Source organism: Girardinichthys multiradiatus, chromosome X (genome assembly GCF_021462225.1).
Source record: "Girardinichthys multiradiatus isolate DD_20200921_A chromosome X, DD_fGirMul_XY1, whole genome shotgun sequence".
Taxonomy (NCBI): Eukaryota; Metazoa; Chordata; class Actinopteri; order Cyprinodontiformes; family Goodeidae; genus Girardinichthys; species Girardinichthys multiradiatus.
In genome coordinates this window covers 9,156,804-9,295,590 of record NC_061817.1, presented here as the reverse complement: position 1 = coordinate 9,295,590, position 138,787 = coordinate 9,156,804, and the positions used below count along the sequence as shown (strand labels likewise).

At 40.5% G+C, this 138,787-nt stretch overlaps 7 protein-coding genes and 1 long non-coding RNA gene across 12 annotated transcripts; 4 read left to right on the top strand and 4 right to left on the bottom strand.

Moving 5' to 3' along the window:
- Window positions 1–8,316: 8,316 nt before the first annotated feature.
- On the bottom strand, window positions 8,317–34,793 carry LOC124863439 (H(+)/Cl(-) exchange transporter 7-like). The gene is made up of 25 exons (XM_047357808.1): window positions 34,567–34,793; window positions 32,612–32,689; window positions 29,941–30,006; window positions 28,262–28,327; window positions 28,030–28,162; window positions 27,556–27,665; window positions 27,220–27,300; window positions 27,059–27,121; window positions 25,700–25,783; window positions 25,467–25,560; window positions 24,351–24,415; window positions 24,051–24,167; window positions 23,910–23,964; window positions 22,721–22,781; window positions 20,079–20,220; window positions 19,480–19,573; window positions 16,174–16,346; window positions 15,538–15,589; window positions 15,312–15,439; window positions 13,422–13,507; window positions 12,825–12,957; window positions 12,623–12,682; window positions 12,345–12,521; window positions 12,178–12,258; window positions 8,317–9,422 (listed from the first exon to the last, which is right to left on the bottom strand). The coding sequence occupies exons 1-25, from the start codon at window positions 34,678–34,680 to the stop codon at window positions 9,336–9,338; spliced, it is 2,400 nt and encodes a 799-aa protein (XP_047213764.1). The 5' UTR covers window positions 34,681–34,793; the 3' UTR covers window positions 8,317–9,335.
- A 6,391-nt stretch (window positions 34,794–41,184) lies between these two features.
- LOC124862249 (solute carrier family 2, facilitated glucose transporter member 6-like) lies at window positions 41,185–48,757 on the top strand. 2 transcript variants are annotated; one of them, XM_047356066.1, is made up of 9 exons: window positions 41,185–41,437; window positions 41,586–41,727; window positions 42,888–43,159; window positions 44,892–44,988; window positions 45,354–45,453; window positions 45,686–45,879; window positions 46,045–46,220; window positions 46,331–46,614; window positions 47,178–48,757. In XM_047356066.1, the coding sequence occupies exons 2-9, from the start codon at window positions 41,674–41,676 to the stop codon at window positions 47,504–47,506; spliced, it is 1,506 nt and encodes a 501-aa protein (XP_047212022.1). In that variant the 5' UTR covers window positions 41,185–41,437; window positions 41,586–41,673; the 3' UTR covers window positions 47,507–48,757. The 2 variants fall into 2 exon arrangements, with proteins under 2 accessions (XP_047212022.1, XP_047212023.1); XM_047356067.1 differs by having other exon boundaries at window positions 41,570–41,727.
- Window positions 48,758–48,907: 150 nt separating this feature from the next.
- Window positions 48,908–62,724, bottom strand: LOC124862251. The gene is made up of 3 exons (XR_007036894.1): window positions 62,578–62,724; window positions 49,843–49,962; window positions 48,908–49,762 (listed from the first exon to the last, which is right to left on the bottom strand). It is a non-coding gene; the product is annotated as an uncharacterized LOC124862251 (long non-coding RNA).
- Window positions 62,725–62,817: 93 nt separating this feature from the next.
- Window positions 62,818–72,574, top strand: LOC124862250 (lipopolysaccharide-induced tumor necrosis factor-alpha factor homolog). The gene is made up of 5 exons (XM_047356068.1): window positions 62,818–62,926; window positions 68,436–68,485; window positions 69,785–69,883; window positions 70,016–70,205; window positions 71,564–72,574. The coding sequence occupies exons 2-5, from the start codon at window positions 68,440–68,442 to the stop codon at window positions 71,679–71,681; spliced, it is 453 nt and encodes a 150-aa protein (XP_047212024.1). The 5' UTR covers window positions 62,818–62,926; window positions 68,436–68,439; the 3' UTR covers window positions 71,682–72,574.
- A 1,635-nt stretch (window positions 72,575–74,209) lies between these two features.
- On the bottom strand, window positions 74,210–101,231 carry LOC124862810 (ubiquitin carboxyl-terminal hydrolase 7-like). Of its 3 annotated transcripts, none has more exons than XM_047356946.1 (31): window positions 101,006–101,231; window positions 97,227–97,331; window positions 96,119–96,317; window positions 94,544–94,682; window positions 94,171–94,259; window positions 93,963–94,071; window positions 93,516–93,646; window positions 93,335–93,389; window positions 93,171–93,251; window positions 92,813–92,903; window positions 92,634–92,716; window positions 90,509–90,618; window positions 89,716–89,893; window positions 88,945–89,089; window positions 88,732–88,862; window positions 86,911–87,045; window positions 86,401–86,502; window positions 85,928–86,033; window positions 85,371–85,463; window positions 85,193–85,260; window positions 85,003–85,103; window positions 84,039–84,192; window positions 83,610–83,677; window positions 81,928–82,030; window positions 80,498–80,575; window positions 80,314–80,414; window positions 79,789–79,888; window positions 79,390–79,509; window positions 79,242–79,313; window positions 77,753–77,843; window positions 74,210–75,925 (listed from the first exon to the last, which is right to left on the bottom strand). In XM_047356946.1, the coding sequence occupies exons 1-31, from the start codon at window positions 101,079–101,081 to the stop codon at window positions 75,819–75,821; spliced, it is 3,321 nt and encodes a 1,106-aa protein (XP_047212902.1). In that variant the 5' UTR covers window positions 101,082–101,231; the 3' UTR covers window positions 74,210–75,818. The 3 variants fall into 3 exon arrangements, with proteins under 3 accessions (XP_047212902.1, XP_047212903.1, XP_047212904.1); XM_047356947.1 differs by having other exon boundaries at window positions 81,928–82,036; window positions 89,737–89,893; XM_047356948.1 differs by lacking the exon at window positions 101,006–101,231 and adding an exon at window positions 100,018–100,067 and having other exon boundaries at window positions 81,928–82,036.
- A 7,292-nt stretch (window positions 101,232–108,523) lies between these two features.
- On the top strand, window positions 108,524–122,610 carry LOC124862647 (telomere attrition and p53 response 1 protein-like). Its single transcript, XM_047356693.1, has 5 exons — window positions 108,524–108,913; window positions 109,893–109,973; window positions 111,736–111,803; window positions 111,984–112,194; window positions 119,360–122,610. Exons 1-5 carry the CDS (start codon window positions 108,718–108,720, stop codon window positions 119,674–119,676), a joined length of 873 nt encoding a protein of 290 aa, XP_047212649.1. The 5' UTR covers window positions 108,524–108,717; the 3' UTR covers window positions 119,677–122,610.
- A 1,006-nt stretch (window positions 122,611–123,616) lies between these two features.
- LOC124862649 (dynactin subunit 5) lies at window positions 123,617–126,404 on the bottom strand. Its single transcript, XM_047356694.1, has 6 exons — window positions 126,226–126,404; window positions 126,024–126,092; window positions 125,814–125,932; window positions 125,490–125,601; window positions 124,326–124,428; window positions 123,617–124,238 (listed from the first exon to the last, which is right to left on the bottom strand). Exons 1-6 carry the CDS (start codon window positions 126,271–126,273, stop codon window positions 124,141–124,143), a joined length of 549 nt encoding a protein of 182 aa, XP_047212650.1. The 5' UTR covers window positions 126,274–126,404; the 3' UTR covers window positions 123,617–124,140.
- A 172-nt stretch (window positions 126,405–126,576) lies between these two features.
- On the top strand, window positions 126,577–129,400 carry LOC124862650 (acyl carrier protein, mitochondrial-like). Of its 2 annotated transcripts, none has more exons than XM_047356696.1 (5): window positions 126,577–126,799; window positions 128,073–128,192; window positions 128,438–128,525; window positions 128,923–129,024; window positions 129,110–129,400. In XM_047356696.1, the coding sequence occupies exons 1-4, from the start codon at window positions 126,629–126,631 to the stop codon at window positions 129,012–129,014; spliced, it is 471 nt and encodes a 156-aa protein (XP_047212652.1). In that variant the 5' UTR covers window positions 126,577–126,628; the 3' UTR covers window positions 129,015–129,024; window positions 129,110–129,400. The 2 variants fall into 2 exon arrangements, with proteins under 2 accessions (XP_047212652.1, XP_047212651.1); XM_047356695.1 differs by having other exon boundaries at window positions 126,578–126,799; window positions 128,923–129,028.
- Window positions 129,401–138,787: the final 9,387 nt, after the last annotated feature.

Genomic DNA, 138,787 nt, shown 5'->3' with positions numbered 1-138,787 from the left:
TAACTCTGCTTTTAACTACTTCCCACCTCTCTGCGGTGTTTCTTTGTCTTCGTGATGCTGTTTGTTCACAAATGCTCTCTATCAAACCTCTGAAGCCTTCACAGAACAGCTGGATTTATACTGAGAGTAAATTACACACACGTGGACTCTATTTACTTTTGAAGGCAAGTGGTTTTACTAATTTCCAGTAAGGGGAATTAAACAAATGGGGCTAAATACATATACACAATGCACTTATTAAATTTCTATTTAGAAAACCATGAATCATATTTTTACCCTTTACAAGTAGTCACATCTTTGTGTTGGTTTAACACAGAAAATCTATTAATCAAAATGTGTGGTATTAGCATGACCAAATAAGAAAAAGTTTACCCAGTGTGAATACTTTTGCAATGCAGCGTATAAACATACATGCTGCATGTACTTCAAATAACTCTAATATGTTCTAAAGAGAAAAATGTTTTGACAAATCCCATATCCTTGGTTAGATGGAAAAATGAATGAATGGATGTGCAACTTAGACAGACCCCCAAATGTGACATTATCTCCCTATCAAGTCACCTCTGGTAAGCCTATATCGTGTTTTGCAACAGAATAACTCCGGTTTTTATTTATAGACTCAGTCTAAGACCATAAAGAGATAGATTATTTCCTCTGTGACAAGTTTAAGTTTTAATTACACGGTAAATAATGGGTGATGCAGAGTGCACGGTGAAGCAATAGTTGGCCCTGCTGCCTGGAAGCAAGAAGGCTCTTTCAGCAGGGGCTTAAATAATCTTTTATTCATACATGGTTCCTGCTTCCTCCCAGAGTCCTGTTTGGTTAATTAGACTGTAAATTATCCTTAGCTATGAGTGTGTGCATGCATGGTTGTTTGTGCTGTGTGCCTTTGTGTTGTCCTGTGAACCTTGGGAACCTATAAAAGGTGTACCACGCCTCTCGTCTAATGACAGCTGGAGTTACGCATCAGTGACCTTATAGGTTCTTTGAATTGCCTTTTGGTTGGCAAGGTGTCAGGTATTTAAAACCTTCTGGGTTATACTAGCAATGTCAAAAACAAGCGGATTTACCCACGTTTTCAGATAGGAATTCACTATAATCAGCATGTACAATATTTTTTGCCTTTATCAGTAAATAAGCACCAGCTGTTTGACACATGTATAGAATCAGCAGCATGCATGATGTTTTGGTCTGTTAGTTTTTTATTACTCTACTACACCTACTGGTAATCTTTTAGTCATGTAGAAATGTAGATCCCTCCAAGAACAGTGATTGACCTGGTCAGTGATTTTGGACTTCTATAATTTTGAACACACACGACATTGTACAAATAAACAATTAATTCCAACCTGGTTAAATATGGACCGCAACACACCAGCATCTTCCTGTTTTCAACTGTGAGAGTTGGTTTTGTTATAAATTGTACAAAAACAGAAGTTCCCTTCTGACCTCCAGAGATAGTAAGCTAGGGGAATGTCTCTTAAGAATATTCATCTATTCAGAACAGTATTGTCACTACTGTGGACTGCTCTCCTCAAAGCATTGCCATGGTAACTCAATCCTCTGAGATGTTTCTGCTACCTGTCAATACCCAATAAGAAGTGCTGCCTGCTGTCATATTCATAATGTTTTTAAATGATGCTTGAGGAAGATTTGCGCTGATTAATATATCTACGATGTCATAATGTTGCCTTTATGTTTTGCTTCCTGTCAGCCTGTTTTCCTCGTGAACTCAACAGAAGCTTTCAGGTTGGATTGGTAAGGATAAGGGATTAAGATAGAGGGCATGCATACAATATACACATTACTTCACCGTGAAGTGCACACATAGCAAAAACAAAACAACACTGTGTGCAACATGCAGATTGTTCTAAAGAAATATGTATTTCTAAAATAAGAACAGCAGACACAGATTTATATTCTAAATACATTTTTTGTTTCTTCTAATGTCACACTTCATGTCCATATAAAAATTAGCTTTTGGATCTAAATGATTTTAGTCAGACTGAGTTAATATTCCTCTGTTTACACATAGTGATTGCCCTCCTCAGCTAGTTTCCCTGGGGAGATGCTCTAAAGTGATTACATTCATTTTACATTATGAAAACATAAATCAGCAGAAGCTGTGGGTCCCAGCGGGGTTATTGAGATCTATAAAACATGTGCTTTAACATGCCAACTACAGATGGTGATATAAAGAGTGGCCCCCCAGGGTTTATTATTCACCACGTTTCTCTTTAAACAGGAAAACTCAGACAAAATACTAAGCAGGATGATTTAATGGACTTTTGTTTTCATAACACTATAAGATGACCTCATTTAGGTTAGTCTAGAGTCAAGACTTTTATGTTGGAATTACAGTTGTCTTAAAATTGTTTGAAATGTAAAATGTTTTGCCAGTTGTCAGCATGGTCAGCCAGGATGTTAAGGCCTTTTAAATCCTAAATCAGCCTTTTTGTCCCTAAATGATCAGAGGAGTGAATGAAGGTTACTTCATATTTTTCTTCAAATTAATCTTTCTAAACATACAAATTAGCTGTACAAAGTTAAAAGAAAAATTGTATAATTCTTTGCTAGTGGAAAATCCCAAAAGTCTTAATAATCTTTTTGGATCTTTCAATAAAACAGCAGTAAAATGAACTGTAAATTAACAGAGGAAATGCAAACCTGCCGCATCATGATCCAGCCTTAACGTGGCTTCACAAACCAATGTCACATGGGTTTGCAGGTTTAATCTCCATTGATTTGGTGCCGTAAATTTCCATTAGGCGCTACGTGAGCTATGGTAATTGCTTTTTATCTCAAACATGCACACACACAATCAGAATGTAAGCAATAAATTTGGGCTGCATGCATAAGCAGGGTCCTAATGGTTTTCTAAGAGCATATAGTGTGGAGAAAGGCACTTCTTTGTTTATGTAGAAAGTATGACCCAACTCATCAGTATGAATCAAACACAAGCTCAATACCACCCTAGAAATCAGAATTTATTTTCCATTCATCCTTTGTTTTCCCTATTTCACCTTCCTGTTAAGGTCCATATGTTTGATACAAACAAGAGTTATTGGACTCTTTCCCCTAAAACTTGTGATCTACAAGTATTGACAAAATTAATTTAGGACCCTTCATATTGCAGCACCAGTACATGCTTTATCATTAGAGCAGCCTTAACCTTGCACATATTAAATCCTATATGGATAAATACATCACTCAGACTAAAATGCCTGCAAAACAACAATTTTATGCCATTGTCTGCAAAAACAGCTAGGGTTACAAATAGATGGGGGAATTCCCAATAAGTTTTCCATTGGAAGTCAAGTTGGAAAATTTAGGAAATATTCTGAGTTGGAAACCTTCCATTGATTCCAAATCAGTGGGCTTTTCTGGGGGAATTAACTTTAAATTTGAGGTCGTTTAAAGATACGGTATAATAGGGATTCTAGAAATTATCCGTGCATGTGATGGAGCAAGGCATTATGTGTGTATGGGGGCATGGCTTGCAGTAAGCAGTGTCCATGTGACTGAGGAATTAGAGACAAGCTCAGGTGAACAAACTAGTTGCTTTGGTTCAAGATGTTTCTAAAATATATTTTGTCCTATTATTTTTAAAATCCCAGTTAAGGGCCATCCTTTAATATTTGAAATTTCAATTATTTGAGTTAATTTTCACAAATTCCCATTAATTCTAATGGAAAGTTGAAACTTAGAAAACTGCTGGAATATTTTAACCAGAAAAACAGCACTTATTGATCTGGGATCCCCATAAAGGCGTTTTGAAATGATTTTGTTTAGGTTTAGGGATTCGAGTATGAGAGATGCATAGAAAGCAGCTGAAATGTTTGCAAAATTTTACAGTTTTTAGGGTAAATCACTAAATTTATTAAATTAGGAGCTATAAATGGTAAATGGCCTGCACTTGTATAGCACTTCAGCAGGCAAGGTTGGTGACGTTTCTTCCCCAATGACGCAACGACTGAGACAGACAGAGCAGGGCTTCAAACCGGCAACCCACCAGTTACAGGATGAACTGCTACTACCCCTGCCACCGTCGCTGTAACTTCTTCTGTAAGTTTTGTCAACACATGATTAACTGGAATCACAGGAAAATATGGCAAAATATCAATGAGACATATTAAAACAAAGAGGAAACATGCTAACATTAGGCTAGTTCCTAAACAAACTGCACTGAAAAAAAAACATACATTTTAGTATTGGATAAGGATAACTTGAGTACCAAAAAGCAGTTTTCAAATGATGATTCAATTCATTAGGGGAAAAAGTTTATCCACACCGGCCTGGCCAACTACACTTAATAAAAATATAAACACAGGACTTGTTTTTCATGAGCTGAACCGAAAGATCTAAGACTTTTTCTATGTACACAGAAGGTCTGTTTCTCTCAAATATTGTTCAGAAATCTGTGATAGTGAGAACATCTCCATTGTCGAGATAATCCCTCCACCTCACAGGTGTGGCATATTAGGATGCTGATGAGACAGCTTGATTATAGCAAAGGTGCGCCTTAGGCTGGCCCCAATAAAAGGCAATCAATTCAGTTCAAAAATACTTTATTAATCCCAAAGGGAAATTAAATGTTGTTGTAGCTCATTATGAAGGTTTCTTCAAAGAGCCGTTGTAGATGCTGATGGCTGTGGGCAGGAAGGATCTCCTGTAGCGCTCCGTCTTACAGCAGATCTGAACAAGCCTCTGACTGAAGACACTGTTGTTGTAGGACAGTCTCATGAAGAGGATGCTCAGAGTTCTCCATAATGTTCTTCATTTTATGAAGAATCCGTCTTTCCACAATGATCTCCAGAGGTTCCAGAGGAGTCCTCAGAACAGAGCCAGCCTTCTTTATCAGCTTGTTGAGCTTTTTTAAGTCCCTGGTTCTGATGCTGCTTCCCCAGCAAATGATGGCAGAAGAGATCACACTTTCCACAACAGACTTATAGAAGATATGCAGCATCTTGCTGCAAACACCAAAGGACCTAAGCTTCCTCAAGAAGTACAGTCTGCTCTGTCCCTTCTTGTAGATGGCTTCACAGTTGCATCTCCACTCTAGTCTGTTGTCCAGGTGAACACAGAGGTATTTATACTCCTCCACCACCTCCACCTCCTCTCCCATGATAGAAATAGTTTTCGACTTATTCCTGTTTCTCTTAAAATCTACAATCATCTCCTTTGTTTTAGTCACGTTCAAGATGAGATGATTGTTTCCACACCATGCCACAAAGCGGTCCACCACCTTCCTGTACTCAGCTTCTTGTCCATCTCTGATCCACCCCACAACTGCAGAATCATCCGAGTATTTCTGCAGATGACAGGAGTCATGAAAACCAGTCAGTATTTGGTGTGATCACCACTGGCCCCACACAGTGCAACATGTCTCCTTCCCATAGAGTTGATTAGGTTGTCTATGTGATTGTCACTGCTGGATGTGAAACTAACTTTTTGTGTCTGCTAACATGTTTTTAAACTGATCTTTGAAATGTACACAGAAAGAGTCAAAAATATACACAATTCAACCATTTTCACTTCAGTTATTTAGCTCTTTAATAAACTGAATCCCATTATTAGAACATCATTTTAATAACATACAGTGATGGGATGCGTCACTTTCTCCAGGGATGCACTGGGAGTCAGTCTGAAACACTGGCTTTACTCTGGATTTAAAATCTTACTGAAAGTGCCTGAATATTATAGTACAGAGTTATGTTGTGTAGTAGCCTACCCGTTGTTTGGATTATATTTCGGACTTTTCGCACACCTAGACACTGGATGACAGGAGCTCTCTACTACTGTCATCTTCTCTGTCAACGTAGGATGCAGAAGAGAAACAGGTAAGCAGCATAGTAGATCCAGCATGTTTGTTGTAGCAACAAGAGGAGAACAAATTGGCAAAAGGCCTGGCACTCTTCCTTTGTCACACACTTTCTGTTTGGTCTGACATTTAAGATGGTTAGTTTTGTCATTTAAGCACAAATAAATCACTTTCTTTTTCAAATACCAAAAAAGGACATTGATATGTGAACATTTCTTAATAAAGAACCAATTATTTAACAGTGTGGCCTGATTTGTTACATGACTGTAGCCAGCTGTCTTGGTTGACAAATTACACCTAATCTACTATTAGAGATATTTGGTAACAATGTACTATGACTAGACAGCTTCTGCATCACTGCTCCTTTTAACAGATTAACAGATGGAGAATTAGATAAGAAGGACTGAGTCTGAACTATATTGATTTACAACAACAGCCTCCAGCACAATGTTTTTATCAGACACTGACCGCTACTGCATGATCAAAGTGGAAACACAAACAGACAAGTGACAAGAAAACATGGCACTGTCATTTGTTGCCAAATGGCAGAATTCAGTTACTCCTTAGAATCAGAATCAGCTTAGATTTACCAAGTTTGTGCCCACAAACGAGGAATTTGACTTTGGTTACACTTTGCTCTCAATGAGGACATTTTCAATGTAAAATGGGAAGTAAAAATAAAAGCTTTTAAAAAAAAGTATATATAGTGTTTTGCAAAAGAGAAATGTATAGTTAAATTAGTGTAAATATGCATGATGTTGATCTGGGTACTCTGACTGTTTAGTGTTTCTCATAGAGACAGCCTGGGGGAGGAAACTGCCTATGTGGCGATAGGTTTTTGCAAACAGTGCTCTGCAGCCCTGACCTGAAGATAAAAGGACAGAGGCTGCCATCTTGGATGTTGATCCAAGATTAAGAGTGACCCCAGATAAAAAAGCCCATAACATAAAGAAGCATGGGAGGGGTGTAGTATGCTCAGTTTTAAATAATATCCTTCAGTTCTTGGGTCCCTGGTAAAGATGTGCACAAAAGCCTTAAGATCAACTGTTTTTATGGAGACGAGTCATCTCTGCAGTTTTCTAAACGAGTTTGTCACTGTCTCAGGAGTTAAACACTTTTAAATGGTTTCTCTGACTGTAGATATGAGCTAGATTAATATGAGTACATCAACACACCTGAATAAGATTTTCTCATCTTTCCTATTTTGAACAGACATTTACATTTATTTTATATATTTATATGGATTGTTATAAAAAATTATGACTATAAGGATTTCTCTGGCCATTTTCATATATTAATTTATTCATTTAATTTTAATAAAACTGATTGTTTGAATGGAGATTAGGTCAGATTTGATAGCTCCACCAGTGTTCTGACTCACCTGCTTTGAAGCAAAATGTTTTGCTTGCCATTGAAACTCTTCTCATACTTCAAATGACTTTTTATTTGAAATTTTGATTTTAAAAAAAGAGTCAACAACACGCTGAAGATTCTACAAATATATGAAAATTAAGATAATCTTCTATGGTTTTCAAGCTATGACACACAGGTGGTACTTGTGCTCTCTCTAGTGGTATGATGGGTTTTAAAAAGATTCTCTATGAACAAATAGATTATCCTTTTTAAGGGTAATTTTTAATTAATACTTGAATTTCAAAATATTTAATTAGTAGTTATGGAAAGACCTGTATTGGATTTAGAAGTATAGGCTATAGTATAGGCAAGATGTGGATACATCTGTGTGGTGGACCTTAAGGGTTCCAGCTGCAGTCCACACCTTGTGAATCACCCCCAAACTCTGGAATGGGCTATTCTTTACAATTTTCCTAAAGCTATAGGTATCTGTTGCTTATGCCCCCCTTTTAACCACACTTTTTCCTTCCACTAAACATTTCATTGCTAGAATATAGCCAGCTTCTTTTGCAGTGACCTTTTGTGGACATTACATTTCTGACTTAAAATCTGTATTTTAAATGTTCTTATGGAATAATCAAATTTTCTGGAAAAGGAATTTTGGGAATTCATCACCTGTAAACAATATTCGTCAATGTTAATAGAAGTAATCACTTGAACTATATCCCACGGAGTGTAATGAATCAATGAGTTTCACTTTTGAAATCTTAACTTTTTAATGCTTACTGTTTACGGTCTCCAATAAAAATGTACAAGTAACTTTTGTAATGGATACTTTCCAACTTTATTATTAAATCACAAAAGGCGTTTTTATGTTCTATAGAATAGGATGACAAAGAAAAGAAAAATCAATGGTCAGTCATTTTCTACCGCTTATTCCATAGTGGGTCACGGGGGAGCTGGTGCCTATCTCCAGCAGTCTATTGGCAAGAGGCAGGGTACACCCTGGACAGATCACCAGTCCACAGGGCAACACACAAACAACCATGCACACACTCATTCATACACCTAAGGGCAATTTAGAGTGACCAATTAACCTAACAGGCATGTCTTTGGACTGTGGGAGGAAGCCAGAGTACCCGGTGAGAACCCACGCATGCATGGGGAGAACATGCAAACTCCATGCAGAAAGACCCCAGGCCAAGAATCGAACCCAGGACCTTCTTGCTGCAAGGCAACAGTGCTACCAACTGCGCCACCATGTACCCTAAAAATCAATGGTTTAACAGTGAAGTGCACAAAATCTTAATACTGTTGACTAAGGACAAACAGACATAAAAATCAAACATTAAATGTTCTGTTTCTGACCAACATAAATTAGTACAATGTTCTTCCAAAATTTCATTTACATAAAGCTTCATGACATGGAGATCTTCACACTTTCACGAAATAGTCCAAACCTTCAGCGGGGATTTACCGAAGATATGTTCATACCTTAAGTATCAATCTAGCATTCGCTCTCAGGAGTAATGCAATCTGTGCATGTTAAACAGAAAAAGATGTGATAATTTGATATAAAAGGCCTTTGACTATGCATGAGTTCAGACGATTCTCTTTAAGTTAAAACAGGTCCCCAAAATGAATAAATAACATATTTCTCTCAGTTCAAAACACACACATACTACAAAATATAGTCACATTAACCAATATTTGAACTTAAACACTCAAAAACTAACTTGAAAGAAATAAAGAATCTCAAATCTCTAATAATTCAACAGCAGGAGCCCAAAGCAGAAATTACCCTTCAATGTAAAGGTGATGGAGTGACAAACCAAACAGACAGAAACCTGATTAATGATTTACCGCTATAGCCAAACTAAACCTGGTCCCTGTCTTGTTTTGTTACATTTCAAGGGAGGGAAGTATAAATAATTTTATGCAGAAAACGGCTTTTATTTGAAGAAATCCTGCCGTATTTAAACGTAAGCACAAACACAGAAAATAACTTTAAAAGTCTTAAACTACAAACCACAATAATTTGGTTTACACTTATTTCACATGGGGGTGACTGTTGTGCTAAGCATCGATCTCTCAGGCTTGAAGGAAGGCTGGTGGCCTCTGAGGCATCAGATGTGTTATTGTCAATGTGCATCTGTGTGTACTATGTCTGAGCCAAGTGAAGCTCCTCCAGTCCGTGTTTACCCAGGTGATACCTGGCCAAGTCCTTCCTGGTCACCAGCCCAACCACCTGTGTAATGTAAACCCAAAATGTTACAATCAGAAATCTTAGAAACTGAAATGCAATGAAGACAGATTTTATGTGACAGACCAACACAAAGTTGGCATGTAATTCAGCCACATTTTGATCCAATACACATAAATAGAATCTCATGCAACTGATTGCCTTCAGAGTTCCCTCTCTGAGTAATTTAATATGTTCAGTATGAATATAGACCTGTGAAGGTCTCAGAGGTTTGTTAGAGAACATTAGAACGTCAACAAGACCAAGGAACACAACAGGCAAGTCAGGGAGAAAGATATGGAGATGTCTAAATCAGGGACCCCTGGTTACTCTGGAGAAGCTGCAGCGATCCACAGCTCAGGTAGGAAAATGAGTCAACAGGACAACTATTAGCTGTGCCCTCCAAACATTTGGTCTTTCTAAAAGAATAGCAAGAAGAAAATCCCAGTTAAAATGAATAAAATTACATGAAGCCCCATGTGTCACAGAGCTCACCAGAAGCCCTGAAGGAGCCACAGCAAACAGGAGGAAGAAGGTGGTCTGGTAATATGAGACCCAACTTAAACTTACAGTGCCTTGCGAAAGTATTCGGCCCCCTTGAACTTTTCAACCTCTTGCCACATTTCAGGCTTCAAACATAAAGATATAAAATTCAAATTTTTTGTGAAGAATCAACAACAAGTGGGACACAATCGTGAAGTGGAATGAAATTTCTTGCATGTGTCGAACGTTTTTAACACATAAAAAACTGAAAAGTGCGGCGTGCAATATTATTCGGCCCCTTTACTTTCAGTGCAGCAAACTCACTCCAGAAGTTCAGTGAGGATCTCTGAATGATCCAATGTTGTCCCAAATGACTGATGATGATAAATAGAATCCACCTGTGTGTAATCAAGTCTCCGTATAAATGCACCTGCTCTATGATAGTCTCAGGGTTCTGTTCAAAGAGCATCATGAAGACCAAGGAACACACCAGGCAGGTCCGAGATACTGTTGTGGAGACGTTTAAAGCTGGATTTGGATACAAAAAGATTTCCCAAGCTTTAAACATCCCAAGGAGCACTGTGCAAGCAATCATATTGAAATGGAAGGAGTATCAGACCACTGCAAATCTACCAAGACCCGGCCGTCCCTCTAAACTTTCATCTTGAACAAGGAGAAGACTGATCAGAGATGCAGCCAAGAGGCCCATGATCACTCTGGATGAACTGCAGAGATCTACAGCTGAGGTGGGAGAGTCTGTCCATAGGACAACAATCAGTCGTACACTGAACAAATCTGGCCTTTATGGAAGAGTGGCAAGAAGAAAGCCATTTCTCAAAGATATCCATAAAAAGTCTCGTTTAAAGTTTGCCACAAGCCACCTGGGAGACACACCAAACATGTGGAAGAAGGTGCTCTGGTCAGATGAAACCAAAATCAAACTGTTTGGCCACAATGCAAAACGATATGTTTGGTGTAAAAGCAACACAGCTCATAACCCTGAACACAACATCCCCACTGTTAAACATGGTGGTGGCAGCATCATGGTTTGGGCCTGCTTTTCATCAGCAGGGACAGGGAAGATGGTCAAAATTGATGAGAAGATGGATGGGGCCAAATACAGGACCATTCTGGAAGACAACCTGTTGGAGTCTGAAAGAGACCTGAGACTGGGACGGAGATTTATCTTCCAACAAGACAATGATCCAAAACATAAAGCCAAATCTACAATGGAATGGTTCACAAATAAACGTATCCAGGTGTTGGAATGGCCTAGTCAAAGTCCAGACCTGAATCCAATCGAGAATCTGTGGAAAGAGCTGAAGACTGCTGTTCACGAACGCTCTCCATCCAACCTCACTGAGCTCGAGCTGTTTTGCAAGGAAGAATGGGCAAGAATTTCAGTCTCTCAATGTGCAAAACTGATAGAGACAAACCCCAAGCGACTTGCAGCTGTAATTGCAGCAAAGGGTGGCACTACAATGTATTAACGCAAGGGGGCTGAATAATATTGCACGCCCCACTTTTCAGTTTTTTATTTGTTAAAAACGTTTGACACATCCAATAAATTCCACTTCACGATTGTGTCCCATTTGTTGTTGATTCTTCACAAAAAAATTTGAATTTCACATCTTTATGTTTGAAGCCTGAAATGTGGCAAAAGGTTGAAAAGTTCAAGGGGGCCGAGTACTTTCACAAGGCACTGTAGCAGAACAAAACACTGCATAGAAACCCTGAACACACGGTGACACATGGTGAGGGCAGCATCATGCTGTGAGGATACTATCGCTCTGCAGCACAGTGAAGCTGGTACGGGTTGATTAAAAGATGAATACACTGTAATACTGGATACCGGTTAGAGGCTGCATTTCTCAGTGTCTCAAACCTGAACATGCCAGAGATACCAAAGAATGCTTTGGAATGGCCCAGTCAAAGTCTAGGCCTAAATCCAATTTACAATCGTGGCAAGACATGAACCTTTATGTTCATAGTCCATCTCCAACCAATCAATCTGTAGATGTGCAAACCTGGTTAAGAACAGTTGATTCTACAAAGTGTTGAATCAGGGTGATGGAAAACGGACGCACTTTAAGCTTTTCTGATTTTTATTTGTCTGTGAACAAAAATAAAAAATTCAGCAAAAACCGTGTATATTTTCCTTTCCTTCCACAATCATGGACTACTTTGTGTTGGTCTAAAATGCCAACAAAATATGTTGACAGTTGCATATGGTGTCCAAAGGGAAAAGGACCCAATTAAAATACTTTAACACACTTACCCTGTTCTCGTCATCAACCACGACTAGATGCCTGAGTCCGAGCGCTCTGAACAACTTAAACACACGAGGAAGAGATGTCTCCTGCAAATTAAAGCTTTCAAGTTAGAATTCATCTACTCAACATGGACATACATATGAGCAAGGGGAGATAAAAGTGCGTTTCTCACCAGTGGTACAGTGTACGGAGTTGGGTTCATAAACTCTGTGAGGTCCATCATACACTCCCTCTCATCCTGAGACACGTGGATACTTTGGATCGGTGGAAACCTGGGGTATGCATCCCTGAAATCTTTCAGCTGGAGCTTCCTTTGAGTGAGCCGGGCGCGAGCTAGCTCCACAAACACCTGGCAGGAAAGATAGCCAGAAACATGAATTTAAACAACGCATGAAAAGATCTTCTGCCTCTTGGGTGAGCATGCGCAGCCACATCCGTCACTGACTTTACCTTGTGCTTTAGAAGAACAATGAGCTGAGAGCGGAGTATGAGGCCACATAGTTTAGCCGGCTGGAGCGATAAAAGAAAGAGAAGCTGTTTCTGATGGCATTAAGGCTTAACATGGAGGTGAAATTATCTTGAACAGTAATGTAGCAATTTAGCATCTGACATTTTCAACTTAACAGATCTCAGTTATGCAATCAAACAATACCTCATCATCAGCAGAAACCTGCACGACGACAGGGAAGCCGTTGTGATTGGTAGAAGTGTTGCTGAGGATGTCCACAATGGTTCCAACCTTCTCTATTCTGTTCAGGCAGGTAACCGGAGAACTCATCACCTCCCTGGGTTGTGAAGAGGGTGGACACAAAAAGACAGACAACTTAGAAACAAGGGTTAGGAGATTATATTGTGCCTTTTCTAAAGCATTTATACATTTTGAACGTTTTTCACATTTAGTCATGTTACAACCACAAACTTTAATGTTTATTATTTTTATGCAACAGGCAAACACAAAGTAGTCCAAAAGGCAATTATTAAGTGGAGGGGAAAATCTGAAAAGTTTGGAATGCATTGGTAGTTTAATTGTGAACTTCTTGGCCTACATGCAAAATGCCGCAGACTGCACATCACCCTGAACACAACGCACCCACTGTCAAACATGATGGTGGCTGCATCATGCTGTGGGGATTCTATCCACTTCATAATTATACACTACTTTGTGTTGGTCTATCACATGCATTGCAATACACACTGAAGCATATTCATTATCAATGTGTTAGCAAGCCTTCAACGAGTCAAGACCTACCTGGCTATGAGCCAATGGGAGGTGGCAGGAGCCTCCCAGTGCAGGAAGGGAACGCTCTGCAGCTTGATGTGGATGTCGTATAAACCCTGAAGCACACGGGAGGTTTAAACACACTTCAATGGTTTGCAGCAACAGGAAACGCCGCCATGTAAGCAACCAGGCATGAATTTGTTTTAAAATACACAGCCAGTGAGATAATATAGGTGTAACCCCTTTTTTTATTCTGTAAACCATTGAAATAAGCAATGCAATAAGACGACATTGTTGTAAATAAGCGCTATATAAATAAATAAACTGAAACTACCTCTGTAGTTATGCTGCTATATGCTTAGGCTGCTGGAGGACATAATGACCACTTTCACTCTCTTCGCTACATTCTCACACTACTCTCCAATTTTGCATTATTTGCTGTTATTCAGCTTTTAACCTTGTTCTCTCTTTTCTCTTCCTAGAAGCTACACCTGGCCTGGTTCTGTTTCAACCTGTGACACCTTTCTGGAGAGGGGCATCGTCCAAGCTTCTGCTGGCAACAACTTAATGCTCACCCTCTACCGATGATCCACATGGCCCTTTCTTTCAGTGTTTAACCCTTTCTCTCTGCTAGACATAGCTACTGACTGAGCTTTTACTGTAACTAACTGTATGTGCTCTCTTTCAGACTCTAAGCTTGAAAACTGGCTCAAAGTTTATCTGTTCTTTCTTTCTAGATGAAATGACTAAAGGAGCTACATCCATTAACATTTACTTTTCCTTCCCATAGAAAGTACTCCTGGATCAGTGCTTCTGTGTTCTTTTTGTGTCTCTGCTCTGTTCTCTCAAACCCCCAGTCGGTCGTGGCAGATGGCCGCTCACACTGAGCCTGGTTCTGGTTCTGCTGGAGGTTTCTTCCTGTTCAAAGGGAGTTTTTCCTCTCTCACTGTCGCTACATGCATGCTCAGTATGAGGGATTGCTGCAAAGTCAACAACAGTGACTGTCCACTGTCTCTACATGCTTATCCAGGGGGAGGGAATGCTGCAAGTCACTGACTGGATGCAATCTGCTGGGTTTCCTTAGATAGAAAAACTTTTTATCTAATTTGAATAAATAACTGAATCTGACTGCACTGTTCAATGATTAGGATTAATAGGAATGTATGTACCTGACTGTTGTGAAGTGCCTTAAGACAACATGTGTTGTGAATTGGTGCTATATAAATAAACTGAATTGAATGATTAAGCTGTGAGTAGACCTCAGGTTCGTCTGCAACATTGTGTTGTGGGTAAATATCTAGATGCATGAATATTGACGCATTTCTTTCATTTTAAAGTGTTTCGCAATCAAGAGCCGACCAAAAATTAGAGCAATACTGGGGAATGTGCATGGAGCACAATGACCGCAATTTTGTCCAGCTTTTTAAATCTTGGTAGTAAAGACTCTTCCTGTCCCCCACATGTTGATGCACACTGCTGGTCAGCTGGCTAAAAGAAAGCTACTAAACATTTCTCTCCAAGACAGAAAAATGTAGACGTTGGTGAATGCTTAAAAGCCATGGTGTGGAAATAAAAAAAATAATATAAACATGGATGTGGCAGCATCATGCTATGTGGACTGAACATCTAATAGTTTTTTACAGTTTCAAAAAGAAAGTTGCGAAGCTTTTAGGAAACATATCTTAAACAGACATACTTTTCCTAAGCATCGAAATAAAAACAAAAACTAAATGGAAGAGATAAGTTCGTTCTACTATTGAAGCATTATTAGGAAAAAAGCAGAACTTTTCTACTTTAAATAAAAGCAATTAGATCACGTTTTTTGTGCAAAGCTGAGTATACCGCCCCATGCCTACTACGGAATCAGAAAACGACTACTTTGAGTTTGTAATCGAATGTCAGCATGTGTCACTTCCTTACTTCTTGAAAGTAGTCTCCTACTATCTTGGCCGTCATAAGTACAAGCATGATCGGAAGGCCGTACGTGACGTTGCCTGTTGCCTCCACCATGATGACCGTCAAGCTGAGGGTCATTCTCACAATGCCACCTGTGGACAGCAGCGTGTTACTACATTTTACATCATTAACCCACTTCATCCCTGAGTGCTACAGAAGAAGAATGAATTGAAAGGCTAGAGTCTCTCACCTAACTGAGCAGCAGCTCCGATCAGGGCATATTTACCAGGGTCGGCCCACATCTGTCAAGACACAAACAAGTGACATTTTACAAGGTTGAAGCCTGAAGCGAGACGGTCCTTTGACCACCCCTCTTTGACATGCGTTCAACAGGGTTCCTCGTGTCTTAGGTAAAGAAACACACACACAGCATCACAGATCCTCCTCAGTGGTTAATGGTGGGGATCACGTGTTTTTCCACTAATTCATCCTTTGCTTCTTGTCGAACCCTGCCCGAGTGTTCAAAGTTAAAAGGTTCAGTCTTAGTTCCATCTGACATTACCAGTAGAACTTAGCAAAAGAGATAGGCATTTATCGTTTTGTGTATCGTCATCGTAAAGAATTTCTTATCATGTTAATTATTCCGATTTGTTTGAAAACCCCCAAAACTGGCTGTATTGTTGGAGTTGTTATTTTTACAATTTTCTCCACTGCACTGTTGGCTCCATGACAGCATCAACAGCAATAGGTTAAAAAATATGATTTAACAGTTACTGTGTGCGGTTTAGTGACTGCAATAAAAGCTGAATTTATTTACGACTTTTACACATCTTTACCAGATGTGTCAATAAATGTGCTCTAACTGAGCCAGGTGTTGAGAACTAACTGAGGCAGTAGAAGTTGTAGAGGCCAGCAGTATTCCACACAGTCTCCCCCAGGCTGCTCCAATCAGGAGAGAAGGGATAAACACACCAGCAGACACCGCCAGGCCGTAGGTCCAACACGCCAGGAGGAAGTAGGTCAGTGTGAACAAACCCAGCGTCAGAGAGTTGTAGGTTCCTTCAAAGGAAAGAAATCACCAGACAGAGTGATAAATCAATATGGTTCAGGAACTGCTTACATAAGAGGAAAGGTGGTTCCCAGTCTCTATACCTGTAATTTGTTATGCTTGTTCATTAAATCTTATGGAACTGCTGATCAGTTCCTCTGACCTGCAGTGTTGGGTTTTGAACTGTTTAGAAAGTAAATAATGTGCTATTGGTGCATCCTTCACATCCTGCAAGCATCACACAAAATCATGTTTTGTTTGCTAATAAGTGAATCTAGTTTTTCTTTATTTTTTATAGGTTAGGAACCACAAAATGCTTGATAACAACTAAATACAATTATTGAAAATGTACAGGTCCTTCTCAAAAAATTAGCATATTGTGATAAAGTTCATTATTTTCCATAACGTCATGATGAAAATTTAACATTCATATATTTTAGATTCATTGCACACTAACTGAAATATTTCAGGTCTTTTATTGTCTTAATACGGATGATTTTGGCATACAGCTCATGAAAACCCAAAATTCCTATCTCACAAAATTAGCATATCATTAAAAGGGTCTCTAAACGAGCTATGAACCTAATCATCTGAATCAACGAGTTAACTCTAAACACCTGCAAAAGATTCCTGATGCCTTTAAAACTCCCAGCCTGGTTCATCACTCAAAACCCCAATCATGGGTAAGACTGCCGACCTGATTGCTGTCCAGAAGGCCACTATTGACACCCTCAAGCAAGAGGGTAAGACACAGAAAGACATTTCTGAACGAATAGGCTGTTCCCAGAGTGCTGTATCAAGGCCCCTCAGTGGGAAGTCTGTGGGAAGGAAAAAGTGTGGCAGAAAACGCTGCACAACGAGAAGAGGTGACCGGACCCTGAGGAAGATTGTGGAGAAGGGCCGATTCCAGACCTTGGGGGACCTGCGGAAGCAGTGGACTGAGTCTGGAGTAGAAACATCCAGAGCCACCGTGCACAGGCGTGTGCAGGAAATGGGCTACAGGTGCCGCATTCCCCAGGTCAAGCCTCTTTTGAACCAGAAACAGCGGCAGAAGCGCCTGACCTGGGCTACAGAGAAGCAGCACTGGACTGTTGCTCAGTGGTCCAAAGTACTTTTTTCGGATGAAAGCAAATTCTGCATGTCATTCGGAAATCAAGGTGCCAGAGTCTGGAGGAAGACTGGGGAGAAGGAAATGCCAAAATGCCAGAAGTCCAGTGTCAAGTACCCACAGTCAGTGATGGTCTGGGGTGCCGTGTCAGCTGCTGGTGTTGGTCCACTGTGTTTTATCAAGGGCAGGGTCAATGCAGCTAGCTATCAGGAGATTTTGGAGCACTTCATGCTTCCATCTGCTGAAAAGCTTTATGGAGATGAAGATTTCATTTTTCAGCATGACCTGGCACCTGCTCACAGTGCCAAAACCACTGGTAAATGGTTTACTGACCATGGTATCACTGTGCTCAATTGGCCTGCCAACTCTCCTGACCTGAACCCCATAGAGAATCTGTGGGATATTGTGAAGAGGACGTTGAGAGACTCAAGATCCAACACTCTGGATGAGCTAAAGGCCGCTATCGAAGCATCCTGGGCCTCCATAAGACCTCAGCAGTGCCACAGGCTGATTGCCTCCATGCCACGCCGCATTGAAGCAGTCATTTCTGCCAAAGGATTCCCGACCAAGTATTGAGTGCATAACTGTACATGATTATTTGAAGGTTGACGTTTTTTGTATTAAAAACACTTTTCTTTTATTGGTCGGATGAAATATGCTAATTTTGTGAGATAGTAATTTTGGGTTTTCATGAGCTGTCTGCCAAAATCATCTGTATTAAGACAATAAAAGACCTGAAATATTTCAGTTAGTGTGCAATGAATCTAAAATATATGAATGTTAAATTTTCATCATTACATTATAGAAAATAATGAACTTTATCACAATATGCTAATTTTTTGAGAAGGACCTGTAAATAAATGTAATGAATACAAAAAGGGTAAAAACAAAAACAACATATCAGACCAAAACTAAGGAAAACAATGCAACAAAGTAATGAGTCTAACTGAGGGCTTGTCTACACACAGTGCTTAAAAGAATACCCATACTGCCTTGAACTTATACATTTTTTGTCACATTACAACTATTACAAACAATGTATTTTAATTTAGATTTTAAATGATGGACCAACAGCAAGTAGTGGATTTACACGTATAAATCTAAAAGGTGTGGCATGCATTTGTATTTAGTCCCTTTACCAAGGAGCAATCATCTCACAGAACACTGTCCAAACGGCCATCTAAAAAGGCGAAGAGTATGGAAGAACTGCAAACCTACCCATAATTGGCCACCTGCCTTATATGACAGGACAAGCTAGGAAAATATTAATCACAGAAGCAGCCAAGAGGCACATGGTAACTCTGGAGGTTCTGCAGAGATCCACAGCTCGGGTGGAAGCATTTGTTGACAGGACAAGTATTAGTTGTGTGCGCTCCACAGATCTGTCCTTTATGAACTGGTAGAAGACATAAACACTGTCCCACTTGCAATTTCCTTAAAGTAACCAAAAACGTTTTAGCCATCCTGCAAACTGACATGTATGGCACTAAACTAACACTCCACCTTCACCCTGAACAGACCAACCCCAGAGTGTAAAACATGGCAGTGGTAGCATCATGCTGTGAGCAGACTTTTCTTCATCAGGGGAAGGGAAACTAAGCTGATGGGAAGATGGATGAAACTAAATACAGGCAGGGCCTGTAAGAAAACCAGTTAGAGGCTACAAAAGACTTAGGACAGGGGCAGGTTCACCTTTCAGCAGGACAATGACCTTAAACATACAATCAGATCTAAAATGGGATGGTTTAAATTGAAGCAAATCTATGGCTCCTAAACTGAGCCAGCCTGAAATATATCCATAGTGCTCGGCAAAGCATCTGCTACAATCTCCCCCCAAATATTTGATACAAAGGGAAGTTTAGACACTGGCCTGCAACTGCTTGGAACTGACGGGTTCAGATGAGGTTTTGCCTCAACAACAGGGACAGTTTCAAAAAGAAATATTACAATGTCCACAATGTCGTGTTCAGACTCAAATGCCCTAATGAATGCAGCACAGTACTGTGGTTACTGTAGCAAGTTTGCACAGTTTTTACCTCGCGGATTGTGGAAGAGACTACGCACGCTTCTCTCAGGAGTGTTGAAGAAGGCGGTGGCCATAGAGTTATACTCTCCATCGGCACAGAATAACTAGACAAGAAAATGCAGGTTATAGGACAAATAGCAGGCAGGAAAAAATGCATTGTTGTTACTATTAGGGATAAGTAGCATCCATTACATGACATTTACATGATTTGATTAAATGGGCAAATGAAGAGTAGAAAGAGCACCAAATGTCAACATTTATTAATAGCCAAGACATCCGACTCCACGTGATAAAGTTAAATTGATGACTGCAGAGACATTAGAAAAAAAAAAGATAATTTTCGAATATTGCTCTTGCAACACTATTGCCAACAAGGCTTGAATGAAATGAAAGTGAAATGCAGGGGAAAAAAGGGAATCACAAAGATTCACAATGACAGGATCACATCTGATCTGAATCAGCTTGTGCTGACCTATGGACCTTTATTTCACATTAAGGAAATGATTTTTCCCAAACACTCAAGACAGCGAGACAAGGCTATGGGCTTAGTTCCTGCTTGGTGCCATGTCTCCAGTCAGCACAGCAGCTGACACAGCAGTGAGTGTGTACCTGCAGTGGGTACTCCTCAGTGTGATCCGGCCCTAGAGGCTGACAGTCAGTGGAGAAGTAGATCATGGTGAAAGCCACCGTCGCGGTCACTGCGGCGACCAACATGGCCTCCATCACTTGCAGACACGGCCGATGAACGTATCTAACAGAGATGCAAAAAAATAAAAATCAAGTTGGACATGTTCAGAAATGTTCTGACGTTAGGCCGGACTTTCCCAGGGCAGGTCTGTTGAAACAACAGCTGAGAGAAACACAAAGCTTTGCTGCAGTGTGACTTCAGACGATCTGGCAGAACATACGCTGGAATTTCTATTAGACAATGTCACTCAAAAACTCTTCTTTACAGTCAGTCACTGTGTCAGAGAACAGATGGTATTTATAAAAAAACGTCTGGCTGGTCAGGGTAACAAGATAATAATAAATCACAAATAACCAGAACCGATACAATTCGTTTTAGGAAAGAGTACCAGATAGTAGGTTCCCGCTTTGTTCTAGGGCGGTTATTTTTCCCAGACCCACATGAGCAACTGTGACTGAACCCAATTCTTCGAACTCTAAATTTAATAATAAACTGCAAACATAACGTTTATTTTCTTCTGGGAACCGCAAGCATTGCATTTGAACAATAAAATGCGACCCACTATACTGACAACCAGTTACATTTAGAACTTAACCCCTTCATTTGGAGCTCCATCTGGGTCCCTTGGACACAAAATGTTCTTTAAAAAAAAAATCACTGCAAAACAATTGCATCAACATATTTTCCCCTATTTTTTATGACCATCATAAACTTAAGTCCTCAGCATGCATATAAAACCTTACAAATCTTCTGAAATTTGATAAGACATGATAGTCTCTCTGCTTTTTTTTTTTGCTTTTTTTTTTTGTTAATTTGTTTAATTAAAGGAAAATGTTCTGCATTTGTAGGGTGGGGATATCTGGACCCAGAAGAGTCAGAAACCAGTCGCTATTTCGTTCCCCTTCCTCTCATTTAGTAAATATAAAATACAGAGATTTCAACTCCAGGGAGACCCTAGATAGTGAGGTGTTTTAACTGGTTGCATTTAAAAAAAAAACTGAAATCCATCATTCCCATCTCAACAAGAAGGTTTCATTAAATAAGTCACTTCTAGCTCATGTCAGCTGTTTTAAATAAAATAACTCGGAGTTTATCACATTACTACTTCTTTACAATCTAAAACTTTTCTAGGCTGCACTAAACAAATGCCACTGAATATACTATGGGTATAGAAAGCCTGAATGCATGGTACTTAATTAGCTAATGCTTCTTGCTGTTCTTCACCATATTGCGTACAGTGATACTGTGATAACAATACATTTGTATTGAACCTTAATTAGTATTAAAGCTACGGTAGGTACCTTTTGTAAAAATGTATTTTTAATATATTTGTTAAAACTGTCACTTTGTCCTGACAGTAATATGAGAGATAATCTTTTAAAGAATCAAGCTCCTCTGACTCCTCCTAGTGGTCCTGCTGCCATTTGTAGAAATACACCTCTCCAGGTCGGAAACAACCAATCAGAACCAGGGGGAATGTCTTAGCGGTGTCAATCACGCTCGTGTACGGGCTGCTAATGGCGCAGAAACAACCTAACCTTATAGGAAAACTGGCAAGTTCTTGAGTGGCACCTGCTCAGAAAACGAAGACAAGTAAAAAGAAGAAGACGATGATGAAAAACAAGTTGCGCTGTGGGGGAGGCGCAGTGGAGGGATGGCTGTACCACAGCAGAGAGGAAGGGGGAGGGACTAAATCCAGGTTTTCAAAGAACTCCCTACTGCAGCTTTAAAACAGCCAAACTGCTGCAAAAAATAAAATAAAAAAATATCCACTGATCCTAGTTACCCTTTACAAAAATAACTGTCAAAAATGAGCAAAGACTGAAGAACGAGGTTACATGTGGACAGGTAGATTTTATGAAACTGAAATTATTTCTGGTCAAAACTGCATAATCGAGGTTTTTATTCTCAGCTGTGGATCAAGTTTCACAGACACAGAACATCTTAATGTTAGTTAAACCTATAAAGCATAATAGACATAAAAACATGTTTCTATTTTAATTGCATATCTTTATCATAATCCACAGAAAACCTTATGTAGGAACATTATATATATATTTTTATTTATTTATTTTTACTTTTATTATTAAATAATTTGCTTTCCTAACAAGACTTCAATGAAAACCTCAACTCTGAAAAGCCATTAACAACAAAACAAAAAAAGCCTCAGCCTCAATTTAAAGTAGTCTAAATTATTCGAAACCAATAAATCCAGGATAGCAAAACATTAAGAATTTTTCATCTGCTTGTTAAACTGTCAACATCAGCCAGCTTCATACTAGAAAAGTGTCCAAGTGAAAGTAGGACATAGTGATTATACATGTTTGTACGTTCCATTTCTGACCCGCTTCAGTCACAAGATGTGGTTATTCTGAGCAGCTCTTTAATCCTGTAGTCAGAACTTCCCCACATTTCCACCACACCTTGATTTTGAAATGACTACAAAAATCTCCCTGCATGCACGTGCTGTCCCGCCTTATCACAAAGCCGCTTCTTGTATGACCTGAACGTTTTCTAGGATCTTTGTTTTGAATCAGTCTTTTGATTGCTTCCTGATCCATACCTGATTCTGAAGATCGTCAGCCAGTAGTTGAGAAAATTGAACAAGGCTCCCAAAATCCCACCTAAACGATAAAGCAGGAAAACAAAAAGATGTGGTCAGAAAAATCACAGACTTGTTATGCTGAAACCAAGCAAAACCAGAAGAGATTTAAAGTCAGTATCTTGATAAGATTCCCAGGCATTCACGGATATAAATGTAATCTCCCATCACTTTGCATTAATACAAACCCATTATTATTACACTTCTACCTCCCTGCTGCACTATTTAGAATATTTATTCCCTAAAGTCACCAAGACAAAATGATCTCTTTTTAATGCAATATAAAAATGTGCTCAATCTATAATTTCAAAGTGCTCAGTGATTCTTAATAATTATTGCTGAAACTTTGTTTACACTGATTTCTGACTGTGACTGATCCCTTAACATGGGGACCTACAGTCACATTTTCATCAGAAATGAACAAAAAAAAAAAAACTGCCGGACGATTGGAATCGGTCAATATTCAGCCTGATCACCCCTAACAGCTGACCGGCTTTTAGGGGTGGATGTTGTTACTAGGCGTGGGGAATTAAATCAAAGAAATGCTTGCGATTCATTCAGGCTGTGAGAGAGCAAGACTTTCAGTGATTAACAGGAAGGGGAAACAAATATTGTCCTTTGTATTCTTTTGAGCTTTGAACCTGTCAGGTAACAGGTAAATGCTGTTTGCTTGTATGAAATCTTAAATCAAAAGGTATGAATCTACATTCCCAAGGGAATGCACACAAAAACAGATGTTTTGCAGTTAATGATGCTATCTGTGCAAATCAATAATATAAGAAACTCAAGACAGTTTTTTTTTATTTTAAAAACCTGTTTTACAGCGTCCACTTCCTCACACAAGAGGTGGAACATTGTTTTAAAAGTAATTAGTAACCGCTCACAGCAGGAAGGCTAGAAAAAATATACTGAATGCTGTTTTTATATAATGTTATGGTTCTTAAAAGACAGATTAAAATCAGCCACAAATATCTGACCTGCATGTAGAGAGATGTAAACCTTCATGCAGTTTGGTTCAGTATTTAGCTTTACTTTTCCATATTACAGTAGTTAATTACCATCTATGTGATTTTCCTTCAGTGTGCGAGTGTCGCAGTCTAATAATTATCAAGAATCCCACATATTTGTGGAGATTTACAACAGTTCTTACCTACAGCTCCCATAGCAATAAACAAAGGAATCTCATAGAGGTTATACGCCATCGCCTGTAAACGACAAGTTTTAATGTCAAGTTTTACACTCACAGATTTGGGAAAAGCAGAAATATACAGTAAATATGTAAGTTTCTCACTTCACTCTCAAAGCGTCCAAAATTGATGAGACCTGGATTGGAAAGGTCTCCTGGTTTATTATGATATATACTGAGGAAGAAGTTCAGGGTAAAGGTGGAGATCATGGAGGCAAAGAACTGCAGATGAAAAGCAAAAATTCACCAAACGAGGTGTGAGGAAGCTCAAAATTCAACTCCGTAATTAACCAGAAGTGTCTTTTTTTCCTTTTTACTTTCAGGATTTAAAGCTAGTTATGTGATTTATTTGAGCACATTGTAGAAACTACATGATGGTCACACACAAGGAGCCACATGACTTACAATCCTCCATGTCAACATCTGATTCCAGAAAGAGGCTCCCTCCTCTAGAGAGAACAAAACACCGCCTGTTGAAGAACAGCAGAGAAATCAGTCAAATGACAACAGCTACAAAATAAATCATCTGTCCCACATAATACACACATTAGTCTAAAGTCAGCCTCGTGGTATTCAGGCATTTAATGACTCCTTCACCCTGTGAGGAGTCATCAAATGAAAAGAATGTTTTAAAGAGATAATTTTACCAATGATGATGGAAAAAGATGTTTCTGTATAGAGGATGCACACAGTCAATGAGCCCATACAGGTTCCACTAAATTATGCCGAGTAGGTTTTAATGTTGATAAAGTACAGAAATACAGGCAACAGAAATAAACGTCTAAAATATATCACTCCGTGTGCAATGAAGCCATATGTGTTTCACTTTTTCAAGCGAATTATCAAACTGTTCCCTAGTATCCTAAATTATTTAGATCCCCGGTATAACACCTCTAGATATACAAAGAAGGCAAAGGTCTCAGGACACAGACTTTCAGAAAGGTTATGACAGAACTTTGTAAAAGCTGATGGTAAAAATCCACGATGTAAAGCAGGGATGTCAAACTCCAGTCCTCGAGGGCCGGTGTCCTCAAACTTTTAGATGTGTCCCTGGTCCAACACACCTGAATCTATGGCCGAATTACCTCCTCAGTATGCAGTCAAGTTCTCCAGAATCCTGCTAATGACCTAATTATTAGATTCAGGTGTATTGAAGCAAAGGCACATCTAAAGGTTGCAGGACACTGACCCTCGAGGAGTGGAGTTTGTGATGTAAAAGATCCGATATTCTTTATTTGAGAGAGATCAGAATGCTGGTTTGTTAAAAAACAAAAAATATATGGCAGGACCGAGTTAATCAGAGAAGCATGTATCTATGGCAACAAAGGGGAAGGGATAGGGAAGAATAATAGAAGAGGAGAGGGAGGGAGGAAGGAAGGAAGGCCTTTCTCCCTCTTTCATTCATTCCCTTCCTTCCACCGGCCAACAAACAGCAAATGCAAAAAATAAGGTGCTTAAACACAAAGCATGTTTTAATCCACACTGAGCTGTTAGAGGTGTGTATGTGTGTGTGTTTTTTACCAACTGGAGCTCCAAATGCAGCAGAAACTCCAGCTGCAGCTCCAGCAGAAACAAAGTCCCTTTTTTCTGTGTCTCTACGGAAGTATTCAAATATCTACAAGCACAGAGATGCTCATCAGAAACCAATGGCGATCTTTAACCAACTTAAAAAAACAGAAATTGAAACTGTCTACTATGGCTTTAATAGAGTCGTTTTTGACACAGATACCAGGCAGAAACCCACAGATACTGACCTTAAAGTCTCGTTTTAAGGAAGTGCTCCTTCCCTGCGAGACCCCAGCTGCTACAACAGCACCAGAATGAATCATTGGGCCTTCCTAGGGGATTGTGGGTAAACAACAGATCAGGTGCATTAGAGATTTTCTTTTTGTTGCCAAACAGCAATTCCATATTAGTGAACCAAGTGCAAAGTCAGCTGGCTGACAAAAGGCTCTTATCGTTTTCCACTGCTTACAAAACAGACAAACTGGGCCTTTAAAAAAAATATTTCCAGCAGTGAAAAGCACAGACACCCACCACCTTTATTAGGATACTGCTGACGTTGGTAAGCTGCCTGTCAGTTTACCAGTCATAATTGTCCGGTTGTACTTGTGTTACTCCATATAGTGTAAAATGGTATAAAGGGATATAATTAGGTATGTTTATTTGAAAAGTATTACCAAGTTTAGCAGGTTTTAATTCTATATTTTGCTTACGTTTCTGCATCAAAATGAAAACATTTACTGTAGATATGCACCCCAGCCGAAACCAGAGGAAAACTAAATGATAAACAATCTCTGACCGACTGATTAAAGTGTTTTGGTAAATTTCACAAAGTTAAATTTGTGAACCACCAACCATGAACCACCAACATGAACAACAACAAAAGTTGATTAAGCTAACCTAATAAATCATTTCCTGAACAGTTTAAGCAAGGTTGATATAATCTCATTGTCTTTAGTTTGTTGATTTTCCAACTCTGACGTGCAACTCCCGTGCTTTTACACCCACATTAGCCAACTTCAGCACCAGTTTACAGTGAGTCACATAAAGGTTGATGAAGATGGGTTTTGTTTTCAAGCTAAACGTAGTTAGCTGGAAAACTTCCCATGATGATAGAGTTACTAGTGGATAACATAAGAAGAACAATTTGATTTAAATTTCCTAATTTAAGTTTCAGGAGCTTATATTAGTTTACTGTATAAAAGAAGTGACTGAAAAAAAAGAAAATGAACAAATGTCAACATTTAGTTCTGCATATATTTGAGACTTTTTAATAAAATAAAGTGAGAGAAATTTGAGACATCTTAAGACCCGGCAGAAACCCTTGACTGGTGCGTTTCTAAACATAACCCTAAATGTCACAGATTGAACTGTTAGTCTAATAAACCATTTGATTATTTAAGCAGCAGATTAATTGCTGTTTTTCTGTTTTAAGTCACATTTTATCTTTTTGTACATGCTTGATTTTTTTTAACTTTACAAATACCATCATAGTCTCAGAATCTCATAGCAGCAAAATGACATCAGCACCACGATACTTCACTGTTACTTCATTATTCAAAGTAATGCAGGTTTCATATCTGGAAATGAGAAAATATAAAGATGTTTACCTTCCCTACTGCCAGACCACCGACCACGGAGCAGATTACACCACACACTTTAATCACCAAAGTCTGTGGGGGCCCACAACCCCCCCAAAAAGACATGTTAATACAAAAGGCCCCCTTTAGTCCAGCCATTAAAGTGTTGGGTGTGTTTCAGGTGCCTGTACCTTAAGGCGTACCACCCTGGGAATCTTGATTCCATTTAGGTAACATTTTATCTGAGGAATCCCACTTCCTGCTGCGATGGGCTGCGTGAGACAATCAAAAACGCAACATGTAATGATATAAAGTGATTACATTTAGACAAGCTATTTCTGAACAGGTCTGCATTTTTTTCCACTTGGAGAACTTCCAGTTTCCAAAATAAGATTCGGTTCCCCATGTTGGCATGTTGCATAATCTCACTCAACAAAGCGCTGCTTGTTTAAAATTCACTCTAACTTTTCAGAAATCCGATAAAAGTCTCAATTATTGCCAAACTCTGAAACAACTTTCTGCTTTACCTCAAAGAAAGCAACCATGACGGCTCCCAACATGACAAAGGAAGAGTTGAGGACAGCCCAGAGGATGAGGGAGATGGACAGTCCACCTGCTTCTGTAAACTTTACAACATCTGTAAAAGGTTCTAAATCAAGGAAGCTAAAACCTGGCTCAAATCAGCTCAACAAGACAGAGAAAAACAATTAACAGAAACACATCAAAAACATGCAGAAATCCATGAGCTCCAAGAGAAAAAAAGACATACAAATGAAAATAAAAGTGACCATGAAATATAAACAAAAGCTAAAGAAACAAAAAGTAAACTTGTCTAGTCATGAAAATAGATGCTTATTGCACTTCTCCCTTTAACCACTTCCCTGCATTTAAAGCTTTATTCAAGGATTACTTCACATCACCTCTCTTGTACTAAACCTTAACCACCAGCATGCTCACAACTTGGACAGCACAAAGTTAGTGAAACTAAGTAATAAGGATACTCTCTTTGATCACTTTGTATTTGATTCCAGCCAGCTGTTCCACCACGATGTCTATAAAACAGGCGATGAGGCCCGTCAGGAAGCCGATCAGCCCGCAGATAACCCACCGACTGATCTCCAGACAGCGAAAAGACTGAAGACACAAAACAGAGAGAAGCAGTCAGAAGACAGAAGGATAATTATGAAGGTAAACAAACATAAGGGGGAAACAAATATATTCTTTTTCATTCACCATGAAGCTCATCCTCCGCTCCTCCTCAAGAAACAGCTGGTTTTCAATGTTATCATAGTCAAGACTCTAAAAGAGCAAGAAAATGACACAATATCAAATTCAATGAATACATCAAATAAGAAGGTACAAGTACTTTACCTAGGAACCGCAGCAAAGGAGCAATTCCTTTGCAGAGGTTCCTTTGTAAAGTACCTGTATAGCTTGCAATCGTTTACATTAAATCACATTACAATCACAGACTTCAATATTTAACTGAGATATTATATGACAGGCAGGGAGAAATAAAGTTAAAGTAAAAGGGAAACAGTACATGGTTTTCACAATTATTTACAAGTAGAAATCTGCTAGCTCCCCTCAGCAGTTACAGCTGCAAGTTTCTATGCTTAATGTCTGCGCATGAAACCAAAGACAAATTGCTTGCTTATGCACACAATCTTGGCCAATAAAACAGATTGTGATTTTGTGAACATCTTTAGCAGCTATGACTAGGCCATTCAAACAGATTAACATGCCTTGATCTAAACCATTCCCTTGAAGCTCTGGCTAGTTGACCTTCTGGAAGGTGAACCTCCACCCCAGCCTCAAGTCTTCTGCAGCCTCCAGCAGGTTTTCCTTTATGATTATGAAGTATTCAGCTCCATCCAACTGCCCATCAACTCTTACCTGCTCCCTGTCTCCGTCTTAATGTCCAGTGCAGGTTTTCTGCCACAACAACGTTTTGAACGCAGGCCTGTACACATTCTGTGTACATGGCTTGAGCAAACGCTATTTCTTGTGACTGTCTTGTTGCCATTCTTCCATAAAAGACCAGATTTGTGGAGCCCGCGACTAACATTTGTTCTGTCAACAGATTCTTCCACCTGAGCTCTGGATCTCAGCAGTAGGGATGGGCTATGTGTGCTTAAAACTGTAACACAATATTTTATGGTATTTATTGCTATAACAATAAAAGAGGAGATTAAAAAAAAGTATTTAGAACCTCTTTGTGGTCTTTTTAACCAACTGTATGGCTGTGGCTGCATGTCACTGCAGTCAAAACCTCACGAACACAAATATTGCTTTTAAAAATATACCCATCGTGAGATTGGCTTCTTCAGGATACCAGTTACATAAAGAAGCGTGATTTCTATCTCTTAACTGCACACAGTAACTGCTTCAATCATATTCTTGAATTTATTTATTGACGTTCTCATGGAACCAACAGAGTAGAAGGTAGTAAAAATTATTCCGATAATGCTGTCAGGTTTTGGAGTTTTCAGACATTAATATTTGGACTTTATCTTTGTCACGATAAACCAAAACTCTTTATAAAGTTGGTCCTGAACTTTAAATTCAACTGAAATACACTGTGGCTGCCACATAACAAAATGCAAAGAAGTTCATAGAGGTGCAAAAACATTTGCGAAGTACTATATGCTTTAAAATATAAACAGGAATAATTTTTCTTTCTCTTCGTTTTCTGATTCATAACCACTACCTCTACCAATACACCTGCAGCACATTTCTCCATTTATATGTAATGTTTAAACTTTAGACAAGTGTTATATTCCTTTAAAAGAAAATCTTAATCAGGTCAAGTCAGGCAGATTAGAGCTCAAAGAAAATCGGAAACAGGTATCAGACTGAGAAAGAAGATTGGTGCATTGTTTGTTTTTTCACTATAATGCAACTTGTCTTACCTCAAATTTAAGCGACAGCAGCTTCTCATTGTGAGGGATCTCTTTGGGTCGCCCCCTTCCTGGATCCTGCAGTATATAAGAAATGGAAAATAAGAGGTGATGACACCAACGCTAACCTCCAACCTGTGACTAAAGGCAGGTAGAAGGCAGCGCAGAATCAAGAGCTAAATACTGACATCAAATATTCTACAAAGAAAAGCTGCAAAAGCAGAAACAAGTCATAGAGAAACAAAACAGACATTTTAACACTAAAAGACCCTCTAATGAAACACTGCAGGCTAGTGCGTCCGTAATAAAGCTGATGAAAGATGCAACGTTGGAAAAAGCAGCATTTCCTCCAGACCGTTTGGTGTGAAAATCTTTGAAACATCACCAATGACATGCAAGATTCTTGTAGCCATGTTGGATTTCCAGATTCACATGACTAAATGGAGGAAATGCTGATTTATTAAATGATCCATGCATGCAAGCCAGTCACAAATACATTTAACATTCACATGCATGAGCTTCTTTAGCCCATCTGTTGGCCCAGCGGTGGGTTAAAGGTTTCATTCACAGAGACGGCGGAGAGAAACAAAACACGCTGGAAATAATGTTTTGTTTACAGTGAAGCAAATCACATGCATGGAGGCACATTTATCAGAGAAACCTGAACGGCATCTAATAATGAAGCAAAAACTTGACGGGACAGAAAGGTATCCTAGACTCTCCTGAGATTACTGATTGCTGTTTGATCACTTTTATTTTTTCCCCTCTCTTGTTGGGTTGAAAATTATATCTTAAATGCTGACGTTTACAGAAAATGTTCATGCTTTTTGTATTTGTGGGACACTCTGTGAAGGATTCCTTGAATGTTTAAGTCCTTGTACGTCTGCGACTGCATATTGAAGCACATGATGCTTAAAAATCATATCCAGTGGTGAATTTGTTTTCCTCACCCCAAACAAATGTACAAAGACAATAAACACAGTCTGGGAAAAAGGTTTGGATTTCCACAGCACTTTGAGTGTCTCGTTGCTGAAAAGCGCTATATACATAAACTTACCTTACCTACCTCACAGCAGAACTACACAAAATGAAAAGCTTTTAAGAAGCTCACTGAAGACAACGCAGCTATTTCTATTTGGTGTTTACTCGGGTCGATGACATCACAACAGGCACAAGAATCGGGCTGATCGGTTGGAAAAAGTAAAGCATTAGATTCTGAAGGATTCAAGTTTCATTTGAGTTGCAAAGAGTTCAACGGTTCGTCAGAGGTCGAGTCAGATGACTGCCGAGTCAACTGGACAAAAATAAAATAAAAAAAACTAATGCAGAAGGATGAAAACTAGGACAAATATGATTGATATTTTCCCTAAACAATAAAAATGAAAGAAAAATAATGTGTGCCACCCTAGAAGCAATATCTCACCTAGACATAACAAAAGATGTAAAAATCAATTCTTTTAACAATTTAATCTGTAAATGTATTCCTCTAACCTCTAGTAAGATTTATTAGATTTAAAATGCCAAAAGATGATGAAGCTGTGACTGAAACCAAATCACATTTTAAGCCCAAGGCTGTGACTAAAATTAAATCAAAGTATGCTGTCAAAATTACCACCGCCCCCAGGTCATGATGGATGGTGCCGTGGATGGTGAAGCTGAAGTAAACAGTGACGAGGACACTGGTCGTTTTCAGAACTTTAGCCGGTACAAATCCATTTACATTCGTCTGAACCCACACTATAACTTCTTATTTTCTGACTGCTGGGTGATGAGGTTTTTTTTCCCCCAACTTTCTCTCTTTGGTGTAGATCGGAATGATGCCGATAGTATCGGCTTTACTGCAGGTACATGACTGGACCCCATCAGAGACTCATCAAGAAATCAGGTTTTTTTCAGCAGATTGGCCCTGACTAGTGACTGGTGTGAAACTTGAAAACCTGGTATTTTTTTTCCAATCAGTGAACACACCATATCCAGGTGCTACCATGCTGCACTTACAACAACAACACTAATTAGCTTGGACGCTGTTACGGAGGGTAACCTCCTAGTTAGATGTTTTCAGTATCGGTGAAGTGTCTAAACATGAAGAAGCAGAGGTGTTCAAGAAGCTATAGAAAAATGAAAGTGTATGTTCTATAACATGTCTGTGGTTCATTCAGGCTGCAAAACAGCAAGAGAGAGCAATACTTTCAACAGATAACAGGAAGGCTGAACAAAGTATAGCAGTGCTCAGTTTTATCCTTTTGAACTTTTAACCTCTGGTTGCCAAGGAACATGCTGAATTTGTCCCCTTCTCCAGCAGGGTTTTACTTTAAATGGCCATTTCAGTAGCTTTATCTGTTGAGGTCTGTGGGTGGTTACATTTACAAACACATGCCTCGCATTAATTCATTATTTGCCGAGTTCAGCTGTGGAAACCATCAGACATGTGCCCTTAAAGCCCACTGGCTGACTCATCCGTCACTGGGCCGCTCTGACTGCCTCTGTGTCAGCTGTTCCAGATTAGTTTCCAACCATATCCAGAGGAAAGCAGGTGAGACAAACGACAATGTAAGACTCTGTCGTTTACCCTGAGGCTGAATCAGTTTAATCTTAAAAGGTAATAATGAAGCCAGGACTTGAATAATGGGAGCAGCAGACACAAAAAAGGAAAAAGTAATGACGACTGGATCTCAGACTTTACCTCTTCGGTGGTTATCTCCTCTTCCAAATCCACCGTGCTGAGTCTGTCTATCTGAAATATTGTGTTTCCGCTTGACATCTACACACACCACATACAGTAACAGGAACATGAATGGCTTTGAGTGCATTGTTGCTGAAAAGCGCTATATAAATAAACTTGACTTGACTTTGTGTATGAATTTCCACCCTGATGTGACGACATACAGGTTCATCTCAGTTAATTAAAATATGATTATTAAGTTTAGTCTATTTCAGTAGCTCAATTCAAAAAAGAAAACTCATGTATTACACAGATTCATTAGATACAGAGTGATATATACAGGCTGGTACTGGCACCCACTACAATGATGGTAGGCCACAAAAGGTCACTGCTAAAGAAGCCAGTTGTACACAAATACATGACCATGCATACTCATGGAAAGTTGAGTGGAAGGAAAATTTTGGTACAAAATGTGCAAGATGGGATTTTTATCAGGAAAATGTCAGCCTACTGAAAAGCATGCCCATGTACCGCAGAGTATATGCATTTAGAGTTCAGATGTTAAAGAAGCCCAGGTTGCTTTAATAGCAGCCTTCCGCTCATCTGCATTGTTGGGTCTGGTGTACCTTATCTTCCTCCATAGTTTCTCTATGGGGTTCATGTCAGCCAGTTTACTGGACAATTAGGTGCAGCGATACCATGGTCATTAAACCAGGTATTGGCATCTATGGCAGTGAGGGCAGGTACCAAGTCCTGCTGGAAAAAGAAATTAACATCTACATCAAACTTCTCAACAGAAATGAAGTGCTCTAAGGGTTTCCTAGTAGTTTCCTGGTAGATGGCTGTATTGACTATGGACTAGCCAATGACATGGCTCCCCAAGTCAACAATGAATGTGAAAACTTCACACTGGACCTCAAGCAACTTGGATTTTATGCCTCACCACTCTTCCTCCAGACTCTTGTACCTTAATTTACATTTGAAAAGCATAATTTACTTTTAGCTAAAAAGAAACCGTGGACAACTTAGCAGCAGTTCAAATGAGATGCTTCTGATGCCATCTCTGATTCAAGAGTGGTTTAAACACAAAGAATGAGATGATCACCGCTTATGTTATGAATACGTTTTTCTTCCACTAAACTTTCCATTAATATACCTGGACAGGCACTCTCTGACCAGCCAGCATTTTTAGCATACCATTTCTTTAATAAAAACCTGTTTTATTAGTCTTATGTAATATTCTAGTTTACTTATAAGTAAGCCATAATCATAAAATAAACAGACATAAACAACAGTAAACATTACATACAGTCACACTGTATGTAATGAATCTTCTGTACATGCGCCCTTGATGTTTTGAAATAAATTAACTTTTCTGTGACGTTTATTTACATTTCTTGTTAGGCATTGTATTTTGCTACTGCTTAGTTCTGGTGGCTTCATTTCAAAGTTGTGTTTTTTTTTTTTTCATTATATGGACAAGCAACGCATCTGCAAACTGCAGATCTAATAGCCCGAAACGTTTTTTAGGTTTAATACGAGTAGGTAATATTAATGAGGCTAGCATGTTAAAAATCATGTTCCTAAAATCCTCATCTAACTAACTTCTTTAAATTTAACCATCTTTTCTACTCGTAAATTAAAAAAGAGTTTGAGGGCAATAGGAAGTACATTTTCAAATCCTGTAATGTGATCCGTTTCCTGGTACCTACATCTAATTATGATCCGTTATAGCGTAATATAATTAGCGCAAATCGGATATCTTTCCAGCATAATGTTGCTTATTATTGCACCCAAATGCAACCAATGCTATAAGACATGATTAAAACATGTCTCTTGCGTATGCGTTACACTTTCTGCAAGCAAACATCTCCCCATGCAGCGTTAAAAACATGATTCAACAGAACCTTAAAGTGCTTATTCAAACATGACTTGGCATCTGTTTAGCTTAAAGTGGGAGAGGCTGTTAGCTGTACCTGTCTGAGGGGTCTAGGCTGCTCGGAGCCGTTCAGCAGCGGTGTCTCCTCCCCGACCAACGCAGACTCGTCGCCTCGGCTGGACCACGACACTTTCTTGGTGATATTAGCCATATTGGACTCTAGTTGCCACTAGAAATGTAGACAGCTTTGTTTCCCCAACTAATAGCAGATCCTGTCGGGGCTAGCTGGCACTTTTCCGTCTTCTCATGATCACTCCTGTAACTCGTGATGCTTTGTAAGGATCGCGTGCAGGGTCAAAAATAAATGTTTTTATACGTTGCATGCCGGGAACTGTAGTGTTATGGCAAGAGGAAGCGGTAACTGTCCAACCCAGTGGACGGCTGGTCGTCAGTCAGTCATTTTCTACCGCTTATTCCATAGTGGGTCAGGGGGTAGCTGGTGCCTATCTCCAGCAGTCTATGGGGGAGAGGCAGGGTACACCCTGGACAGGTCGCCAGTCCATCGCAGGGCAACACACAAACAACCATACATCTAAGGGCAATTTAGAGTGACCAATTAACCTAACAGGCATGTCTTTGGACTGTGGGAGGAAACCAGAGTACCCGTGAGAACCCACACATGCATGGGGAGAACATGCAAACTCCATGCAGAAAGACCCCTGGCTGGGAATTGAACCCAGGACCTTCTTGCTGCAAGGCAACAGTGCTACCAACTGCGCCACTGTGCAGCCCACAGCTGATTGTATCACTTTTTTTGTTGCTCACGCCTAGTAGTATAATAGGTGCCAAAGGTTCTTGAATAAAAATGTTTATATAATTGATCATTCAAATGAAATGAATGCACCTAATAGAAATGTCTTTAAATAGTGCAACGAATTCAGAGGTTCAGCTCAGTACTTTCCATAGAGCTTCTTCAAATGGTAATATTAAGGTCCTATTTTGCAAAATACTCCACAGCTTCCACTATGTAATGTTTTGGAAAACATGTAAATATTTATTTTAAATCAACTGCCAATTTTAGCCTTTTTAACAAATCTGTTAAAAGGCCTGTTTCACATTTTTTTTTACCACAAAGCAGATGAGCAGGAAAATACAGAACATGTCTAAATATTAATGCGTTTTCAGTGAGGATGAGTATAAATATCAGTTTTATTTACTTTTTAGTTTTAAATAAATTTTCACCAAAACCATAGTTGGCCAGTAGCTAACGGTCAACAAATGTTGGGGTCATAATCCACATGTATGGACAAAATGACACAATACATTGAAAAAAGATTGCATAGTTTTTGAGATCAGGGCTTTAACAAATCTTTGTTTGGATAACAGTCATGTACTTAAGTTTATTTTCTGAATACTGTAGTTTATGTGTATATTTCTGCTGTAATTTTAAACTTCAATTGAAATGGTTTGGTATTACTGCAGCTCTTTCTTTTGAACAAACCAACTTTACATGTGTGTGTTTGTGAGTTAGTATGGGACCAGTTCAGTTTGGTTAATTAAGCACAATTCAATAATAATGACAATAATAGCAATAATAATAATACATTTTATTTAAAATGCACTTCATATAAAAGTAACTGAATGTGCCACAAAAACAACAATAAAAACACGAACAAATAAAAATAAGAAAAAGTAAATATAAATCAATCATAAAACCTGGAAAACAGAAATGTTTTCAGTCTTTTTTTAAACGACTACAATCTGTGGCAACCTCAAATTATTAGGAAGCTAATTCCACAAACGAGGGACAACTAAGGAGAACACCATGTCTCCCATCAAGGCCAATTTAGTTTCTAGGAGTGTGGAGATGAAAAGAGCCAGTGAGCCAAAGGAAGCGCTCTGTGGTGTGCAGCAGCAATCAGGTGGACTCTCATGGTTGCAATTAAGAGTAAGGAGACAGATCTTGGACTGACTAGGCGGAGATGAGAAGCCAGTGGACAGGGTGCAGAACTGAAGCGATATGATCATACATCTTAGTTTGCATAAGCAGTCTGGCAGCACTGATTCGGGTAGACTGGAGCTTTTGTAGGTTTTTATTAGAAATAACGAACATCAGTGTAAAAAAAGAAAAAAAAATTCTAGGCCCCTATAACGTACAGTAGTTTTAATAAACTTGTTAAATATCATTAAGGATATTTAGTATTTAAATTGAAAAAGTAATTTTACACATCAGCACTTGAGATGTCTAGCAACAAATTATTATTAATTAAGGATTTAAAAATGTTTTTGATATCTAATTCTCTAAATAGAGAAAATAATCGGGTAGATTATATGACACAACAGTCTGCCATAATGTTAGAACGTAACAAAATCAGTATAGGATCTATTAGTTACTGACCGCTGACACCACTGTTATTGGTCTGATCCAGGACAGTGATGAGTCTGCATACAAACAGGAGGTGTATCAGCTGGTACACTGGTGTGGTCAGAACCACCTAGAAATTAACCCACTCAAGACTTTGGAAATTATGGTGGACCTTCGGAGAACACCACCCCCACATACCCCCTGACCATTCTCAACAGCACTGGGTCTACTATGGACCACTTCCAATTCCTAGAAACCACCATTTCTCGAAATCTGAGATGGTCCTCACACATAGACAAGGCCCAACAGAGACCTGAGGCATCTCAAGAAGTACAACCTTCCACAGGAGCTCCTGGTCATCTTTTACACTGCCATAATTTAATCCGTCCTGTCTTTGTCCATCTTAGTGTGGTTTGGCTCATCCACAACACAGGACAGGTCCAGAGAGAATCTTCAGGGCGGACCTTCCCTCCATCCTGGACTTTTACAGGTCTAGGGTCAGGAAAAGGGCAGCTAAAATCTCTACAGACCCCACACATCCTGCACACAAACTGTTTTGGCTTTTACCTTCAGGTCGGTGCTACAGAGCACTGTCTACTAAAACCAGCCACCACAGAGACAGTTTCCTCCCCCAGGCTGTTTATCTGATGAACACTTAGCAGTCAGAGTTCCAGAACAACACCATGCATACTAGGACTGATCCCACATTATATTCTATTGTAAAGTCACTTGTATATGAACATTTAAAAACATATTCTTTATTATGGAGAGTAAAGTGTACTGAAGTCAAATTTCCTGTTTGTCTGTACAAACATGGCAATAAAGCTGATTCTGATTCTGAAATGTCGTGTCCTGGTCAAAAATAACAATAAGGTTACTTACTTTAGTACCAGAGGCCAATTTAATGCTGTTCACATCAATTGATTGACTAAGGAGTTTCTTTTTCAAAGATTCCAGTCCAAAGACGACAACTTCTGTCTTGTCTGAATTTAGAAGCAGAAATTTTAAAGTCATCCAAGTTTTTATGTCTTCAAGACATGCCTGTAGTCTATCTAACCTGTTGAATTCATTAGGATTTATGGATAAATAAAGCTGAGTATCATCAGCATAACCAGTGGAAATTTATCCCTATTACCTATTGAGACTCCCGGCCAGGGGTCTTTCTGCATGGAATTTGCATGTTCTCCCCTTGCATGCGTGGGTTCTCCGGCTTCCTCCCACAGTCCAAAGACATGCCTGTTAGGTTAATTGGTCCCTCTAAATTGCACTTAGGTGTGTGAATGAGAGTGTGCTTGGTTGTGTTTGTTGCCCTGCAATGGACTGGCGACCTGTCCAGGGTGTACCCTGCCTCCCGCCCATAGACTGCTGGAGATAGGCACCAGCTTCCCGGCATCCCACTATGGAATAAGCGGTAGAAAATGACTGACTGACTGACTGACTTACTGGAAGCATATTAGTAAAGAGAATTGGCCCAAGTACTGAACCCTGTGGTACTCCACAAGCAACCTTGGAGTTTAACATTGATTTATCATTAACATGAACAAACTGGAATCTGTCAGACAAATAAGATTTAAACCAGCCGAGTGCTGTTCCTCTGATCCCTACAGCACATTCCAGCCTTTCTAAGAGAATATCGTGATCAGCTGTATCAAATGCAGCACTGAGGTCTAACAGGACAAGTACAGACACAAGTCCATGACGTTGTTCCAGCCATCTTTTGTTTTCATTCTTTTGCCCTTCATATACACTGGTCTCCTGTTTATTTGTTGTGAGTGCAGCCTATTCAGTTCCCCAACTGTTTTTATGCCTGTCTGCCTTGCTAAGCCTGCTCTGCCTCTATTGACATGCCTCTTCCTATGCCTGCCTCCACTACCACCTGCACGTATTGTGTTTTGTCTCGATTAAAACCTTTTTATTCACTGCATCTCTACGACCTGTCTGCATTGTGGGGTCCGAAAGCCACCACCACCCTTACAGACAACAGGTAATTTATGAAATCTTGTAAACTGTCTTCATTGATGATGAGCTTTTTTCTCAATGACTGCTAGTCTACATGTAGAAACCAATTAGGTTGATTACATTACTGCCATGTATGAATTATTTTAAAAACATGTGCAACATTGTGTGACGCAATAATGTGAGTACTTTTTTTCAGTCAAGAAAGGGGAACACAAAAGAAGTTAACCATTCAGCAGTTAGTATTTCCTAATTTAGACAATTTTGGAAATGCCATGACATATGTTTGTAATGTTGCTGCTAATAGCATGACAAAAGCGGGAGTTTTCAGTCATCTTATTAGCAATACTGGGTGTTGACCTTGATTTGTAAATCTAGCCCTTTTTTCTTCTGTGCAGTGTTCCAGGTGTTTAAAGTCCTTTACTCTGTTATAGTAATTCTAATTTATGGTTATGAGTATAGCTCTCTACAGTTCAATAAATGAATTCCTGTACAAGTCAGAGTCACATCCTTATGCAAACTTTGATGTGTTTGTGTGCAGCTTTAAAGGTCAGGAAAGCAAACTCCCAAAACCTTAATGACAAAGGTCATGTATTACATGACTATGATGAGTGCTCATGTGTGTTTCTAGAGCTTTTCCAATCATTTCAGTAACTCTTGGGGCCTTGTATGTAGCGTGTATCAAGATGATAGAATAATTTAAGGTTGGGCTTTTTTAATTGCAAAGTGGATATGTCAATTAATAATCTGTATCACATGACTAATTAAATTCATGGGGATATTCAATTATTTAGTTATTCATGAACTTTAGGTTCTCCCAGGAAACTACAACTGAATATTAACCAACTTTACATTTGGATGAAAAAGAACAAAGCTTACAAGCTTGAGAAAACTATCCCACCTATGAAGTAGGCAGATGGCCACATCATGTTTTGGGGTTGTTTGGATGCTGAAGGACCTGGTGCCCTTCTGCAAATAGATTTGATTATTAGGTAAGAACATTATATGAATATATTGAAGCCTACAAACCTCACTCGATTACACTAGTTCAGCCAAAAGGATTTTACTTTTCCAAAGAGAAAATTGAAAATTTTGATATCTGGGTTCAAAAGAAACAAAGCAAAATGCTGAAAAATCCATAGGATTGAATGTTTTGCCTGATGATGTAGCGCTGCAAAGTTGCTGCATTTGGATCCAAATAATATTTAACTAACATGGAAATATTGTTAAAAAGGTTGTAAACAACGTTTACTATACAGAGCATATTCTGACATCCTGTTTGGATTCACATGCGGTATACAGTGCCTTGCAATACTTTTCACATCCCTTTAACTGTTCCTAATTTTATCCCAATAAAATAAAACATTTAAATGCATTCTACTGGGATTGCTTTTTGTGATAGACGAATACAAAGGTTTATGTTTTACCTTTAGGGAGAAAGTTGTTGGGAAGTTTAAAGTCAGCTTGGGTTATAAAACAAAATTCAATCCATTGAACATCTCACAGATTTCAATTTGAAAGAGTATTGCATAACTACAAACCTACCAACACATAACCGTCCAACTAAACTGACAGGCTGAACAGCGACAGCGTTCTTCGGAGAAGCAGCTAAGAGGCCCATGGTGAGTGTGTGGCAGCTGCAGAGATCCTCTACAGCTCAGGTTGTTCTTCTGAACAAATTGTAATAAGAAATACATTATTGACAAATTCAGAACTCTTGTCCGGAGAAGCCATGTGGAGTTGTTTTGGTAGAAAGCTAACAATGCACGTCACACTGAACACAAAATCATCTTCAAGCTGTTTTGAGAAGAAGTATGTCAGTCTATGTACAAAGCTAGTAGAGAAATATAACTTGCACCTGTAATCTTAGAAAACAGATGTTGTCCAAAGTATTTACTAGGGATGGGTGAATACATGGATGGCACATTAACCACATTTTCTTTTTGTAAATAAATAAATAAAAATTGTTATTTTCCTATCACTTCACAATTATTCACCACTTTGTGTTGGTATCACAATTCAGAATCTTTTATTTCCAATAAAAGATATTGAATTTGGTGGTTGCAACGTGACAAAATAGGCAAACGTTGAAGTGAATAGTTTTGCAAAGCACCGACTTGGTTCCATTGTGTATGGTTGCCAACCTCATTATATGTGGGCTGAGGTTGAAACAGCATGTACTTTCCTTGTTCCCCCTCGTTGCGTTTCAGGAGGGTGCTGATCTATTCTTCTGCTTTCTTTCTGAATGGCCCAATCTAGGAATTATGTAGCTGATACCTCCCTTCTGCTTCCTGGTTATGACCTTCACACACAGAATTGACTTCATTTACATTTGCAAAGCAGAAGTAGATTCTGGTGCTCTTCAATCCACTGAGTCTGCCCAATGCAAAATACATGAAATACTTTCAAGTGACTGATTTAAACATTGCTTTTTTGTTTTTTGTTTTTTGCTGCAAAAGAAGAGTAAGATTAGGATCCGTCCTGTTTCCCTTACAAAAGTCATGGATAAACATATTTTTCTCTTCACTTTCAGTTTTGTTTTGACTCAAAGTCTCTCACACTGTCTCTGATGGTTTAATTGAGTCATCCTGGAAATCCATAACCTACACGCTCATCACAAAAGGAACAAGTCAAAGCTTCGGAGGAGGTAGATATGATTTTTTGTTTTGTTTTCTAGCCTTTTGGTGGAGGCTAGACTGTGATTAGGTTTCAAAAGCACAAGAAAGGTCTTGTGTGGGTACCTTGAAGTTAAGCATTGTTTTTTAATTTTATGCAATAGCTGATCTTTCTCACAGGAAGCCACGGTTGCAGATCCTGAAACAGACCACAGAAATCAGTTATTTCTTTACTTTTTGAGCTGCTGCACAGCCATCTGAGGAAAACATGAATGAGGAGACGCCACTGCTGCATAGAAGAACTGCATCATCTGATTCCCAGGTTAGAGACTGCTTTTTTATTTTAATCCTTCTTTCAATAACCTAAATCATGCATGAATTTAAAGTTTCTTTGCAGTTTCTATGTGAATTCTGCAAATCTTGTTTGAATGGTTACAGACAAGTCAGGCTCCAAAGACACAGTTTCCCATGAACTCTTCTGTTTTAAGTTTACGTTAGGTTCTTTTGAAACATGTATTTCTAACCTTAAAACCAAGCCTTCCAAAATGAAGAAGTCCCCACAGGCTGCTTTAATTGGGTGGCTGGTTGGTCACACGGAGTTGAAGAAGAACATTTATTTAACCAAAGTAATACTTTTGCTGTTTTCTGGTTTCGAAGCAAGGCACTGTGAAGGCACAAGGCCTTGCTTCAAAATTAGTTTGTCGTGTTACGAACACATACTTTCATGTATTTGGCTGAGGTTTTATTGAGCAACATAAAGTAGTGAATAATTATGAACTGGAAAAAATATTTAAAATTTTTTTACTCAGCTGCCCATGAGTCAATACTTTATAAAACCATTTTTGTTGTAATTACAGCAGCAAGTCACATCTAAAGACTGAATTTTCTGCTCAGACTTAGCTCCAGCAAAGCCAGATTGGATGGAGAGCATCTGTTAACATCCCGTTTTAAATCTTTGCATAAAGTTTATTTTGATTTAGCTCTGGTCTTTGACTAGGCCAAAACATTACATTTTGGTCTTATCTATACAGAGTACCTCCTTTCACATGTTTGCTGGCTCCCTAACTTGGCTTCTGGCATGGAGCAAACAGGACTTCTTTTTTTTATGTTTTCTTTCAAGGTGACTTCTAAACACAGCTACTTGCGCTGGGTTTTACAATTGCATTACAATTTCAGTTTTTTAGGTAGTGTGAATTAACAAAGTGCAAATTGGAACATTGCTTCATATTTTCTTAATTCTATAGAACAACGTTTTCAAAGATAGCCCATACTTAACGTTGAATGCTTAAACGTAGGCATTTCTGAGCTGAATTGGCCTTAAATACCTGTTGGAAGAATGAAATACAGTTACATAGATCTGTTGAGGCAAAATAAATTTTAGGCTAATAATCCAGAACTGTTACTTTACTGTTACTGTTAGCACCGAATCACATACATTTTTGTTCTAATGGTTTTAAACTCCTCCACCTGCCTTTATTTCAGATCAGTAACTCCAGACTGTATCTAGCTGTGTTTTCGGCAGTTCTGGGCAACTTCAACTTTGGTTACTCCCTGGTCTACTCATCCCCCGTCCTCCCAAAGTTTAAAAGTCCCGATGCAGACCCTCGGCTCAGGATGGACACGGACCAGGCTGCCTGGTTTGGGTCCATCTACACCCTGGGTGCAGCGGCTGGGGGGCTTGGGGCTATGCTGCTGAATGACCTGATTGGACGGAAAATGAGCATCATGATGTCAGCGGTGCCCTCAAGTATTGGGTGAGTCTCACTATAAACCAACAATTACTGACATACAGCTTCTAAGTCCTCCTGTATTATAAACTATATATAAATGTAGGAACAATGAAAAAATTATTTTCAGTAACAAGCCCCAAATTGGCCTAATAGACGAAGTAATTATTTAATACAAAAATCATAAATGTATGAACTATGGCTGTGTTTTGAATTTATGATTTAAACTAGAAAAAGTTATCATGCAATGCGCTTTTCATAGGACATGGGAAAAGTTGAAGTGATCAGTAATTTTCACAATAAACACTTTCTGTCCTATTACTAAGGGGCTACAGATGCTTCTGGAATGGACACAATCATTCATCAAGAGAGAAGCTCCTCAGTCATTCGTCATTCACAACAGATTATTAACACTGCACTGTGCCAAGGATTTTTTCCTAATTAATTCAAACTCACCCAGTAATTTTACTGGACAAAGCACTTAGTTGAAATTGTTTCCAGACCTTCACAATTTTATGAATTGTCATTTTTTTACCCAAAACTGTTAAAAATTGAAATTTTATCTAATTTCTGATTTTTTTCAACTGGTGTCCCACAAGGATCTGTGCTGGGTTCACCTCTCTTCAGTATGTACAATAACAACTCATCTCCTGCATGTAAACAGATATTATATGATATTATAATGTATGCAGGGGGTACTATTAATGTTTACCCAACACAGATAAAGTTAAAGGCAAGTTGACAGATACTATGGCAAATTCTGGCTCAGCAAGGTTGTTTACAGCTGAATTGATCAAAATCAGTTTGAATGTTCAACTCCAAATGACACTGTGCAGATCTGAGCCCTGACATTTCAATTTCAGGAGAAAATTGATGATTCTCTCTTATATTACTTACAACAATCACCCAGGCGGATTTAAAATTATCTTCAATCAACTAAGAAGTTTGTTTCTTATTAATTGCATGTGGAAAATGATTTATACCCTTCTTAATAAAGAATGGAAAACTCTTTACTGGTATTACACCAATTCATCCAGCTTGGTTACCAGCTTTTTGCAAAGGCTAGCCACGTTTAACTACATTAGAATGAATAAATAAAAATATATTTTCAAATACAAGATCCTATATCATCCATGGATCTTATATAAAATGTTAATAAATATGGAATAAAATGATTTGCATGTTTAATTCACAAATCCAAGTTTAAAAGAGCAGGACTGTCACAATGAAAGAGACTGTAAAGAAAATCTGAGATGCAAGAAATTCAGCTACAGTTTCAAGAATGTTTACACCATAATAACACCTTAATGGTTCAAATATACAGTGCTGATAAGAAACCCGGTCGGAGAAGTCGATTTGAATCCAGTAACGACAGGGTGGGTGTGAGCAGTGACAACAACGGAAAAAGAGGTCTGACTAACAAACGCCAAGAAATGGGAGCTAATATCAATAACAAGATATTTGTTTGAGCGCTGAAATCTAGAGCAGCAAAATGCCCAGATTTTATTGTTACAAAAACTGCTGCAACAATTTAATACTGTGTACAAATAAGTGTGTGGACTGTGCCTAATTACTGTATAAGCCTATTTGCAATAGTTTCCTGACTCGAAACACTTAAAATAAAACATTTCTGCGCTTAAAACTGGACATGGACATGATTTATATTTTCCCCAAGGTTATATGTGCATAAGATTCAAACACCATGTTTTTCCTTGTCTGTAAAGTTTTAGTAATAAACTATCGTAAATGTGTCTCTCAGATACATGCTGATGGGAGGAGCTGTGAACTTGTGGATGCTCCTTTTGGGACGATTTCTAACTGGTGTCGCGGGGGGGATTACTGCAGCATCAATTCCAGTAAGTTACTTTGATCCTTTAAACCGTCCCTTTGGTTTATTGGTACCAAACCAGTGGGGGAAAAAGTGTCATCCCTCTCCCCATTGACACGCTCTAGCTCATTCTTGTGGATCCCAAAGCGTTACTTGGCAAGATGGTATATACGGTTTGGCCAGTGTATTCTAGGTCTGTCCTGGGACCTCCCTCCAGTGGAATGCACCCAGAATATCTGAAAATCGAAGCAAACAGCATCAAAATAATCAATTTTATTTTTCACCTTCAAACTGCAGATTTATATATGACAACAAACACTGATTTCTGGTCTTGCCTGCGTGCATATGCTGTATACATATCTACATATGGTGTTTTGTGTGTTTATGCAACAGGTTTACATCTCCGAGATCTCACACAAAAAAGTCAGAGGTGCTCTGGGCTCCTGCCCCCAGATCACAGCTGTGTTTGGGACCCTGACACTCTATGCCCTTGGTAATGTATATTTATATCCACACTAAGCTGCTTTTGCTTATAAACAATAAAGGGATAATACTCAAAAGAGTGCCATCTTTCAGATGTGAAGTAAAAACACTACAGGTCATGCAACCTGCATTTTTGAGCCCTTTATGCTGAGGGTATTTTTAGTGACATATCAGAAAGGTATGTCAGCTTTGTGGCTTTCTTATTCCTTCATGCTATGCCTGTGTTAACCCATGACGTACAGGTCTGGTGGTACCATGGCGGTGGCTGGCAGTGGCAGGGTCAGTGCCAGCAGTGCTGATGGTTATTCTGCTGGCGTTCATGCCCTCCTCCCCCAGGAGACTCCTCTCCCTCGGCCAGGAGCAGAAAGCAGAAAAGGCCCTCCGCTGGCTGAGAGGAAGCAACTACAACACTAATATAGAGCTCAACGCTATACAGGTAGAACATTAGAAGATGCTAAATTTAGTTTTAAACAACAGGAAGAGGATCATTTAGGTTTTAATAGATTAGCTAGTAGACACAATCTTTACACTGGTCTAAACTGCCAGATCAAGTCAGTGTGAATGATTGTGTGTTTGTCTTGTTTTGTCTCTACTGCTACAGCAAAGCATTAATACACAGGTTAAAATCACCTGGTCTCAACTGCTCACGCCCATCTATTACCGGCCGATCCTGATCTCAGTTGGGATGCGTTTCCTGCAACAGATGACGGGAATCACGCCAGTTCTGGTCTACCTGGAGCCCATCTTTGCTAAGAGCAATGTCGCCTTGGAGCCCAGGTTAGACATCACACAAAAGCCGATCTGTGCTCTGATCCTTTGTTAAATTGTGTGGATTGCTTTTGTTATGTCAACTCAAAGCAGCATCCTGTCTTCTTTGTACTCTGCAGGTACGATGCTGCCATTGTGGGTGCAGTCCGCCTCTTCTCTGTTGCTGTGGCAGCCAGTCTGATGGACAAGGCAGGACGTAAAGCCCTGCTGTACTCTTCAAGCATGCTGATGTTTCTGTCCTCTCTGACTCTGACCATGATCTCCCACACCACACCTTGCCCTGCTGTAAACATTACAGCTCCGGGCTACAGCTCCCACGCTGAGCTGGGCAACACATTACAGGCCAGCCAGGGAACGGCTGTGAGCGTCATCCCTCTCATCAGCACTGTGGTGTTTATATTCGGTGAGTTTTGACACCAAGTATTCTTGTTACAGAAAACGGAAGCTAAAGTTAAAATATTTTACAACTTGTCCAGTCCAACCATGTTCAGGTTAGTAGCTCATGAAGAATACATTTATTTTTAAATCTAAAATCGTTAAACATTAATGAATGATAAAAGAAATGGCAGGGATGGGGGAGTGTAATTGCTTTTCGGTGCCTGATGTGGGCATAGTTGAAGGAGTTGTGTCCACCAGCCCATTCACTAAGCAGCTAAAGCATCATAAATGAAGCATTGGTATTATGAGTATTTAGACAGTTTATTTTACAGACACTTTAACACACATAAGGCATGTGCTCAATTACTGCATGTCTGGCTCCAGCAACTTTATTTTTCTCATTTGCTGTTAGTTTTAGCTTCTGGAACTTAGTTACTTGTTGCATTTTTTACCATTTCTACATTCATATCCTCAAACTCATTAAAACCTGGCAGGTGAAACTGGTTGTCATGTCATCACACCCATTTTATTGAAAAAACAATTATTATGTGCACATGTTTTGTCATCACATTGTTGGCTGTCTCCTAGGATACGCCATGGGATGGGGACCAATCACTTGGCTGCTGATGTCAGAGGTGCTGCCGCTGGTGGCGAGGGGCGTGGCGTCAGGTTTATGTGTCACTGTGAGCTGGTTGACAGCTTTCGTACTCACGCATGTCTTCACCCTCATGGTAGACACCTATGGCTTGTATGTGCCCTACCTGATGTTCACTGTGGTGTGCGTCTTATGCCTGCTGTTCAACGCCGTGTGCATACCAGAGACTCGCAATCGCTCGCTGGAGGAAATAGAGAACTACTTTAGGACTGGACGCACGTTCACCATCAGACAAAATCACCCTGGTGTAGCGTCCAGTTGAAAACAAGAAGTCAATCCAATCAAAAGGACCAATTCTTGCTCAGAAAGTAAAAAAAAAGAAAAAAAGTTTAATGGAGTTCACTTTAAGTGTTTCATTTCTAATAATAATTACAAAGCCTTGCAAAAGTGTTCATCCCACTTGAACCTTTTCACTTTTTATTACATTACAACTACAAACTTCAATGCAACCTATTGGGATTCTGTGATAGCAATGGTTTTAACCTTTTATAAAATACAGGAAAATCTTGATGTCTGTCCTGCACATGTGTTTACCCTTGCTGTTTCAATACTTTCTCCATCTAGAGTCTAAACACATTTTCACAATTTTCGTTGTAAAATAGCTCAAGCTTGGTGACACTGGAAGGAGAGCTTCTGGAAACAGCAGTTTTCAAGTCTTACCACAGATTGTCATTTCACTTTGTCTGGGCCATTTTAACACATTAATAAGCTCTAGCTGTCTGTTTAGGGTCATTGTCCTGTTCAAAGGTACACCTATGCCTCAATTTCAAGTCTTCCTCTAATAGGTTTTCTTCCAGGATTAGCCTGTATTTATCTGCATATGTCTTCCCATCAATCTTATCAGCTTCCCTGCCTTTTTTGAAGAGTAACATGCTGCCACCACCATGTGGAATAGTTTGGATGGTGTGTTTAGGGTAATGTAAAGTCTCAGTTTTCCCCCACACAATGTTTTGCATATAGGCCAAAACGTTTAATGTCAATCTCAGCTACATGTTTGATCTGTCCCCTACTTGTGACAAACAGCTATGTTTCTCTTGTGTGTCTTCTTGCCCCTTCCATCAAGGTCAAATTTATGGGATGCAGGTAATGTGAACACAATGTGGTTCAATGAGTATGAATACGGTACACTAGATCACTACGATCATGATTTAGATCAGAGTTCAGAATCTTCCAGACGGTTTATTGACTCATATAACCTCTATAGAGGGATTTAAACAACAGCTAGGACAGCTACAAAAACTCAACACAGCAAAATATGTTTATATTAGTTTAAAAAAAACTGAAGTAAATACAGCCTTACTGGTGAAATGGATAAGAACATTTCTGACATCTTTAATATGTTTGTGTGCCATTACATTTACATACAATATCAATACTAAAATGCACTTTGTGCCACTTATGGCCTGCTTCAAATATTATATGCTGTTGTATTAAAGTTTCCTTTTATGTATATTTTTATATCCAGCAGTTTACAAAACAGTGTATATGGTTCAAATAAATTTGTAAGACATTTTACCAGTTTTTTTTTCAGTGTGTTTATGGTTAATGATGTATTTATTAATTGAAAGAATTGATGATTTTATTACAAAATGACCATGGAACCTCTACAATTGTGAGGTTTTTCCGTGTTTTAAGAGGCTTCACATATCTCCTTCTCCAGCTTGTTGAAGCAAGTGTTCCAACATAACATGCTACAGGATGCAAAATCATTGTTAGAAAATATCAAACAAAAGCACCATCATCTTAAGCATTGGATGGAACTGATGTGACATCCAAACTTACAGGATGACCAGTTTAATTCCTCAAAACCTTGGGACTCTTTCTGGATTACATCAGCAACTCAGGACTTCTGTCGATCCTGCTTAGCACATGCTGCCCATGTTTTAGTAGAAACAGCTGAGGACTATATATGTAGATGAGTCTTTATGCGTGTTATGGTTAGCTCATCCTCTCTCTTTCAAGGGACTGTACGTAATAATAATAATAATACCTGAGATGTTGACTTTTTAATTGTCCTTTATTAATAAATTAAAATTTTATGTCATCGTTTTTCTAGTTGCTTTGACCCACATGCAGAAATACACTCAGGAAAACAGGAAAAGTTTTAACAAGTTCATTAAGAAATATTTTGTTTGCTGGAGAAACAGGAACTCGCCACTGTATGGAGAAGGGATCAATGGTAAGGGACAGGTAATACTCTGGGTTGTTGATCTTGATATATTTTTTGCTTACAAAGGGTGATTAGGAGATCCGCCAGGGGGGGAGGAGAAGTGACGGATAAGTGAAAGGCCCAGGTAATTCTGTTTTACTTGCACTTGAGGTGGAGGTGGCACCAGGTGGATGATCTTGGAGGGGAGCACGGTGGAGGGTGAGCCAGGTTCGTTCACAGGTAGCGAGAGGAGACTTGAAAGCCGAATGTAGCCAACTGAGAAGATAATCCGTGAAGTTCTCTTGTGGAGAGAGAGTCTGGATTTTCTGCATACGCAGACTGGATAAGAAGCTCGGAACTGGAGGTAACCTGGGAAGGAGGACACGAGAAGGTAAGTACTCAGAAAAAAATAATCACAAGGAGACTTTTTCTTGGCCAGCTAGAGTTACCACTGCAGGTTAACACTCAGGCACCGGAGTGTTGGCAACGATGGGTACTTAAGCTCCTCTCCTGATGAGGCTGATGGAGAACACCTGTGGACTCAGCTCCTACCATGTGTCTGGGGTCATCTAGAGGTTGGATGGGGTTAGTAGTAGGTAAAACAGGTGAATAGAAAGAAACTGCCAGAACTCCGACATTTTAATCCATTTCACTTTATTCTGACTCATTGTATGACTGTTTATTATTCTATTACAGGGTTGTTTTATGTATTTTGTATTTTATTTTTGGTTTATTATTGTATCATTTCACTACTGTTTCATTTACTCTGTTTACAGCACTTGGTCCTGTGGGCATTAAAAGTGCTCTATAAATAAACCAGGTATGGTAAAGGCAATGATGTGCTGCATACAAGTCCAAAAACCGGTGCTGCAAAAACTAAACATGTTTCAGTACAAGAATTGCATTGCTTAAGGTTATTGGGTCTGTGTGTGATGTTATAAAGTTGATGCTGTAAGACTTTATATTTTTTTGCTAATTGTCCCTGGTTCCTGTTAACCTTTCTATGTCACAAAAGCATTGAGTTAGTTCAGCATCTGACCAGTAGAAGTTAAACTGCCTGTATATTAAACATTAGCTTTCTCATTTGAACTGCAAATAACAAAATCTCCGTGCAAATGAAGCAAAAAAAAGTTCATTGTCACAAAACAGCAAGAAGCTTGTCACGTCACGTGTTTAGCTTCGATGTTATGTTAAACCTAGAGAGAGAGAGAGAGAGAGAGAAAGGGTGAAAGAGAAAAGCACCTTTGTAGACAAATAGATAAACAAACAGAGAGAAAGAATTGCACCCATGAAGAGATGAAGCTCAAAGAAGATAGACATGTCACTACTGAGACTTCCTTCCTCAATGTAGCTTTATACCTGCTGAGTCACAGATTATATTTACACCTCTAACCACACCTACATTAATCTCTCTCCACCCCTACACCTAATCAATGCCAGTAACAGTGGATACCAAGAACATGATTCCTGTCTGAGTTTCCCAAAAACACTTAAAGAAATCTGTGACAGGAAACACTGATAAATTGGATTTCCTACATTGTCAGTGAACCGATGGACCTGCTAATCTGTCAGCGTTAAACTCTTATAGAACGTAAGGACGCTGTGAACATATAACAGGGCTGTATGTATACAGAAAACACTCAGCTCTCAGAAATCTGGCTTTCCCAATCTAAACAAAAATAACACCCTACAACAAACTCCTTATCATTCTGATGCTATGCAGATGATACTCTGCTATGCTTTATACAGGACATATTGTGCTTTTAGAGTCTGACACTTGTTACCTGAGTTAGAAAAGATTACAGATCTTACAGTACACATTTCTATCTCACTTTGCTTTACAGACAAAACACGTAGAATAGAAATGAACACACCAAATGTACTGGAGGAGTGTACATTGCTGGTGTCCTGGTATGGGGTTAGAAAAAAGCAGACACAGAAATATAAAGTATCTTCCATTAAATATTCATACATCTTGATAGTTTTTACAATTTGTCAGGTTACAATGCACAAAGCAGAAAAAGACTGCAAGGAAAAAAATATGAAAAATAATGTTTTTTTTTTACAGATAAAGCTCTGAAAAATTCCCTTTTTAAAAAAAAAAAAAGTGTCCTGTCCAACAGAGTAACACTAAGAATTGTTGCCTGGGTGAAGCCCAACAGATTTACTTTCACAAGTAGAGCAGTTGGGCTTTCCCTCCTTTTGATATAAATAATGGACACAGAGATGGAAATTAAAGGGAAAAAAAGAAGAAAGAAAAGGAGAGAGGTGGGGCATAATGGTAAAAGGGAGAGAAATAGATAAGAATAGAGGAGAGAAAGAAGGGGAAGAGAATACATGATAACACCATAGAAGTCTGCTTCTAAATATGCAGAATTAGAGAGAGAAAAAAAGAGAAAGAAAAGAAAAACCACAGGGACAAACAAACACATACAGCAACAATGTTACTGAAAAGTACTAGTTACTACAGGATGTATTCAGTGGCAATAGAGTATTCTGTGTATCTGTATACACCTTAATCCAAGTGTTTCTCCATAAAAATATTTAATAGCAGGCGTGAGAAGCCACAGACCTGCCCCTCAGGACCCCAGGCAGACACAGAGGAGACTCCAAGACTCAACCTGAAACACAGGCAAGCACAGTCACAATCACACGTCCCCACTCTCATGCATACACATAAAAAAACACATCTACACCTATAAACTTAAAGACACACAAAAATAGACACCATACACTCACTCACACCACTCATACACACTCCATTCTCCCAGGTCCAGTTACAGATACCCCAGAGGGGCAACCGGCCCCGGACCCAGTAGGTGGTCCCTCTCATTCCAGGGTGGAGACAGGCAGGCCGACCGAGCCATCTAGGGCCGGGCATCATGCGAACCTGAAAAACCCCAGCCCAGATCCGAGAACCCCCGCCCCTGACTCCTGCCCCTCAACGACTCCAACCAGAGAGAGGGCCCAAAAACATTCTCTTTACTATGATATCTTTAAATAAAGTCCAGTCCAGCTAATTGCCTTCAGAAGTCACCTAATTGGTAAACAGAGTCCTCCTGTGTGAAATTTGATCTCAGCATAAATCCAGCCATTCAGTGAAGACCTCAAAGGTTTGTTAGAGAACATTAGAGTACAATCCGCATCATAAAGACCGAGGAACACAGCAGACAGGTCAGGGAAATAGTTTAAAGCAGGGTTTGGTTATAAAACACCATCCAAGCCTTTAAACATCACACTGAGTACTCTTCGGTCCATCATCTGGAAATGGAAAGAGTATGGTACAACTGCAAATCTACCAAGGCATGCCCATCCATCTAAATTGTCGGGTCATGCGAGGAGAACGTTATTCAGAGAAGCAGCCAAGAGGCTCACATTAACTCTGGGGGAGCTGCAGAGCTCCTCCAGAGATCATGTGGAAGAATCTGTTAAGCAGGTAACTAAAACTTGTGTACTCCCGGATCTGGCCTCTATTCAATTCAATTCAATTCAGTTTTATTTATATAGCGGAAATTCACAACACATGTTGTCTCAAGGCACTTCACAACAGTCAGGTACATACATTCTAATCAATCTTAACTATTGAACAGTGCAGTCAGAGTTAGTTATTTATTTAAATTGGATAAAAAGTTTTTCTATCTAAGGAAACCCAGCAGATTGCATCCAGTCAGTGACTTGCAGCATTCACTCCTCCCGGATGAGCATGTAGAGACAGTGGAGAGTCACTGGCGTTGACTTTGCAGCAATCCCTCATACTGAGCATGCATGTAGCGACAGTGGAGAGGAAAAACTCCCTTTTAACAGGAAGAAACCTCCAGCAGAACCAGGCTCAGTGTGAGCGGCCATCTGCCACGACCGACTGGGGGTTTGAGAGAAAGAACAGAGCAGAGACACAAAAAGAACACAGAAGCACTGATCCAGGAGTACTTTCTATGGGAAGGAAAAGTAAATGTTAATGGATGTAGCTCCTTTAGTCGTTTCACCTAGAAAGAAAGAACAGATAAACTCTGAGCCAGTTTTCAAGGTTAGAGTCTGAAAGAGAGCACATAGAGTTAGTCACAGTAAAAGCTCAGTCAATTGCCATGTCTAGGCGAGAGAAAGGGTTAAACACTAAAAGACAGGGCTATGTGGATCATCGGTAGAGGGTGAGCATTAAGTTGTTGCCAGCAGAAGCTCGGACGATTCCCCTCTCCAGAAAGGTGTCACGGGTAGACACAGAGCCAAGCCAAGTGTAGCTTCTAGGAAGAGAAAAGAGAGAACAAGGTTAAAAGCTGAAATAACAGCAAATAATGCAAAATTGGAGAGTAGTGTGAGAATGTAGCGAAGAGGGTGAAAGTGGTCATTATGTCCTCCAGCAGCCTAAGCCTATAGCAGCATAACTACACAGATAGTTTCAGTTCAGATTATTTAGTTAAACGGCGCTTATTTACAACAATGTCATCACAAGGCACCTCACAAAGGGTCCCACGGATGGTCATTGTTATACTAAAAACCACAAGGATTGGGATACCTCTCTCTCTGTCAGACTGATTATAACCATTGGAAAAGAGAAGGGGTCATACAGGTAGCAGAAATGGAGGGTGTGTTTGCACCTCAACCATAACTGAGCCGGTTTAGGCTAAACCTGACTCCCTCTTACTCCAATAAACAGGGAGGGAGGAAGGCTCCATCCCTGATAAACTAAGCCACTCTAACTATAAGCTTTATCAAAAAGGAAAGTTTTAAGCCTAGCCTTAAAAGTAGACAGGGTGTCTGCCTCACGGACCAAAACGGGAGCTGGTTCCACGGGAGAGGAGCCTGATAACTAAAGGATCTGCCTCCCATTCTACTTCTACAGACTCTAGGAACCACCAGTAAACCTGCAGTCTGAGAACGAAGTGCCCTGTTAGGAACATATGGAACAATCAGATCTCTAATGTATGATGGAGCTAGATCATTAAGGGCTTTATATGTGAGGAGTATGCCTCTATTGAGGAGTAGCTCACATTTGTAATTTGACATAGGCCATGTAGGGGACCCAGCAACTATGTGTATAAAGTGAGGTCAATATTAAGTTGCTTAGCCCACATGCCAAAAACTATGTGTGGAGGAATATGAACACACCATACCCATGGTAAAACATGGTGGTGGCAGCATTATACTATGGGTTATGCTTTTCTTTGATCTAAATCAAGGTCAACAATCCTTGACCTTGATTTAGATCAAAGAATATTATTGTGGTAGAATGGCTCACTTAAAGGCTGATCATTAGTCCAAATGGGAAACTGTTCTCCATTCTTTTTTTACAATTAGGTTGGGCAACAAATTCTTTCCTCACTCCTCAGACCTGCAGCTGTAATTGCAGCAAAAGCTGGCTTTACAAATTATTTGCTCAGGGGCTGATTAGAAATTCACACCACGCTTTTCACATTTTTAATTGTAAATTACTTTTAAATGTACTGAGGTTTGTGGTTGGGATTGGACAAAATGGCAAAAGGTTCAAAAGGAGGTGGATACTTTCACATGCCACTGTGAACATTAAATTTTCTGCTGCCACATACATCAAATCTACAGGGGTTGGACAATGAAACTGAGACACCTGTCATTTTAGTGTGGGAGGTTTCATGGCTAAATTGGACCAGCCTGGTAGCCAGTCTTCATTGATTGCACATTGTACCAGTAAGAGCAGAGTGTGAAGGTTCAATTAGCAGGGTAAGAGCACAGTTTTGCTCAAAATATTGAAATGCACACAACATTATGGGTGACATACCAGAGTTCAGAAGAGGACAAATTGTTGGTGCACGTCTTGCTGGCGCATCTGTGACCAAGACAGCAAGTCTTTGTGATGTATCAAGAGCAGTATCCAGGGTAATGTCAGCATACCACCAAGAAGGATGAACCACATCCAACAGGATTAACTGTGGACGCAAGAGGAAGCTGTCTGAAAGGGATGTTCGGGTGCTAACCCGGATTGTATCCAAAAAACATAAAACCACAGCTGCCCAAATCACGGCAGAATTAAATGTGCATCTCAACTCTCCTGTTTCCACCAGAACTGTCCGTCGGGAGCTCCACAGGGTCAATATACACGGCTGGGCTGCTATAGCCAAACCTTTGGTCACTCATGCCAATGCCAAACATCGGTTTCAATGGTGCAAGGAGCACAAATCTTGGGCTGTGGACAATGTGAAACATGTATTGTTCTCTGATGAGTCCACCTTTACTGTTTTCCCCACATCCGGGAGAGTTACGGTGTGGAGAAGCCCCAAAGAAGCGTACCACCCAGACTGCTGCATGCCCAGAGTGAAGCATGGGGGTGGATCAGTGATGGTTTGGGCTGCCATATCATGGCATTCCCTTGGCCCACTACTTATGCTAGATGGTCGCGTCACTGCCAAGGACTACCGAACTATTCTTGAGGGCCATGTGCATCCAATGGCTCAAACATTGTATCCTGAAGGCGGTGCCGTGTATCAGGATGACAATGCACCAATACACACAGCAAGACTAGTGAAAGATTGGTTTAATGAACATGAAAGTGAAGATGAACATCTCCCATGGCCTGCACAGTCACCAGATCTAAATATTATTGAGCCACTTTGGGGTGTTTTGGAGGAGTGAGTCAGGAAACGTTTTCCTCCATCAGTATCACGTAGTGACCTGGCCACTATCCTGCAAGAAGAATGGCTTAAAATCCCTCTGACCACTGTGCAGGACTTGTATATGTCATTCCCAAGATGTATTGACGCTGTATTGGCCGCAAAAGGAGGCCATACACCATACTAATAAATTATTGTGGTCTAAAACCAGGTGTTTCAGTTTCATTGTCCAACCCCTGCAATATCTTAATTTTGCCAATTTTGCAGACACCTCCATATAAACAATATTTATCATTGCCAACAGTTTTCTTAAATTTAAATACTGATTTCCAGCAAACATTTCCTCATCTTCTGTCCCCTAATGTTCTAAACAGGTGCCATCCCATTCTTACTTAAGGATTTAGGTCTCCAGGACATTTGCTGGTGTTTACGTGACAAAACTGGCCTAAAGGACAAGTAAGGAAATAGTGCATGTTATACCTTTCAAGAAGGTCGTGAATTTATGTTAGTACAGGGTTATAATCTATTTTGAACTAAAATGAAATAAAATGAAATAATTAATGAATGAAATATATATAACCACATGAAACACTAAAAATAATCTCACTCTTTGAGAAACCTAAAAATAATAATATCTTTCAACAGGAATAAAACTCCTGTCTTCATAATTGCTGCCTTTGACATAAGCAGTCAATGATTTACACAGACTGCAGCTTGTTTAGAAATTGAAACTTGGAGCTATGGATGAATTGAAGATTTAATTGATAACCTGCAAGTGTCTTGAGGGCTGAATGTCAAACTACATGGGGGTTGGCTAGTCGAGGAATGTTGTCCATCTGGCTCATCGAAACAAGTCACAACCACCTCACCCAGTTGACATCATGAAGAGACAACACCCAACGGCACCTTGCTACTGTAGAACATATAGATGGAAGACTAAAAAGATGCACAGAACACTAAATTTATGATAATTTGGACAGCTTAGAGTGTCTAACAAAAGGTATTCCCTGAACCTTTTATAGTTTGTCATTATACAACCAATAACCTCTAAATATTTTATTGGGATTTTCTGTGATAAACCAACATATAGTTGTTCATATTTGTGAAATAAAAGGAAAAACCAAATCTTTACAAAAAAAAAACCTGAAAAGTGTGTTCAGCACTGCTAAGTCGATGCTTTGCAGAAACACCAGTCACTGCAATAATAGCTTTAAGTCCTTTGAAGCCTCAAAAAGACTTTTGAGGACTGAATTGCACTTCACTGACTTTACAATCCTGGCAGATTAATCAAGTTCAATTCTGGACCAAAACATGGTTAGAAGACAGCCTGGACTAGATTTTCATCTACAGAGAGACACGTAATAAGCTGCAATTTTCAGTTTAAGATGCTGTTATTTTGTTTGAGGTGGCCAAAGGCCTTATGGAGATGGATTCATGGCCTCGTCCAGGAGACGGGCAAAGCTTTAGTGGTACGATAGTTTCATTTTGGCTTTTCCATCTCTTTATGCAAAACCTTTTCTCTAGGCCAGTGGGTGGCAATAATGTAATGACAAACATTTTGTCAATTTTTGATTCATAAGAAAAGTAGCTTAAACATCACCAGAAATGTAAATCCATGTGTGCCTCCAAGCAGATATTGACAACCCCCTCCCCTTCTTTCCAGTCAACATTCACATGTTGGGGCCCATTTGGTTCAAATATGGTCTGAAAATTGGGCCCCAAATTTATTGTATATCATTACATAACGTCCGCATGTTAATTGCTAATATAGCTTGATTCAGGACAAAGTTGGATGCTAGCAGTATGATAGCTCAAAAAACTGCCAAAATTGGGGCTACATATAATTATTATTAAGGACCTGCACAAACTGGAACAGAGGATCAAATATGCTACCTCCCTGTAAGCAAACATTTTCTTGCTAGTACAGTACTGGTCAAAAGGTTTAGACAAGCTTTCTCATTTAATAGTTTTTTTTATGTTTTTGACTATTTACATTTAGTTCATTCACAGTTTTGTTGACTTTGTTGAGAATCTACAATGTAAATAGTAATGAAAATAAAGAGACCCATTAAGGGAGAAAGTGTATGAGGTAGTGTACATCTAAAATACATCAATGCCTTCCATGCTAAACAACATAGAAATGTGAGAAAGAAGTTAAATGTGAAAATGTGCTTCCATAAAGACATCTGCTTGTGTGGTTGTACAGTTGTTTGGATTGATCACATGGGCTAATATCTTTGTTTTGACTACAGGACCCAAAACTATGAAAAACCCTTTAATTTGTGCAGATTTTGAAGTGCTTGAGTCAGACTTTTTAAGTCTTAGTTTCATTTAAACAAAATGAAATAGAAATTTTGTAATGGTTTTGATCCTTTACCTGTGTGGGTTTTTTTTTTTAAACGTTCAGTAGCACTGTGCTATATGACCTAGAAATACAGTGCCTTGTGAAAGTACTCGGCCCCCTTGAACTGGTCAACCTCTTGCCACATTTCAGGCTTCAAACATAAAGATATAAAATTCTAACTTTTTTGTGAAGAATCAACAACAAGTGGGACACAATCGTGAAGTGAAATTAAATTTATTGGATGTGTCAAACGTTTTTAACAAATAAAAAACTGAAAAGTGGGGCATGCAATATTATTCGGCCCCCTTGCGTTAATACATTGTAGCGCCACCCTTTGCTGCAATTACAGCTGCAAGTCGCTTGGGGTATGTCTCTATCAGTTTTGCACATCGAGAGACTGAAATTCTTGCCCATTGTTCTTTCCAAAACAGCTCGAGCTCAGTGAGGTTGGATGGAGAGCGTTCGTGAACAGCTGTCTTCAGTTCTTTCCACAGATTCTCGATTGGATTCAGGTCTGGACTTTGACTTGGCCATTCCAACACCTGGATACGTTTATCTGTGAACCATTCCATTGTAGATTTGGCTTCATGTTTTGGATCATTGTCTTGTTGGAAGATAAATCTCCGTCCCAGTCTTAGGTCTCTTGCAGACTCCAACAGGTTTTCTTCCAGAATGGTCCTGTATTTGGCCCCATCCATCTTCTCATCAATTTTGACCATCTTCCCTGTCCCTGCTGACGAAAAGCAGGCCCAAACCATGATGCTGCCACCACCATGTTTGACAGTGGGGATGGTGTGTTCAGGGTGATGAGCTGTGTTGCTTTTACGGCAAACATATCGTTTTGCATTGTGGCCAAACAGTTCGATTTTGGTTTCATCTGATCAGAGCACCTTCTTCCACATGTTTGGTGTGTCTCCCAGGTGGCCTGTGGCAAACTTTAAACGAGACTTTTTTTAGATATCTTTGAGAAATGGCTTTCTTCTTGCCACTCTTCCATAAAGGCCAGATTTGTTCAGTGTACGACTGATTGTTGTCCTATGGACAGACTCTCCCACCTCAGCTGTAGATCTCTGCAGTTCATCCAGAGTGATCATGGGCCTCTTGGCTGCATCTCTGATCAGTCTTCTCCTTGTTCAAGATGAAAGTTTAGAGGGACGGCCGGGTCTTGGTAGATTTGCAGTGGTCTGATACTCCTTCCATTTCAATATGATTGCTTGCACAGTGCTCCTTGGGATGTTTAAAGCTTGGGAAATCTTTTTGTATCCAAATCCGGCTTTAAACATCTACACAACAGTATCTTGGACCTGCCTGGTGTGTTCCTTGGTCTTCATGATGCTCTCTGCACTTTGAACAGAACCCTGAGACTATCACAGAGCAGGTGCATTTATACGGAGACTTGATTACACACAGGTGGATTCTATTTATCATCATCAGTCATTTGGGACAACATTGGATCATTCAGAGATCCTCACTGAACTTCTGGAGTGAGTTTGCTGCACTGAAAGTAAAGGGCCGAATAATATTGCACGCCGCACTTTTCAGTTTTTTATGTGTTAAAAAAGTTTGACACATCCAATAAATTTCATTCCACTTCACGATTGTGTCCCACTTGTTGTTGATTCTTCACAAAAAATTTAAATTTTATATCTTTATGTTTGAAGCCTGAAATGTGGCAAGATGTTGAAAAGTTCAAGGGGGCCGAATACTTTCGCAAGGCACTGTAAGTTCTTCTTTGCCAGGTTAATGTTTTGATTCTGTAAAATTGCCATTAATCAAACGCAGTGTTTTAAGCACACCTTTAAGATAGACAAGTCGAGACATTTGATCCAAGCACAGCTATAATAATATATATAGTCCAGTGACCAACATGTTAAAAATGTGGTTGAGCTGGCCTGGTCCTTTCGGCTTCCAAGACATCACTAATCTTCTTGAGTGTCATGTGAACTAACACTAATACACTCTCTACAAAAGTACAGACATGAAAAGTACTTTACAAGTCAGCTGTTTAAAAGGTTGACACTTCATTGAATTTCTTGATGATATTTTACCTCTCATCTAAAAGGCTTTTCTCTGTGGAGCCTCTTCCTCAGTCATCTCTGACTATAAGAAAGGTTACAACCTTAGAGGAGCTGCAACCTCAAGATTTTGAGGGGCTTAGATGGAAGTCACCACTCAAGGTGGGATTGTGAATGTCATGGTTCCACAAACTGTACAAACGCTTTCACCAACAGCATGTATCTATCAGAAGTCATTAAAACTCACTTTAAAGCCATCTAAGACAAGACATCTACTTTCTTTCCCTGGTCTGACTGTGTAACAACCAAAGCAACCTGAGAGCTTCAATCTGACCCACTGCAGAACCACCAAGGGACCTATTCACAGAACCTAAACATTTGGCATGCATACAGGTAAGGCAACATCACAGCTCAAGAGTGTGATGAAGAGACATTTTTTGACTGCATAGCCATGAGATTTAAAAGTTTAAAGAATCAACATCTGATTTCTTATATTAGTTTTTGAAACACAAAATATATTTGGAGAACTGCCCTTCCAGTTTACCACCACCATTGTTTTAAATGGTGGCATAAAGGAAATGTCTGACACACATTTTACCCAATTGGATTTAGGTCTGGACTTTGCAACTTCAGAGGTCTGGACACACAAATATGTGCTAATCTAAACCCTTCTTTGTAGGTCAGGCTGAAAAGTTAACCTTCAGTCTTAAGTGTCTTGCAGGCTCTAACAGGCTATCTTCCAGGATCTCCATCAATCTCCCTATAAACTCTGACCAACTCCCTTGTCCCTGCTAAGGAAAAGCATACCCAGAGCATGATGCTGCCACTACCAAGTTTCATGAGGGGAATGGTAAACAACATTAGAACATCCTGTTATGATAATACTACTGGTAAATATCAATTATTAATTATAAATGTACAATAAATCCACATTTTCCTCAACCGTCAACCCACCATTTATCTGTGCTTCCAACAGTCTCTATACCTTTAAAATCTGTTTAGGCATCTTACTGTGATTATCCTCCATCCAACCAGCTGAATATTATACTGAGACAGGATTTTGTTTCAGATAAGCAGGTGAGGGAGAATAGGAACACGGATTTTGAAATTACAGAAAATATTGCCAAGGGGAAGAAAGTGGGTGACAGAGAGAAGGAACCATAAGTCAGAGCCCAGGGACACACATAATGCAGTGGGGAAGAGGTGGGATCTGAAGGGCTGGATGTACATCAACTATGGGGCAATCAGAGAGATATGAATAATACAATTAAAGCAGGGTGTTTCATGAAGAGCTCTACAATATGTCAAATTTCAATCAAAATAGCTATTTTTCCGTATGCATTATTGCATTGCAAATGACAGCTTGGATGCAACGTTTGGTAGGCTACCATATTTCAGATCCCTGCAAGTAAGAGGCTGCTGTGATTTGTTTTTATTATCTCTACAGCAACACCCATGAATCCAATTTAGCAGGTGCACTGCAGACATCTTTCTATGTACACGACAAAGCAGTGGGTCAGTTACAAAACCTGTATTCTGAAGCTGCAGTGAATATCTGACATACTGGAAACAGTGGCAGACTACCATCACTTTGCTTGCAGGGCAGTTGGTTACCAGGGAGACTGAGCACAGGCTTGTTTAGAGACATGCTGCATGGGTGTCAAGAAACATAGCAGGTGCTGCTGCCCTCCCAAGTGCTGTTTGATCTCATAACATATTAAGAAAGATGATTTCCTCAACAGTATCCTTCAAACAAGTAACGAACATTTGTTTCATTTTATATTTTTGAAATGACAAATACATTTCTTGTTACTTAAGATGTTTTTCACACTGCCGGGTTGTTAATTGTTGTCCAAAGAAGCTGAAATAAAATTCAGTTCTCCTGATCAAAGTGTGCTTGATATTAGAAAATGTAACACTTCCCAATCTCTAAAACTGGTTCTGGTATTTTTAATCAGCATTTAAACCCCTGCACTCCTGCTCCTGCTTAGGCCTACACAGCTGTGTGTTGTCATTTTTGTTTTCCTCACTTTTAACAAGAAACTGCAGTTTAATCCGTTTGGTACAGCTTATGACAATGAATCAAAGCAATTTCTTTTTCAACAACTTCTTAAAATCAATATGTCATTTGTAAAAAAGGGTTTGTCTTTTGTCTTAAGACGAAAAAAAAATGCAAGCTTGTGTCACTCGTTTCTTCTGTAGCCTTTGGATTAAATTCCAGATAAACAATGCATCAGCAACTCTGACCTGATCTGTTCAACAACGCCATCATCGAGAAACGGGTTATTCCCACATAAAGGAAAGTACAATCATATACACTCCCTCAATAATCTCTTGGAAACAACCAGCAGGTTATATGAAAAAATAAGACCAGTACAGGCTGTTCCATCAAAACTGCTGAGTGAGTCATTCCTGCTTCTTGGTCTTTGTCATGGCGAGGGCAGGACTGTGGGCGTGTTAGAGGTGAGGCTCATTGAGGTAGAGGTGAGACAGGTTATTAACTCAGCTTCAATCCGTCAGAAGTCGCCACCCGCAGGAGGAGCTCACACACATAAACACAGACCTGTCTGCATACTCACTGCAACACAGCGTCAAGGTAAGACTATAAGAATACTTTATTGTTAATTCATTAATCATTTTATTATTTAATTAATTATCATACAGTCTATGGAGACAAAGGATCTGATATAGGACTGAAGGAGTTTGGATTTGGTCATTAAAGAAAATAAGTTACCTTCAGATTTTTTATTTTTTTTCCCCCATATTAATCCCTCAACAAAGTTGTTGCTTTTGTGATATTCATTACTTGGATGTCCAGCAAAAATATGATTTTACACATGGTATTTTTTTATTTCATTATTGTATACAACTCTCTGGATGCAAGACAGATAATGAGTACAGGCAACCACCTTCACTACAACAGAATAAAAAAACAGCTACAATACAATAAGTTTAATATTTAAACACTGAAATCTTCCTTTCCTAGCTTTTAAATGTAAAAATAAATAGAACGTTTCTCAGTATATTTAAAGCTACCAGCAAGATTATTCTGTAAAATAAGTCAACTCAGTATAGACATAGTTTGTCACCCATAGAATCATGATATCATAATCAGTTTGTCATTATATTTAGCTTTTTTATTGTAAATCGTTATAAAATCAACCCTTTCAAAAACAAGCTTCAACACACATTGATCTCTGGTGACATCACAAAAGGCATAAGGCACAAACAAGTTAAGCTGAACCCTTGACACTCAAATGTAACTTGTATGTTTTAGAACCTGTCTATGAAATCTGCCAGAAAGTTGCTTATCGACCATAGTGTTTACTATTATCAGCTGATCAGTTTCATTCTTGTGCCTTTTGTGATGTCATCAACCCAAACAGACAAGAAGCAGAATTAAGAGCTTTTTTATTTTTAGTTTGGAAGATATAAGCTTTGTGTTTCACATTTTATTACCCAATAACATTGTTTTTGACAGTGTACATGTATTAGTGAAAAAAAAACTATTTGATAGTAACTTTATATTTTACTAAACGACTTTAACTTTCAGACAGCAAGAGATGCACTGACTGGAAGCTTGATTTTATTCACTATATGCTGTGGTTTGCCATATTGTCATTTATTGTCATTTACAGCCTACACCTTGTAAAAACTGGTAGATAAACACATTTTTAAGTTTAAAGAAAAAAACAAGAACCACAGCAGGAGGACAGCCTTAGTTTTTGGAGGCACTTTGAGTGCTTTTTTGATTCAAATTCAAACTTTGGTCAGACTGAACTGCAGAGATGAAAGGTGAACTGGGGAACTCGTTGTTCCCACTTGTCTCCACCATCTTTAGTTGATCTAAATGCATTTACAACCACCCTCACATTCAGGTTGGACCGGCACAGGTTCCACATACTGCAAAAGGCCACACCTGTGACTCGGATACGGTTCTTGGGATTAACATGGGAAAAGTGACCGTTCAGAATCAAAAAGTGCGAGCTAGGACTTTATCTCCTCCCCAAGAGTCTAATTTGGTAATCACCTAAAAACCTGCTTGATTAGAACCTGTTTGTTGTTTTTATTTGTCTTTTTTGGGAATAACATTTAGGTGTCTCAGGACTGAAACCGGAACTGTAAAACTGTAAACTCACCACATACTTGATTTACATTCTAAGCAACACTTCCAGCAAACTAATCAGAGGATGGATTGTTTTACCCTTTAACTTTCTGTCGTGGTGGCTTGAAAGCATCTTAGCAATGTGGTTCATTAGACTTTCGAACATCACACCTAATCGTTATCTCCATATCCTGCTCGATTTCCAATGTGTTGACTGGCAGAAAAAAACACGACTCTAACACTGATAGAAACATCTTGACCACGATCAACTGTTTCATTTTAAACGTTGATCCAGTGCCAGCTGTTTAAAACCCACTGGAACGGAGCCTGAGAGGGATGAATCAGTCAGTTATGTAGGATATAGGCTCATACCTTTGCAGTCAGCATGTACAGGTGTTCTGATAATTTCACCCGCCTTTCCTGCTGATGGTGGTCAGAGGGCTCAGTGGCACCAATTGTATGGCTGCCTCACTTCTGTGAGTCTGCCACAGGGCAGCTGTGGCTACAATGTAGCCCACCACTGTGAGTGTGTGAATGTGTGGATGAATGGGTGGATGACTGATTGTAGTGTAAAGCGCTTTAAGGTCTCTGGGGACGTCATAAAGCGCTGTGCAAATGCAGGCCATTTACCATGATAGTAGGCACACTGAGATTACAATATTAGGACTACATTCAATACTTGTAAATGACCATCAATGCATGTTTTTGGTTTCATTTGGAACATATGGTATCAGAGATCTCAGTGCACACGCTGAGGAGAAAAGCACAGATTGCGAGGAAGTGAGAGCTTATGGGTCTATCATCACCAGGTATGAGTGACACACCCTGACTTAGTCTGTGACACAGAGAGAGGCATGCTGTTCTGTAGCATTCCTCTGCTGGTTGAAGGGTGTATGCCTGGTCTCTGTGTGAGACAATGAGATATTTTTTCCAACCAAAACTAGAGGAACAAATGATGAACAAATCTATTTTTATACTTTCAAGTCTGGATTAAAGTTTGAGCTCATAAACAAATAAATAATTTATTAATCAATAAAAAACTTTTGTAACCATTCCTCCAGAGACTAAAGGCCAATGTGTGCTTATTTGCAAGCACCAGTTTTACGAGCAAAAACCCATTTTCAGTGAAACCCCAGTGAACCATATCACCCAACTAAATGGTCAGTATTGCCTTTGAATTTACAATGCAGGGATATTGAGTAATAAGGTAATATTTTGAATATTTTGATAACATTTTATGTGCAAGAGTGTGTGCTTCTCAAACATTCAGGGAGAGAGACATCTGAACTGTCCTGAAAGGACACACACACACACCATTATGAGTATGTCCACTGCTCAAAAAAATAAAGGGAACACTCAAATAACACATCCTAGATCTGAATGAATGAAATATTCTAACTGAATACTTTGTTCTGTACAAAGTTGAATGTGCTGACAACAAAATCACACAAAAATCATCAATGGAAATGTATTAACCAATGGAGGCCTGCATTTGGAGTCACACACAAAATTAAGTGGAAAAACACACTACAGGCTGATCCAACTTTGATGTAATGTCCTTAAAACAAGTCTAAATGAGGCTCAGTATTGTGTGTGGCCTCCACGTGTCTGTATGACCTCCCTACAACTCCTGGACATGCTCCTGATGACACGGTGGATGGTCTCCTGAGGGATCTCCTCCCAGACTTGGACTAAAGCATCCACCAACTCCTGGACAGTCTGTGGTGCAATGTGAAGTTGGTGGATGGAGCGAGACATGATGTCCCAGATGTGCTCAATCGGATTCAGGTCTGGGGAACGGGCGGGCCAGTCCATAGCTTCAATGTCTTCATCTTGCAGGAACTGCTGACACACTCCAGCCACATGAGATCTAGAATTGTCCTGCAATAGGAGGAACCCAGGGCCAACCGCACCAGCATATGGTCTCACAAGGGGTCTGAGGATCTCATCTCGGTACCTAATGGCAGTCAGGCTACCTCTGGCGAGCATATGGAGGGCCATCTTCAAAGAAATACCACCCCACACCATTACTGACCCACTGCCAAACCGGTCATGCTGAAGGATGTTGCAGGCAGCAGATCGCTCTCCACGGTGTCTCCAGACTCTGTCACGTCTGTCACATGTGCTCAGTGTGAACCTGCTTTCATTTGTGAAGAGCACAGGGCGCCAGTGGCGAATTTGCCAATCCTGGTGTTCTCTGGCAAATGCCAAGCGTCCTGCACGGTGTTGGGCTGTGAGCACAACCCCTATTTGAGGACGTTGGGTCCTCATACCATCCTCATGGAGTTGGTTTCTAACCGTTTGTGCAGACACATGTACATTTGTGGCCTGCTGGAGGTCATTTTGCAGGTCTCTGGCAGTGCTCCTCCTGTTCCTCCTTGCACAGGCGGAGGTAGAGGTCCTGCTCCTGGGTTGTTGTCCTCCTACGGCCTCCTCCACGTCTCCTGGTGTACTGGTCTGTCTCCTGGTAGCGCCTCCAGGCTCTGGACACTACGCTGACAGACACAGCAAACCTTCTTGCCACAGCTCGCATTGATGTGCCATCCTGGATGAGCTGCACTACCTGAGCCGCTTGTGTGGGTTGTAGAGTCCGTCTCATGCTACCACGAGTGTGAAAGCACCACCAACATTCAAAAGTGACCAAAACATCAGCCAGAAAGCATAGTTACTGAGAAGTGGTCTGTGGTCCTCACCTGCAGAACCACTCCTTTATTGAGTGTGTCTTGCTGATCGCCAAAGATTTCCCCCTGTTGTCTATTCCATTTGAACAACATCATGTGAAATTGATTATCAATCAGTGTTGCTTCCTAAGTGGACAGTTTGATTTCACAGAAGTTTGATTTACTTATATTGATTTACTTATATTGTTATATTGAGTTATATTGTGTTATAAAGTGTTCCCTTTATTTTTTTTTTAGCAGTGCATATATATATATATATATATATATAATAATCTGATAATAAATAGTGTGGCATGTATACAATATTTGAGAGCACCTTTGCAAATTACAACACTTAAATGTCCTCATGGTATAGTAACAGACCTAATACTTTACAGCTTGTTTTGTTTGCTTTACAGTGTTACAGACTGTAAAGTTTTCAGTTTTGTTACTGTCTGAGTTCTGCAAGGTTCCTGCAGAACTTGGGAGGGGGTAGATTAAAAAGAGATGTGAAAACAGTATATCAGAGCATTTCAATGAGATGCAAACAGATGTGTTTCAGAAGTGTATGGTAATATTACATTGTGTAAACCTATTTTAGTTGACTGCATTAAAATAAGTAAATGGGGTCATTAAATGCATATGCACTGCATTTTATGTTGCACTTAATTATTGAATTATGTATAGCAATTCGTAGGAATAGCTGTTATTACTAAAATAAAACAACTTCCTACAAGTATTTTATAAAACACAGAGAATTATGCATTTAATGTGGTACTGACAGATAAGGCATGAGCTGAGCAGGAACATTAAGATCTATAATAATGAACCTGCGGGGGTTTATTCTGCCCTTTAAAATACGACACTGGAAAAACTGGAGATGTTCACTTAACAACGTAACATTTCTCATGAAACACAATATAAATGAAACAACGAAATCGTTGCATCCCACCCGCTAACATGTGCATGGGAAGCATTTCTTTGTTCAGAAAGAATTGAAAAAGAGTTTCAGTACTGTGGCTACACCTGATATATGCCACCTGCACAGACACACCCAGGCATTTCCTGGGGATGCTGACACAAAACATGCACACAATGCAGAGCATATGCCAGCCCTGGGGTGACTAACCGATTACCATGTCAGTTAGGGATGACAAATGTTTTTAACCTAAAGCAAAAAAGCTTTGTCAGCTGGAGCCAAACTACCCCCTTATGGCAGTTAGCGGAGTCGTTCCTCATGATTTTGAACAGGAGTGATTCCAGATTTGTTCAACAGAACATCAAAATTATTTGACTTAAGAAGACTTTCATAATATTTTCCTGTATGTTCTTTCTTGCAGCAATATGAGCACAGGTGGAACACAAACCCCTCCACCCTACCTCCTACCAGGTAAACACACACATCTTCATGGACACTGCCTTGCAAACGTTTGTACACCCCTTGACTTTTCCCATATTTTGTCACATTGCAACTAATAACTTTGATCTACTCTTCTAAATGTTCTGTGTGTTTATACAAATCAACACAAAGAAGACCATGATAGTGAAACGAAATAAAAATTATACATTTTTTAAATGTTTTTCAAATAGAAATATTCAAATGGTGTAACAAAGTTGTTATCAGCCCCCTTTACTCTGATACCCCTAAATAAAATCCATTGCTTGCAGTTGGTATTGGAAAGTAACCTAACTAGTGAAGAGAATCTACCTGTATGTTATTTTTTTTGCACAATATAATCCAGCTGTTCTGTGAAGGTCTCAGAGAAAACCGACAGGTCAGGGGGAAAGTTCTGGAGAAATTCAAAGCAGAATTAGTTTATAAAACAATATTCTAAAATTGAAACATCTCATCCAATGTAAACTGAGGTCGGGCAAGGAGAGCACACAAGAGACCCATTTGTATTCTAGAGGATCTGCAGAGATCCACAGCTCAGGTGGGAGAAACTGAGGACATGACAACCACTAGTTTTGCAAAACTATGCCTTTGAAGGCAAGAAGAAAAAACATTGTTGCACAAAATTTAAAGTTTGTCCTAGACCATGTACGAAACACATGACACATGTGTAACAAGGTGAAATGTTTTTGGCCTGCATCCAAAGGGTTGGAGAAAAACTACCATTACACATCTCCCTACACACCTCATCCCCATTGTAAAACACGGTGGAGGCAGCATCAGACTGTGGGAACACTTTTCTTCAGATGGGACAGAGAAGCTAGTCTGAGCTGATGAGAGGTTGAATGAAGCTAACTACAGAGTGTTAGAATGGCCTAGTCAAAGGTTGGACCTTTGTGAAATTGAAATTCTGTTGCATAACTTGGTAATTACTTCCACCAAATAAGACTGGGCATTACTGTCGGTCTAAAGATGTACCACGTGCAAGAGAAATGTAATTGCGACGCTGAATTCAGGAAAATGTGTTTCTACAAAGTATTGACTTAGATGGGCTGAATACAAAGCAAAACACATTTTTTGAATTTAATTTTTAAAAAGTTTTGAAAAATCATCCTTTTTCGTCCACTTTATAATTATGGTCAAAATCCCTCTCAAATACACTGAAGTTTGTGTTTGTAACGTGATAAATGTTTAAGGGGTAATACTCTTGCAAGGCACAGTGCATCATCTCAAGCTCATCAAAACTATAGTTAGTTGTTAATTTCCTGTTTTTTTTCCTGTATTTGTTTGATCCAGTTGAAGATCAGGGGTCTGGGGTGAAGGTTTACCACGTGCATACCCCATTCGACCCTCCTGAATCACTGCAAACCGCTGCTGCCACCAAGGTCACACCAGGTAGTTTTGCACATTATGGCGCATCTTTACAAAACAGAGAAATACATTTCTATTCTTGTTTTTTAACTCGAAACCTTAGCATCAGAGCTGTTCTCTGACATTTCTGTTTCCTTTTTTCTCATCTCCCTTCAGTGTACACCAGTGGAGGCGGAGGCGGAGGCGGAGGGGACGGCAGAAAGAAGTTTGTGAGTTACGATGTGGGTCTGGGTCGTTCACCCGGCATGACAACCTGCACGTCCTGCCAGCAGCAGGTCATGACCAATGTCACTTATAAAGCAGGAACATACGCATGGCTCATGTGCATACTCTTCATCTGCTGTGGGTGAGTGTGTGATGTCAAGTCTGCGTTAAACTCCTCGCAGGTTCCAAAGAAGGGAACAAATAATAAGTAATAAATAAGTATAAAGAAGAAGCAGGAGGGAAACTGTTTTTTATTTAATTCCAATTCATTGTGTAATTTTTAGGTATTTATCCATTTTTATTTCATTTTATTTTAACTAGATTTTCTGGTTTAGATTTAAGGGCTGCATGGTGGTGCAGTTGGTAGCACTGTTGCCTTGCAGCAAGAAGGTCCTAGGTTCAATTCTTGGCCGGGGTTCTTTCTGCATGGGGTTTGCATGTTCTCACTGGGTACTCTGGCTTCCTCCCACAGTCCAAAGACATGCCTGTTAGGTTAACTGGTCAATCTAAATTGCCCTTAGGTGTATGAATGAGTATGGTTGTGTGTGTTTCCCTGTGATGGACTGGCGACCTGTCCAGGGTGTACCCCACCTATCACCCATAGACTGCTGGAGATAGGCACCAGCTCCCCTGCAACCCACTATGGAATAAGTGGTAGAAAATGACTGACTGTTTAGATTCATATTTTTATTTATTCATTTATAAATACAATAAATAGGAAATCCTTCAATATTAAATTAAATATTAGGTTTTAAAATACCTTTAATTTATTAAATCACTATTCATTTATGAATAAATACATTTTAATAATTTATTCATTATACATGACAGGCAGTTTAGCAAAGATCCAATATAATTTTGCATCTGACATTGGATAAATCATAGAGTGACAGTTTGTTCCCATTTCCACAGTTTTTACCATAAAAATACAAGACATATAGGTGTTCACTGAGAGAAAAATATTATTTTAGTGGCAACCAGGTGATCCCCAAAGAGCCATTGGTGGGTCAGTTCCTGGCCACATCTATTTCCAATCCCTTCATCATCTGACATTCAGATACTTTTCACCTGCTGTATATAGTTATTTAGGCTCTTATTTATTTCTTTTGTCTCCTGGTTTTAAAATTTGTATTCAGCTCCCTTTAAGCAACCACCACAGTAAAGGATGGTGGTTGCAGCACCATTCTAAGTGGACACTTTTCTTAGCAGGGCCCAGGAAGCTGGTCAGAGTTGATGAGAAGATGAATGGAGCTATATACAGGGGGTGAAGGTTCACCTTCCCACAGAACAATAACCCTAAACATCCAATCAGAGCTACAATGAAATGGTTTAGATCAAAGCATATTCATGTATCAGAACGGCCTAGTCAAAGATCACATCTGAACCTAATTAAAATTGCAAGGTGACAAAATCTAAAACAATTCAAGAGGTATTTATACTTTTGCAGCAACCAGGATGAATGTGGCTTCATGAAAGTCAGCCTGTTTGTGTTTTTTGCAGATTGTTCCTGTGCTGCTGCTTGATTCCATTCTTTATGGACAGCTTCAAGGATGCGTACCACACATGCCCACGCTGCAACAAAATCCTGCACGTTGAGAAGAAGGAGTGCTGTAAATAATAAGCAGCGAGAAAAGATGGACCCATAGAAATAACAAGCACCATCCTGTTAGCTTTGTCTGCCTCTGGATCGCCTGAGAACAAGAGTTAATGGACACTGACTTGCTTATTTCTATGGACAAACCGTTGGGGTTGACAAAAATCAAACATTAAACAACTTCTGCTCTGCATTAGAATATTAGGAAACATACTACGAGTGGTTGTGTTGCCAGACATTTAACCAGTAAATTAAAAAAAATTACAACCTCTGGCAGGTTAAATTACGTCCAACACACTTTTCTACAGATCTGTTATATTTTCACCAACCTTAATTTGCAGACGTTATGCTGGTAAAATGAAGGCTTGTGTACAGATTTCATGTTTGAAAGCTAAACCAATCATCTCGCCACTTGGAGGGACTTTTGCACAAACAACCTAATGAAACAAACCAACACAATAAACAAGTGTACAGGGTAGAGGCGAGAGGAGTTGCTGCTGATAGTCATTGCACAATTAGTGTTTGTGTTGGGATGTTTTGTTGAAGGTTTCTGCCTATGAGACTTTGCTTTATGAATTAACCTGTAGATTTCATGTTTATTTACTCAGAAAATTACACTTTTATTTTTTAAGGTTTACACACTACACAATCATTTTAATCTGGAGAAAAATAGGAAAATCTAATTAAATTACATATAAATCTATATCTATATATAGATGTAGATTTATATGTATATATATATATATATATATAAACGTGTGATCTTCTGTCTCTGAACAGCTAGCTGCTTGATGATACACTAATGTGCTTCGTCTCAGATTCATGGATGAAACTGAGCACGCTCGGACTTCCGTTATTTATCTATCTGCTGGAAAATATTGTTTCTCCAATAAAAAATCTAGAATATATAGATGATATTTGGCTGCCTGCTCTGTCTCTTTTTGAAAAGAAGCCTTTTTTTTTCTTTGTGTGTGAAATGAACATTACATAGCGCTGCCCTTAGTTAAGGTTCTAAGAGACTTTCCTATGGCCGAGGAAATTGGACTTCCACAGGCACCTACAGCTGAAAGGAGATCTTTCTGTACGCTGTATAAAAAATTACCATTATTTTCATTTTTGCCAAATAAGAATTTTTTTAAAACTTTCTTACATTTCTTTAGTATTTGGTAGATTGACCTTTTAAGCAGTATAATTTTGGTCAAATGTTTTGGGTGTCCTTTAAAAAGATTCTCACAATAATTTGCTGGAGCTTTGGCCCATTCATCCTGACAGAACTGGGTCAGGGTTGTAGCTCACCTTGCTCAAGCACACACGCACACACACACCTTCTGAGCTCTTCCCACAAAGTTGAGATGGGAAACACTTCAATTTTAGTTTCTTCAGGCCACAGGATGTCTCCAAAAATGAAGATATTTGTCTCTGGAGCAATGGCTTCTTCTTCTCTCAGTGACCTTTCAGCCCATGTTGGTACAGGACTCTGTCCACTGGATAATGACATTATTTTAGCAGCGTCAACCATCGTCTTCTCAAGCTTTTTGCTTTTGTTCTGAGGCTGTTAGGCACCTTTCACATTAAAACACGGTCATCGCTGGGACACAGAATCTGTTTTCTTCCAGAACATTATGACCGCTTTACATTCCCATGGTGTTTATACTTGTGTATACAGGTACATCTCATAAAATTAGACAATTGCGTAAAAGTGGAATATTTTTTGCCAGTCATTTTAGAAAGTGAAACCATTATTTTATGTTCATTCCATATAGAATAAAATATTATTTAAAGCTTTTATTTCTTGTAATTTTGATGATTATGGCTTACAGGTAAAGAAAACCTAAAATTCAGTGTCTCAGAAAATTAGAATATCACATTAGGGAAATCAACAAAGAATGTTTTAAGCACAAATGTTAGGCTTCTGAAAAGTTTGCCAATTTCTATGCACTCAATACTTGGTTGGGCCTCCTCTTACATGAATTATTGCATTAATGCACCGTCGCATAGAGGAGATCAGCCTGTAGTTCTGCTGAGATGTTATGGAAGCCCCGATTGCTTTGATAGTTGCCTTCAGTTCATCTGCCTTGTTGGGTCTGGTGTTTCTCATCTTCCTCTTGACAACAGCCCATGTGGCTTCCAGCAAACAAGACTTTGCTCAGCGATGGCTTTCTTCTTGTTGCCCTTCCATGAAGGCCATATTTGTGGAGTGCCATCAACAGATTCTTCCACCTTTACTATGAATCTCTCCAGCCCCTCCAGAGTAACCTCCTCTGCCTAGTGCCTTATCTGCTTAGGTCGGCGGCAATGTCTTGGTAGGACTACAGTTGTGTCAGAAACAACGGACCTGTGACACGTTCAAGCCTTTGGATCTTGTTTCATCTTCCATGCTAACCCTGCTTTAAACTTCACAACCTATTCCTTCTCATGTCTTCATGATGCCATTTGTTCATTAATGTCCTCTAACAAACCTCTAAAGCTTTCACAAAATTTAACCTTGATTTAAAAATTAAATCAAGGTTTAATTTGGATTTAAACCTTGATTAAATTGAAATTAACTTGTGTTTTTCCGTTTTTATAGAAAATTTTATTCAACATACATTTTCCAGCAAAAAGGCAATATACAGGAATAGTTGTCGTACACTGCTGCTACACTGATGATTTTCAACCGGAAAAGATCAAATCAAAGTGATTCTGCAGGTCATCTTTGTACTGAAGTTTTTAAACAAGACAAACCACCGCAGTTAGTTTTTCCAAGAAAAAAAAATCTGTAGGTAACAGAAGAAAAAAAGTTGTCAATGGTACATCAGGAACAAACAAACAAAAAAAGAAGAAAATAAAACTACACACAAGAAATATGAACACCTGGCTCCTTCTGTACCCAACAAGAAAAGGCGTTTCTCTTAAATTTTACACGTTCACATTTTTAAATATACAATTCTTAAATGTCGTCTTTACAGAGCCAGCTATGCGTTTTTAAGGGGTGCATTCCATCTGTGCTTAAAAATAATAAAACGAGAGAGGGGAGTTTTGTAGGGCTTAAAGTGTTTCTCACAATGCTGGTTTTGGCTCTACACAATCCCAAACCTGTAGGAGCTCTAAGTGTCTGCAGCTCGACCAAGCACAATGCAGTTCCTGCTATTAACCACTGGAGGGCGCTAGAGGTAAGAGAATACAAGGAAGGAGGGAGAAAGTGTGTGCGTGTGTGTTTTGAGGAGGAATGACTGATGAAAACTACTAAAGGCGAGGGAGTTGAGCAGAAAAATGTTCGTGCGTGTGTTCTGAGAGGAATTAACTTTATGACGGCCGGTCCTGAGAAAGCTCCGACAGTGCCAACTCTGAAGATTAAAGAGACAATTCTGGGTTTTCTCCATTTATTTTCAACAGAAGCTGTTTTGCAGATTTTTTTTGTTTTATTATACAAGATCTGCAAAAAAGTAATAACAGATTTACTGTCCTCCAACCAAACTAAGTGAGAAAGAATTGTGTAAACTTGGAAATACTGTTTTTTGTTGCACTATATATGATGGGAGAAGGAACTACCACAAAGCTCTGAGCAAACACCTTTTTATCTAACTCAATACACAGCGGTTCAGTTCCTCTCCAAGCAACTTCATTTAAAACAATCTTTCTTAGCACATAAGGAAAAAAATATTGAGAGAAGTAGGAAAGAGAGGAAGGAAGAATCCCAATTTCTGCTTCTCGAATTCGTCTAAAAACCCAATTTTATGTCTCCCACTTCCAGACAGGCAACAAAAAGCAGGCAGTGAACAGGTAGAAAAGCCAAAACGGAACCGAACCGCCTCAAACGTAAAGGGAGACGGTTTCAAAAAAAAACAAATCTAAAATGTACAACAAAATCAACAGTCAGGAGGTGGTTGGTGCAGTTTATTTTTCCATTAATCTGTCAGCTGCAGCAGCGAGATCCTGTGTGGCTGAAGACGTGGTGCCGGTGAAGAGCTGTAGAGGTGTCCAGGTGGGTGTTAAAGAGTGATGAACACACACACACACACACATACACACAAGCAAGCAAGCACGCACACCCAAACAGTCTCGCACACACGGTTGGTTACAGTCTGTGGTTATGGTTTGTTAAAGTGGGAAAGAGGGGAGGGGAGGTGAAGCAGGGTTTGAGACGGATGAGGAAAACGAAGAGGAGGGGGGCAGGCTGCTTTAGTTGTGGATCTTAATTGCTTTCTCCAGGTATGTGTAGCGACCTCTCTTTGGAGCTTTGTTGAAATGATCTAACCCTAGCCAGGGCCGCGGGTGGGACATGTTACCTGCGGAGGACAGAAGTCGGAGAGGACGTTAGGCACCTCTACTGCTGCCTAATGAAAACAGATAGAGAAGCATCTGCAGGATGAATACTAAGAAAATGTGTTTTTCAAAGAGAAGGTTCAACATTTCTTTCAGGTGTCACCATGATAATAAAAAGACAAAACATCTTTTTTAAACTGACTTATAAAGTTATACAGAGGCAACCTGAAGTAGGTTACAGTTGGTGACTTCATCTAATATAAATCCAGATGTTATTTTACCTGGAGGCTGATGCTAACAGCTAGTCAGAGAGATCTTCGAACATCTCCAATCTCAAAAGCGCCACAGCAGTTTATGGTAACGGTTTTATGACCCTTTAAACGGTCGTCATGTTTGCTCTGCATGCTTGTTTACACAGAAGCTGATTATTTACACAGGAAACAGAGGAAGAAAGCTCTGCGCCACCAATAATCTTCCTGAGTGAAACATACTGACACTGGAACATGTCAAGTGTTTGGAATCGGAGAAAATACTTTAACAGAAAGTAAAGAGGGGCAATGAATACAATATATATAATGGTGTCACTTCAACTGCTCTAGAGGGTCCCTGCACATTTTCTATTTCAACATCCCATACTTTCCAGACCTATATTTCAAAATGTAAAAAATTCCTGTCAATTTTTACAACACTGAGGAAATCTGAGTAGAAAACATTTACCTAGTTGGACTTCATTACCTGTTTGTTCCTCTAATCATGAAATGTCATAATGCTGAGGTTGTGCCGTCCAAGGCAATCTGGACCAACTTAGATCAACACTATTTTAAAATCCGTAAACATATTCAATCTGGACTGAACCATGTTGCACTAAATCCACATTATTTAAAGCACAGCTCATAATCGCTGACGCCCCTTTTCTGTTAGGAGAAAGGAAGTCTGGAAACTCAAACATTTATCCATGCTCAGTTTTCCTTAATACTCTCTTATCCAGAGCTGGAAACTGATAAAAGCTAATTCAACACTTTTCTAAGACTGAGAAGGCACATCAGAGAGAGCTTTTCTTAATATCCTGTTTCACACGGGAAGATTGTAGGTGGAGCACCACCTCCTACATCCACTTCCCCTCTAAAAGCATCAACTTACCCGCCAAGGAAAACATGACCTTAATGTAAAGGTTCATAAAATACAGTTAGAAATTTAGTTGACATTTTTTAGGCTTTCTTTGGTCCCTGTTGCACTAGCAGTTGGCTTCAGCTTCAGGGCCCGACTATTCAGCATTTACACTAAATGGAGACACCAAGAGTTATTTACTACAGGTACCATTAACCTTTTATCAAATAACCTGAAATAACCAATCACAGCTCTCCTTTTCATTCTATTTTACATAAAAGCTTGTTTAGTGTTTAGCTAAAGTCCTGTGAACCGATCTGTTACAGATTCAAATAACGGTGCGGACCGGAGTCAACATGCCCAAATGTTACTGGGAGTTCTAAGTCCAGTCTGGAAAAGCCATGTGATTACATCAGATTCAAATAAAAGACATCACATTTTATAGAAGTGACAGCGACTCCGTGAATCTGCTTTAGCCGGCACATTTCCCTGCTGGATGTTGGAGAGAAATTTCACTCTTTACAGAGAGAAAATCCTTTTTGAGCTTCAACGACCTCAAACACAAAACTGAAATCCAGCCTGAACCTGCAGTCCAGACATTTGTAGATATATAATACTTAACATCCTGGAGTCTGAATATCGCACATCCACACATTTATATTATTCCTGTGCTTCCTGGACAACTGCTGGCATACGAAGAATCTAAGTAACACAACAGCTGTATTATCAACAGCAGGAAATACCTGGCTGTGGTTCAAAGTCCTTCAGGTTGACCTCGTACTCGTCTTCAGTGATGTACTGATGCCGGCCCATCATCACAATCGCAAACTTAAACTGAAAAAAATAAAATAAACGGTTAAATACGTTTTACACAATAATAAAAACGATGAGATGGTAAAAAGAGCAGATTATTTTAACTCCGCTAATGTAGCAGGACACATGTGGAGAAGTCAGAAAGACGGAGGTTCAAATTGTGATGTTACGAGTCAGTGTGAAATCCATCTATTATTCATCATTCAGTTTATAATTAGATCTTTTTCTGGAACACCTGGATCAAACATTTTTCCATATTCATTTTTCCCCTAAACTTGAAAAATGCTAAAAACAAATTCCAAACTATCCAGACGTTCAACACTGCGTAGAAACCTGGTGGTTGGTAAGAGTCCAAGAAAGTGAAAAATTCCTTTAGGGACAGTCTGAACTGAGAGGGAAAAGCGAACAGCGATGCTGTGGTTGAGCTGTAGGAGTTTAGACTTGCTCAGCTGCTGAACCCAAACGACATCACTTCCTGGGTCACTTGACGGAGTAGAGAGTAGGGTGGCAGACATCACTCAAACACGTGAAAAAAACGATTTGGTTTGAACAGCTCGTGACGATCCATGCACAAACACTCAAGACTTGTTTGTTGGAAAATAAACAACTTCGAAGCTGTCAAACAACCTTTAAGGTCATTTTAAAAGAAAATACTTGAGTTTATTATGAATTTATGATCCATTTCTAATGGGAAGGCTTTAAACCTGGAAAAACCAGAAAGTTGAAGGAGAGAAGAAAGAACCAGGATAATACACAAGGAAGGGAGGTAGGACACCACAAAGGACAGGAAAGAGCAATAGGAAAGAAAGACACGAAGCATAAGGAAGGAAAGGTCAGAAGGACACAAGGAAAGCAGGGATGAAACAATGGAGATGGGACACATCACAGGAAGAGATAGAGGACAAAAAGAAAAAAAAGAAATAAATAAAGGATTTAGGACACAAGGAGGCCAGGGAGGAAAACCAAGGAGGGAAAGAGGGAAAAGCACAAGGAAGAAAGAAGGTTAAAACACAAGGAAGGACAAAAGAAAGGTAAATGGAAAGGACATAAGGGTGGTGGAAAGTACAACGACCCAAGGAAGGAAAGAAGGGAAAAGCTTTTGACAATGGCATAAAAAATAAAGTCTGGAAACTTTTTTTCCATTCTCCTATTTCCAATCTTATCCAAACCTGTAAATGATTGAAATTAAATTCCAAACCTTTATTCTGCGGAGGGACGCTGTGGCTAAATTTGAATGTCTAGCAGTCGCACTGTGGTGTGCGATGTCAGTTGTGACTGAAATCCAAGTTGAACTTTATTTCCTAGTGACGCGGAAATGACTTGACTTGATGCACTCTTAAAATAAAAGAACTAAGAAGAATGCAAATGTTTTTTTTTACAGAAACGTAGTACTACTAGACCCCAAACATGATGCCGTACCTTCTCAAATTCTTTCTCCTGGATGTCCAGCATGGTCTGGATCCTCCTCATCACCTCCCTAAATGGCTCACCCTGCAAGGACGATATTGCAAGAAAACTATGAGACAAACATTCAGCGTGAAGTAGACTTGGATAGGTGTATAAATACCTGTCTGATCTTGAGCAAGAAGGGAATCCCAAAGGTACCGAAGACTTCCTTGTGGAAGTGAGCGACTGGAATCAACATCTCAGTGTCCTTGTCTAAGTCCAGCTGGTCCAAAGGAATCTCCTAAATGAAGACAAGAAAACGTGAAAGGTTAGACACACGGTTGCAACAAAAACTGCCACAACGAGGCCAAAGCTGCACGGAACGTGAGGTGTGTAAAAATGTCTATTTTTTAAGGCTGTATTTAATCTGTAGCCGGAATATTTTGAGCACAAATGCAGCAAGAATCGGACACTGAAGAAGCAATCCAAACCCAGTGCGTCACGGCTGAAAGCTCTGAAGCGGAGATGCATCTGAAGGAGGTAAAACGGCTAAAAATAAACGCCTCCCAAACACACTTACCTCTATTCTAAAGGTGCGACTGGCAGCAGGAGATAAACATTCTAGCAGCTCGTCCTCCTGGTGAACCCCAATGATTTTATAGCTTACTATCTCTAACAGCCTGCAGGGGAGAGGCAGAAAGGGGAAAGACAAGGGCTTAATGAGCAGGGGCAGATGTTCAAAAACTTTAGACAGTGAAATAAGGGAAATTAATGTTAAATTAGGAGGAAATAAAATGACAGCATCAACAATCATTACAATGACACATTTATTCTTGGTGTTCCTGTGATATTTAAAGGTTTTCCAGGTTCAATTTTCTAGATTTTTCCATCTGTTATGACAATATGGTGATTTGAGATTGATCAGTGTGGCATTTGGACAAACTTAGATCAGTTTATATCCATAATAAATGGATAAAAAGCATGACCTCTAAAGTGACCAAAATAATAAATACTATAGTTATTTTCCATACTCCAGCTGTCTATAATGCTTCATACCAGTAGGATGAACATTAATCTGTCTCACAGACTCATCAGTGATAAATACCTGAGCTTCTCAGAGCCATTTTCAGACAGCTCCACTGCCTTTTTACATTCTTCCAAAAGGTCCCGTACACAGCCATGTTTGTCAGGGTAGAGGGTGATCTCCTGAAATAAATATACAGAAATATTACCTTTCTCGTTTAACAACATGACAGCTTATGATCCGCAGCACATAGTATGTGGTTTACCTCCTCTCTGAACTGGCTGTTGAGCCATATGCATTTAAAACTCCTCCTGTTCTCAAAGTCTGTTATCTTCATCTTTAACTGTGGACATAGAAAGAAGAACGTGAGAAGTTATTATTTGAACATGACAAAGTGAGTGCGATTTTCATGCCCTTCTTTGACCTCTTTTCATTAATAACCTTTGTACTCATCAATCTGAACGAAGGATCGGTCCATAACCGAGCATCAGATAAACAAGTGGTACTGAATACTTTCTGGGATAAACCCAGCAAAACAAAACCTGGAGGAAGATCCCCAGAAAGTTCTATTTTCTGACTTATTGGGCTATAATTTTTAACAAAACGGAATATTACGAACTTTGAACTTGGCACTTGAATACATTCAACAGGTTTAAACTGATTATGTGCTTAAACAGCCAATGGTATTATACAGAAAATAATGCCTGAACAGCATTCACACCAAGCACTAGTATTTTCTAACTTTAGCAGGTTGGTGTAAGCTCACGGAGGTAAGCTTGAAATCTTGTTTGCTCATCCTGGACAACCTACTGAACTGAACCGCGGTGGGTATGCGGACCGGCAGGAGAGGACACCTCCACGAGAAACTGAAAGCCGAGTCAGAGCTTGACATTATTAAATAGAACTTATTTTTCCTACCCGATGTACTTGTATCACAGAAATGTCATCTAAATGCAAATCTGATGAGCGAGATGAGCTGATGGCAAAAAAAAAATAAATGAAATTGTAAAATTCAAAGGGTGCGCAAAGAAATCAGCTAATAGCTGGAATGTCTGATCTTTTTCTAACCAGCGAACGCACCATATACAACAGGTTACCCTGACAACGCTGTGTGAAAACAACTCAAAGTTAAATACTTTCAATATCAATGAGGTGTATAGAAATGAAGTCAGAGGAAGCACAAATGATGTTAGAAGCATCTAGACAGGAAGCTGCAGTTTCTACAGAGGAATGATGGTTTATACTTCAGACGGCACTAAAACAGAGAAGGGTTAACGTATCGCAGCATAATTTCCCGTTGAATCGTTTTCCGTTTTCTACCTCTGCTGTCGTGAACATGTGGGATTAAGAAATGTTAGCAGTCTTCAAAAATCAGAGTTAAGGTACAACTACTTCCTCTACAGGGTATATGCTAACCATGCTCGCCCATGCTGCACGATAATCAGGACATTTATTCGCGACACTATCGCTAAAAACTGCGATGATGATATTGATTATAGTAAACAAGGTTTTCTTTCTTTTAACATTTCACATCATCCCCCCATTACTCTCGATGAGCTGTAGCGTTCCCAGCTACAAAAAATGATCATCAGGCGTGGGCATTAAGAGCAGCTGGCTCAGATTCCACCAAACTGGAGGTCAAGAGAACACTTGGTTTTCACATTAAACAAGCTGGAGTCGTCCAAGCGTTCTTACCTGCTGGTAGTAGAGTTTCTTGGGCTGCCGAGGCTTGAAGAATTGCAGCAGGTCTCGCAGTGTCCCATCATAGTTGTGTCTGAGAGGATTCCCTGGACCGTCCCTGTACCTGGCCACCACACCACCAGGCAGGGGGGGAGGCCGACGAAGGGAAGGAAGGACGGATGGAGAAAGAGGCCAGAGGGAGTCGTAGACGAGAGAAAATGTGTAAGTTGGCATGGAGAGAAAGATGTACAGAAGTGTGAGAGGTGAGAGGGAGGAGTTAGAGGAAAACAAAGAGAGAGGTGGAAGGGGGACAGGTTACACAATATTTCTGACAGCCGCAAAGACCAAAGAGAAAACAAGCAAGTTCAAAATGCAACTTTCTTGTCAAATGTAGTAAATGGTAATTATATAGAAGATGTGATATCACATTTAATCTAAATCATTTTATTTTAACTTGTGTAAAACAAACTGTCAGTGTATCTGCAAGTCGGAGGCTTTTTAAGATCGCTGGGATTTAGGTTTAAGACTTACAAAACTAAACCTTCTAACTTATGTAAGATGTCTGCTGATAGCATCAGGCACCCTTGGCATAATAAGCCTACTGCATTATACAATAGCTGTTATAATGGTAATAGTTGACACCTTTTAGCAACATCTGCTATGAAATCCCAGTTATCAGATAATAAACTTGGCGGTGATTATATAAGCTGGCAGAGAATAGTGTGAAAATAGATACATTTTTTACCTCCTAAGCTATGGATGACAATTTCAACTAGAAAAGCACTCAGAGAGCGCAGATCTCCACCAAGGCCACTGCATGTCAGCTGCTGACAGAGTGAGGAACCATGTAGGAACTCCAAGTTGTCGCTCCATGGTCTGGCGCTGAAAAGCATCCTTCAAAAACATTCTGGGTCCACATCACCACCTAAATCTAATCATCTGTTCCTTTCCCTGATACGCATCTCTGAAAATTTTATTCAACTTCATTTATAACTTTTTGAGATATTTTGCAAACAGAGGGACAGACACAACAGCTACAAAACCATGGTGGAGTTGAGGTTGTGGGGTGCTCAGAGATCATCTTGTGTGTACCCATGATGTCACAAACTGTGCAGCAAACACATTATTTCTGTCACTATTTAGGAGTTCAATAAACTCATCCACAGGGTGACTGTTCTTGGCTGCACTGTAGAAACTACAATAATTAGCCCGCGCTCAGTTGTTAAAAACAGGCGGCGGGAAACACGCCAACCTGTTTTCAAAACCCATCTTTATTACGGTTCCGTATCTTGACATTTCACACGGCTCTGTGGTCAACAGCACTCTGTAGCCTTGCATTATGTGCCTTGTAGTTTATTCGCAGCGTAAACTAATGCATATTACTGCAGCAAAAACTACAATACATGAAACTGAATGCAGTAGAGAAAACAGGCGATGCAAGAAGCAATACGTAAATGAGCAAATGCATTTAACCTCCAACTATATTTCATTTAAAACCGGACATTTATGCCCATTTAAAGACCCTGTAGAAATCATGTATATCTTTTATTATTTGATTTGCTGTATAAACATATTCTACACTAGACTAAAAATAAGCTATTAGGATGAAACATACTAATGCTATAATTCACATAGCATATGGATGTGCGTGTGTGTGTGTGTGTGTGTTTGTGCGTGCAATGGGACAAGCCTCCTACCCCTGGGACTTGAAGAACTGCAGCAGCATTGGATCTGTATTCAACCTCTGTGCAACGGTCTTGGCCACCTGACAAAACACACACACACACACACACACACACACATTACAAGTAGGTTACCACCAACGGTTCATCAGACAGTATCTATGTCAGCTGCCTTAAACAAATATGATACAGAAAGCAAATAAAGATCAGATTTATACATCGAGCACAGAAGCAGAAGATTTTTACATTGCGAGCTGTACCCTGAAATACCCCAGAAGGGCCAATAAATGAATAAATAAATTTGTCCCCATCATCATTAAACACCCTTTTTGCAAGAGTAAAATCAAACAAAATCCAAAATACTTGGCTATTTCAGCTGTATGAAGTGATAAAAGGAGGTCACTGCTCGAATTAGAGAGCATTAATCAAGCAAGGCGACTGTACCTGAAAATAGTTCATGCGGTTCGAGAGCGTGACCACAAAACCAGGGTCATTGTGGATGGTCTTGTCACAGAAAATGACATCAACTCTGTGGTAAAGATCCCGGAAATAGTCCTTGGCTGTGGGCAGCTCACTGCTGTCGTTCTCTGGGTCGTCCCTGTATGGATTCGAGGAAATAATGTGAATTAAGCAGCTTAATTAGAGAAGCATCATTGTTTTTTTTATGTGCACAGCTACAGTCAATAAAAGTAAAGCCACACCCACAAATGATTAAATGACAAGCAATGTTACAGATGATCACTGAGTTTTAGCCCTTTAAAAAAAAAAGAAACAAGTAACAGCAATGGACTTTGTGGGATGTTTTCAAACTAAGGGTTTCTAAACATGTTTCATGTCAGAATTCACAACTTTTCCAGACTAAACTTTTTTTTTCGGTCCTTTTTTTTTGTTCGCCTTAAAGTACAAATCCGAAACATCACAATGACTTTAAAGTGGATATTTCTACAGTAGTCAGGATTTTAATATAGAATTTGCAAAAACTACAGATGAAAGAAAAGGAGAAAGGACATAAGAACAGAAGAGAAATAGGGAAGCGACAAAGGAAGAAAAGAAGCAGAAAAATGAATAAAGTCAAGAAAAAAGCTAAGTAGTAAGGAAGAAAGTAAACACTGATTATGAGTAGGATAAAAGATGGACAGATATATGGAATAACGGAAAGTCTGCTGAACAGACAGATGGATGGATGGACCTTGTAGACAACAGGACAGGTAATACATTCTGGAAACATATTTTTCCATGCTCCATTTTCTATTTCCATACTTATCCAGATCTGATGAGTACTTGACCCAAATTAAACACCTTTATATCCCGCATAAACACAACTCACTGATCCGACTCCATTGTTAAAAATACCGCTAATTTCTTTAAACCTCTCAGAAATTAAAAACTTGCACGACCCAAAACTCACTTCTGGAAGACAATTATGTCCCCGTCCATGAGCTCATCCAGGGCCTTGTCCAGAGAGACATCATAGTCCTGTATCCGCTCTGTTAGGTTGGGCTTTACTTCCTGCAGCAATGAGACGATCAGAGGGGGATGAAGTCAAAATGGTGAAAACTTGGTGGAAAACATAAGTGAACACAAGAAATATAGATCACCTCATAGAGGATAAGGCTAGTTTCCTGCTGAAACCCTGCTCTCTCACACATGACTGTCAGCAGGTCTCCTACGTAAAGTAGAAAAAAAAAAAACTTTAATATACAACAGAAAACTTTCAGCGATGAAACCCAGCATCGATTTGCTTTAATTAAAACAGACAAGGGAGCTGGCACTTACTTATTTTGCAGGATATAGGTGTGTAGATATGTCCACAATAATTTAAGCTTCTGGTTTTAGGGTCATACATCTTCAAGAACAACATGACATCATCTACAAAAATAAAACCATAACAAAATCCCATAAGTTTTCACATTAACCACCCAATTCATAAATAAAAAATAAGTGTGCTGAGTATCAGAAAAAAAATGGTCTCAATGAATCACAGCCAACTCAGACTAAAAGGCAAAAGGCATGAAACTAGGGAGGCATTCTGGGTAATAAGAATGGCAATGAGCTCTGGGAGACGTTTTAGGCTGCCAGGGGAGGCCAAGGAGTTTGCATTCGGAAAACGCTGCCGAAAAGCTGTTACGAGTTTAGATTCATAAAGTGGGTGGGTGAAACATTGATGTGTCCTTTCTAAGTATATAGAATAGATACACCGTAAAGATGAACACGTTAAATGTGCGTAAAAACCCTGAGATATTTCTGTTTGCTCCCTACAACAGCCTATGAGAGCGTGTGACAAACAGTGACCTTCATAATGAGACCGATGAGTGCTGATGAGTAAAACTTACGGTCTTTGTCGAACTTGGGTAACGTGGACCCACTGGCTGCCATCTCTGGATCCACAGTCTCCAGAAATATTGTCCAGGGATTTTCATTGTCACTTAAGTCGATCATCTAAAAACAAACAAGCAAACAAACATCTAAAATGTGTCCTTTGATCACAGTTTGAGTGTAAAATGCTGTAATTTCCTGAACTGAAGTAAACATGTATTTTAGGACTATAATCTGCGTGGTACTTTCAACAATCTGGTAAAATAAGGGGCACATTTCTTAAGAATTGTGTTAAAAAAAAAAAAAATCAGATGTTAGAGTGTTACAGCACTATTGTCGACAATTTGTATTTGTGGTTTTTAGTTGCGTCTTCCTCCTGATTCAAGTCGACAAGAACATGTGGCAAACAAAACCTGACCACCTGAAATACCTCAGCTGAAAACGCTGCCAAAAAAAAAAAACATTCTCAGAGCTACACAGAAACACATACCGATTTGTTACAATCGGCCTCGTAGTCGAGCATGGCGGGTCGCTTGGTTCCATTACTACGGGCCTGCATGGGCCAAAGCCTCATCTGGTCCTGTGGGAAACCCTGCAGCACGAAAAAATGCAAAGGTTTATAGGTTGCTGTTGATTGGTGGGACAGAAAGTAGGAGGGTTACGTTGCAAGTCTGTGCACTCTTTAGCCTGGCAGTTTAGATTCTACTTTGTAGGCAAACAGGAAAATCAACAAGTCTTCTTCAAACAACGTTTCCTTGGGGCAATGGTTACAGTAAAAACATGACTGAAGTGGCTCCCCTCAGAATAAGTGAAGTTCTACCTTGACTCAAAGTTAAAAAGCAACCAATCCAGGCATAATTCAGAGGGTTCGGTTACATCTATGCAACGTCAATTTCACAGCTTATTTTTAACAGCTTTAGACTACAACACAGAGCATCTAACATGGTAACTTGAATGTCAACACCTTTTGTGTCAACTCAGACAAACACGAGGGACCCACCATGGTTTGGGAGAGGTTCTGGACAAACTCCTGCAGAGTGGAGCTCTTCAGGACCTTGAAGACTGTGTACTTTACTTTCTCTTCATCGTACATGTCGTTGCCCTGATGTCCACAGAACTGGTCCTCTGTCACCATCTAGATAAAGAAGAAAGATAAACATCCTTAATGAAAGATGGCTGCCATAAACAGCCGTTTTTACTTTCTAGTTTTCTACACACCAAAACGCCAGAAGAATGACCTCGTCTCAGTGCTGTCTAGGTCTGCAGAATATTAGGCAGCCATGTGATACGAGACAATACTGATGAACATCGTGATACCGACATGATTTGTGATGAATTAACAAATACGTAAAACATTAAACATTCCCTAATGGTTAACGTCTTACAGCTTTAGGTTCATAGCAAACCTAGACCCTAGATAATGAACAGTCTACCCAGCTACTGGAAAAAAAAAAAAAAAAAAAAAAGAAATATTTCCATTTCAACAGCAAGAATTTATTGAAATGTTTGCTTCTGACCAGTCAAATGGAGAACGTGAAGACAGGCAACATAAACCATTGTGTAACATTTATAGCAGTCCAAACAGTTCTGTACAATATGCTTGTTGCGTACAGTAATAGTGAGTAACTTCCCATTGCTCCTGCAGGTGCGTTACCAGACGGACGGTAGACCCCCAACTCACCTACCAGAAGTTCAAAGTGGCACATGTCAAACTGTTAACAGTGTTTACAGTGGGTTATTTTCTCCATGCTTTATTTATTTAGGGGTAAATATTAAGAATGTTTTTTTACCCAATCTATTTGTTAAGCTTTTTTATTTATTTGTCTTCTGGCAGGACCAATGATAACTATAAAAACAGTGGACTAGCTACTGAGAGGCCAGTTTTAGCTCATTATATGGAAGTGAAATCTTCAATTTGCTGGACAGCTTGGTTGATCATCACAGAACATAGAAATGAGCTAAAATAACCACACACACACCGCAGGGCAATAAACTCACCAAATTCACCCAAAATATAGATGTTTGGACTGAGAATGGACCACAAAGAACTGGACCAATACCGCACATGGATGGGGAGAACTCCCAAGGCCTTGAGCCAGATCGGAAATGGCTAAAAGTTATTGCTAAAAAGACTACAAAACTAACCAAAATATGACTCAAATTGCCTTTATTTTAGGAGAAATAAAGACCAATCATTTCAAACTACAGACATATGATTCAAATGTTTCATTTATTTTTACCTTCCATACTATCCAAGGTATCCTGTTAAACATTGCAGTGATGATATGAGTTAGAATAACAGAATGAACTCCTGACACTTGGAATAAAACAGTAAAATCTTGCATCCTGAACAGTTCTTTACAACATTAATACTGCACAGGCTAAGGCTGAGTTGGAAATATGTGGGCTCTACTGTGCAGCTCTATCAGACGGGGGAATTTTCCTCCTATGCTGTATTTTCTGTAGTAATAAGAAAGCAGCTGTAGGTCAGGAAGCAGAAGTGCTAAACCTCCAGGTCTGATGTGCAGCTTTCTCAGTTCGCAGGTCAAAAGAATCTTTAGCAATGAGCAACACATTGGTGCACAACATGGGGTGCAGAACCTTGTTCTAACAGAATACATTAGACTGTAGTGGCAGGCAGGTGGGGTTTCAGAGCCTAAAGACCAACGCCTCTTAGATGATGGCAACATGGGAGCTAATAGAGGACAGCATGCATTCATATCTATGATTTCCACCACAGACAGAAACAAAAGGATAAGACTACAATATTTTTTTAGATGTGGTTCAAAAAGCATTAAAACACCCCCTTCCGGTTCCATACCTGAACCTGCATGTAGAGGTGTGCCTCTTGGCGTTCCTTCCTCTTCTGTGCTTCCACCCTCTTCTCCTCCTGCAGACGCTCCACCAGCTGCTGGGGGATGTCCCCATCAGTCATTGGCTGGAGTACCTCACCTGAGATAGAAATAGAAATTAGATCTACAAACCAAACTGACATAAAACTCTGACTTCATTCTCCTGGAAACACCGGACTCACTGAGTTTGGATTCCCGGATGTAGACCAACATGTACGCGTTGGTGCAGTGACGGACCGACAGGTCATCATCGTGTCCACCGTAGTTGTGTTCTATGGCCTCCTCCTTGGTGCACCGCGACACTACGTCGTCGTCAAACTTACACCACTGCAGCGGGAAGTGAAACGATAGATGTAGAGAAGGGTGGTGGTCAGACGAAAAAAAGCCAGGACATTGAATCTTGAGATGCAGGTTTTTGCATCCATACCCAGTGAACCTTTGCACATCGTCACATTACCACAACCTGTTTTAGATTTTATGTCTCAGACAAGCACAAAGCACTGCAGAATAGTGACACCACCAGATACAGTACCTCACAGTGAGCACACCCCTCACATTCTTGTAAATATTTTATAGCATCTTTTCATGGGACGACACTTAAGATATGAAACTTTGATACAATGTAATTGTAGGGCCGTGTATCAGCATGTTTGTGCCAAACTCTTTCCATTTTCAGCCAGATTGAACAGTGCTCCATATGCTACTTTTGTGTTGATAAAATCCTTAAAAAGGTTGTGGTTTAAAAATGACAAACCGTGAAAAAACTCAAGGAGTATGAATGCTTTTGCAAGTCGCTCTAGGCTTAGGATGTGCAGGTTTAGCTCAGATCTAAAGCTTTACAGTCTTGTTATAGGCAGTATGTTACAAACACTAAGAAAATCTGTCCATCTACCTCAAACCCCACACCCACAGAATTTTTGGTGTAAAAGTGCATAATAAAAAATTGTCCTCACTATTGGTTCCTTGACACTCACTTTGCCGTCTCCTTTGGGGTTAAGATAGACGACGTAGTGACCGCCGTGGTTGTCCCCACTGTGAACTAACACTGCGTGTAGAATATAGTTTGCGGGGTCCTTGGAGTCTGGCTTCTGAAGGAACTCATCCAGAGGCAACTGGTCGGGAAACTCAAATCTGGGAGAACGCAGATAGGGAGAGGAGAAGAGGACGGTTGGGAGGAAGCGAGAAAAGGAAGGAGAAATTATTAAAAAGGGGATGCCAAAAACAACTTATGATCAACACGTATGTCAAAGAAGAAACAAACATGGCCAAGTTCAGAGGAAAGCAGGTAAGGGTTTATGCATGAATATGATGTACTGCCATTTCCACCCACAGGCCTGACTTGCGTGTCTGACTGCATATATACATAAAAGCCTCAAGAAGCCAAGTCTGCACGGTACCAATTAATGAGGATGAGTCCGTTGAAAGGCGCAATAAAAAAGGAAATTACCTGTTCTAGATGGCTGCGTGGACAATCCTTTGCATTCAACCATTCGTTTTCATACAGCTTTTCAACTAAAGACATGCCATACTAGAAATAATCTGAGACGTCCTTTCTTGCCATCCCAGGGCATGGGGGTGCTTTTCTCTCTGTTCACACTCATGTGCCTTTTCTGGAAACAAGCTGCACCCTTTAACCTATGTTAATATGGAGCAGACACTCTAAAATTAAACCCTGGCACTCTACCCACACTATGAGACTGGAAATGATCCACTTTAAGGAGAGCAGCAGAAACAGTCTTGTTTTACCTGTCATTAATCTTTATATTTTGGTCGGTCTGTGGGTCGTACATGAACCTCATCAGCTGCAGATGAAGGATTGGAGGGAAAGTAAGAAACTTCACACCCTTTTCTGCCTCCTGCAATGCAAACAAACATGTCAGACATCTGGACGTTGATTTAACTTGTTCATCAGTGACCTAAATACACACAGAGGTCTTACAGAAGGCAAACTACAATACAGTATTTACACCCCTTGATGTGATGTTTTCACATTTTGTCATACAACCAAAAACCTCAGTGTACATAATTTGGATTTTCTGTGACAACCCGAAAATAGCATAAAATTAGAAAGTGAGCAGAAAATGAAGAGATATTTTTAATTTTACAAATAAAAAAATTAAGTGGAAGTCGCCCGGTTTTAATTTGATTCCCCTAAATGAAAATTCTGTGCCAACAATTGCCTTCAGACGTCACCCAATTATTAAATAGTGAACCTGTGTATAATTTAATCTCAGTATAAATCCGTAAAGCCCTCAGAGGAATGCTGAAGAACATTATGAACAAAAAGCAGCATGAAGACCAGTGAACACACCTGAAAAGTCAGGGACAAAGTTGCAGAGACATTTGAAGCAGCGTTCATTTACAAAACAATTCCCCTAATATCCCAGAGAACCAACTTCGGCCAACTGCAAACCTACCAAGACGAGCCCATCCACCTCAACCCACAGGCCAGGAGAGAACAGCGTTAATAAGGGAGGCCAGCAAGTGGCTCATGGCTACTCTTGAGGAGCTGCAGAAATATAAAGCTCAGGAGGGAAAGTTGTTTTACACAAAAACTATTATTTGTGCGCTCCACACACTGGGCCTTTATGGAAGACCAGACTGAACACACCCATAGTTAAAAGCAACACTATATGAAGATTCATTTTGTAGTTTATCAAGGGAAATGTAGGAGAAAGATCAAACATATGCTTGGGTCAGATGGTCCAAATAATTTACTTATTTATCTTTATGGAAAACGCTACGGGCGACAGAAAACACACAACACAGCATCCTGACCATAAAGACACATGGTGGGGGCAGCAACATGCTGAGGGGAAGGAAGCTGGGTCAGAGCTGATAGGAAGTTGAATGGCAACAAATACACTAATTCTAGAAGAAAATTGGTTATAGAGCAGACAACCAGACCTTCAGTGGAATGACCTATGACCCTTTTCCACTTGCTCCATTTATACCAGCTCCACTCAGCCCGCTTTGAGAACTTTTCCATTACTGTTTTTTTCTGTACCGGTACCTAGTCTTTTGGTCCCTGCTCCTGAGCAGGTCCGACCACGGCTGAGCAGTGACTACATGTGTTTGAAGAGGTAGTGCTGGAAAAAGTTAATAAAACTCGACAGCGACTACAATGGCCAGCACGGGTCATACCGAAATATAATTTCACTATCAACAAATCATTAACCATGCCTGAAGGCTGAAAAAAAAAAAGAGAACATCACGTCAGCTTTCCGCATTACAGGAAGGTGGTGTGCGATGTATTTAATAACATCCAAATGAAACGGCATGTTTGGCTCGGAGATTTATTGACGGCCCTTAGGCGAACCAGCGTCTGCAGGAGGAGGGAGCAGGCAGAGAGCAGCTGCCCGTAATCAGACTGCCTGCATCAGATCAAATGGGGGAGGAAGACTCCGCTGAATCAAAGCCAGGACCTAATCCAACTGAGAATATGTGGCAAGACTTGAAAAATTATGCACAGAACCACCCTCCATCCCATCTGAGCTCCATCTTGCAAAGAAAAAAACCAAAAAACCCTTAGATGCACACAGCAGGTAGACACATCATATTCCAACAAAAGGTGGTTCTACAAAGTATTGACTCAGTGGGTTTGAAAGCGAATGTGTCTCAGATTTCATTGATTAATGTTTGCAGATAATGTTGAAAACCATTTTTCATCCACTTCATAAGTGTGTGCTACCTTGTATTGGTCTGTCAGAAAATCCCAATAAAATACATTAAAGTGTGTGGTGGTAAGATTACAAAATATGAAAAAGTGTCATTTTCTACATACTGCAAAAGCGTGCGAGTACTTTTACACGACATGGTAGGTAAACAAAATACACAGGCGGTCCTGATCCAAATCTAGAAGAAGACTTACTTGAAGACCATGCTCTCCTGCATCGTACTTGTTGTCTCCGTCTAGTTGTTCAGTCGCAACATAATCTTTAAATGACTCAAATACTGGAAACAAGCAGAGGAAACTCATGACATAATGAGAAAAATAACAAAACAAAAAGCAGCACCAACAAAAAACCACTGAACGGTCAAGCTACTTACTGTTCTTCTTTCCTTTTATGCTAAGCTGGATGTCATAGTAATCCTCTATCCGCTCGGACCGGTAGTCCACATGCTTACACTGGATATATGACTGGGGAAAGCACACAAACACACAGGTCAGAATGTGCTCTTCCAGGCGGGTTAAAACAAACTTTCTCAGAGCGTCACGTCTTAACATTCTTCTATTCTTGGACCGGTGCTGCCCAAACATTCAATTTGTACGATGTTAGTCTGCTTTATATGTCTGTTTGTTTACGAAACGATACATGTTGGGAACATTTCCAGCAAAACTTGGGACAAATTAGGCTCAAATGCAAGAAAGTGCAGCAAAAAAAAGAGGACCTCAGGACACACTTACCACCATCTTTCCTCTGAACAGTTTGGGGATGGTTCCTTCAACACAAGTGCCTTTCATCTTGTTCTCCACATTGTCCAGCAGCTGGAACACATAAGGTTCAACGTGTTTAAGGAAACACTCAGCAAACGTGCATGCATCTTTTTAAGATTAATGCGAAACCTTACCACTCTGCACAGCTCCTGTACATCGTGCTGCATGAAACTATCCAGTGTTTCCCACCTTTACATAAAAAAAAATACACACATATAGTTGGCGATAAAATTCATACATTACCAACATTGTGAGAGATGTGCCCCACATCTCAAACTCTTAAAAAAGACAAAAGCTAGAAACATATTGTTGTACCCAAAAGACTTTGTGAGTTTCTTGGTGCCGACTGGTTTGTCGCTGTGTTGCAGTTCATAGAAAACCCTCTGCAGCGCCAGGGGAACACTCTTGGACGAGTCGTCGCCTTCTGTAGGCATCATGTACACCGCCTACGAAACGAAGGGTCCACACAAAAACTACGTGCTTTAGAAAGTAACGCTCACGTTATTTTTTATTAGTGGGATGAATACTTTTAAACAACAAATACTCTCAATGGGAAATAAACCCTTTTTTTTAAAGAGCTGATATTGTTGCACAGAAACATTTAATGTGCAGTAAAAACAATATGGCTCAAATCTAACATACTAAATTACAGATTTTGACCAAAAAGACAAGTGAATGCAGATTAAGTTGAGCTGGTCGATATGATAAATAAATTAAAAAAAACATTTAATACAATAAAAAGATGGAAGGAATAAGCCGTACCCGTCGTAACTGGTTAGTGAAGAACAGAGTCTGTAGCAGGCTATTCATGTAACAAGTTGCTCCCTGGTTCTTTAGTCCAACATAGCCTGTGTGTTTCTTGGAGTCCCAGCTGGTTAAATGAGAAAAATAAAAAAATAAAAAGATTCATGTTGGAGCTTCAGCTCCGAAAAATGTAAATAAAACCCAGCAGAGAAATAAATCTACTTACGCGACTCCATGTGGAGCATCTGCCTGGACGTAGACTTCAAACGTGACTTTGTCATCATCGACGAAGCCTCGCTCTGGATCTGTTACATCCTAACACATAAAAACAAAAAAGGGTATTGTTAAGATGAAGTAAATTCAAAAGACCAAAAAAACATATTAAATATATAATGCACTCAATATAGTCTGAATAAACAATACAGAAAGCAGCAGGTAACATGCAGCCTAAAATTTCATTTTCCCAATATGTATAACGCTGCAAGCCATGAAGGCAAAGGTTACATCATCAATTTTGGGTGGGCAAAAAAAAAAAAAAACACACATTTTTATTGCAACGTCGACCTTTACATTAGCTGTCCTCAAGTTTGCATACTTACAGTCCAGGACATGAAGTTGGAGAAGCCCCAATCATTCTCCTTATGGAAGAATAGGTGACTGATCCTGCGGCTGAACGACTTCTCGTCATCTTTGTAGTTAACGATTTTTAGCATGGCCTGAGCGTGACATGACCATGACCTAAAACAAAACCGCAGGATTAATTCCCAACGCCGTTCAACACATCAAATATGAACAAATTTTAGACCATAGTCTTTCTCAGCTTAAAAGACTTTTTTTGAAATTGTAGCTTAAGACTAAAAGGAGACGAGAGGTTTCCGACACCTTTTCCATGTAAAAAAAAAATTAAAAACTCCAGACATTTCCTGACTCGACTTCCCAGAGTTCCATGGCCTTTATGTTCGCTATACAATACAGAACACCAAAGTTCACTGAATTTATGGCAAATATTTCTGAATGGCAGGTTTTGACTGTGGAACCTGGAAACTAGAAGAAAGGGAAAGGAGGAACAGAGGTAGGAGACAAAGATGAAATTACCACCAGTAGTAAAAAATAGAAAGAGCAAAGAAGTAAGGAAAGAACAATACAGAAAAGATGGTCTAAAGCAAGACAACATGAAGAGAGGTAGGACACAAGGAATGTTGAGGTAGCAATGAAAGAGGACAAGGATTAGTCTAAGGAAATATGTAATGAAGGAAAGAAGGGCAGAGCATCATTCCTTCATTTTCTATGAAAAGATAATCCTATCCATGCAAAAGATTTTTAGAACAACAAAGAAAAAGATCTTTTTCAACATACAACTCATTGGACTTTTGTGTCAATGTCTATTGAAAGGTACATAGGATACTTTGAAATGGAAAAAAATGAAAGATCCCTGGTAAACAGTCATCCAACCGTGCTGAGTCATAAACATCAGATACCGGATGAATTTGCTCCTAAAGTAACAATAATGATTAACTAACCCCATTCCCCCCCGATTACTGCAGACCTATATTGTAGTGAGGCTCACTGCAGCCAGAGTTTTTCTTGACACTAAAGAAATGTGTGAATGATATCTCTATACCATCTATTCTGGGTAGAATTACATTTCAATATATGTTTTACCGTAAAGACTTCAAAATTTGATTTGACTATTTTTGTGACATCTCCAGCAATAACGATAATAGATGCGAGACATTTTAAAAAATATTTTTTGGTTATAAATTAATCGATGCACACAATCAAAGCCTCAAAAACAAATACAAAACTAAAACGTATCCATTATTAAAATGTTACTTCGCTACTAAAAGTTATTCAGTAGAGTAACTATACTCTTAAACAGGGCACAATAACTGCACGCTAAAACTGAACTAAAACTAACTGCATACTTGAAACAAATGCAGCAATTATTGATGCTCATATGGAAGGACGAGTGGAGAAAAAATAATTCCAACCATACAGCAAGTTGTTGGGATTTGTACACATTAACTTGTTTATTTTGACAGTTTGTTTCAGGGCAACACTAAACAGTACAAACCAGGCCCATCCCTATTGTACACAAGTAAAATTTGGCTAAACTTGCCACGTGAAGCTTAGGTTGATCCAAAATAAAGAGCGAAAGTATTAAAGACACATACGTGGAGTCTGACTCGGCGTTGCACTGCAGGAAGAAGCCGACACTTTTCTGATGAGGCCGGTCCGGGTAGAACCGCGGCATCACCATAATCTTCCAGGGCAAGTTCCTGACAAAGCAGGCCGGACTGAGAACGGACTCGCTAAGGCGACTGAAGCGCTCCACCACGAACCGGAAGGTCGCCTCTGATCTCCAACTGGTGTCTGTGAGGAGACAATGGCCAACAGAGAACAAAAAATAAAATAAGTAAAAATTTGTTCCCGCTCTAATTAACCCAAGGGTTACGACGAGTCATTTTGAAGCCAACTTTGTCCGGTGGAACCTGCATTATTTTACTCCTCTCATAAATACACACAACCTTCATTCAGGGAGGAAAAACTTCAGTCTAAACGCACGGCGATGTTTCATCAGGCAGTGAATGAGTGACTCCTCACTGCTCACACTCAAACTCGCTGGCTATGGTGTAGCGCTCACACAAACCTACTAGTTGGTTCGGTCCAGTAACAGTTCCAATATATTCAAGCAGTCATAACATAAAAAAGGAAAGTGTTGCATTTCTGAAGCTGAAAGCACATTTATCACACTTATCTATTGTTATAAATCTAAAACAGACGAAGGCAGCTAAACCAGAATAGATAATACATTTATTAAAAATGATATTAAAGATGTTGAAAAGGTTTTATACAATTTCTCACTTACTGAACACATCATATCAGAGACCTACCCTTTTTTCAGTTTGTATATACATCCAAACTTTATTAAAAATGAGATAAAGGTGAGGGACACTTGATTTGATGCATAAATGAGAATAAAGTCCTTCCTTTTTGTTGGATTTAAAACTGTTACCTCTATATGTGAACTGGCAGCAGTTTTATTTTTCCTTTCATGAAAGAAACAAAATCGATGAAAGAAAAGAATCAAAACCACCAGATAAGACCTCAGAAAACCAGCATGGTTCATCTATAAAAACAATGTATGTGTTATAGTCCTCAAAGAGATATCAAAATCGCAATCAGCAGATCACAAAGAACATTTTGTAAACAGCAGGTAAAAGCCTGATCGGTGCATCTCTACAATCGTTATCTGCTAGTGCGAGCGTTCGCCCTCCTCACCGTCCTCCATGTCCTCCTCTGTGTTGTTGTGGCCGTCTGCCATGGCCACATTACCGTTGATCACCGGGTTGGCTGGGATTCTTGGAGGGTCATCTGTGTCCCCAGCTGTGAAGAAAAGACAAACAACATGACGACATGGTATGGATTGTGCCTTTCATCTTTAGACAGCATAGCAGAGAGAGAGCAGGGCTAAAACCTGTTTTCAGCTAATTTAATAGTTAATGTTGCAACAGAAACCACCTAGAAATAAATTTGTGTATCATAATAAAAGGTGTCAGATTTTTTTTTTTTTTCTCACTGTTGAGTAATTTCACTGAAAACCCTGTGAATACAAACACATTTCCATCCGTTTCTTTCCTGTTTTAGTTCCAACTCCTGGTCATGACAATAAAACAAAATATGTTTTGTTTTTTTTTTCTTCCATGGTGTTCCACCCTGTTGGGAAAATCATGCTGTGGCAGTGTGACAAGCGTTTCCCAAAATGTGTGTAAACAGCTTGATCACAACAGAAAGAGAATGTGTGTATGTGTGTGTGTAAAAAACAAAAAGAGTGCATAGAAGAGTAGGGTAGATAATTATGAATATAATGAAGAATTATGCTCTCATAAACATATGTGCTGGCAGACATTAATTATCCCATTTGAATGAGATAACTTGGCTAAGTCTGATTCAAAGAAACATGCTAATCAAAGCGGCAGAATAATATCAGGTTAGCTTCAAGCGAGGGTGGGAATAAAAACCTGCCAGAATCTGATGATGCAGTCAATGTTGCTGCTGAGACTTACACATCTCCCTTAGTGTGTTAAATGTCCTCTTCTGCTGAGTTTTGTTTACTTTTCTACTCCTGGTTTCATTCCAGGTTTACAGACGCTGCAGTGTGCACCACCAGTCTTCTGGTAACACTGCTCAACCATTCCTTTAGGAGGCTGACCTGGTTTCCCCAAGTGGATTACACCACGTTAATGGACTCCGTCAGCCAGGTGCATGACAACTTTGTCCCGCTTACTGCATGAGACTAGCTTGAAACCTGCAAAGGCTATACTTAAGAATGCAACACAGAAAACCACAGGAGATTTAGCCATCATACAGCAACAAAATCGCTCTACCTTCACCTATTAGAAAGAAAAAAAAATAATCTTCAGTATCTGAAAAACTAAATACTGTTACTTAGAAAGGTATTCCCACACAGCAGAACAATGAAATATGTAAATGTCAGCTTTAATTAAAAACTTTCTCATGAAACTATGTGTGTACTGGTTCAAGGGAACAATTTAAATGCATTCTAATCTTTGTTACTCTTTTAGTAGTAGTATAAAATGTGAGACAAATAGCTATCCACCATTAAAGATGGTGCAACACTTAAGTGATTTAACCCCTAAAGCCTAGCTAATTATTAGAAATATCAGCATGTTTAACCTTTATTTAACCATGTAAGGTCCTACTGAGATGAGACAAACCAAAAATAAACAAATAGGGAATAACATCCTTCACCCATTTTATTGTTTTGAGGGAAGGTAAAAAACCAAAACATAAGGGCTGAATTTTGTTACGGCATGTAATACCACCTGTGTGATTTATGTTAATTAAATACATCTACAAATTCAACTTTCTTCTTATAACTGGTAGGAAATATCCTGGTTGTTAAAGCAATTTCTTTTTAGACATTCTGATTTATATGATTTCGGTTATACGGAATAAAGTCCAGAAACAAATTCTATTTTCCTTCTTCCATACTCATCCAGAGCTGGCAAATATTAAAAGCAAGTTCAATTGAGGCCAAGTAGGAACCTTGAACTTAAAATAAAAACAAGACTTCCATCCTAGTCAACAGACTGTGGTGATGTGGATAAATGGTGAACATACATGTGCTGTCTAAACTGCAGTCTAACTAGGATTGGTACCTGAATAATAGATATGTGTTAGAATAAACAGGGGGAAATGTTAACAGATGTGTTGGTTCACTAAGAGAGAGCCCAAAACAAGTGACCCTGGCAAAAAAGGGAATTCACCTGCTAATAGTGAAACAGCAATAAAAGTCAACTATTAATACTGGTGATACTAAACAGGCATTTTCAGTCAATGTTAATCAGAACAAAGTTACTGTCATTGGGCGTGTGTTGTTAAATGATCATCATTAATGAATGTTAGATTGGATAAAGTTAAATCACTGAGGCTGAATGACGCAGTGAGGCTCTCATACAAGTCTGAACGGACCCGAAAGTCAACGTTAATAAAAGCTGAATTAAAGTAGAGATTATGATGTTGTTACGTGTCTGAAATAGTCCCCACTGGTTTCATTAGCTCGTCCCGGACTGCAAATCGATCTAACAAAAACAGATCATTAAAAATGGCGAGAGCTCCGAGTCGTTTGGTCTTCCATACAATGAAGCAGCAAATCCCCGCGCCGCTGCCCCCTGTGTGGGCCTGGCTTACCGCACCACCGACTTTCACTTTCCAGCTCTGCCGAACGTCTCGTCTAAAACATTATTAAACGTAGAAAACAACATGCTTAACTGGGAGATTTTACTATTTTTGGTGTTTGAGACGGTTATGGTTAAACATAAAACGACAAAGCGGATTTATGGTGGTGAACACCAGCTCGTACTGACGCATCTGCGTTCCCGTTAGCCACCTAGCAAACAGTGGCGACCAAATGACCAACGGGCCCTTTTAGGCGGCATTAGCTTTAAGCACACACACTAACTAACATGCTAAAACCTATACAAGATGAAACATGCAATAAAACATCGACTGTGTAGTATAAACTGAGGAAAATACAAAAAATCCGCACCGGGTTACCAACCAAGGCCCAGAATCGAAAAGGCCACCATTTTGGAACGCCACACACCCCCCTCCGTTAGCATCAGCTAACTAGCATGCTAACCAGTGATGACACAAAACGAATGGGGCCTTGGAGTGAAATAACTAGTTTAGATTTGTTGTCTAACGACGTTCGTTGAGTTTTCAGAGCTTTATAACTATATAGAGAAAATAGATGACATTCTCAGAGTACGGATCTTACGTTAGTAAAATGTTAATTTATTTGAATTGTGGAGCATTTTACTATGTAATTAGCAGCCTTCAGTTCAAACACGATGCTAACACTCACCCACTTCAGGCTAGCAATGTTATGTACCGAACGGAAATTAACGACAACGGGTGGGAAACTAGTTTATTCACAGGAAGGTTGATGGTTATGCGGAGAGGTACTTTTATCTGTCAAGTTCAACTCCGAGAGTAAAGTGAAGCAAGATTAATTTACCGTGAAACCAATTAGTGTGATTTGCAAGACTAAACAGCGTTGTTTACAAATGTTTAGGTTATCAACAATCAACACAACCTGGAATTTAGAGAATGGATGCCCATTCTAAACGACTTTCAATTAATAAACTAGATCAGATCGCTTGTCAAAACAGCGTCGGTGGCGAAAACTGAACAGCATGAGAAATGCGGTAGCCGAACCGAATGAATGATTTATGTGGCCGATCTCCCGACAACCAAACGAAGTGGCTTTTATTTGCAAGCAATTACTTATAACAAACGTGGGAATATAAATTCTGCACCCTTTGCTCATAGCACTAAATGAGGTCATCTCCGCACAAGTATGCTGCAACGGGCGCACAATCAGCAGAAATTCAACCGGCTATCCCAGCCAGCCGCAGGCCTTGTTGTTTACTGTAATGTTGCACTCAGACTGCACCAACAAAACGTCACATATTTGCCATGCAGTAGGAAAATAGTGTCAAGCATTTTACAAAAAGTCTGTTATCCCATCTTACCTTCCATCTCCATGTCCTCTGGTTCGCTGAGCTGCTGCTCACCGGCTTTCTGCTGCTGCGTATGGTGGTGGTTCATCTCGGCAGCTGCTGTCGTGATGCGGTGCTTTCTGCTATCTCTGTCACCCTCGACCTTGTCCGGGGCAGGCTCGGCGGGGAACCGTGTTTTGGGCTGCTGGTGAGGTATGGCTGTGGGATGCAGAGGTGGGGTGGACAGGTCGAGTCTCGGCGGCCGGGCCTGCTCTGTTGCGACCTCGGCCTTGTCCGCTGTCAGCGCCGGGGAATGAGGGGAGGTCAGTTGGGGAGCGGGTAGAGAAACGCGGACGTATTTGCTCGCTATTCGCCCAATCTCGGCGCTTTTGTTGGGTACAAGTCGCTGGCTGACTGCGGAGGATTGGGACTCCGGGGACGGAGACCCGCTGTATTGAACTAAATCAATCCGATGTAACCCCGGGAAGCGAGGCTTGCCTTCAGAAGCAAATACTCTGCTTGCAGCTAGCGTTCAGCTACCTGACACTAGGCAACCAAATGGTAATAGAGTTGCAACAATGAAAACAAAGGCTCATTTGCTAAGACACAATTAGCAACTTTGCCAGATGTATCCCCAGTCCGTTTGCTCCACCGATTGTCCTACGACCGGGGAAGAACGAAGGGAAAAGCTATCCATTCAAACCAGTTTCCACTGTTTATTTGGAAGTTCACGAAGACAAGAGTTACAAGGGCCCCAACATTGATCAGTTCCCACAAAAAAAAAAAAAAAAAAAAAAACGTCCCTAAAACGATAAACGACACGACGCGGCTCCTCGCTGCATTTTAAAACTAACCTCTCCTCTCTTTCAGAGGAATGTGTCCGGTCATACGATGCTGTGCGGCGGCTCTCGAACCGCTCCTCCCGCGGCTTGTGATGTGTTGGGTCTGAGGGAAATCTCAAAATGGCGGCCGCGCTCTTCTCTGAAATGTCACATCCGCATGGTGATCCAAACACGAGCCCATCCCCGGCGAGGTTCCATCTATAGCTCACATGGGCCCGGCCGGTTCCTCGTTAATTGGTGATATTACACCAAATTCATTTATGATCGGAACACAATTAACACGAATGATAAAAAACATAAAAAAGCTTATCAACATTTTTGAACTAGCGCGCTAGGAGCAACAAAATGATTTCCCTAGAAATAATCAAAGAAACGTAGCTTTTGATAATATTAGCAGCGCATTTCCGATGCATAAGCAAACCAAGCGGCTGCTTTGACGGCTTAGTTGTTCTTTCAAACAGTGAAGGGACTTGCACAAATCAATACTGTACTGAGAGTACAATACAGTACATTAAAATACTTTACTCAGAAATTATGTTTCTTTTGCAATTTATTTGCCGTTTTTTAATGTGAAGTGATTAGTTTGAGTAAAGGAAACCCCATTCAATGAACAAAGTAACAATACTAACAGGATAAATTAGGTTGTTTTTTGTTTTTTTTTTGCAAATTTCCCTCCAAAAAGTATTAACTGTAAAGAGTATGAGTTTAAAAAAGGTGAAAAAAAAATCTGCATTTGGCTAAAAATCAAGGCATTGGTTAAATAGCGTGATAACCATTCAGGAGACAAATAAGGCCTTGGAGTAATTAACCAACTTAGAATTGTCATCACAATGTTCATTACACTTAAAAAACCGGTTGAGGGGCACAAATGATGAACTTAACTACAGTGAGTAGCCTCTTCAGGTTAGCCATATGTTAGCTGTTAAATGGTTATGAATGTTAGAATTGATTATTTAAACTGCATGACTAATGCCTAAGGTCAAGCAAATATACTCACAATTTATTAATTATGTGAAGTGACAAAACAGATTATGTGTCACTGGTCTTCTGTGCACAGTATTTATTTTTATAAATATGAATTTAAGAGAAAAGAAGAAAACTTGCTTTCAACATTTATTCTTACAGTCTTGTCAAAGAATGCAATTTTTTATTCACACAGCTGTTTGATGAGTAAAACGAAGTTATTTCGGGTATTTACCTGCAGTTAAATCACTTTTGTTCACAGCGTTTAATGAAAAAACATTAGACATCGATATTCGAACATGTCTTCATAAAGAACTGATTTTTATTGGAGGTATGTTTGCTTTATTTATTTTTTTCATGTCTTGTCATAGTTTTACATTTTAGTGAGAAAGGTTTTGTTCCATCACATTTTCTAAAATCAAAACACTACCAACATCAGATAAAATCTGAAATCTTAATGTTTTGATTAAATTGCCTCCATCTAGTGGATATACACAGCTTTACAACCAAACCTCTCTACAGGATGCAAGAAAATAAAACTATCATCATGGATTTTTTGTCTTTTAAAAAGGAGAGATGGAAATACATTGTCTGGGCAATAGCTCATTTGAACATTAATAATATCTTATGTTCATTTAAAATAGAATTTCAGAATAATTCTTGGTTCCACACTCATTTATTGAACAAAATAAGTAAGCTAATGAAAAAGCTAAGTTATCTCTTCAAAAAAAATCCTCATTGAGAGTAAGTAGGACCAAAGCTAAATTCCTTGTTTGTGTGCACAAATAAAGCACACGTAGAGCCACTTTTGCCAGCATCAGTAGTCATTTTATGTCTGTCACTCTTATATATGTCAGTCTGGTGGAATTTTGACCCACCCCTCTTCTCTGCCTTGCATTTGTTTTTGCCCTTTTTTGATGATCCTCTATAGCATTTTAATATTTGAGGCCACTGCTTTTGACTGGGTCACCGTTACACTTTTATTCTATTGTTTTTCAGCTGTTCTGTTGTAGATTTGCTTTGCTGTATAATTGTCCTGTTCCCTGACCCAGTTTGGACAAAACTTCAGGTGTGGGATAGATGGCTTCACATTTGTCTCTATTAGAAGAGAGGAGTTCATGGCTGACTCATTGGGTGCAGGAAGGTTATTTCCCATGGCTGCAAAACAAGTCCAAATCATAATTTCTCCACTACCATGTTTGACAGCTGGTATGGGATGTTTGTGCTATTTTGCGGTGTTTCTGTGTTTGGTTTTCTTCAAATACAGTACAGACCAAAAGTTTGGACACACCTTCTCATTCAAAGAGTTGTCTTTATTTACATGACTATGAATATTGTAGCTTCACACTGAAGGCATCAAAACTATGAATTAACACATGTGGAATTATATACTGAACAAAAAAGTGTGAAACAACTGAAAATGTGTCTTATATTCTAGGTTCTTCAAAGTAGCCACCTTTTGCTTTGATTACTGCTCCGCACACTCTTGGTATTCTGTTGATGAGCTTCAAGAGGTAGTCACCTGAAATGGTTTTCCAACAGTCTTGAAGGAGTTCCTAGAGATGCTTAGCACTTGTTGGCCTTTTGCCTTCACTTTGCTGTCCAGCTCACCCCAAACCATCTCGATTGGGTTCAGGTCCGGTGACTATGGAGGCCAGGTCATCTGGCGCAGCACCCCATCACTCTCCTTGGTCAAATAGCCCTTACACAGCCTGGAGGTGTGTTTGGGGTCATTATCCTGTTGAAAAATAAATGATGGTCCAACTAAACGCAAACTGGATGGAATAGCATGCCGCTGCAAGATGCTGTGGTAGCCATGCTGGTTCAGTATGCCTTCAATTTTGAATAAATCCCCAACAGTGTCACCAGCAAAGCACCCCCACACCATCACACCTCCTCCTCCATGCTTCACGGTGGGAACCAGGCATGTAGAGTCCATCCGTTCACCTCTTCTGCGCCGCACAAAGACACGGTGGTTGGAACCAAAGATCTCAAACTTGGACTCATCAGACCAAAACACAGATTTCCACTGGTCTAATGTCCATTCCTGGTGTTCTTTAGCCCAAACAAGTCTCTTCTGCTTGTTGCCTGTCCTCAGCAGTGGTTTCCTAGCAGCTATTTTACCATGAAGGCCTGATTCACACAGTCTCCTCTTAACAGTTGTTCTAGAGATGTGTCTGCTGCTAGAACTCTGTGTGGCATTGACCTGTTCTCTAATCTGAGCTGCTGTTAACCTGCGATTTCTGAGGCTGGTGACTCGGATGAACTTATCGTCCGCAGCAGAGGTGACACTTGGTCTTCCTTTCCTGGGGTGGTCCTCATGTGAGCCAGTTTCTTTGTAGCGCTTGATGGTTTTTGCAACTGCACTTGGGGACACTTTCAAAGTTTTCCCAATTGTTTGGACTGACTGACCTTCATTTCTTAAAGTAATGATGGCCACTCGTTTTTCTTTACTTAGCTGCTTTTTTCTTGCCATAATACAAATTCTAACAGCCTATTCAGTAGGACTATCAGCTGTGTGCTGTATCCACCTCCTGCACAACACAACTGATGGTCCCAACCCCATTTATAAGGTTTGAAATCCCACTTATTAAACCTGACAGGGCACACCTGTGAAGTGAAAACCATTTCAGGTGACTACCTCTTGAAGCTCATCAACAGAATGCCAAGAGTGTGCGGAGCAGTAATCAAAGCAAAAGGTGGCTACTTTGAAGAACCTAGAATATAAGACATATTTTCAGTTGTTTCACACTTTTTTGTTCAGTATATAATTCCACATGTGTTAATTCATAGTTTTGATGCCTTCACTGTGAAGCTACAATATTCATAGTCATGAAAATAAAGACAACTCTGAAAGAGAAGGTGTGTCCAAACATTTGGTCTGTACTGTATGTCACTTATCATTAAGGTCAAACATCTTTACGCTGGTATCATCAATCCAAAGGACATTGCTCCAAAGCTCTTTATTCAGATGAAAATCTAAATTATGCTGGCATATTTATGGTAGAGAAAGGAGTTTTTTTTTGAGGCAACTCTTCTATACAAGCCATAGATTGAAACCTTAAAGGTTGTTTCTGTCGTTTTTCCCCCTTAGCATTTTGTGAAATTCAAAAGACCATTCAAAGAGACTGTACTCTCTTTTTACTATGAAAATAGCTTGATAGATAAAAGTAAACTGGTGAAAGATACATTAAGGTTAAAGTAAGCAGTATTATTTAACAATTTAGATAATTTAAAAAAAAACGATTTAAAACTTATTTTAAAAAAATGGTCTTGAGATCTGAGATTGAAAAAGTGCAGACAAGCATAATTTATGTCTCTATATTGTTTCAGAGTTTTGTTTTATCCAAAGTTTCTCTATTTGAGCTTCAGCTGTGTTTCCTTTTTTTTATCTTTTTCTTCCAGCTAAGAGGTGAAATTGTGTTGCTATAACTACAACTTGGCAATGAACTTTGTAAATTTAAATAACAAAAAAGGCTAAACTCACATTGTTCACAACTAGTGGCTCAACAGGATCACTTGCATTGAGTTTTCCTCCCTGGCATTCAGATATCCCTTATTGTGAAAATGGATTGCGCCCTGAAACTTGATTGTGAATTAAACTCAGTGATAAAATCTTGCCAATTCCTGTTATGGCATTTGTCAAAAATCAAGTCTGTTTTTTTCCAGAAGCAATCGTGAGACAGTAATCCTTGCTTTTATTGCGTTTTGCCTTGATTATTGCAATGCTCTCCTCTTCGGCATTAGTCAGACTTCAATTGCCTAAAACCGATTTAAAAATGCCGTTGCTTAATTTTCAACTGGATGTGACCACATTTTACCAAGTTTTTGCCTTCCTGAATTTATTTTAAATGCCTCTTGTTTGTTGTTAAGTCTCTTTATAAGGCTCCATTTGATCTGTCTGAACTGCTTCACCCATGTGTGCCATCTTTTTTTCTCAGATTGGTCAACCTGTTGAGTTTAATGGTTCCATTCCAAAGACAGGAGGTGACAGAGCTTTTTCTCTTGCAGTTCCCAAACTTTTGAACTCGTTACCTTTACATGTCAGGCAGGTTCCTTCTCTAACTGTTTTAAATCTGTGCTTCACTGACAATTCACCTCTCTGTAGGGCATAGGATTGTTTCTTGTATCTGTTTGCCTTGGCCTCCTGCGGCCTTCTGGAACAATGTTCACCTGCCCTTTGCTGCTCTTGGTGGCTGAGTTTTTCAAGGCTTTCTATTGTTCCCACCATGCTAACAACTTCGTAACTCCAGGTGACAATTTTGGGTACATAAACCCCCCACCCACCCACACACACATCTTTTCACTAATAATCCAAATAGTTGAAGGTTTTGTAAACACAGGTTACTATTACTGCACAGTGTGAGGCAGGACACATAAAACGACAAAAAAAAGAAGAAAAAACAAGTACAAACACTGCTGACTGAGTTGTTGTATGACATAATGTGCACTATTTAACAGCTGATGATGGAACCAGAGAAACAGATGTTGTGAAAATTAAAGATAACTGAACATTAAAGAACGGCGTACCTCACTGTTTATCTGTTTGATCTGTTTTTAATTTTGATATGTCACTGAGTGAATTGTCCATTAAGAACTAATCTGACAAGCAAAGGTTTGCAGTGATTTATAATTCCTTATTTGTAACATTTGATGATTTATTTTATTTTAAGGTAAACATTTTAAGTTAGTTTTTCAACCTATGTTACCATTTAGAAATAGTAAATCTGTATAATTTGTTTTGTTATTTATAAGCACATATTACATTGGGTTTTAGGACATACTTTAGTTTACACAGTGCTGAACTTTATTTCCCCCAAAAATGACAAAATCAGGCAAAATATTTAAGCTAAGGGTGCACCGGTCAATTGGCTCTGATTTTTTATTTTATTTTGGGCAATCAGCGATAGACTGATTCACGTGGAAGCTATCATCACACTGTCCTGTTTTGGTTCTGCTGTGAAAGAGGGCTGACTGAGAGATCCACTCACTAGGTCACTTGCTTGGTTCACAGTTGTCTCCCCAATGTTGACAACATAAGACTGGAACACTGAAGGTGTATTGTGACCTTATGACACCTAACAGTGTCAGTTATAAAGAAAATGAGTATCGGCCAAAATTAAAATCGGCAGGTCAAGCTTTTCGAAAAACTAATGATAGGTCAAAACACAGCATTTGGTGCTCCCGTAATTTAAACCTTAAAACTGTTGAACCAGCATATTAAATGTATGATCTGGAAATGTTTTAAAAGGCACAGAATAAAATGTATTCAAACTAAAAATTCTAAGCTATAAGATCAAAATCATTTATGTGTTTTATTTAAAAACGTATTTTATTTCCTAAAATTATGTTATTGCTTTAAAAATTGTATTGATTAAACTATTTGTTAAGGGAGAGCAAAATATGTTTCATAGGATGTTTTTCATAAACTACGTACTAAATGCACATGACAACAAAACAGGATGATTAATTTCTAATGTAAATATGTAATATTTAATAGAGTAGAATAGAATATAAAAAGCTCAGATTTTACAGTCTAAAAGCAGATTTCGCAACAAAACTAGAACTGTCTGAAGCTCTAGCTCCATTGTCAGTTCCGGGATGGACGTGTCGGAAAGCCAATCATAAAGTGTAAAGATCTAAACCCCACCCACAGTGTTATTGTGGCCAATCGTAGTTGACATCTGTAGCAATGGGTGGGGTGAAGTACATAACACGATAGTGTGTCCTGTATATATCCAGACGTCGGCAAGTAGAGAAAAATAGTTAGCTAGGCTTGTCTTCTGAGATAGTCGGGTGAGGGAGCGGTGCTACATTAGAGGACAAAAAGAAGAAATATTTAATATTTGACTTTATGTATACAAATCTATATATGCTGTTCAAATACTATCAAATAAAAAGTTAGAAAAAACGAATTTCCTCCGCGCTCTATTGCATTAAATGGAGGAGAAGAAGGAAGACGGGGACTCGGAGATACAGGAACACGGACCAGAGCACTGGTTCTCAAAATGGGAGCGGCAATGTTTAGCCGAAGCCGAGCAGATGGACCCCGGTGAGGAGGAGGCCGACAACGACCAGGATAAACTATGGCATCTCTTCCAGAACTCCGCCACTGCCGTAGCCCAATTATACAAAGGTCAGAAAAACAACGCATTCTTTTCAGCCTGTTATGGGTGAGCGAGATATATGTAGCAATTTTACCATCTGCCACTTGGTTAGCAGCCTGGCTCTGTATCTACAGTAACTGTCAGCTAAATGCTAGGTAGCTTGTTACTCTACTTGCTAGCCGGTTTTAGAAATAACGTTTACAGGTGACTTTTTAAGATAAAGTTAGCTGGCTTGTGGTTGCCAGCGATTAGCATTTACTTTTCGCAAAAATATATAGTGCTCCACGCTATTTTTTTCTGGGCAAATCAAGTTTAGCTATATAAATACATGTTAGCGACTACTTTCCTTTTAAAATGTGTAGTTTGTTGACATTAAGGAGATCGTAGCTAACTTAACATTAGCCAAGTTGTTACAAAATGGCGATGGTAACAACAGTCGTAGCTACGCGACATTCCCAGCTGACTGTCAATGTTAACAAATGCTAATAAGTGTGAAAGTGGATTTCTTTTACCTGTCTTTTACAAGTTTAATAACAGTGCATGACTGTATGGTTATTGTTGTATAAACCCATGGTTTCTTGCTGATTTAGAGGCTGCTTTTGGCAACCGTTAAAATTACAAGATGGCGAGGATAATATTGGTTCCCTACTTTAACTGTCTGGTATTTATATATATATACACCTAAACCACAATAATTTTGACCTATTTTTTTCATCTTGTATGTGTATTTCACGTTACTTATAAACTTCGCTGCTGAGAGTGCAGTTAAGTTCGGTACTTTCTCTCCGCTGCCCTGTTGGCCGTCTAGCTGTGTGTTGACATCTATTTTTATGCCAAACCCCATCTCTGCAGTTGTAGAGGCCAGACAAAATGGCGTTTAAAAGTGAACCTCGCTTCAATCCCAACCCTCGCTGTGCTTCAGTCACATATGCCTCACAGGGAGTCTGTATGTAAAAGCTCGATGTTGTGTAGTGTACAGTAACCCACTATTTGCCTTCTCTTTCACAGACAGGGTATGCCACCAGCAGGGCCTGTCACTGTGGGTGCCATTTCAGAATGCTGCTACAGCAGTAACTAACCTTTACAAAGGTAACCATCCATCTGATTAGCACATGCTTTTAAAGCTGCTTCCCACTGAAGGTGAAAGTTGTTTAGACTTCATGCCACTAGTTTAAACACTGGCTATCAGTGTACCCAGACATGCTTTTATTGGCTGGTCCATCAGACGATGAACTGAACAGGTGTCCTCATTTTTGTGGATCCATGGTGAGACGAGGTCTTCATGGGCACTTTTGTCAATGCATTGATTGCTGGATTAAGTGAATAGACCTCACAGGATCAGGTATTTGCAGGGGAAACTGAAACACTTGTACAGAAGTAAGAGCAAAATTGGCCAGTACTACAATACTAAGTTAAACTCTCATGGTCAATTTAAGCTTGTTTAGTTTTTATACAGTATGCATTACAGTGCCTTGAAAAAGTATTCACACCCCTTGAACCTTTATGTTACAACCATAAACTTTAAGGTAGGTTTTTAAAATTCTGTCTAGACCAATACAAAGTAGTAGGGCTCCATGATATAAGAAAATAATGTAATGGTGCTAACGGTTGTGATATAAACATATTGTCTTTTCTCTTCTCTTTCTAATCTGTGCTTCCTACATTCTGACCTTTTAGGATTTTGGGCAATGTCATCTTTGTACAGTGCGAGCAAATGCTGCCGTGAGACTGTCCAGCTGGCTGAATATTACATTGGCATGTAAAATGCACGTTGATGGCACTTTAAAATATAATGGCCCACAATTAATGCACTCAGATATATGTTGCACACAATGATGACAATATATTCATGATGTAGTGCAGCTCTACAAAGTAGCTTATAATTGTGTCATGGGATTTGCAGATCTGTTTTCAGTCCCCTGGAGCCAATGCTTTCAAGGACCACTTCTCACAGTATTCACTGCTGCAAGTCTTTTGGGGTATGTCCATACCAGCTTTGCATGTGGACCTTCATCCCAATCTCAAGTATTTTTACAGCCTGTAACATGTTTTATTCTAGGATTGCATTGAACTTCGCTTCATCCATATTCCTTTTAACTTACTTCCCTCTTCATGCTACAGTAAAGCAGTCACAATGTGTGACAGTTTTTTCCCCACATGAGCAGTCAACCTCCTCCAGAGCTACCATGGTCCTCTGTGCTCCTTCTTTGATTAATTCTCCCCTTGCCTGCCAGCTGGACAACCATGTGTGCCATATGTATTTCATTTTCCAATGATTCATAGGACAGTTCTTCCTGAGGCGATTAAAGCTTCAGATACGGTTTTATAACCTGACCGACTTTAAACTTCTCAAACTTCATCCCTGGTCTGTCTCCAGTGTTACTTGGTCTTCATGATGCTATCTTTCCACTGATGTTCTCTAACAAACCTCTGAGAATATCAATGAACGACTGCATTTCTCCTGGGGTTAAACTACTCATAGATGAACTATATAACTAATTAGGATTTTATTACAAGGTATTAGATTAAAGGGGGTTGGATACAAATGCACAACACACTTCTCAGACTTTTTAATTGAAAAAATAAGTAGAAAACCATGTAGCATTTTCCTTTCAATTTACAGTTAAATTCTACTTTGTGTTGGTTTATCACCAAACAATTCTATAAAAATGAATTAAAGTTTGCGGTCGTAATGCGACAATTTAAGGCGCAGCATGTATTATTGTTGCTCTTTTACTCTATAGTACTATACTATTAAGATTGATTAGTTTTTTTTAATTATTATTATTGTATTATTAGATCCATGATTGCAGGGTTTTCAGATAATGATCAGTAATGTTCTCTATCACAGAGAGTGTGGAAGCCCATCAGAGAAGTTGTGACCGAGGCATCCAGATAGGTCACCAGCGACGTAACAAGGTAGGTCTATGTTTTTGTTGCTCTTCTTTTTTTTTTTCGTTTTCTCAACTAAGCTATCTTGTGTTTACTCATTCCCCTCATATTTGTTTGCAATGTAGAAAACAGTTGACTTCATATTACCATACATGCCATAAAAACCAAAGACTCAGATATCAGATACAGCTGATTTATTTATTGCAGGATATGCTGGCTTGGGTGAAAAAGCGCAGAAGAACCATCCGTAGGGAGGATCTTATCAGCTTTCTGTGTGGCAAAGCCCCACCACACAGAAGCAGCAGGACCAACTCTCGGCTGGCCATGGTGGCCCCCAGCCGGGCTAATTCCCCAGCTGAGACAGGCTCGTCTGTGGAGACGGACCTGCAGCCCTTCAGGGAGGCCATAGCTCTGCATGGTACGGAAAATGTAGTGTCCCTATGACACAGCAAATAGTCTTGCAATCTGATACATTATGTTTACTGGCACATATGGGAAGTATTGTGTCGATAGAAGCTGCCATTGGCTGGTGTTTATTGTAAATGTTTGATCCACTAACACAGCCAATGCATGACATCTATGGTAAAGTAGTTTATATGGTACAGATGGGAACCACGTGACTTTGTTTCTGTGTGTGATAGCATGCTTCAGTAATGCTTCTCTGCCACATGTCACCATGAGATATGTTTCTTTTGCTGGGGTGTGTCTGCATTGGCCAATAGTGATAGCTGGTCCTATTTTAACTCCCACTACAGGCATGTTACAGAGCACATTAGACTAAATCACAAGTTTGGTTGTTTTTGATTTAAATCCACAAATCTCCATTAACACCAACTCTTTGGAAACGCCCCTTGTTTACACACTGTCTTTGAAAACAACTACTCTGGATTTTTCTGCCTTTTGTCGCAGATTCCACTTTGTCTGGACAAAGTCGTCCAGAGTGGTACAGTTGTCACCTTGGAAGATTAAACTAAAGGCTTGGAGATATTTGTGTGGTTTTCTAGTACTTGGGCTGCTTTGCTGAGTAAACAGTGCACATGTTGTCTTAAATTGAGGACATTTTGAAATCATTCATTTTACTCGAATACTTTTTCGAGGCTGGGTTAGACTTTACCTCATCCAAAAGGTGTATTTTGAATGCTACACATTGTACGCCTTGAATATTTTCACATTTTGTTACAACAAACTTCAGTGAATGTTATTGGATGAACAACACAATTAATGTTGAAGGAATTATTACAGATCTGTAAGGTGTGGTGCCCTTTTTGTATTCACCCCCTATACACCCATCCCCTGCATATAATCTAGTGAAGCCAATTGCCTAACTACGTAATGGTGTCCACCAAATGGGTAAATTTACTTCGATATTAATAAAACAAAACTGTGAAGACCTCATGTGTTTAAGGGGACAGAAAATCAAGAAATACAGCAGGTCAGGGATGTCATGTTTGGTTTTACTGATACCTTGCAACCCTATGGTTGGGTTATAAAAGGACTCCCCAAGTTTTAAAGATGTTACAGTGTGCTGCTCTATCCATCATCTGAGCACAGAAAGAGTTTTGCAAACTGCAGATCTACCAAGACACGGCCATCATCCTAAACTGACAGTGCGGACAAAGAGAGCATCAATCATACAAGCAACCAAGAGGCCCGTTGTAACGTTCAAAGAGCTGCATAGCTTTGCAGCTCAGGCTGGAGAATGTGTTGGCAGGAAATGGAATAGGTGTGTACTTCAAAAATCTGGCCTTTTAAGGAAGAGACAAAAACCCCATAAGTAGTCCCGTTTGCTCAAACTATGCAGAAGACTTGACAAACGTGTGTAAAAATGTTCTGGTTACATAGGACCAAAATTACACTTTTTATGTGTGAGTAGTGCTGTCTGTGGTGGAAAATCTATATCTTCCCACTGTGAAACATGGTAATGGTAGCATCTTGGTGAGGGGTTGCTTTTATTTAATAGAAGTTGGTTGGAATGGTGGAAGACTTGAGACAGGGGAAGAGGTTCAGAGGACATTCACCTTTCAGCAGGACAATAACCCTAAACATACAGCCAGAGGTACAATGGAATGGTTTAGATGAAAACATGAATGTGTCCGGACCTACAGGTCCTTCTAAAAAAATTAGCATATTGTGATAAAGTTCATTATTTTCCATAATGTCATGAGGAAAATTTAAAATTAATATATTTTAGATTCATTGCACACTAACTGAAATATTTCAGGTCTTTTATTGTCTTAATACGGATGATTTTGGCATACAGCTCATGAAAACCCAAAATTCCTATCTCACAAAATTAGCATATCATTAAAAGGGTCTCTAAACGAGCTATGAACCTAATCATCTGAATCAACGAGTTAACTCTAAACACCTGCAAAAGATTCCTGAGGCCTTTAAAACTCCCAGCCTGGATCATCACTCAAAACCCCAATCATGGGTAAGACTGCCGACCTGACTGCTGTCCAGAAGGCCACTATTGACACCCTCAAGCAAGAGGGTAAGACACAGAAAGAAATTTCTGAACGAATAGGCTGTTCCCAGAGTGTTGTATCAAGGCACCTCAGTGGGAAGTCTGTGGGAAGGAAAAAGTGTGGCAGAAAACGCTGCACAACGAGAAGAGGTGTCCGGACCCTGAGGAAGATTGTGGAGAAGGGCCGATTCCAGACCTTGGGGGACCTGCGGAAGCAGTGGACTGAGTCTGGAGTAGAAATATCCAGAGCCACCGTGCACAGGCATGTGCAGGAAATGGGCTACAGGTGCCGCATTCCCCAGGTCAAGCCACATTTGAACTAGAAACAGCGGCAGAAGCGCCTGACCTGGGCTACAGAGAAGCAGCACTGGACTGTTGCTCAGTGGTCCAAAGTACTTTTTTCAGATGAAAGCAAATTCTGCATGTCATTCGGAAATCAAGGTGCCAGAGTCTGGAGGAAGACTGGGGAGAAGGAAATGCCAAAATGCCAGAAGTCCAGTGTCAAGTACCCACAGTCAGTGATGGTCTGGGGTGCCGTGTCAGCTGCTGGTGTTGGTCCACTGTGTTTTATCAAGGGCAGGGTCAATGCAGCTAACTATCAGGAGATTTTGGAGCACTTCATGCTTCCATCTGCTGAAAAGCTTTATGGAGATGAAGATTTCATTTTTCAGCACGACCTGGCACCTGCTCACAGTGCCAAAACCACTGGTAAATGGTTTACTGACCATGGTATCACTGTGCTCAATTGGCCTGCCAACTCTCCTGACCTGAACCCCATAGAGAATCTGTGGGATATTGTGAAGAGAACGTTGAGAGACTCAAGACCCAACACTCTGGATGAGCTAAAGGCCGCTATCGAAGCATCCTGGGCCTCCATAAGACCTCAGCAGTGCCACAGGCTGATTGCCTCCATGCCACGCCGCATTGAAGCAGTCATTTCTGCAAAAGGATTCCCGACCAAGTATTGAGTGCATAACTGTACATGATTATTTGAAGGTTGACATTTTTTGTATTAAAAACACTTTTCTTTTATTGGTCGGATGAAATATGCTAATTTTGTGAGATAGGAATTTTGGGTTTTCATGAGCTGTATGCCAAAATCATCCGTATTAAGACAATAAAAGACCTGAAATATTTCAGTTAGTGTGCAATGAATCTAAAATATATGAATGTTAAATTTTCATCATGACATTATGGAAAATAATGAACTTTATCACAATATGCTAATTTTTTTAGAAGGACCTGTAAAACCAGTTAGTGGCAAGACTTAAAGGAACTAATGTTCAGATTATCTCCATCCGATGTGACTGAGCTTGAGCCATTTTTCAAAAACTAACAGACTGAAATGTCAGTTTTTAAATGTACAAAACTGGAAGAAGCATTCATACACACTAACAGCTGTAACTTTCTGCAAAAGGTACCGACTCAGTGGGGCTTGATGGAGATGAACACCACACTTTAAATGTTAAAATAATACAACATTTTCTGTCAGATTTTAAAACTGTGCTTCTTTGTGTTGGTCTTCTTTGTGTCACATAAAATCCAAATCAGATGCATAAACATTTCTCATTGCTTGTGACAAGATGTAGAAAAAGTTTTAGGGGTAGGAATACTTTCGCATGGCAGTATAAATGGAAATTCTCGTACTTCGCTTATCCGGGACCGGGTCGCGGGGGCAGCAGAGACGCCCAGACGTCCCTCTCCCCAGACACCTCCTCCTACTCCTCCGGGGGGAGCCCAAGGCGCTCCCAGGCCAGCCGAGAGACGTAGTCCGTCCAGCGTGTCCTGGGCCGTCCCCTGGGCCTCCTCCCGGTGGGATGTGCCTGGAACACCTCCCGAGGAAGGTGTCCAGGAGGCATCCGGTATAGATGCCCGAGCCACCTCAACTGGTTCCTCTCGATGTGGAAGAGCAACGGCTCTACTCCGAGCCCCTCCCGGATGGCCAAGCTCCTCACCCTATCTCTAAGGGAGTGCCCGGCCACCCTACGGAGGAAGCTCATTTCAGCCGCTTGTATCCGGGATCTCGTTCTTTCGGTCATGACCCAAAGTTCATGGCCATAGGTGAGTGTAGGAACGTAGACCGACCGGTAAATCGAGAGCTTCGCATTTCGGCTCAGAGCTCTCTTCACCACAACGAACCGGCACAGCGCCCCCATTACTGCGGCAGCCGCACTGATCCGTCTGTCGGTCTCCCGCTCCATTCTTCCCTCACTTGTGAACAAGACCCCGAGATACTTAAACTCCTCCACTTGAGGCTGGAACTCCCCTTCAACCTGAAGAGGACAAGCCACCCTTTTCCGGTCGAGAACCATGGCCTTGGACTTGGAGGAGCTGATCTTCATCCCAGCCGCTTCACACTGCGAACCGCCCCAGCGCATGCTGTAGGTCTTGGCTAGAGGGGTCCAGCAGGACCACGTCATCTGCAAAAAGAAGAGACGAAATCCTCTGGTCCCCAAACCAGACGCCCTCCTTCCCTTGGCTGCGCCTAGAAATCCTGTCCATAAAAGTTATGAACAGGACCTTTGACAAAGGGCAGCCCTGCCGGAGTCCAACATGCTCCGGGAACAGGTCCGACTTAGTGCCGGCAATGTGAACCAAACTCCTGCTCCGCTCGTACAGAGACTGGATGGCCCCTAGTAAAGGGGCACCGATTCCATACTCCTGGAGCACCCCCCACAGGGCATCACGAGGGACACAGTCGAATGCTTTCTCCAGGTCCACAAAACACATGTAGACCGGTTGGGCAAACTCCCATGAACCCTTGAGTAACCTGTAGAGGGTATAGAACTGGTTCAGTGTTCCACGGCCGGGACAAAAACCACACTGTTCCTCCTGAAGCCGAGGTTCGACTATCAGCTGGACTCTCCTCTCCAATACCCTGGCGTAGGCCTTACCAGGGAGGCTGAGGAGTGTTATCCCCCTGTAGTTGGAACACACCCTCCAGTCACCCTTCTTATGAAGGGGGACCACCACCCCAGTCTGCCAATCCAGAGGCACTGTCCCCGACCGCCACGCAATGTTGAAGAGGTGTGTCAACCATGACAGCCCCACAACATCCAGAGACTTGAGGTACTCAGGCCAGATCTCATCCACCCCTGAAGCCCTGCCACCATGGAGCTTTTTAACCACCTTGGTGACTTCAGCCTGGGTGATGAAAGAGTCCAACCCTGAGTCCCCAGCCTCTGTTTCCACCAGGGAATGCGTGATGGCAGGATTAAGGAGATCCTCGAAGTACTGATTCCACTGCCTGATAATGTCCCCAGTCGAGGTCAGTAGCTCCCCACCCCCACTGTAAACAGTGTTGGCGAAGCACTGCTTCCCTCTGATGAGGCGCCGGACGGTTTCACTTCGGAATCACTTCAAGGCCAACCGGTAGTCCTTCTCCATGGCCTCACCTAACTCCTCCCAGGTCCCAGTTTTTGCCTCTGCCACAGCCCGGGCCGGAGCACGCTTGGCCTCACGGTACCCGTCAGCCGCCTCAGGAGTCCCACAAGCCAACCACAGCCGATAGGACTCCTTCTTCAGCTTGACAGTGTCCCCTACTGCCGGTGTCCACCACCGGGTTCGGGGATTGCTGCCGCGACAGGCACCACAGACCTTACGGCCGCAGCTACGGGCAGCAGCGTCGACAATAGATGTGGAGAACATGGTCCACTCGGACTCTGTCTCAAACATTCCCTGGAATCTGATCAAAGCTCTCCCGGAGGTGGGAGTTGAATATATCCCTGCCAGACGTTCCCAGCAGACCCTCACTATGCGCTTGGGCCTGCCAAGTCTGTCCGGCTTTATCCTCCTCCAGCGGATCCAACTCACCACCAGGTGGTGATCAGTGGACAGCTCATCTCTTCACATGAGTGTCCAAAACATGCGGCCGAAGGTCTGATGATACGACAACAAAGTCGATCATTGACCTCCTGCCTAGGGTGTCCTGGTGCCAAGTGCACTGATGGGCACCCTTATGTTTGAACATGGTGTTCATTATGGACAATCCATGACTAGCACAGAAGTCCAATAACAAAACACCGCTCGGATTCAGATCGGGGAGGCCATTCCTCCTGATCACGCCTCTCCAGGTGTCACTGTCGTTTCCCACGTGGGCGTTGAAGTCCCCCAGGAGAATAATGGAGTCCCCTGTCAGGGGCACTATCCAGCACCCCTGACGGGGACACCAAGATGGCCGGGTACTCCGCACTACTGCTCGGCCCGTAGCCCGAAACGACAGTCAGTAACTTTTCCCCAACCCGAAAGTGCAGGGATGCGACCCTCTCATCCACCGGGGTTAACCCCAACACGAGACGGCTGAGCTGGTGGGGAACAAGCAAACCCACACCAGCCTGCCGCCTCTCCCTGTGAGCCACTCCAGAGTAGAAGAGAGTCCAGCCCTTCTCAAGGAGATGGGTTCCAGAGCCCACGCTGTGCGTGGAGGCGAGCCCGACTATTTCTAGTCGATATCTCTCGACCTCCCGCACAAGCTCAGGCTCCCTCCCCCCCCAGCAAGGTGACATTCCACGTCCCTAGAGCCAGCCTAAGCATTCGGGAATCGGGCCGCCGCGGTCTCAACCTTCGTCCACCCCCCAATCCTCACGTTTCCCCCTGTAGGTGGTGGGCCCACTCCTCGCGTCTCTCGTTCGGGATTGCCCCGGCTGGGTCCCGCAAGGAGCAACCCAGCCACCAGGCGCTCTCCGACGAGTCCCGACCCATGGCCTGGCTCCAGGGTGGGACCCTGGCTCCGCCGTACCAGACGACGTCACGTGTCTCGATTTAATCGTCGTCATGAGGGGTTCTTGAAATGCTCTTTGTCTGACCCGACACCTAGAGCCTGTTTGCCATGGGAGACCCTACCAGGGGCATTTAAGCCCCAGACAACATAGCCTCTAGGATCATTCGAGCACTCAAACCCCTCCACCACGTTAAGGTGGCGGTTCAGGGACGGGATAAATCAAAATTGAATAGCGAAATATGGTCTGAGAGCGAAATAAAAAAAATATTCTCATTCAATAAATGGAAATTGAAGGAGAATTTTTTTTTTTTTTTTCGCTCTCATGTGAATGTATGTTTGTTACCTGTCATCTTTCAGTAATGCCTTTTTGCTTGGTGTCTCCCCGTCCTTCCTCAGGTCTGAGTGGGGCCATGGCGAGCATCAGCGTGCGCTCCGGTGCTCCGGGCTCTCCAACACACGTCAGCGGGAGCAGCAGTAACACAGGGAGCGCGAGTGGAGGCAGTTCTTCTGGCTCTGGGCCGGTGTGCCGCAGCAGGCGTAATGGGCTCCAAGACGTCGATCTGAACACTTTCATTACAGAAGAGATGGCCAGACATCTGGACTCTACCGGCTCTGCTACCGCCGGGGGAGGAGGAACCAGGAAACGTAACTCCACCCAGTGTAGTGACGTCATTACAGACTCCCCTACGCACAAACGCAACAGGGTGATCTGATCTGTTGTCGGCCTGCCTGCCTGCGTGAGAAGGTTGGGATGAAGTCTTCAAACCCAGGATGGATATAGAGTTCCTAGCGTCTGGGCTGAAAATGAAAGTGAGACCTGAAGCATTTGTTCATGAATTGTGTTCCTTGTCTTCTTTCCCAACACTAAGTACAGATCCACAATCAGAGCAGTGTGTTTGTGTGTGTGAGAGAGAGAGAGCATAACTAAGTGGGAAGTTTGGACTGCCTCACAGATTCCTCAGACCAAGCTGCCCTGGAAAGGAGACAAAGAAGGAGGTCACTTACTAATTCTGGGATGTAGACAGTTCTCGATGAGTGGAAATACGCCGTGCTGTCCAACAAGCAAAAAGCCACTTAATCTCCGACACGTGTGTGTTTGTGTGTGTACGTGCTCGCGCTTCCCTCCCCTCCCAGGCTGTCATCCTCACCCATCACCTTAATAAGGAAGAGAGGGCCATGATCAAATGTCGGACTCTGTGAATTGAGTTGCTCGCCAAAAAATGTTGGACCCATGCTCGTCCAAGGCTCGCCTCCTGGTCAGACAACCTATTTGTGTTTTCTGTTACTTCCTGTTGCCTGACAGTGGTGCATCACATTTGGGACATTTGTGGCATTGGTAGCCGGTTGCATATCTCTGTCTGTTAGGTGGATGACATCTAGCAGCTGGATATTAATGTTTGGACATTCAGACCATGTTTTCATCTTTCTGCCCTGCTTCAGTTGTGACTCGGTCTCCAGTCATGTTTCTGTTTAACCACCAGTGTTAAGATTATAGGCTAATTGCCACTCTTTGCAGCTGGAACAGCCAAGTTAATTCTACACAAACTCTTTGCTCAGCTTTTTTTTTTTTTTATGTTAGTTTGATAATGGAAATTGTCTTGCGGTTTGTCCGACACACTTCTTTCTCTTTCCCTGCATTTTATCCTGAGAGCAGCTGCTCCTTTGTGTGTTTGGGTGACAATTCTGATGAGTTGCAGTAATTATTAAATTTTTCGCACTTAGCCATCTCCTCTAACTCATGCAAGCAAATCGGCTCTTCCATCCCCCTCCCCCACATAGTTGTTCTTTAACCCCAAGCAGGCCAGCTTGTGTTTAAGTGCTTTAAAAAAAAAAAAAAGAGTAAAACATTTTATTCCAGCCAATGGCACGTTCGTGTGGCTATCCCAGTGTGAGGAAATTATTTAATTTATTCTAAATGTTGTATTGGTGCACATCAGGTGCTCTTAAGCTGGGCTTGTATGTTGGAGCATTTCATGTCAACGGGAGTTTTGCATAAATAAATCTAATTGTCCGTCCCCCACCCCTTCATAATAAATAATATTTCTGGGGCACGTTTCATTCATAAAATGTTGGTTGTTTCTGTCCTTTCACGATGGATTACAGCAAACACTGAGGTCAAATAAATGAGTATGTTTGACTAGTTGTGGTACAATACATGTGAACTGGTCTTATGAAGGTTTTAAGTTAATTAGAAGATTGAAAGAAAAGACCCTGGTAGCCACACCTGTGATCTGATTATCCCCATAAATAGAGATGCACTAATCAGTCTTTTTCTTAAAGTTTGTTTTCTTTATTTCTAATCAGCCGATTTAGCTTTTTTTTTCCCTTTCTTTAAAGGACTAAAGCAAAAATTAGAGTAAAATGTGCTGCATCTTTAAATCTAGAAGAAATGAAGTACTAGAACATCCCCGTCTATCCATCAAAGCACAGATCCCTAACCATTATCTTATTTGTTTTTGTTAAACTCTTGAAAAAATCTTGGAACGGTCCATCGAGCGAAAATTGGCTGGAAGTTTGGTGCATCTCTAATCGGATCATTCCAGGAAGCCTTTTGTTGGAAAAGATGAACTGAACCAGGCGTAGCATCCGTTCATAAGTTAGTAGAAAGCTCTCTGGGATTGAAATGATTTTCATTTTGCTGACTTGAAATGTCTCTCCTGCTTTCCTTCTGCCCCTCCTGTGAACTTGGTTCGCGCCATTCAATTTCTATTTTTATTTATTTTTTTGTCCTTAAAGTTTTACTTAAAGCATACACTGCTGTGCCATTTTAGTCACTGATTTCATTGTGTTAAATATCGTCATCTTTTATATTCGGCTGTTGGCTGAAGGAAAAACTGACTGATTTGTCGATTCTGTTAAAACGGGTGGAAATGTAACAAACTTCCCAAATTATTTTGCGTGAATTTAATTTTTTTTTTTTTCAAAACATTGCCAATAAAATTAAGTATTGCTTGCTCAGGGCAGATTGTATGCAGAAATCAAACATTTCCCTGTGATCTGCCCCATTTTTCCAAACGTCCTACTACCCAAATATAGCAGTTCAGTCTGTCTTGAATTTACAGATTGTTCAAGGCAGAAATACTGCACAGGAATCTGAAGTAATCCTGACCTGTCCACATGCCCCTTGGTGAAAATGTCTTCTTCATGCTGAGCCTGCTGTTAAGTATATTAACACTTCCATTTTGGTGTTGTTTGGATGTCTGCCTTAAACAAACTTCAATGTTTGGCTGTAAACCTTCTGTTCTTTTTATGACATGTTGGTGATGTCTTAGCAGGTGGTGGGGAAAAAAATTAAACCTGGTCATTTGAGATTGTTCTGCTCCCTAAAGTTTAACTACATTACCCAGAATTCAGGTTGTTTCTCCAAACTCCTGTTCGGGTTACCACTCACGGCCTGTTAGCTAGCTTTGGTTTGTTTCCAGTTCACATTTTCTTTTGTTCCTTTCCTCAGTCGGTCATGGTCTTCATCACCTTCATCCGACTGACTCCGTGCCACATGATGTCTTCAGAGCCAAAACTATGATCAGCTGTTTCTGGATACTTATTTGTCTAAAATAGGATAAATGGCTAATCTATATACTTAAGTATTTGTTGGTATGATTATATGTGGTTCACTTTGCAAAATAAATAAAACAGTTCAGTTGAAATTGTATGAGTTATGTTTAATTAAAAAGAAGAAATGCTTATATTGTGGCTCCGAACTAAAACTGAAGTTTTTAGAGTGGGTTCTTTTTTTGAAGCATTTTGTTTCTCTATTAGAAATTGGGTGCTGGGCCTTGAAATACTAAAATTTAAAATGTACGTATTATGATGAAAGTGACAAAAGGACACATTTTGCAGCAAAAATATTTGGCACCCCTTAAATTGAGCTTTTTTCAATTAAGTACTTGAGGAATTGAAGTTGGCATAGATGTAGAAAAGACTCATTTGTGATTCAGGTTAACATCTGATAACTGGTACAAGTTAGAACTGTTTTAAAATTCAGCTACTCCTTTTTGTTATTTTGAGTTGCCAGTGACAGTTTTCCCACAATCTTCACACCTCACCCTGATTGGACAGTGAGCAATACAACCGGCCAATCAGAAGATAAATTGTTTGGGCGGTTTTAGAATCCACTACTTTATTTTAACAGCACATTCTGGTTTTGTTCATTGAGTTAAAATGTCATTCGCTGTAGTTCACTTAATCTAAAGGAACTATTATATCTGAACAAAAGAACCAGAATAAACACTAAACGGCACATAATTCTGTTTTACTGCAGTTAATAAAACACGTGAAATGTAAGAGCAACATTTAATGATGCTCTCATGGAAGCAACGAACCCAATCATGTAAAACAGCTTTTAGGTTTGCAAACTTTAATTAGTTTATCATCAGTTATCGAAATATCCTTTTCCCAGAGACCTTGAAGACCTGCTTTGAGCCACCAGGGGGCGCCAGAACACTGTTATATGATCCTGAAGCTGGAAAAATATGCCCGTGGATCACATTTCTGTGCCTGCCGTCTTTACTCTAAGAGAAGCTGTATTTTATTTTGCATTTGCAAATACAAGGAAGAGACTGCCTTGCAGTACTTCCTAATCTAAAGTTCTGCTCTGTATTCATAGAGCTCAACATATAATCTATATAATTGAATTGAGTCAGTGGTGAACGGTTTAGACAATTACACACATTTGCATTTATTTACAGGCTTAAATAATTGCTTGTTGCAAAAACTGTAAACTTAAGAAATGACAAATGCAACGAGCCAACCTGCAACAACTGGATCAAATAAACAATATGGAGTTTAACAACATCTGAGGGACAGGGAAAAGAAAGCAAGCAAATGCAAACTGTTTTAGTTGAAAGAGAAAACTACGTAGGTTGTAGGGTTACATATACCACCAACATTGTTGAAGATTTGATGCTACAGTTTTGGTCTATGGTTAAATCTCATAAGGTATCACTCCTTCACTTCCTATCTGAAAAAAAGACACTGATGAGGAAAACATTGGTGTATATGAAATAAATCTGGATCCAGGCTCTTTATATATCTGACATGCTGGAGAATTGCCAGGGCAAGGGTCAGCTAAATGAGACTAGTGTTCTGATGAGAAAGATGAGCTCTCAAAAGTCCATTGCAGTCTGACAGGAGCGTCAGACTGAACGCAGAGCTGGGTTAAAGTATAATGGTGTGACTCAGATCTGGCTGAGGGGCAGGAACTTCTGGTAGTAACTCTTGGTTACATCAATCATTAGATCCTGTGTGCACTCTGGGAGCTCTCCAGAAAACAGACCTGAGAGAGCGAAAGACAGAAAACACTGTTAAAGTCAGGCCAGGTAGGAAAAAGGAAAAATAAATGTCTGGTGTGTGTCCTGCTGACCTGGGCATCCGGAGAAGACTGTGAAAGGCGGCACGACTGTCTCAGGAGGAAGCACCGTGTTGTCTAAGATCTTGCAGCAGTCTTTCAGCACGCATCGACGACCCTGCATGGCAGAAGTAAAAGTAACACAAACGTGGCAGTAATAAAACATTTCACCTCATCCAGAAGTTGTATTTATTCTATGGATTATATAGCAGTTTTTTTTTTTTACTACACTAAAGAAGGAATGTTTTAAAACCAACATTTCCAAAAAAACAAGGCAAAGACACTACATCTCTCTTTTTATTTATAATTGTGCTATCCACTCTTAAACATTCAGTAAGTTCCTATCTTGTTGGAGTTACTTCTTAAAATAAAAGCTTAAAAAAAAAAAAGATCACATAGTCATGTTAAACTGGAAATCCACTTCAGCTCTGTTTAACACCAAAACTAAACATGAAGTCAGAAGGCTCAGCGCTCTGTTTAGATTCCTTACAAGTCATATTTCATGACACTGTTTATAAAAAAGGAAGTTTGAGTGGTCCCCTGTAGCCAACATTTTTTTTTTTCAAGATTAGGGAGTGAGTGGATCGTAATGCATCTCTTGTTTCCACAATGAAAGGTTCTTAATTTTCATGCAAGTCACATATTTTTCCACACAATGTTTTTTAATACATGTTTGTGCAGTGATCAGGCTTTAAACATAGAACCTACAAAAGCTACATTTAAGAAGGGTGAGAGGATGGATGGACATAACAACTGATATAACTTTTAGACAATGGTACAGGGAATAAAGTTTGGAAATGCAGATATTTTTTGATACTCCACACTATTTTCCCATAGATATCCATGCTACTCTACTTTTATCCCATACATTTCCAGACTGTGTATGACCTATGAGAAATGCTGTCTACATGGGCACCATTTTTCCCAGTGGACACATAAGTTCTTAAAAAAAAAGACATAATAAAGTCCACCCTAAACAGTGTAAGCCATTATTTCAGTGCTGCCTGTCAGCAGTTTGTTTCTGCTGCTCTCCATCTCTGTAAAACATGACCACCATGTGACTGCAGGAGATTGTAGCTGGAAGACCGTTTCACATTTTTCTTGCATGGCTGTCCTTTAACTGTTCTGAGTTTGTTCATATGCATGTTTGTTTGCCTTTTTTTTTTTCCCTTCACTCACTATCACGCAGTTCTTGCCAATGTGGACATAGGAGCCGATCTGTGCTGCATTGACCACACAGTCCTCCTCGATGAAGACATGATCTCCGATGTGGAGCGGGAAAAACGCCACACTGAAGGAAAAAACATGGATAAACCAATATAAATTACCTTTGAAAATCATAGAGAACAACTGATTGCAAGATAGTTTGATTACTTGGATGCATTATATACAGAGATGAAGACATAATTCAACTTAACACAGAACGAAAACGAGATTGAATGTGATCTGTGTTTAACATTTGACGTCAGCTTGAATATGTGGAGCATAAGAAGAATATTTTACCCTTTGCTGAACTTTTTAAAAGGTGGTCGAATAACGCTCCGGCTTTTTACAACACAGTGTCTACCCACTCTGACGTTAGCCAAATCCCCCCTGATGATGCAGTCATTCATCACGATAGTCTGAAGGAAAAAACACACAAGCAACGTATTAAAAACAGATTTCTTTATGTCATAGCAGCGTTAGACCTCTGCATCCCTGCTGTTTTCTCACTTTGCCGTTCAGGACGATGTTTTGACTCCCGCACAGCACAGACTGCCTGCTCACTTTGTTTCCAGAAGCCTGTAAGAAATTACAACAGGAGCATTAAAACCCTGTTCTTGCATCCGACGCCCCTTTTCAATATTAGCAACCAGCTAGTCATAAGAGCCGTGGCTTTAGCTAAAAACAATGCTTCAAACGCCACTCATATTACCGTCTCAATGTACTCCGCTTTGTTGTACAGTATTTCAGACAGCTCCATGGTTAGTAATTACGTAAAATATCAATGACAGCCGCTAATATTACTTGACAATTACATCTACTTATTATTTGCAGTTCTGAGCGCAGCACTTTTCACTTCCTGTTTTCTGCGCAGGCGCATTCTAGGATCGATTGGTCATACCTAGACACTTCCGTAATTTTCCTTTCTAATAAACTTATTTGCATAAATATAATTTGATAGTGTTTATTTAGTAAATTACAAAATATTAACCAAAGATCAACGGCAAATTATTTTTAAAAACCCAACGGTTTATGTAATGCGCATGCGCAGTTTGGAGCCCTTGACCTGGATTCTTAAAACTTGCCTCTGATCCAGCAGCAGGTTCTCCTACAACATGGCGGCCCGTGTCCTGCAGCTGTGTGTCCGCTCGCTCGCACGGCCCTCGCTGGGGCTTTTCCCGGTTAACCTCGCACTCAGAGCGGCTGTCGCTCCGGCAGTCACCGTCCACCGACCTTTCTCCTTCGCCGCGGACAGCCGGAGAACGCGGTGGCTGGGACAGAGCAGGGTGAGTCCCCTGCTAACGCGGCGCGTAGCTCAGTCCTAGCTTTAGCAGCAGTGTGACCTACCCGATGTCTTTCAAAGCTAATGGAGTGATGCAGGTTCATTCTGCTGTATGATCTTTGTTTTAGTTGGAAGAGTATTTTTTTTATTTTCAACTTCAGAGTTTGCTCAAATCTATGACACATTGTGAAGATATATTTTCATGATACACCTGCTGTGTTTTGCACACAAAGCTAGCTGTTAGCAAAATGTACTGCCATGTGTTGTGCTTGTACTAGAGATTTCTACATCCTAAACTTAAATTGGATTAAATGCTTGTAACAGAGGGTGGAAATCACGCTACAAATGCTCATTTCCTAAACGCTGACGAGACTACGAAGGGATACTAGAAAACTTTTGTTTCTGCAACATACACATCAGCTTTTAGGATTATTCTCCAAGGACTTTTATGTCATCCAAACATACGTGTCTGCATCACCACTTTATGTAAATATTGTTTGCTAGCTTTTCCTCTAAAGATGATCTCCACATCTGCCCCCTCACACGGACACTCGGCATACCTGAATAATAAAACTAACTAGTAAAAATTATTCTTCCTGCAAGTTATTCTTCTGCATGTTACCCAAAGATGACGTGAAATCCTCTCTGCACTGTAGTTAACATTTTTGTTCTAGTTTGTAACAATTTCTTCCAAAGATGCACTAATCAGGATTATTAGGGACGGGACGTGTCAGTTTGATTTTTGTTTTTAAGATCATTTTTTAGTCATTATTTCCACAGTACTATAAAGGTTTGGGTTAGGTTAGGCTATGAGGTTATCAGCTGCACTAGAACAAGTGTTGTGCACTTTTATATGGTGAAATGCTGCTCCATAGTAACCGAGAGGTGGAATTTTTCCCCCATTTATTTTTAATATGTGCCACCTTTATGCTCAGAAGTGGTACCTTTTAGACATGCATCTCTGAAGCCATTTTGTATGGTTAGGAGCAGCAAAAAGTAGAAGATGGTACAGGACTGGAGGTGAGGTCTTTAAAATAAATCGGTGAACATTTTTGGTGTCAGGCTATGTTATTAACAGATTTGATTGTGTGTCAAATATAACTGTCTGTTATAATCAGGACCGATTTAGCTTAAACTCACCCAGTAGTCAATAACTGATTTCACAGCGTGTCTTTAGTTTCTTCAACAGAGCAACAGTGAGAACAAATGATTGTACATTGAATCATGGTCTTACATGACATCCTGAGCTTTCTATTTCTCCTTCTGGCCTCATTTAGATCTCATCAGTGGAGTTGTTGTGTCGACAGTATGGCGACCTGCCCCCTCTCACCCTAGAAACCATCAAAGACCGTGTCATGTATGTCCTGAAACTTTACGACAAGATCAACCCAGAAAAGGTGAACATTGTTGCTAGTAAGACTAAAGGTTTCTAAGGTGCTATAAGAATCTAGAAAACTACAAAACTTGTTAGTGTTTTCTAGATCTTGATAAGCATGGAACAACCAAACAGTGATTTTATTTTAATACCTGAAAAAATAAAATAAAATCCTCATTCATTGCCAGACCTGTGACTGTGCTCCTCTGGACGACTGATTCATTTCCTTGAAAACTTGTCATTAAATACCTGATTTTTGTCCTCCAGATTCAGGCAACCTCCCATTTCATGAAAGATTTGGGCTTGGACAGCTTGGACCAGGTGGAGATCATAATGGCCATGGAAGATGAGTTTGGTGAGTGTATGTTGTGCATAGTTGGGTTTAGTTATCCAGATTGAGATGCAGTACAAAAAGAGAGATATTCAGGGGTTTGAAGTCGGCCTTGATGCAAAAATCAGTGCCTTGTTTGCCTGGCAGATGTGGTGATTTTATAGCATAAGATGATCCTAAACTAAAAAGATGGAAAAGTTGTTTTCTCATCCGAAATAGGGGATGGCTAGATGTCATTAGTTTCCTCACCAGCTCAGCAAAAATACAGCAATCATAAAACTTGTTAATCTCAATGACCTACTTAACTCACTTTAATAACCTAAATGTCTCCACGCATATTTATTTACACGTGTACAAAGTTGAATTGCATTCTGGTTCATGTTGTGTACCGGACCTTTGTTCTGTGCGTTTTCTGCTGCAGGCTTTGAGATCCCAGATGCCGAAGCAGAGAAGCTCATGACTCCAGAGGAGATTATACAGTACATTGCAGACAAGAAGGATGTTTATGAATAATGGTTGCAAGGCAGGTGGGTCCACTTTGTTCACAGCTCCTCTGGTGTACATTATTAATTGCTTTTACATCAATTTCCTTTATTTCCTACCTGCAGAGGGTGCCCGCCCCATGGGAAGTACTTAGGAAGCAGATTGGTACCAGTTTTTCCACTTCAACCCCCATCAGCTCTCAAGTCCATCGTGGCGACGTCTGCATCGCCTGCCGTGTTTTGTGTTTCACTGTATTTAAAATAAACATGCTTGAAAGTTCGGATATTAAAAAATTTTATTTTACAAGGATTTGTCACAACCCCGATTTTTATTTTTCTTCAGCTTCCAGCCTGTGAGATTGATGCATCATTTTCTTGTGAATTGATCAATAAAGGCAGGAAGCATGGTTGTGTGAATTTGGTCTTACTTCATTTGAAGGATCACAGATGTGGTTTGTGCATAGATGATGCAGCTGAGTTGAGCAGATTATGTCCTAAACCAGGGGTCTGCAGCCTTTACAGTCCAAAGAGCCACTATCGCTCTCGGACCAGCAAAATAAAACTCATTTAGAGCCGCAACTGTTGCATGACCTCTTGATTTGTTTTAATTTTTGTAAACTTCCACTCAATTTCTATTGTTAGCTTTGAAAATGAATAGGAGGACGGATACATACACTGCTCAAAAAAATAAAGGGAACACTCAAATAACATCCTAGATCTGAATGAATGAAATATTCTATACAAAGTTGAATGTGCTGACAACAAAATCACACCAAAATCACCAATGGAAATCAAATTTATTAACCAATGGAGGCCTGAATTTGGAGTCACACACAAAATTAAAGTGGAAAAACACACTACAGGCTGATCCAACTTTGATGTAATGTCCTTAAAACAAGTCTAAATGAGGCTCAGTATTGTGTGTGACCTCCACGTGTCTGTATGACCTCCCTACAACGCCTGGGCATGCTGATGAGATGGTGGATGGTCTCCTGAGGGATCTCCTCCCAGACCTGGACTAAAGCATCCACCAACTCCTGGACAGTCTGTGGTGCAACGTGACGTTGGTGGATGGAGCGAGACATGATGTCCCAGATGTGCTCAATCGGATTCAGGTCTGGGGAACGGGCGGGCCAGTCCATAGCTTCAATGTCTTCATCTTGCAGGAACTGCTGACACACTCCAGCCACATGAGGTCTAGCATTGTCCTGCATTAGGAGGAACCCAGGGCCAACCGCACCAGCATATGGTCTCACAAGGGGTCTGAGGATCTCATCTCGGTACCTAATGGCAGTCAGGCTACCTCTGGCGAGCACATGGAGGGCCATGTGGCCCTCCAAAGAAATGTCACCCCACACAATTACTGACCCACTGCCAAACTGGTCATGCTGAAGGATGATGCAGGCAGCAGATCGCTCTCCACGGTGTCTCCAGACTCTGTCACATGTGCTCAGTGTGAACCTGCTTTCATCTGTGAAGAGCACAGGGCACCAGTGGTGAATTTGCCAATCCTGGTGTTCTCTGGCAAATGCCAAGCGTCCTGCACGGTGTTGGGCTGTGAGCACAACCCCTATTTGAGGACGTTGGGTCCTCATACCATCCTCATGGAGTCGGTTTCTAACCGTTTGTGCAGACACATGTACATTTGTGGCCTGCTGGAGGTCATTTTGCAGGGCTCTGGCAGTGCTCCTCCTGTTCCTCCTTGCACAGGCGGAGGTAGAGGTCCTGCTCCTGGGTTGTTGTCCTCCTACGGCCTCCTCCACGTCTCCTGGTGTACTGGTCTGTCTCCTGGTAGAGCCTCCAGGCTCTGGACACTACGCTGACAGACACAGCAAACCTTCTTGCCACAGCTCACATTGATGTGCCATCCTGGATGAGCTGCACTACCTGAGCCGCTTGTGTGGGTTGTAGAGTCCGTCTCATGCTACCACGAGTGTGAAAGCACCACCAACATTCAAAAGTGACCAAAACATCAGCCAGAAAGCATCGGTACATTATTCTGCTGGGGGACTTCAACGCCCACGTGGGGAACGACAGTGACACCTGGAGAGGCGTGATCGGGAGGAATGGCCTCCCCGATCTGAATCCGAGTGGTGTTTTGTTATTGGACTTCTGCGCTAGTCACGGATTGTCCATAACGAACACCATGTTCAAACATAAGGGTGTCCATCAGTGCACTTGGCACCAGGACACCCTAGGCAGGAGGTCGATGATCGACTTTGTTGTTGTATCATCAGACCTTCGGCCGCATGTTTTGGACACTCGGGTGAAGAGAGGGGCTGAGCTGTCCACTGATCATCACCTGGTGGTGAGTTGGATCTGCTGGAGGAGGAGAAAGCCGGACAGACTCGGCAGGCCCAAGCGCATAGTGAGGGTCTGCTGGGAACGCCTGGCGGAGCCCTCGGCCAGGGATGTATTCAACTCCCACCTCCGGGAGAGCTTCGACCAGATCCCGGGGGATGTTGGAGACATAGACTCAGAGTGGACCATGTTCTCTGCATCTATTGTCGATGCTGCTGCCCATAGCTGCGGCCGTAAGGTCTGCGGTGCCTGTCGTGGCGGCAATCCCAGAACCCGGTGGTGGACACCGGCAGTAAGGGATGCTGTTAAGCTGAAGAAGGAGTCCTATCGGCTGTGGTTGGCTTGTGGGACTCCTGAGGCGGCTGACGGGTACCGTGAGGCCAAGCGTGCTGCGGCCCGGGCTGTGGCAGAGGCAAAAACTCGAGCCTGGGAAGAGTTCGGTGAGGCCATGGAGAAGGACTACCGGTTGGCCTCGAAGCGATTCTGGCAAACCGTCCGACGCCTCAGGAGGGGGAAGCAGTGCTCTGCCAACACTGTTTATAGTGGGGGCGGGAGACTGCTGACCTCGACTGAGGACATTATCGGGCGGTGGAAGGAGTACTTCGAGGATCTCCTCAATCCTGCCATCACGCATTCCGTGGTGGAAACAGAGGCTGGGGACTCGGGGTTGGACTCTTTCATCACCCAGGCTGAAGTCACCGAGGTGGTTAAAAAGCTCCGCGGTGGCAAGGCTTCGGGGGTGGATGAGATCCGCCCTGAGTACCTCAAGTCTCTGGATGTTGTAGGGCTGTCATGGTTGACACGCCTCTTCAACATTGCGTGGCGGTCGGGGACAGTGCCTCTGGACTGGCAGACTGGGGTGGTGGTCCCCCTTTATAAGAAGGGGGACCGGAGGGTTTGTTCCAACTACAGGGGGATCACACTCCTCAGCCTCCCTGGTAAGGCCTAGGCCAGGGTATTGGAGAGGAGAGTCCGACCGATAGTCGAACCTCGGCTTCAGGAGGAACAGTGTGGTTTTCGTCCCAGCCGTGGAACACTGGACCAGCTCTATACCCTCTACAGGGTGCTCGAGGGTTCATGGGAGTTTGCCCAACCGGTTCACATGTGTTTTGTGGACCTGGAGAAGGCATTCGACTGTGTCCCTCGTGATGCCCTGTGGGGGGTGCTCCAGGAGTATGGAATCGGGGGCCCTTTATTAGGGGCCATCCGGTCCCTGTACGAGCGGAGCAGGAGTTTGGTCCGCATTGCCGGCACTAAGTCGGACCTGTTCCCAGTGCATGTTGGACTCCGGCAGGGCTGCCCTTTGTCGCCGGTCCTGTTCATAACTTTTATGGACAGGATTTCTAGACGCAGCCAAGGGCCGGAGGGGGTCTGGTTTGGGGACCAGTGGATTTCGTCTCTTCTTTTTGCGGATGACGTGGTCCTGCTGGCCCCCTCTAGCCAAGACCTACAGCATGCGCTGTGGCGGTTCGCAGCCGAGTGTGAAGCGGCTGGGATGAGGATCAGCTCCTCCAAGTCCGAGGCCATGGTACTCGACCGGAAAAGGGTGGCTTGTCCTCTTCAGGTTGGAGGGGAGTTCCTGCCTCAAGTGGAGGAGTTTAAGTATCTCGGGGTCTTGTTCACGAGTGAGGGAAGAATGGAGCGGGAGATCGACAGACGGATCGGTGCAGCTGCCACAGTAATGGGGGCGCTGTGCCGGTCCATTGTGGTGAAGAGAGAGCTGAGCCGAAAAGCAAAGCTCTCAATTTACTGGTCGGTCTACGTTCCTACCCTCACCTATGGCCATGAACTTTGGGTCATGACCGAAAGAACGAGATCACGGATACAAGCGGCTGAAATGAGCTTCCTCCGTAGGGTGGCCGGGCACTCCCTTAGAGATAGGGTGAGGAGCTCGGCCATCCGGGAGGGGCTCGGAGTAGAGCCGCTGCTCCTCCACATCGAGAGGAGCCAGTTGAGGTGGCTCGGGCATCTATACCGGATGCCTCCTGGACGCCTTCCTCGGGAGGTGTTCCAGGCACGTCCCACCGGGAAGAGGCCCAGGGGACGGCCCAGGACACGCTGGAGGGACTATGTCTCTCGGCTGGCCTGGGAACGCCTTGGGCTCCCCCTGGAGGAACTGGAGGAGGTGTCTGGAGAGAGGGACGTCTGGGCGTCTCTGCTGAGTCTGCTGCCCCCGCGACCCGGTCCTGGATAAGCGGAAGACGACGAACGAACGAACGGGTCCTCATACCATCCTCATGGAGTCGGTTTCTAACCGTTTGTGCAGACACATGCACATTTGTGGCCTGCTGGAGGTCATTTTGCAGGGCTCTGGCAGTGCTCCTCCTGTTCCTCCTTGCATAAAGGCGGAGGTAGCGATCCTGCTCCTGGGTTGTTGTCCTCCTACGACCTCCTCCACATCTCCTGGTGTACTGGTCTGTGCCACTTGTGTGGGTTGTAGAGTCCGTCTCATGCTACCACGAGTGTGAAAGCACCACCAACATTCAAAAGTGACCAAAACATCAGCCAGAAAGCATCGGTACTGAGAAGTGGTCTGTGGTCCTCACCTGCAGAACCACTCCTTTATTGAGTGTCTTGCTAATCGCCAAAGATTTCCCCCTGTTGTCTATTTAATTTGAACAACAACATGTGAAATTGATTATCAATCAGTGTTGCTTCCTAAGTGGACAGTTTGATTTCACAGAAGTTTGATTTACTTGGAGTTATATTGTGTTGTGTAAGTGTTCCCTTTATTTTTTTGAGCTGTGTATTTGTGGAAATTAGGTAAAAAGAACATAGTTTCCAACCTAATGAAAAAATACATCTAAAAAATACAACTGGTGGCAATTTGTCCATGAAAAAACTAAAATATTGCTAAAACCTGCATTTTCTATTATAGCTGCAGTTAAAAACATTAGTTGGTTCTTCAAATTTTTTGCCAAAGTTATTAAGAGCCTTTGTGGAACGTCCAAAGAGCTACTTGTGACCCCAGAGCCGCATGTTGCAGACCCCAGTCCTAAACCTTTCACAAGCTGAGTCATGTCGATTACATACAGGAATTAGGTTCTGTAGGACTGCCGTTTTACCTCAACGTAAATCTTTTTAATGCCGTCATTATAGTATAAAAGAGCATGCCCAGGAAGTTTGGGAGGTGTTCACAAAGGAGCAGAACTAAAACTTCAGAATTTGTGACCCTAATCCCCTATGCAAATATAAAGTATTTTGCCTGCTGTGACAGATTTTCCAATTAGGTCTAAATCAAACATCTGAGCCCATATTCACAAAGATTCTCGATCCTCTCAGAGAACTCCTATCTTAGCCTAAAAATTCCTGGCAAGGACTCCAGTTCTCTGTTGAGAGCGACTCTGAGCGAGGAGATGACAGAAAGTCCTATCTTAATGAGGAGGTGTGGTTGACCCCGTTGCTCGGTGGGACACTGTCTTCTAAGAGCTGTGATTGTTGTAAAAAGAAACACTCCTAGTAATCAATGGAGAGAAATTAACCAATGAAAGAATTTAGACTGGATTCAGAAATGTGTAAATCATGATGATGACTTAAAAAAATGTAATTAATTGTCACAGCATCAAAATGTCTGAACATAGTTTATTTATATGCTCATTATTTTGATTTACTTATGTTTACTGGCCATGCTGGTCGTTTTCATACTGCATCTATTTCATATTAATATTAAAATTCTGTATTTTACTGTGATCTTGTATAATGAGGTTTAGTTTGGTAAAATGACCAAAACAAAATGGAGAAAATGGTACAGAAAACCAAACTGAACAGAGGAGGAGAAGAGAGGAGTGTTGAAAGGTAGATTTGGTCCTGGGATCACAGTCCGAACAAACAAGCATTCCCAGCAGATCAATGCATCGTTCCCTCTGCTTTCAGCACCAGCCTGGGATGTGAGCAGCTCTGGTACCTAAGAGAAAACAACAAACCAGAGAGCTTCTCCACAGACGGAGGGTGTTGTAGATGACCATTTAGGCTTACACTACTGACATCATGAACAACACAGCAAATACTTGTTCACCTCATATACATCTTCCTTCTATGTATATAGTGCTTAGATTACTGTAAATGTGTGAAATAATCCCAATAAGAAATACTTAGACTAGTCTTCTCTCTCAGTAGAAGAACTAGCCAATTATTATGCTCCTCTTCTCCCTCAATACAAATGACTGCACCTCAGTGGACCCGTTTGTGAAATTCCTGAAGTTTGCATATGGCACCATTGTTATTGGACTGATCCGGGACGGTGATGAGTCTGCATTCAGACAGGAGGTGGATCGGCTGGTACACTAGTGTAGTCAGAACCACCTTGAACTTAACCTACTTAAGACTGTGGAGATGATGTTGGACTTTTGGAGAACACCACCCCTACATACCCCCCTGACCATCCTCAACAACACTGTATCTACTGTGGACCACTTCTGGTTCCTAGGAACCACCGTTTCTCGAAACCTGAGATGGTCCTCACACATAGACAATGTTTGGAAGAAGGCCCAGCAGAGACTGTACTTCCTGAGACAACTCAAGAAGTCCAACCTCCCACAGGAGCTGCTGATCATCTTCAACACTGCCATCATTCAGTCTGTCCTGTCGTCATCCATCTCAGTGTGGTTTGGCTGCAGAGAAAATAATCCAGGCTGACTTTCCCTCTATCCAGGACTTATAGAGGTCAAGGATCAGGAAAAAGGCAGCTAAAATCTCTGCAGACCCCTCATACCCTGCACACAAACTGTTTAGGCTTTTACCTTCAGGTGGCGCTACAGAGCGCTGTCTGCTAAAACCAGCCGCCACAGAGACAGTTGGCTCCCCCAGGCTGTTTCTCTGATGAACACTTGACAGTCAGAGTTCCAGAACAACACCATAAATATTTGGACTGATCTCACATTATATTTTATTGTAAAGTCACTTGTGTGTATATGTACATTTGGTGTATGTATGTATATTTAAAAAGATACTCTTTATCTCCACTGCTATATTTACAAAATTAAAAAATCCTCATTGAGAGCAATGTACCAGAGTCAAATTCCTTGTTTGTCTGTACAAACTTTGCAAATAAAGCTGATTCTGATACTGATCTATTGTTACGTAACATTAAACTAAACAAAAGAGGTAGTTTTTTGTACAAACAGTAACTGCTCTAACTTGAAGCATAGAACTGATACATCCTACATGTATTGTGGCATAATTGAAGCATCAGTCGAAGCTTGCTTGCCCTACAACAAAAGAAATAACAAGGGCAGAATTAGACCCGGTCGCAACACATATTAACATACATACTATCAAAAGTTTTTGAATTAATTATTTGAAAAAAAAATGTCTGCAGAGAATCAATTTGGGTTTAAGCCTAAACATGGCATATATGTGCATAAATGGCCTAAAAGAATGACTAAGTAATTACAATAGCAAAAACTGTACAGTTTTTATATGTTTCCTAGATGACTCTAAGGCTTTTGATCGTGTAAATAACAGAACACTATTTTTAAAACTGTGGCAAGCTGGTGTACCTAAATGTATAGATGTCTACGTTGTTGGTATGCCAACCAGTCTATGCGGGTCAATTGAACCAATACCCTTTCAGGTCTGTAATGGAGTAAGACAAAGGAGCATTTTATCCCCTGTATTGTTTAATATTTATGTGAATGATCTCTCTAAGCGGTTAACCCTTTGTAGAACTGGCTGTATGGTTGGAGATACAGTAAAAAAAAAAAAAACACTTAATGTATGCTGACGACTTAGTGGGTTTTAGTCCAGCTGGTCTTCAGCAGCTCCTTAATGTATGTTCAGTGTATGGTGAACAACATGATGCCAAATTCAATCCACTAAAAGGGGTCATTCTGATCTGTCGCAGTGAACAAAAGCAGGGTCTTCTCCAACTTTAAGCAGTCCTGCCGCTTACTTAGTGTCTCAAATGAAGTAAAATATCTCAGTCATGTGTTGACAGACCGTCTATCAGATGATGAGGAGATTCACCATCGGTGTCGTATGTTGTACGCACAAGCTGATGTCCTATCTTGGGGGTTTGGATTTTGTTCTGATGAAGTTAAACTGAACTTGTAAATCATACTGCACCTCACTCTATACAGCACACTTATGGTGGATTATAAAAAGGCCAGCCTCCACACATTGCAAGTGGCTTATAACGATGCATTAAGACTTTTGTGTAAAAAAACCCAGATGGACCAGTGCCTGTGAATGGTTTGTGTCTGCTGTCAGCTGAATGAGTCTGATAATAGAGTCATCTTGCGACTAACACTGAATATAATGCAATTCGTTATTCCTCTGTACTTTGGGAACACTGGTATACATATCTCCTAAAAGGTTAGGTATTTATGGTTATGTTTGGAGGTTATGTTATGTTATGTATGGTTGGTTTTTTTTAAATTATTGTTTGTTTTTGTAACATGGACCCCGAGTCTGCAATAAAATTTGATCAGATCAGATCTGTTTCTTGTCTGGAGTTTGTATTTTTGTATATACTGTATATATATTTGAGTTTTTCCTATTTTTCCAAATTTATTTTTTGAAAGCATTTTGCAGTCTGTAAATATTTAAACAATTCTATACTATATTGTTTGTAATTTTGTTCACTTTTTATTCATGGTAATTAATATTGTTTCTATTATTTATCCTTCCTAATATTACCCACTAGAGGTTCACCTTTAATTTCTCCTGCCACTGAAACTATTTCATTTTGCTCTATAGGGGGATGAAAATACTCATCTAATCTCTATATTAATAATTGTGTGATTGTTATAGTTTATGTGCTCATTTACTCGACTATTAAGAGGGTGGATCCCTGCGTGATCGAGCTGGTAGCATCTTATTGATTTACTGTTCATTGTTCGGAGAATATCTCTGTCTTTTCACCATATTTGCTGCTTAAGACACACTTAGGCTCACCAAAAGTCCTCACTACTCTTAACATTTCCTCATGTTGGGAGCTCTCTTAAGGCCTAAGATCCTTTGTGAATAACTTATCTTAATGAAGGATAATTCTATTCGAGAAATTCTAAGGTTTTTCTTAGAAAGTCACTAGGAGCTACTTTTAGTCTTAGGATTCTTTGTGAATATGGGCCCTTGTGCAGATTTGTAATGCTTATCCATTTACTGTTTTCCACTGAGATTGGGTCATAGATGTAACGGGTCCTAATGGACATTAAGACATTACACTCTTCAGTGGACTCTGGGACTCCAGGGTCAAAGTGGATAAACAGCTGGATCCCAAAGTAGAATATCACTGAAAAGTGAACTGATTCAATTCATTGTCACATTGTTATCACACAGCAATGCATTCAAGTATTATGTTAATCGTGACAATGAATTTCTCCTAAATATGACTTACAACCAATAAATAAAAAATAAAAAAATGTTATGGCCATTACCATCATGGGAAAGACTGCAGACGTGACACCCTTCACAAGGTCAGTGCTGAAGAAGTTGGCAGAATGCTGCATTCAAGAATATTACATATAAAGTTTAGTTGAAGAAAAGTTTGGTGGGGGAAAGAAA

Excerpts from the sequence above, each read along its gene's own strand:
- LOC124862650 (XM_047356696.1), top strand. The coding sequence starts at position 126,629 with ATGGCGGCCCGTGTCCTGCAGCTGTGTGTCCGCTCGCTCGCACGGCCC. Across the intron at positions 126,800-128,072 it reads GGTGGCTGGGACAGAGCAGG|ATCTCATCAGTGGAGTTGTT; the intron begins GTGAGTCCCCTG and ends GGCCTCATTTAG. Across the intron at positions 128,526-128,922 it reads GGCCATGGAAGATGAGTTTG|GCTTTGAGATCCCAGATGCC; the intron begins GTGAGTGTATGT and ends TTTCTGCTGCAG.
- LOC124862249 (XM_047356066.1), top strand. The coding sequence starts at position 41,674 with ATGAATGAGGAGACGCCACTGCTGCATAGAAGAACTGCATCATCTGAT. Across the intron at positions 45,454-45,685 it reads CCTGACACTCTATGCCCTTG|GTCTGGTGGTACCATGGCGG; the intron begins GTAATGTATATT and ends CATGACGTACAG. Across the intron at positions 45,880-46,044 it reads TAGAGCTCAACGCTATACAG|CAAAGCATTAATACACAGGT; the intron begins GTAGAACATTAG and ends CTACTGCTACAG.
- LOC124862810 (XM_047356946.1), bottom strand. The coding sequence starts at position 101,081 with ATGAACCACCACCATACGCAGCAGCAGAAAGCCGGTGAGCAGCAGCTC. Across the intron at positions 97,332-101,005 it reads AGAGGACATGGAGATGGAAG|CTGGGGACACAGATGACCCT; the intron begins GTAAGATGGGAT and ends TTTTCTTCACAG. Across the intron at positions 80,576-81,927 it reads AGAAACTCTACTACCAGCAG|TTAAAGATGAAGATAACAGA; the intron begins GTAAGAACGCTT and ends CTATGTCCACAG.
- LOC124862250 (XM_047356068.1), top strand. The coding sequence starts at position 68,440 with ATGAGCACAGGTGGAACACAAACCCCTCCACCCTACCTCCTACCAG. Across the intron at positions 68,486-69,784 it reads TCCACCCTACCTCCTACCAG|TTGAAGATCAGGGGTCTGGG; the intron begins GTAAACACACAC and ends TGTTTGATCCAG. Across the intron at positions 69,884-70,015 it reads TGCCACCAAGGTCACACCAG|TGTACACCAGTGGAGGCGGA; the intron begins GTAGTTTTGCAC and ends ATCTCCCTTCAG.
- LOC124863439 (XM_047357808.1), bottom strand. The coding sequence starts at position 34,680 with ATGGCTAATATCACCAAGAAAGTGTCGTGGTCCAGCCGAGGCGACGAG. Across the intron at positions 30,007-32,611 it reads AGGAGATAACCACCGAAGAG|GATCCAGGAAGGGGGCGACC; the intron begins GTAAAGTCTGAG and ends TATATACTGCAG. Across the intron at positions 20,221-22,720 it reads CTGACGATCTTCAGAATCAG|ATACGTTCATCGGCCGTGTC; the intron begins GTATGGATCAGG and ends CATCTCTGTTAG.
- LOC124862647 (XM_047356693.1), top strand. The coding sequence starts at position 108,718 with ATGGAGGAGAAGAAGGAAGACGGGGACTCGGAGATACAGGAACACGGA. Across the intron at positions 109,974-111,735 it reads AGTAACTAACCTTTACAAAG|AGAGTGTGGAAGCCCATCAG; the intron begins GTAACCATCCAT and ends TCTCTATCACAG. Across the intron at positions 111,804-111,983 it reads GTCACCAGCGACGTAACAAG|GATATGCTGGCTTGGGTGAA; the intron begins GTAGGTCTATGT and ends TATTTATTGCAG.
- LOC124862649 (XM_047356694.1), bottom strand. The coding sequence starts at position 126,273 with ATGGAGCTGTCTGAAATACTGTACAACAAAGCGGAGTACATTGAGACG. Across the intron at positions 126,093-126,225 it reads AAGCGGAGTACATTGAGACG|GCTTCTGGAAACAAAGTGAG; the intron begins GTAATATGAGTG and ends AATTTCTTACAG. Across the intron at positions 125,933-126,023 it reads ACATCGTCCTGAACGGCAAA|ACTATCGTGATGAATGACTG; the intron begins GTGAGAAAACAG and ends TTTTTCCTTCAG.